Genomic DNA, 144179 nt, shown 5'->3' with positions numbered 1-144179 from the left:
CACATGCAGGCCACTGAATCACTCACAGCCTGATGGGAAACATCACCACAAATCACTGCAGAGGCAACTTGTTTCAGTCGCTTCTGCTAAGAGGTCAACAAGGTTAAGACAAAGAATGTGATCATACCTCCGGCAGCACATGTCAGAGTGACACACTTTTGTTTGTTCTCTTCAAGCCCCGTAAAACTCCCGAGATCGTAGATACATCATCAGAGCCTACGACCAATAATATCTGAATGAATGAACAAGACCTCCACCAAGGCTGGAGGCTCCCTCCACACGCTGCATGTAATGATTCACTGGATCCAGAAGAACATCTGGAGCCACTGAGACAGCTCACTGAGACAATGTGTCATTTGTGTCATTCTGTTAATGCTGCTTATCAGCTAAATATGTGTGTGTAAGGATATGACACAGAACATTGCAATGGAGAAGAATCCTTCCAATAATTAACCTGATAGATTCCTAAAGTGAATCACTTCTAAGTTGAGTCAGCCGCTGGTAAAATCTTCCATTCCAATCGATCACATGATCTTCTTGGTGGAAGTAAGAAAGACATGTGTTTCTAACAGAGGTAAAGGTTGGGGAGATGAGCTGCAGATCTCCAGTGACCGTTCCAGGATATGATGAGGCCAGAACAAGCAGAGGGAGCTAGAAATGAAACAAACTGGAGTCCTGAACAATCGAGCCCAAAGCCAAGTCTTAATAATCAAGTTACTGAACCCCAAGTTGTTCTCTGGTCCGTTCCTCAAGTGTGAGTGTGATGTTAGATAGAAAGCAGGGCCAGAACATTTATCGTTTACTTCCAGAGTTTGGGGGCCAGAGCCGAAAGCATCAGCCTCCCTTGGCTTCCAGTTGATGTGCTGCAAAGCTCAGTAGAGGAAAGATGTCCGGTGTAACAGAGGCAAAGGACGAAGCTTTCACCCTGGAGCAGGGGGCTGCTCGCCCCCCTCACCTTCTGTAAAAATGTTAATATTGATATTTGTTTACTTGTAATCTGTTTTGTTATGTTGTGACTTTTCTGTTTGCTTTGTTTTTAACGTTTGTGTTTTTACACGTGATCTGCCAATAAATAAAGACACTGGGGGCGAAGATGAGCACGTGACTTCAGGTCAGGGGATTTCACTTTGTTGCCATGGTGAAACTGAGTGTGGGAGGGGCACTTGTTAGTCAGGCGAGTTTCCAGAGAAGCACAGGTGGAGAGCGGGCCGACAGGTTACAAACAGGTTAGTGTATCGTCTTACAGGAGCGGCGGAGCCGGAGACATCCTCAGTGTGCGGGGAGTGGGGCCCCAAACCGACAGAGCACAAGCAGAGACTCCCGACTGATTTGTTCAAAGCAGATTGTTAACAAAGGAAGCCTGAGTGCCACCATATTGACCGTGACAGCCAAAGAACTGCAGCACCACATGACCTTGATTTAACTACTGGCTGATTGCTTCATTGCAGACCGGTGCAGGAAGGACGGCTTCCTCTGAAAGTCTCCACCCTGGGGTGGAAACCCACCACCGAGCCAGCCCAACAACCAGCAGAGAAAATTAACAAATGACACATGGGAGCGAGAAACAGAAGAAAGTCCTAACCCAGTCCTGCCGAACCACAACGTACACAAACACAGCGATGGAGCAGATCTGGATTGAACACCGTGCAGATGCTCAAATTCAGGATCAAACACTGAACCAGAGCATTCAAAAAAAGAAACGCTCAACAGCGTCAGGAGCCAGAGCGACCAAACGAGATACTTGTTCACCTCGCACATGCGTACCTTCAACCCTGCATAAAACAAAGGTGTAAGTCAATGTGCATGACCTTGCATAAACACTTGCCATAAAAGTTAACACAGATGATTTGAAGTGCTTCAGCTCCTTGATGTGGGTTTGCTGATGACCCGCGCAGATCTGGTCCTCTCGGCAGAGTCCAGCTGCTCCTACGACTACTTCAAATCATCGCCTCGGCAAGTGTGACGCAGCTATTTCCGTGCAAGCGGGTTACAATAGGAACAGGAATGCTCACAGAGCAATAAAGAAAGCACAACGGGATCTGGAAACTAGATTGGAACATATAAAGCAGTGTATTAATCTCTGCTGGAGGTTTCCTCTTGTGCTCTGGAAGTCTCCCCCCCTCGTGAGATGACCTCTGCATCTGTCCAACCTGAGGTTGACGAGGGCCTCTCATTGGCTCTGGGTGCAAGAAGCTCAGGAGTTTTCACTAACATGTGCTCTTCCTGTTTAACACATATCTAACTTGGCTTGTCCAGCCTTAAATAATAATTACTGATGAATTAAATGAAATGAATAAATGGGACAATGCTGAAAACTGAAAGTGCAGATAATGTTGCACTGACCCATCAAACCACAGCAACAGTGTAGCTGGGGTTTAAGTCGTTTTTTACACTTTACTGAATAAACTTTTTAAAAATGTGGTGATAATTTTGCACTCCTTCATCTGTGGTTAAATGACTGGAGACTTAGTGCCATCAAGTGTTTGCCTTAATAATTGTTGTTGTTGTTTGTTTATTTGTTGATTGGTTGTTTGTCCTGTTTGCAGTGACACAGAGTGTGATCCTGAGAGGATGCATTTCAATACTGGTCTGTCTGTTTTTTGGAAGAATTTCCCGTTTTTCTCCTTTCTTGCTGCCTGACCTGCTTTTGCTGGATTCACTTTGAAGTTTTGAATATCTTCTTCATATCAGGACATCATGTGCTCAACCAGCTGTCTGTGTTTAGTACTGCCTGTAAGACAATAAAAATGACATCTTATTTTATTACCTGCCTTCCTGCCTTTATGATGTCCTGAGTTTGAGTCTGTTTAGAATTTCACATTAAAACATTAAACTTCCACCAAAAAGGAATAATAATAATAATAATAATAATAAATTAAACACATGTTGGAATTTTCATGGCTGCATCCATTTAAAGGTGATCAGATCATTGCATTATTTGCACAGTGTACTGCAGGTCGCTGATTTGAACCATGTCATTATTGTTTGCCGTAGCAGCCAGTTGTTATAGCAGCGTAGCATCAGGGTGTGTGATGCCATCATCTACCTCCTGCACTGAGCTCTGACCCACCTGGAGAAGACTGGAAGCACTATGAGGATCATGTTCTTTGATTTCTTCTGTGCCTTTAACACTAGCCTGGATTTCTGAGGGCCAAGCTGGAGCTGTTGGAGCTGTTGGTCTGCAGGGGACTGTGAGGGCCCGCTACACTGCAGACTTCTCCAACTGCAACAGACTGCCACCTCCTAAACTTCTCTGATGACTGGCATAGTTGGCCTCATCACAGGTGAGGATGACTCGGAGTACAGAGAGTGGATTCAGGACTTTGTGGAACCGCTGTCCGTACTGATGAACGTGGGAATACCAAGTGGATTTCCACAGGGGCAGACAAACCACACTGACACCAGGGAAGTGACACTAACAATAATAATAATAATGGATTGGATTTATATAGCGCTTTTCAAGGCACCCAAAGCGCTTTACAATACCACTATTCATTCACTCTCACATTCACACACTGGTGGAGGCAGCTACAGGTGTAGCCACAGCTGCCCTGGGGCAGACTGACAGAAGCGAGGCTGCCATATCGCGCCATCGGCCCCTCTGACCACCACCAGTAGGCAAGTAGGGTAAAGTGTCTTGCCCAAGGACACAACGACCAGGACAGAGAGCCCAGGGATCGAACCGGCGACCTTCCGGTTACAGATGCGATTCCCAACCCCCTGAGCCACGGTCGCCTAAGATAGTACCTGTGTGTTCACCTGAACAGTAAACTGGACTGACATCACAACACTGAGCAGACTCTACCTGCTGAGGAGACTGAGATCTTTTAGGGTGCAGGGGGCGCTCGTGAAGACCTTTTTTGTGGTGGTGTCAGCCTTCTTCTGTGGTGTTGCCTTTTGGAACAGCAGCTTATCTACAGCTGAGAGGGAGCGGTTGGATAAACTCATCAGTAAGGCCGCGTCTGTTCTAGGATGGCCCCTCTTGACCCAGTGCAGGGGGGAGGACACAGAAGAACTCCCCCGTGCATGAAGCAGTTGCAGAAGTGGAGAACTCCTTCAGTGACACACTGCTGCATCCACGATGCACAAAGGAGTGTCACGGAAAGTCCTCCAAAACAAGACATAACACATCAGTTTGCATCCATGAGTTTTAATTTGCTACATCTGGCAACTGTCTGCAGTTTATTGCTCACAGTAGCTTACATCCCACTGTCTGCTTGGATACATCAGGCTTTTCAGGTCACACTGCTGATGCTGAGGACTCAAAACCTCAAGTGTCAAATATGAGTCATTTTGCATTATTGTACTACTTGCGACACTTTTCCAGTCAAATATTTTCTTAGCTCAGTGCACTCTGTAAGATAATAAAGCATCAAGTTCATGTGGTGTATTAAAATGTGCAAACTTTCCCTGATTTGCAAAGGACAAAAAAACCCGAAGGAACACGTGTCTCCAAATTGTACTCGGTAGTTGATAAATGTACACGTTCTGTCACTGGTCAAGGCGGGGTGAGGTGAAAATCTGTAAAGGATATAGGGTGATGTGATCTACTGAACCAATCTTGTTCTCGGCTACACAAGCCCTGAAACTTAAAAGAATAAATCAGAGGAGGCTCCCCTCTGCCCTCCCTCTCTCACTCTGAAGTCATTTTTTTCATCCTCTCTATTCCTTCCAGGATCCCACATGTGCCCAATATATCACAGAGACTGTATCACCTTCTCCCTTTGTTTATCATCTCCTTGGATAACCATGTGGAATCCCCATCTCATCCCCTTTGTCTTGTCTCCAGAACTTCTAAACGTATTTTACAAGCCACCAGTTACTGAGCCTAATGGTTTGCAGCAGCCGAGCTGGTAGCGCACATGATATCTTGAATGTAACAATCAAAGAGGCATGCAAGATTTTGGTATTTCCGCTGGCTTACAGATGTGCAGCGGCTTCCAGCTCCAGAAGCTGTAATCTAAGTTAAAGGCGAAGGGGAGAAAAAGACTTCAAACGAGCGAACATCTTATTGCCAGGTGCCGCTGTCACAGATAAGAGACGGTGCAGTGGAAACCTCAGCTTCAGCTGGCTGTTGTGTGATGCCAGATAAATAAAACATAACAGTTACAAGACACCACTGACACACATGTCACTGATGAGAAATTCATTATTGTGCAAAACAGGGCAGGCGCAAGACTTTTTAGGGTCCCTGAGCACAACTTGCCCCCCCAATTAATTAAACATTTTAAGTCTTATTTTACTCAAATAAACGTAATAATGTATCTTTAGTCTTGCATTGAATTTTTTACTTTCTAAACTCACCGATAGGTGGCCTGTGGGAACTCAGACACTGATCTTTACGGACCATTTCTATTTTTCTCATATTTACAGTAAGGTTGTTTTGAATTTTGCAGCTTTTTCCGTCGTCATTATAGGAACCGTGATTTTATGCACACAGGAAACACACACGGACCAATCGCTTGGCAACTCATCCCACATGACACTATTTAACCAATCAAGTCCTTTACTCAGAGTGGGCTTTAAAACTGAAAATTCTGTGAGAAAGAAAAAAATAGCAAAAGTCACAAGTGGTTAATCAGGGAGGACGAGGCAGAGCCCATTTAATCCCACAATCGTTGCCCTTTGAACCCCCTATGATATTAAGAACATTGAACACACTGTGCAGGGGAAGTCTAAGCAGGAAAATGCATGCACTAATTTTGCAGGGAAAAAATTGGGATTAAATGGGTTAAAGCTGAAATTTTAAACATCTGAAATGTAGTAAAGGAAAAGGAAGAAAAGGAAAAACTCAAACTTAAACCATCTATTGATTTAGTATTATTATTTTTATATATTAACCCCATCCATCCAACAGCTTTAGAAAGCAGAATCATGGTTTGAATACACTGACAGATGCTTCTTGTTTCCCAGCAGGAGCTCTAAGACTCTCTATAGGCTCCTCTTGTGAGTCTTTTTCTGAAATTTATTTATTTATTCACATTATTATGTATTATATGAATTATTGTTATTATTTACATCTGCATACTTGTGCAGTGACAAGCAGGGACGAGCAGATTATTAAAGGGTGGAGAAGCGATAAAGCTTTGCAGGCTAACATGAGTCCCTCTGATGTTAGAAAATAAAATAAAATAAAAGTTTCCTACTTTGTTAATAAATGAAACATAAAGCAACTGAGATAATCTGGAGAGTAAATTATTATTTTTTTTACTATTTATTTATTGTTATTTTTAGATATTACAGTTAGCTTTTTCATTTTTTAAAAAAACAACCTTATTTTACTTGAATTTTACTTTGTTATTATTGTAATATTAGACGCTCCAGTCATTATGAAAATGAACGAGAGACATTGTTGAAATTCTGTTGAACTGCACTGTCTTTATTTTACATGACAGCCAGAGGTTAACTGTATACAACAGACAGAGCTGTGTAATATTTTGATTCTTTAAAATAAAATTGGTCTGCATGCCTGTGTTCCTCGGGTGGGAGTGGGCTGAGGGGGCGGGCCGTCTGTTGTCTGCCTGCTGCAGCTTTAAACACTCACTGTGACATTTTCTCGGGCTGCCTGATGAAGCAGCCGCGAGTTTGCCACTTGTGCAGCATATGTCTTTAATAAAAGCAGAGTGTACCTTCAATTTTGATTTCTTTTCATATGGGCCTACAATATGTGGACAGTGCTGGACAGAAGGTTTTCATTACTCTGTTAAAGTCACACTGAAGTGAAATCTTCGATCATACAGGACATGCGTTTGATGAATTAAGCCCCAGATTAGCTGAAATGTACAAATCAAATCGTGTTTGTGGATAAATACTGAGATTTAAACCTGAAAGCTCCAGCACAGCTCCTCTGGTTTTACCTTTGAAGTCAATTTTTTATTTAATGGTTGGGTGATCCCAAGGGTTTGGGTAATGTAAATAACATAAATGCACCTAATCAATAAGAAAAAGGAAAAGATGCAGGTGCAGCAGTCTGAGCAGTTTTCCCCTCCACCAGCTTTTCCAAGCGTCTGCCCTGTTTCCCCCCGCTGCACATGCCCCAAACCCCTCACATATTGGGGGTCGAGGTGTCTTAACTCGTACTCGGCTTCTTGTCCCGCCTCTAAAATCTGTTATTAATCATTTGATTTAATCAATTAATCGTCTGATTCCTTCAACAAATAAGCACATAAACCTTCCAGTCCCAAAAAGTTGATTGTGTTTATCTGGACGTTGGGACGTCCTTACCTGGATGATTGAGCGTGAAACACATGAAACGTTCAGTTTTGGCTTTTGTTATTGTCTCCTGTATTTAATCCTAACCTTTATGTCCTCTTGTTTTGAGTTAGTGTATCATTACTCCAGTGACTAGTTTCCTTTTGTTTCTTGGTTATGTTTAGTTGTGCCTTGTTCCTCTCTGTGTCGTGTCCTCAGTCTTCCTTCAGTCCTTGGAGATTCATTTTGCTTTTTTGGTTTGTTTGCTCTGCACCGTGTTTGTGTTCCTGTTGCCTCCTTATTCCTTGGATAACTTTGCCCTTGTGTTTCTGGACTAATATTTCTTTGGACTTTTTAAATTTGATTCTTGCTTGCTTTTGTTTTTTAACTCTGCCCGTTGCTTCCTGTATTTCTGTCATATGTGAATCACAACACTAGTGGAGTTTCTTTTGAACCACCTCATGTCACTTCCTAAAATGTTTTATTCCTGCTACGGTACCTCAGAAAGAAATTTGGCCTGTTTAGTTCACATATCTGGTGTATGTCTACTGTAAGACCATTAACGACTGATGGTGTCTGAGTCGTGTATATGTGATCTGAGTTACAGCAGAAGCTGATTTCCAATCCTCTGCTGTGTTAGTGTCCCTGGGTTGTTGACCCAGTGTTTTGTGTTTTTGGTTCTTTGATTTTGTTATTTCATTATATTCTAGCTTTGCTTTATGGGTTTTAGGATCATTCTTAGTTTAGGTTCTCTGGGTGGGGTTGGTTAGAGTTTTAGTGTTCTGGTTTTCTGTCTGTGTTCCATAGTTGCTGTCTTCCCTGTCTGCTGTATCCCCACATCCAGTCAGTGTTTGTGTCTGCCCTGGTCCCACGTCTCTGTTCCCTCTGTAGTGCCTGCATGTGAGTCTGTGTTATGTGTTTCCTGTTTTACTTTGAAGGTCTCTGTCTTATCTCAGTGTGTTCAGTTTACGCTTCCTTTGGTCTCGTCAGTTCTGATTTGTCCCAGCTGTGTTTCCCTCCTGTTACTCATTCCCTGATTGCTCCCTCTGTGTATTTAAGCCCTGTGTTTCTCTGTGTCTGTGTCGCGATCTACTGTTTATTTTGCTGTGTGTTTTGCCAGTCCACCGGTGTTAGTTTATTTTCAGTTTTTCCCAGTTATGTTATGTTATGTTTACGTTCAGCATTAAAGCTGTTTTGGTTTAAGTTTGTCTCCGGAGTCTGCATCTTGGGTCCTATTCCTGTTTGCATACAGCCGTCACCTAACATGCTGACATTTCAGACTCCAAATCTTAGTTTATAATCAGAAGAGGAAATGACTTTCCTTAAAGTCCTCTGCCAACATTGATTCTACAGTTTTAACAAATACTCATACCTCGTGCACGTATGGTATCAATTTCAAACTCCTACGTCGTTTCGTTCTCAAGTTATGAGAATCACAAACTTGTGGGTCAAAGCTGCCCACCCGCCCGGCAGGGTGACGACAGTACCCCATCAGCCTTTTAGCCGAGAACATTTTCTGCATTAACCTTCTGTTCTCTGCAGAAGGTCAGAAAACTTGAAAAGTGTCTCTCCAAGTGTCTTTAATGTTTTGCTTTTTTCTGCCCATCGATTCAAAACCAAACACCTGTTTAAAAGGATCCAAAACCACGAACGTTCCCAGAACTAGGAGACAAAAACAAGTTCTTGGAAGTGTTTCTTTAAAATTATACTGTTATCAAAATAGTGTCTGTTAATCTTGTTTTAATCACTAGCACACCGTCACTCTCACACTGTGCGAATGTACCAGTTTGTGCTTAAAATAACTTCAAACAACTGGAGCTTAAATACCTGGAAATAAGATTTTCTTGATACCAAAAATCCCGTGGAAAACTAAGTGGAGCGGAACAGTTTGAACATCACGCTGAAAAGCGACTCTTCCCTATGGGTGGAAAACTGACGCTTTTTTCTGCTTCCCAGCTCTTTTTTTGATTTGTCTAAAAACAGTTTGGGTTCTGAGGAAATGTGTGTGACTTCTGGAAAATGATGTGTGCTATTAAAACCTGGATTTTATGGTATAAACCATTACACATATCTGTTTTGATAACATTTTACTCACGGAGATACATTCTGATGAAATTCTGATGACTTCATGAGGTGATTCCATGAGGGCAGCAACGATAAAGAGGAATCAGAGCACTCGCCTTTATTTTCTTTTAAATCTTATTATTTCACATTATTTTCCAAGTTAAGGATGGAAAAGGAAATTATCTCACCCACAGCTGACCAAAGAGAATCCAAGTCATGAAACCAGCGTAGTAAAGAATCATCATCTCTGCCAGTAAATCCTTCAGCTCAAAGGTATCTGGAGCCGAGTTTGACCTGATCTCAGTTGGAGGCCTGGGGTCAGTTTGACTCTCTGCCAGTCCTGCCAGATAAATATGCTTTGTGCTTCCAGAATCTCTTCAACATAAAGAGATCTCTCACTGCTCCATGAATCTCGAAATCTGTTCTCCATCTTAACTACGTTACATTCTGCTGGATCAAACACGCTTCCTTGTGCACGCTGCTGCATTAATAAATCAAATCAGATTAAAAGCAGCTAAACCAGCTGTGATGTCCTCACTCAGAAATGACAGAAAGGGTTTAGAAAACAGAGATTTTGACAAAGTTGCCAAGACAAAAATTAATTTAAAGCTTTTAATGCTTTAAAGCTGTTAAAAGAAACATTGCATTAAGCCGTGCAAGCATCAGTGACATGACTTCATGTCAGAAATCAAAATTATGAGGTTGAATAAAATCAAAAATTAACTTTAAAATAAAGGAACACATCCTGTTAGGCCTTATGTGGGCCTGGAGAACAGTTGACTGGTGAGTAGTTGTTGGAAGTTGCTCACAGTTGCTGCGAAATCGGTCAGTGACTGTCAGTGTTTTATCCCAGAGCAGTTGGTGAGTGGTTGCTGGCAGTTGCCAGATAAAATTGGTTGCCAGGTACACACTAAAAACCTTAGTGTGAATCGAAAACCTTGGTCACCAGCAGATTGCTCCTGTCACCAATAGTTTACATGAAGGATGCCAATATGTCTGCAAATACTTGCCAACTGCTGAACTTTTACTCTGAAGGGACTCTCAGGACAGCGTCCCTTCAGAGTAAAAGTTTCACCTGTTGGAACATGTTGTTTGCAGCAATAGTTTTACCAAAGCAATCACAGGAAGGTTTACGAGGCAGCATCTTCTTCTAGAAACAGACACCACCACTTACCAACTGATAGGCAATACACATGTCCCCTAGCAACCATGGTTGCCAAGGGGTTGTTGACCAGTCACTAGCCCTGTGTGCCCGTGGCTTTATGAAATGATTTACTTAAGCTGTACAGCTTGTGTGAACACTGGTTTGGCACACCTCATCCCTGACTTTCCAGTCCAAAAACCTCTCTATGAGTCTGATGCAGCACATCAACATTGTTTCCTTTACCAAATGAAACTCTAACTGCTTGTAATCAGATGCAGTTCAGAAAGCACCACCTCAGTCTGAAGGGGGATTACACCATGGATTTGCTGCAGATGACACAATCACTCACGCACTTAAATCTCACGAATTATTCAAATTCTGTCTAACAAGATGATATTTGCCGCTTTTTGGTGACTCGGTGTGACCTGGTCGCTTAGAAAAAGATTAAAAATGGAAAACAAATGTGAGACAACACCGCGGGAGGTGGAGGGACAAAAGAAAGCAGGTCTCACACAGTCCCTGCCAGATACCGAGTGCTAATGGAAGCAGGAAACGCATATTAATGTTAATACTTTATACGCAAATATTTCTGTGCTCTCCCACCGGCTTGTGTTACTCAACGCTCAGAAGACGAAAGCCAAGCGCTTCTCATGTTTCTGACCACAACAAACCCTTTTCTCGTGCACGTCCAGCTTCGGGCCGACTGTGCAGGGAGGGGAGTTAGCTGTGATTGGCTAATACCTCAGCCTGTTGCTCCCCAGGGACGACTTCACTGAGGTGAACTACATGGACGATTCTTCTTGCGAGAGTGCCTTCACGTGCTTTTTGTTTTGCAGCCAACGTCCTCGTGTTTGTGGAAAACAGGAGGCGATGGGGGGCAATGAGCAGCTGGAGCAGAGGCGGCCGTGGGGACTTTCCATGAAATTGGCTACTTTCAGACTTGTTTCCATGAGACAAAGCATTTCTTTTTACAGTGGAAAAATTGCCAAACTTGTGTTGCTATTCCAAACACTATGTGTCATATTAGATGAGGCCACTATGCTGACTGTGGAGCTGGTAGCGTGAAAGGAACTTGCTCACCTGTGAAGGTTATTTTTAAAACTGCTTTATGGCTGCAGGTCTTTATGGGGGGAAATAATTTAAACATGCAAAATTGACAGACAAACAAACAAACAAACAAAAAATAGGAATTCCAAGTGAATCACTGAATAAGCCCTGATATTGCTGCATGTTTACTAGTTGAATTCACCGTATCATTAGGAAGCATAATGGTGCAAATCAAAGTGACAACAGATGAACTGGAGGAGCAACAACAAGACAACCCTTTAAAGGAGATGGTTTGTGGTGGCCACAGACCATTGCTCTCCGTATCCGAGTGATTGTTCTCCAGTTTTGCTTTTTGGCAGTGAATTCTTGTCACTGTTAATAATGCGAAATGTAATCAACAAAAAAATAAACATGGCCACCAATCTGCTAGTTTTTGGGTATTTTGAATTTAGCTAATGCTAAAAAGCTAATGCTAGCAAGCTTGGTTAACAAGCTGCATTTATAAACTGTGCAAATAGCAGACTAACAAACCACAGAATAAATTCTGAACTGAAGTACAAATCCTCTTGATGGTTTGCAATATATAAAACTTGTCAGATTATTTACTTAAAATGCTCCAAAATAATACACCAGCACAGCCGGGGTTAGGGGACCAATGCTTAGCTACAGATTCCTACATCGGGAGAACTGTCAATCAAAGCAGCCGCGCCTGTCTCAAGCTTCAGATGGAGACTTGTTTTTTTTTTTTACTGCATTATAAATTTTGAATCCATAAACCTTTCCTTTAAGTGAAATCTATCACACATTACGTATCTGTATTAGCCTCTTTATTGTCATGAATGAGGAAATATATCCAGTGTTGCTAACCTCTACTACAAACATTTATCCCCAACGATGGCCAGAGATTAGATGGTATTCTGAAAAGGTGATTTAAATTGAGACCCGGTTAAACAGTGAATGACTGGACTCTCCAGCACACGCTGAAATAATTCATTCAAAGCATCAGGGAGCTGAATCAAAGAAACACTGACACTTCCCATATAACTTAATGCTGAGCTGGAGGGGAAAAACAGATCTGTGGTTGGAGAGCGAGTGGAGTGACCCAACCTGGTCAAGTGTAACTGAGAAGGCCATGTCTGGTAACCCCAGGTGCACCAGAGGAGTTAAATGATGTGAGGAAATAAGCAATAACTGCAGAGCGTGTGTGTGTACTTTTACAAAAGCGGTGTCAGGGTCGATAAGTGTCCCGCGGTGGCAGCGAACAGCTGGAAACAGACGATCTCTGACTCTGAGAGCAAGACTTGTTTCATATGCAGCTGGTTAAAGAAGCAAGGACTTTAACATTTCAGCACAAGCTAGTGCTAAGTGCAGACAGTGTGGCTGTTTGAAAATCAAACATGAGATAATGAAGAGCCGAAGCTGCAGATGCTGTGTAAAAGTGAATGTTTTTATAGTGTTGTTATACAGTTTCCTACATGTTTCTGCCAAAAGACTCTTGGCAGCCTGAGAGCTGTGTGGTAAGAAGTTTAGATTGACTGGGGACACTTTTGTGACTCTTTTACTTTAATGTCTGCGCCTTGAGCACCCCCATAGGATCCAATTAGGAGGTGCACTGGACTCCTGAGCTGCATCCCCAAGTTAAAAAAGTGCAGCTTGATCCCTTAATAAACATTTTTGCCATACAGAATACATTATTAGTCTTATTAGAGTTCATGAAAATGCCACCAATAACCACCAAAATTTTACATGCTGCAGTTTTCCACAAAGGAGGAAGAGCTGTTCTTGATTTATCAAAACTCTTTAGAGACTTACAGAGGAAGCACGAACACAATTAGCTTAATACTGTATATGTTTGCCTTAAAATCACTGGGTGTCATTAACAGGCCGCACAAACAGATCTGGGCATAAACCGCCTGAACCAACATTTCACACACAAATCTGCTAATCATCAAAATTTACTTCCATGAATTTTCTCGTAGTCGGCCGCTGCCCATGAGTACAAACCAACAACGAAGGACAAAATGTAGACACACAACTTTAAACTACTGTTACTTACTAGCATGATTATTAATTATGAAGCTGATTGATCTTTGGTTGTTTTTTACAGTTTTCCCAAACACCATCAGCCAGAATTAGAATTAAATACTTACCAGTAAGACATTAAATTGGATATGAAGAATACAAAATACTAACTGAAAAGGTTGAAATTGGCATCATTGTATGGTTGTCATCACTTACAGTCTCATGTCCTGGTACTCTCCAGGAGAAACTGGAAATTTTTCCTGAATTTCTCATCTCATGCTAACAGATCAGATTATCTGGCACATCTTCTTTTCCCCGTCTCATCCGTCTGTGGAAACACTTCAGCCTCAGACACTAAAGGCTCAGTCGGACTTTCTCCTGCTTTTGTCTTGAAACATCGTCAGCACTTTCATGACTTCAACAAAACATGCTTACATTAGTGAATAAGGCCCGATGTTTGAGTGTTGCTATCAGAGATTCCCAAACCAAGACTAGATCCAAAGCCAATCATGCCATTTTTTTCCATGGTTACCAACGCTGGTACAGACGGTGTGATGGTCAAGTCCCACGAAAGCTCCCAGACTGGATGATTCTGACAAATGTTATAGTTAACCATTCTGCAGGGAAACAACCACAACAAGAACTCAGATTTCTCTTAAAATCAGGCGAAATAAAGCAAATTCTTTTTGCTAAATGTAACCGTGGGACAGTGAGAGTCTGTCCCACGGTTACATTTGCAGCTTTGGAGGGGCTGCAGCTCATGTATTCTGTGTCCTGGCCCTATAATAAGTCTGGGCTTATATACATGTTACACTTAACTGTCTGCTGGTCCAGAGATGAGTGCTGTACTGATTTGGTATCCACTGAGCCAAACCAACAGGAAGTCCCTTTTCTTATTTTATCACTAATATGCTGCAATGATGTTGAGAAATCTGTAACTGATCTTTGATACAGTGTAGTATAGTTAATGATCACGATAACAATGAGCGACATTAAGCATTTTTCTCAGTCTCATTTCAAACGTGTGTTTAAAAAACAACCAAAAAACACCTTCTGTAATATCAAATGGCAGAGAAAGAACCAAATGCTTTGCTGATTATGTGGAAATGTTTGTGAGAATGAATGATGGATCTGTGAGGAGAGTGAGACGCGTCAGCTGAGAAGCCCACGCAGACACTACGGTTTCATCCGATACTCATGAAACTGGTGAAATCATTGCTGGAATTGTTCCTCTTGAAACTCTATTTCATGTTTCACACGGTTTCCCAGGCGGAGACGGACCTGAAAGAGTCCCACACTCAACAGTGCTGTTAAAACTGAAACAAGTGAACTGAATCTCCGAATAAAACGCTTTCTGTGTTTGGACCGGAATAAGCGAGATCCTCTTAATAAAGTGTAAAGTTACCGCACACCAGTCAGCCATGACGACGGTTGACAGTCAGATGGTGGAAGTAAAGAAATTTTCTCAGAGTGTCTCTGGTGGTGTAGCAGGAACAATCTGCATTTAATGAGCTGGGAGGAAGCCGGAGTTTAGCTTTCCAAAGCGAGAGCAGCAGGAATGGATTCATCAGTGAAAGCATACATGCAGCAGCATTTCACTGCTACTGCAAAGACAGCATTCAAACACACATAGACACTGAAATGATGTTTTTAATCATATTAAAAAGGAAAAGCTGGGACTAGTTTTCTTAGTTTGAATTCACCTTTTCTCATTATGTCATTGAGCCAGGGTGAGCTGTACCAAATTATAGCAAAGCAGTTCCTTTATCTGCAGGTCTTTATGCAAAATATGACCTGGAGAAGGAAATGACCACAATAAACCCAATAAATAAACCTGAACTCATACAGAAAATGATTACAAGTTATTAAAGTCAAAACTTTATTTTTCACAAATAGAATATCAAGTAAATGTTACATTAACTATGTAACTTCTGGAATACAGAATAAAGTTTTTAAAAAATGGAGTCATGAATAAATAAAGATCCAAGTGTTTGCACTGAACGTGACGTGAACACATTTCCCAACACGATCTGGTGCTCAGAGTAAGAACACACCGCCTGACATTCGACTCGCAGCCCCCTGGTGTTAAATTATGCCAAACGATGTCTTGATTTTCCCACTGTTACATTTTCTATTCTATTTTAATTTCCATACTCTTGAACTCACACCGGGAATGTATTCCTGCAGACTGAGTAATGATTTTGGGAAATGCAGTCAGGTCTCGGGAGGCAGCCGTAAAACTTTGCTCCCTGGATCCACTCGAAAGATGGAATAATCAAAACCTCCAGCTTTCTTTGATCTACAAAAACATCTCTCTCCGTATTACCAACCCCACTGTAACATATTCAGATCAGTAAAACTGAGCAAAGGTCCTCCAAAAGGAAATGTGAAATTGGAACATGAGCCCTTACTCTGCTAAAACACAATATTACACTTTCATTTGATGACTTCTTAAGTGGGGAAACCATAGAGACAGAATAACTCAATATGAAGACACCGTTTATGAGCGCTGATGTCATTGTGCAGAAAGTCGTATTGCATATTGGTAAAAGCTTTCACGTTGGGAATAAAACATGAGATTAGCACTGATCTTTTTATCCAGAGTCAAAGCATGTGAAGAACCTCTGAGTGGCTCCAGGCAGGTTTTTATATCCAAAGACGCTGCTTAAAGCAGAGTTACCGCTCCAGATACTGACCGCAATCATTTTCACAAGCTTCACAAGGCTTTCCGACGTTACCATAATGAGGGATTTTATTTTGTTTTTAAACTGTTAATAATGATGTAAAGCTATGAAACTGCCAGATATTAAAAATGTGTCTATTATTATAAGGATGGATCTGCAGCAGTGACCACAGCTGAACATCTGTTCATTAAAGCTGTGCGAGTCATTAGATTGCATGAGAGGACAAATCCCAAAACAAGTGTACAAGAGACGCAAATGTGTCGTCCAAGTTTTTCCCAGTTAGTTCAAAAGAAAACATCATCTAGTGCACAGAATATGAACTACAGTTTGACAGAGCCACAGCAGAACGATGATTTCAAAACTAAAGAAACGTGAGAAAATGTAACTCTAGAACATACAATAGGACCAAATGACAAACCGACAGATTTCAGTTGGAACCGACTGAGGCTCCACGACACAAGTGCAGACATACTGACTGCTGCTTTGTTACACGACCACTGTTTCTGCACGGTAGCAGGCGGAGCCCGAGTTCAACTGTAAAAATACCAACCTTCAAAATGAGTTTAGCAACTTTTTTCCTGCAAGTTAAGATTGTGATTTGAAAAATGAGATAATTAATGTTCAGTTGTTGGTGTAACTGGTAAGCTGGGAGCACCTATTAAAACACCAGTGATCAAGTCAGCTAAGTAACTACCAGCTTCTGATCATCTTACTGTAATAATTCTAATGTATGTAATATATATGTATGTGTCAGTATGAGCCAAACTTAAGTGAACTTTGCATGAACATCATCACACACGCAGTCATTATTCACACATATGTATTAAAATAAATTTTCTTCTGCTTATCCGAGGCCGGGTCACAGGGGGCAGCCTAAGCAGGGAAGCCCAGACCTCCTTCTCCCTCATCCACCTCCTCCATCCTATCTGTGGAAACATCGAGGCGCTCCCAGGTTAAGATATATCATTTCTCTAGCATGTTCTCCCCATAGACAAGTTTTAAACTGTCAGTTAAAAAAAATACTGATTATTAATCCCAGTTCTTTGGATTTTATGTTATTATGTTCGTTTCATCCCCCTGTGATGTAATCTGCTCAGCGTACGTCGCCCATATTTAACTTAACTGGAATTTTGGTCGACTCACTGATAATCAGTACAATACTAATCTTTGCTTATTGCTGTTCACCAGAATTCTATTCAGTCCACTTTTTTCCATATAACTGAATCACGGTTATTTTAAGGGACTTTATATTGTAAGGCAAGGACCCTATAACTATCCAGAGAAAACAACAGCTAGACAACCTCCTATAAGCAAGCAGTGGCAACAGTGGGAGGGGAAACACCCTGTAGTGCAACCTAGGTCTTGGCTGAAGACTAGAGGAGGCCGTGCTTTTGCCGCAGCCAAATTATGGAATACTCTTCCTCTTGGCATCTGATTCTATTCAATCTTTTAAATCACGTCTAAAAATGCACTTTTTTTTAACTCAGCATTCGAGGCTAATTAGGGTGATTTTCATCTGGCTCTGCATTTACATACATGCAATTATTTTATATGTGTAACTTATATTTTATATTTGTTGTCTGAACTGAAGAAGCTTCTTGAGGTGAAACGTCTTCAAGCAATTTAAAGAAGTCCAGACGCTTTTCTTTCTAAGCTCCTGAGACTCTATTTTATATTGTGATTTTATCTGTATTGGTATTACTGGAAAGCACTTTGGCCTTTAAATGTGCTATACAAATAAATTTAATATGATATGTTAACAGGAAGACACCGGGACAGGGAGGGGCAACCATCTGTTACGCCGCCTAGTGAGTGTTCGATTATTTGCTTCTTGGGCTGAACCACAGAAAAAGACAACTCGCCTGTAGAAAACCAGGAATCAAATGCAGCACAGAGAAAAAACTAAAAAAAGGTTTGTGTGTGTGTGTGTAGTCATGTGACCATGGTATTAATAGACACAGGAAACATTTGGCAGATGTGTCGCAGGGAGACAGTGTGTACTTTCCCCCCTGCAGATGGAAAAAACATAGGAAGCAATTAAAAGCTCGAGGTCATGTGCCTTCTCACCCTGACACTTCAGGAGCAGGAGGATGCCTGCTAAAAAGATAAAGCTTCTCTTTCTTGAGCTTCTATTACAAAGAGACTCCTCCACCCTGCTCCACCCTGCTCCACCCTCCTTAGTGCACGGCTATTTATTTGCTTACACAGCTTTCCCAAACCTCATTCAGCCTCTAAAGGTCAATAACCACACAACACCTGTCTCAGGCCACACTAATCGGAACAACGTCTGTTTTTCTGTTTGTGGACAACAAGAGCACACACACACACACACACACACACACACACACACACACACACACACACACACACACACACACACACACACAAAGCTGCCTGCTTTTGCGCAGTATTTATGGTGAGACGAGGTGGGCAGACATGTGGGAACCCAACACCACATTTACATCCAATTGCTGTGCAATGATGAAGTGGTCCATTTGGTTCAGATTGACTGTTTGTCCACGGCAGGCTTTGTTCTGTAGGCCTGCAGATCCATCATGTGCAGGAGTCGGTGGGACGTCTGAACGCAGCCCCTCGTCGTGACGCACGTGATGATATTTATCAGCTAAAACCGACCCGATCGTCCCAAACAGAAGGCGTTTGGTTGGATTTCTTTGTTTGTTATACACTGAGCTTGGATTTATAATGTGGTCTAATATGATCCGAACCTGTATTTTAATGATCTCATAAGCTGCAGCTGGAGCCCATGTGTGGCTGTCTGCTGTCCTTTTTGTGGAAAATAAGTAAATAAAAAGTGTGTAATAAATGCATAGTTAAAAAAGCACTGTATTCAGATTGAAGCTATTCCACCTGCTCTCAGTGCTTCTCATTTATTTTCCTTACAGCTAGAGAGAGAGAGAGAGAGACGGGTGAAAATTAAAGCAGTGAGGAGAAACATCTGTCCGATATGAAACAAAAACAGCGATCAATCTTCAGATGTTGCATTCAGAGCAAATAACAAAAACCTGTTTTGTTGTTCGTACCTTTATCATTTTTATTTTTCTGTAAGGCACCCAACGCCAGCAAAGTCTGCCAGGCACCAAGAAGCATAATGACATCTAAATCAACAGGACTCAGCAACTGCAGTTTGTTTTAACTTGTGCCTGCTCCGGGTTTTACTGCCAGACAGATTTTGGCTGTGGTCTTCCCTCTGCCGAGGCCTACAATCCGCACCAAATGTTTCACATTACCCAGTGTGAAAACCCTCCTATTCCTCAGATTCTTTTTTACTGGTCCATGCATCCATGGAAACTTGATATTTCATATTTCATTCTGGTTTGTGGATGTCATTGCAAGTGGACGCCGGTTCACATGCAACCGCCCGACCGCTGCCTTTGATCGGCCTGACCGCGACTAATTGCGGACGGTGAACAAATGAAAGAAATATCGGGAGATTTCATGGGAATTGCCACCACGGCCCGCGCTGCCCGGTGCTGCTGTTAGCAGTTAAAATAACCTGTGACTACTTAGTTTGTTTCCTTTTACAGTTCAACTGAGATAATTTTGATCAAGCGGAAGTCACGGAAGCGTTTGCGGCTTAGAGGAATTCTGGGATTTAAAGTTTTCACCGTCACACCGAAGCCGTAGCTCTTCATTCACATTCCCAGCACATGGAAACATAACACTTGCACTGCTTTTAAAAGCCTTGAGCACAAGTCAGAGCACCTCCTTCACATGTCCTGTTTGAGTCTGTAATAAACTGCGTATAGAAACACAACACCACAACCACAAAATCCCCACATGTTCTCAAAAGGTATTCACGATAGAGAGCTGAATTGTTCTGGCAAACAAAATTCATTCCTCGCATAAAATATCAAGGGAAAGATGTAGAAAAAATTTAAAGCAGCATAAATGTTCCAAATGTTTAAGAGTGGCCGGCGGATCCCGAGGGGCTCATTCGCTCTCTGTTCCTCGTACAGGATGTAACTTTGCAAGCTGGTTTTCATTCAGGCTCCAACAAACCAACAGCTCACTCTCTTAGCGTTTATCTTCGCTGAGATTTGCGTGCAAGTGTCTTCCTTTTTGCTTTTCCTGGTTTTTTTAAAATGCATTAAACCGTTTTCCTGCTGCTTTGGTGCACAAACATGTCGATAGGTCTAAGGTATGTGTTCGACCACGTAGCACGTTGACCTGCGCGGCTTCAGGGAGTGTTGGTAAAAAGGCGGCCGATTTTCCGGTTAGGAGGGCAGGTTAGCCACGGTCTCAGCAGCAGGTGACTGGAATGAGGTCATGATTTGGTCATGGGAGGGGGGACGGCAGCCCCCTTTGTGTGTGTCTGTGTGTGTGTGTCTGTGTTGAAACCTCTGAACAACTGCTGTGAGGAGACATCAGAGGGCCGAGCTACGCTGCTTTTCTCCACCGTTCAAGGTGTCGTTTCACACCGCCGAGCCCAGCCGCTGTGGAATCCTCCGGATTGATTTGCTTATCCATGAAAGAGATGGACTGCTACTACGAGCCCCCGGAGATAACACGGGAGGAGCACCGTACACACCAAGGAGGAAGACTCTGAGCTGCCTGTGTAGCATTTACACCACTTTATCTCACACCCCTGACTTTCCATAAAAGGTTATTTGCAGAAACTGACCTCCTAGAGTCCTGTGACATTTGCCATTAAGCTTGCACGAGTAAAGCTTTTCCATGTGCTGCTTTAAACAACTGCTGCCACTCAAATAACTTAATAACATCCACATTTCAACCCTGACCACCCTTTACTTGCAAAGATTCTTTTTTCTTTTAAAGTTACTTTGCTCTGTGGTTGGGTTTTACTCCACCTGTTATGATTTCTTTTTCAATCTCGTGATCCTGCAGTATTCTTATGACCGTCTGCTGAAAGCTGCTGCTGGTGTTAATGAGACCAACAGTGCTAAAGAGCAGGAGACGCAGAGGAAGCTGAACGGTTTATGCTCACTGTGTCATGGAGCGTTCAGGTTCAGATGCTCAGTGTTTAAATTTTACATAAAATTGAAAAAGAAATGTAAAATCACCATGTTATATGTTTATGTTATATTTCTGACATTTTACACATAACTATAAAATTATTACAATAAAAATATATGCAAAGTAGATTTTTCCTTAGTAGAAATCCATGGAGGGATGGCTGGAACATTGTGACCATCATCACTGTAAATGTTGTTTTTCTTCATTTATTTTATAACTTCTGAAAAAAAATTCAATGCAAAAACATTTAAATTCCAGAAATTCAACTCAATATCTGTTCGGCTATATTTTTGCATTATTCAAAGCAATGATTCAAAGGATGGTTTGCAGCTGACTCCTGTGTGTAGTTTCAGGATGCTGTGTGTGTTTAACAGCTACAGTTTCTGGCTTCACTTTGCAAACCGTCACGAGCGCTCTGTCCACGCCCCTGCTGACACAGGGCCCACTGAGCGTTGTGACAGTTTTGCAGAAATAAGCTTTTAGCTGCGATTCAGGAACCACGTGTCCACTCGGTGTGACAGCATCAGGTTGCTGAGAGAAAGGGAACAATGTGCAGTTACACACAGACAGATTCAATCTGGTTAAACATCACAATACAGCCAATAGCTAAGAGCACAATTATAAAGTAAATTAAACTGAATTTCAATGGGTTTTTTTATTGTACACTACAATTTACGAATAAATGCTAATAAAAATAGATGCAATAGAATAACGGACTAACAAGTCAGATTTATGCAAGAAACAAAGAAACAATTACAGTGTAAGTAAATTTAAAACTAATTTAAAGCACAGCATAAGTAAAAAAAGGAAAACTCGTGATACAGAATGAATATTAATTAAGAATTTAAAATAACAAAGATGTAAAAAGGCAAGTTTCAGTCCCTCCATAGTTTGGTACATGCTCTGAAGAGTGCACAGTATTGTGACATAAGACAGAGAAATATTGTTTTTACATATAGTTAATTACACACTGCTTAAAATTATTTATGCCGTGCTTAAATTTACTTACAGCACAATTTGTGACTTCCCTATAAAATACCTGATTTCTGCTGAAATACCAGGAAATTATGCGGTACTTAAAATGACTTAAATGTGCAGTGTAATTATTTCTTTGTTCCACAGATTTTGAAACGTCCACACTGCACAGGCTGTCCAAATGTCAGCATATCAATGGATGTGGCTGCACCAGCTGCTGTCTGAATGCATAAATATGGGATGAAAATTAAGTAGTTGGTGCTCGTCATCACATCTCGTGTCTCTCGTTTTTAGTGAATCGTGTGTTCGGCAGCAGATCTCCGGGCCGCTCTCTGACTTCGCCGGGCACCAAATCAGCTTGGCATGCTGCAGCAAGCCTTCTGTAAGACATTGTCTTCAGTGAGGTATCGCCTTTCACTCTTTTCCTTTCTATGCCATTTGCTGTGCGAGGGTAACAAAGCGGCGTAAATCTCTCGAACTACCTGTTTGATAGTCGTCCAGAGGCGCCTGATCGCCACTGCCAAGTTGGGGAGGGGGGGGGGTCGGTTACTGCTGGAATCTCATTTGAGCTCGTAATGATGGTTAAAACAAAAGCCAGTGTAAGGAGAGACGGGAGTGTAATTAGCAAGAAGTCCAGTCTGTAAATACTCAGCGGCTTCAGCCTGTTATGCGATATGATTCATGGAGTGTGTTGAAGAAGAGTGAGTGTGAAATTTCCTCTGCTTGGCGTTCTCGGCCTTCAGATCCGACAAGATGAATGAGCTTGATGAGCTCTTCGGTTTCCGTCTCAGCCTCCTCGCATTTGGCCTTCACGGTTTCTTTCCTCCCTCGCTGTGGAGCCACTTTACAGGAGCCATGAGAAATGCCGCCATCAAAGAATGACTTTGTTAGGATATTACAAGCTGATGTGAAAGTAAGAGAGGGGAAGAGAGAGAAAAGAAAGAAAACACTGGTAATGGATCATAAGTTACACTTTTAATGGAACAACGTGATTTGATCCGGGTGTCAGCTCTTTCTAACTGATCGGAGCGAGGAGGGCCGCGAGGTTTCCTCGGGCTGTTTGTGCTCCAGATGATGTAAAAAGTGAGAAGGAGGAGGACAGTTTAGCCCCAAACAATTAGTCTCTGCAGACCAGCGAGCCTGCACAGTGCCAAAGGCCTGCCAGAATGAGAAAGTCAGATGTTCCTCAAAGCAAATGTCGAGTCAGATTGACTCATTTGTGGATCGCGTTCAAATGTGAACGTATCTGTCTGGGACGAGCTCCGACTCCATAAAAGCCGTCCCTCGTGTCTCCCCAGTATCTAATTGTATCTAACAGGAAATGAATACTTGATTCACCACCAGCTTAAAGAGGCAGAACTAATCAATCCCAGAGAGCCAACAAAAGCATTTTATGCAAAATTACTGATGAAAAACGAGCTTCTTAAAGATACAGGGACCCTGCGCCGCTCCAGAATCGGAATCAGACAGACTAATTATACATTCATAAGCCATAACTTACAGTTCAGCATAAAAATAATAATTAATCAAAATTTAAGAATCAACAATAATGCATGATATTCCATAATTCTTATACAGAACATGGGATGTTTTTCATGACCTCACTCTAAAGTCAATGTTTTTAAGGTTTGGACTTGACCCTCCTGTTATGTTGGTTTCCAGGAACACCAATCATTCCTGGGTCAATTTGACCCGGGGCGTGTTTCCTCATCCAAAAGTGTCAGACACACTGGCATTGATTATTTTACAATTTTCTTTTATAATTTAGATTTTTTTCGTTTTCTGTAGTGATGCAGATGACATGTGACATCTCTTCTGTTCTGGGTCAGTCTGACCCGCATCATAGAAACATCTATGATTTATGGCTTTCATTATTTACTGTCGCGTTTCCTTCAGTTTATTGTTCACCATGTCTGAATATTTTTTTTGGCACAAGCTACATTCTTTAATTTAGCTCATCTACTCAGTCCAGTTCTTAAGTGATGATGTATGAACCCTGCTTGCAGGTCCAAACCAGGGTTTTAATAGTTTTGCAATTTTCATTAGTTTTTATTTTTATTTAGTTTTGACTTCAGATTTTCAATTTTATATCAGTTTTAATTAGTTTTTACCAGTTGTTTGCTAGTTTAGTTTAGTTTTTATTTTTTGAAAATCCTTAGTTTCAGTTTAGTTTTGATTAGTTTCAGTTATAGTTTTAATTGTGTTTGCAATAATTAAGTGTAACAAAATCCCAGTTTCATCATATCAGTCATGCTCTTCTGCTTATCCTTGGGTATGTTGCTATTCCAGCTACCATACCCTGCACCCTGGACAGGTCGCCTGTCTGCTGCAGGACTAACACGCAGAGACAGACAACTCACATTCCCACCTATGGGTTCTTTAAATAAATAAATAAATTAATTAATTAATTAATTAGGGCAGATGAACAACCATTGATACCAGGCAACTATAAAATGTATATCTTGGCCCCAATGAGACTATAACTCTTGCAGCACCGGGTGTTCGTAATTTTGGTTCAAGTGAATTGATAAACTTTTTGAAGGCAATTGACTCACACAGTTATGTAGATGTCCCCGTCCTGTTGTCTCGGGATGCATCACGCTGCCTTGCCTGGGGTTAGCTTCTGTTTCTGGGGATGAGGGTTGAGTGTGCTCCCTTCTCAAGGTAAGCTAGGTTAGCCTTCTGGTGTGAGCTTTTCAAGTGCACTTTAAGGTTTGTGGGATTTTTTCCCCTTTAGAAATGTCCCTCATAATTTGTCTCTTTCCACTACAAGACACTTGCTTTATCCAAAACACAGTCATATTCAAAGTAATCCCAAATTGGACTCTGGCGTTTTCTCCTGATATGATTCTGCGCGTAGACGGAGCAGCAACACAGACGACCCGACTAACGTGCTGCCACCTGCTGGCATAATGAGACACAGCAAGAAAAAATCTGGAAACTAAACTTCATTTTCACCCTTGACTCTTGTAGGACACGCACACATCAATGAAAACTAAACACATTTTTGCTATAAATTCAGTTAATTTTAGTTAGTTTTGTGAACACTCATTACAGTTTTAGTTAGTTTTCCTTTTTTTGTTTTTATTTTTATTTCCGTTAACGAAAATGTTTTTTCACTTCTAGTTTTCGTTATTTCGTTAGTTTTCGTTAACGATAATAACCTTGGTCCAAACTGAGTTTATTAAGGCTGTTGTGTTTTTAACATGTTTTAATGTTTTGTATCTTGTTCTGTCTGAACAACAACTGTGTGATTTAGCCCTGTGATGGACTGGAAGCCTGACGAGGGCGTCTGATGCCTCTTTATGTAGGCTGGGATAGGCTTCAGACTCTCTGCAACTCTTGTACGATGAGACAGTAAGAAAAAGAATGGACAGATGGATGGAACGTAATTTTCACATACGCATCGTAAATTATTATTTTTTCAACTTAAAGCTCATTTTTCAAAAATGGTGAGGCCTTACTGTAGCGAAACCATCCCTGAGAAGGGTATCATAACCTCCTGAAGCGAAGAACAAAACATCAGGCGGCTCAAGAAGAGTCCCAGCAAGTGCAGCCGCCACATACCACATTTTAACAAGTATCTTACCACACTCACGCTGTAACCAAGTCAAACCATATGGACTGGGGAGAAGGGCGGGTGCACGGCCCAGCAGAGGTGTCCCATCTCAGGATCAAGTCATAAGTCATGTTGAAATACCTCAGAAGACAACAACATGTGGACAATTACCATCCTGGAGGTGGAAAACAGAAAACAGACAGAGAGCTAACAGAGAGATAAGAGCTTTTTGTTTTCATGGAATAAGTGAAACAGCAGAAAGTTGTTTTAATGACTGAACTTCCTCTTTTTTCTTGTTTTATTTCCTGTTTTGTTCCTTTAAGGTTGTTAAATTTCAGCCTACATGGCACGCTCACATTTATTTTGAACAAACCTGTTGCAGCTTGTCATTAAACACTGAAGTTTACACTGAGTGATGATGACTTCACTGATGTCAGGACGCTGAGCAGAAGGAGCTACACTGCGTGGTGAGGACTGCACAGCGTGTGGAGGGGTTGGAGCACCCACACCTAAAAGATGTTTACACCAACGGTCCGAGGAAGGAGGCCAGCAACATCATTTAGTCACCCTCTGTTTGAACTTTAGCCATCAGGCAAACAGCACAGATCTGTAGCACAGCGTTTTGCCTCCATCACCTCACCACAACCACCCATACACTCATCACATCATCATCATCATCACTCTATGTAATCATTCCTTCGGAAGTAAAAATATTTTTATAATCTGTCTGTTTATTATTGTTATTATTAATTGTTCTGATGGGTGTAGCAGACATGCTAGTCTAAATTTAGTTGTTCTTGTATAATGATAATAAAGTTTATTGTTTTGTATTCTATTAATAAAGTTGCTAAAGTTAATCTTCTCATTTGTGATTGCACACATGACAGACTGACAGCAGCTCATGAATTATTGGATTATTTCTTTTTTATGAAGGTTTATAAACTTTATCAGTAACAAACTATAACTAAAATAAAAGTTGGATATAAGCATTAGAAAATCACTTGTTGGTTCTGCTGATCTTTGCATGTTAATGTTAGCATTAATGCTACTTTGCTGACTTTTTGAAACCCAGAGTGATCGTGTTTGGAAGTGAGGGACTAAGCTAATAGCTAGGTTAGCGTGCTAGCATGCTAGGTGTGTGCAGACATGCATGCCTGCTAATTAGTGTAACAGTAAAAGTAACAGATAAAGAAGATGCTGAAATGGGTTGGAAGTTCTGTCAGAAAAGCTGTGGTATTTGTCAGATACAGACGAGAGGTTCAGGGACTCTGACAGAGGTGGGCTTCAGCTCCCAGCACACACCACGCCCCTGAAAAGGGAAGAGGGATCGAGGTAGAGGGAATTCATCTGTCTTTTGCACCAGGCCGTGAATGTGCTTTTTAATCCTATGAAGTTGGGTATTTTAACATGTGAGTGTATGGGGACTGACTCACTGTTGGTGCCAGCCTCAAGTGGACACTAGAGGAACTGCAGTTTTTGGTACTTCCAAACCGCAAAAGTAGTAAAGCTCTGTGATTTGCCCTTGGCTGTTTATTTTGGCTTTCACTCGACATTTGGTTGGTGTGGTTTGGCTTACACCCCCCATCATCTTAGTGGTGGGTGAGGCCACGTGGCGGCCCTTTGCTGCGTATCTTCCCGTTCTCTTTGTCCTCAGTTTCAGGTCCATCTTCATTGCTAAACTATCCAATAGAGGCAAAGAAATACTAATAAAAAATACTTATGACATTGCGCCCAATAATGAAAAAGTGCAAATGAGGAGAACACGACACAAAATGCACGGCTTTATCTCTAAAATGCTAAGCTTAACATTAAATAATACCCTACTCTAACGTCTTTTGGACAAACGTTCTCACGTTGCTAATGGAGATAAATAATTAGTCGTCTGCTGTGACAGGTCAGCGCTGTGAGCAGGCCGGTGAAAAATTGGGCCACTGCTGACAGCTCCAGTTAAAAGTATCTGTGGCACAAAGTAAAACATGACCTTTGTTTAAAATTGCCCAAAAATTCCTCCTCCAGAGACATGCAAAACGTTTTAGTTCTACACAGCATGTGCACATAATGATCAGCCACCTGGCCCCGCTAAGTTTTTTTTTCTATGTGGGAATTTCAGACTAATTCAGCCAGGAATGTCAGATGGCTTCTCAAGATGATGCACCTGATACTAAAAAGAGCTCCAGTACAAGATGGATAGCTCCCCGGAGAGAGCTGCTCTTCTTTCCACCCTAGAAGCTTCGGCCTTTATTTTTCCACCAGCAGAGGTGCTTTGACTTAACCCTAACCCTTTATGTCATTTAAATTTTGAAGAGGAGAGCTGGCTGGGATAAATCTCACATTATCTGCAAACTTGCTAAAGCTACAAAGTAGACAGCGCATACCAAAAAACCCCTCTCGCTTTTTGTGGGCCCTGAAGATGACGGGCTGAGGCTGAGGCAAGGTTGCGCTCAGTGGGGGACCAGGAATATAGCCGAGGTCTGGAGGGGTGGGTGGACTTTGTAGCAGGAACTTCAGAGAAGGTGGGACACCTCAGGATCAGGTCGATTACAGCTTGCGTGCCCGTGTCCAGGTTTATGACGGCGTTCCGCTGGAACAGATCTTTGTTGGACGGAGGGGCGAGGCAGGTGTTTCCCCCCGCTCTGCTCCTCCCTCATCACCAGGTCATATAACTCAATGACACACACACACACACACACACACACACACACACACACACACACACACACGAGGATGAGCCGCCAGCTTTCTTTTCTTTTAAACTAGAGCCTCACTTTCCTTCTGTTTAACCTTTGACCCCAGTGAAACAGTTCACAGCTTAGAGACACTTCTTAACACCAACATGCCCCCCCACTGTGGGAAGTCCTGACACACGGGAACACTTATTATCATCATTTTCTTCCTCTGATTAGTTTTGGTGCCTGAAACAACTGTGGCCGAATAAAAATGAAGTTTTGTTTTTTGTTCTTTTTTTAAATAATAAATCCTGGACATAAAAATTTAATAAGATCAAAAATTAAATTTTAATGGTTTAAATTATTTTTTAAAAAAAATGTAAGTACAGTCAAAAGATTTATGTCCTAAACGCTGACTTTAAGTAATTTGATTACATGTAAATTTTCCATTTCCATTTAATCAAAACATTAAATCTGGTGAAAGGAATGTTATTAGACTGGTTCATCAAACATACATCTTTTATTATTTTAACTGTCCTGGTTACATTTTACTCAAATGTATGACTTTTTAAGTATAGTAGTTTTTCATTAAGACTAGTTAAAACAATTGAAGTGAATGAAGCGCTTTAGCTGCACTTCCACAAGTTGTCAGCTTTGCTCGTCCTCTTGTATGACGACAGGATATTAGAATCGAAGCTTGTGTGAATTTTCTACTTTTAAAATAAAATTAAATCTGTGAATTCATCTGAAAATCGCACAGAGGAGGTTATGTGATTTTAATTTGCAGCAGCACTCAAAGTAAAAGTGAACATTGTGCATCATAAATGTTAAACTCAGACAATAAAGTTTTCTTATTGTTTTCAGAGGAATATTGGAAATGATTCCAGATCCAGAGATTCAGGTTTTGCATGTTTTGAAGGGAATTTTCAGCCTCGAACTGTAAGCTGAACGCCAAAGACGACCTGCTACATGAAGCATTAGCATGGTGATGTCCCACTACCATGCTTACGTTTTTATGCTTGTAAAAGTCGTTTTGTTTATTTAACATCTGTTTGATATCTTTTGTTGGACTTTTCAATTCAATTCAATTTTATTTATACAGCGCCAAATCACAACAAAAGTCGCCTCAAGACGCTTTATATTGTACAGTAGATACAGAGAAAAGCCCAACAATCATATGACCCCCTATGAGCAGCACTTTGGTGACAGTGGGAAGGAAAAACTCCCTTTTAACAGGAAGAAACCTCCAGCAGAACCAGGCTCAGGGAGGGGCGGGGCCATCTGCTGCGATTGGTTGGGGTGAGAGAAGGAAGACAGGATAAAGACATGCTGTGGAAGAGAGACAGAGGTTAATAACAGATATGATTCAATGCAGAGAGGTTTTCACACAAAGTACATGAAAGCTGTTCTCTATACCAGTACCAGCTGTAGCTACATTACCTGTCCACAGTTTTAGCATGTTAGCATACATGATGGAGAGGCTGTCACTGTGGCTAAAATGTTTTTGGGATTGTTTCATTTCTATTACACAGAATTTGAGTTTTCACCTGAGAATGTTAAGCCCAGGTTGAGCATTTGTCCACACATAGGACTCAGTTCTGCTTCCATGCGCCATCTTTGTTTACTCTTTCCCACCCAGGCTTCTAGACTTCTGATTCGCCAACATTTCTACATGGTTAGGAATATATCGCCACCTGCTGGTTTGGCACGTTCCTAGCAGCGTTTTTCTTCATTTTTGCGTTTACGTGTGGACGGGATTTTAAAAAAAAAATGAAAACAGAAAATCTCCATTTTCAAAAATACCCGTGTACGTGTGGACGTAGCCTTACAGTGCTTAAAAAATCTTTAATTTAACAATAATATTTTTGAAAATATGAATCTCTTTTCAAACTGCAAGATGTATATAATCTGGAGTTTGCATTATAGTCAGAAGGTAATGGGTAACAGTGCGAAGTATCAAAGCAAGTGTAAAAGCTGAACAGTTTGACCAGTGACATTGAGCAGCAGTCGACAGCAGGACTGGCCCTCGAATCCCTGGAGGCCTTTGACTTGACAGCTGCCTTTATTCAGTGTTGTAATGGCCTGTTGCACCACTGTGCTCTGCTTGCAGAGAATAAAAAAAGCAAATTTTAATTAATTGTAAAGCACAATTTAATCTCATTAATTAGTTTTGCTTGTGTTTGTGTGTCAGAGGGGGAGGGGTCTTTTCTCTAACTCCACTGGGGTGGCCATATGGTGAGCAAAGAGTGAGCAAACCTGCACATGGCACAGTCTCCCACCGCTGCAGGAGAGCAAAAGCAACCCAACACATCAATAAAGCGTACGTCTTTCACACGCAGAAATACCAAGCTATCCGTCACACAGCAGGGGGCGGGGCCAGGTCACTGGACTCCTCTACACTTGATCTCATGTCGTCCTCCTCAGACATGTGTGCTGCCCTTCTCTCATTCTCACATCTGAATCAGGCGCTGTTAGTGCAGACTGTACATCATGTTTCATACTTTGTTTTTCTTTTTTTTAAGCGGGCTCCGAAAACCAACCCTCACTTTATCGCAGGAAAAAAAAAGCCACATCTGTAATATTTGGAAATGGAAGTGCATCAGGATGGGGCTGCTGTTAGTAAGGACACAAAGCTTCATGGTTTTCACGTGTGCACGTGTGCAAACCAGTTGTTGTCTGAACCGCTCACAGAGAGAACTCGCAGGTCTGAACCCAGAACCTGAGCAGCCGATATACGAGACTGATACAGAATGAAACTTGTCCGATTGTATTAAAATGCTTTTCAATCACCTAAATGTAAACAGTCAAATGAATATTCGCCCTCATATCTTTCGTATTCTGCAAACACTTGACGGTGTCCTGATAACGCACCTTAAAATCTCCTGTGAGAATGTCAGTGAACTTTTCCCTTTTCCTTCCAGTGTATGGAACTCCTTTCATTGCTCCAGGGATTGTTTAAAGATGACATCTTTATTTTGGGTTTCATGCTTGAAATGTTAAATCCACAGATAATCTTGTTCTTTGTGAACGCGCAAAACAAACTGAAGGAGCCTGAACTTAACTCAGCTTTGTGCTACTGTACTCTGCACTACGGGCATGCAGGTATTTGGATAATATATGATAAACGATTGCCATAAACCACCACCAAGGCAGATATGATTGAGGTGACAAGAAGAATAGCTGACTGTGACCAAGCTGATAACAGCCCTGAACAAAAGGCCTGTTTCTGATAAAGGAGATGGCGGAGATAGATCTCTTTTTTCGGGACACACGATGCTTGATTTACACGCTTACGTGAGTAGAATAGTTTTCACCTTCTGATGGACGACCGCGATCTTTATCTGACTTCCAAACTATCCAAATGCCATCATAATATCAATTTTTTAGCACGAACAATAAACTGGTTCGTTGCGTTGCAGATGGGAAAATTCTCCCGGTCAGGGTCTTTACTTTGATCACCGCCTCAGCGAGATGCCTCCTCAGGTCTCAGATGCACCAACACCTGCGTCCATGTTGTTTAGCCATGCTCCATTGGTGGTCTGTCAACACGAGTGCTGATAGACCGCCAAGGACTAATTCAAAATAAATGACAAACCTGTGGGGGGGGGAATCACGTATAAAAGAGACAGTCTATGTTGTTAAAAAGGAACCTGTGAAGGAGATGTGTTGAACTGGAAACGTATGAAGGTTCATACAAATCTCTCTTAGGGATGAAAAGCATCTGCAAACATCTGCATGCAACAACATTTTTCTCAAATGAGCCTTAATCACAGCAGCATTATGGATCAAGTGCTACTGTCCTCATATCCAGATCATCAGCGTATAAATGTCTGGTGTCCTCAAACCAAGTTCTGATTAAGGCTTGTTTTGTTGATACGTTTTTACAACAATAAAACGGGTTTTTATTTGAGGTTCTATTGAATCTATTGTGGGGAAGAAGAAGCTGATCTACATTTCTACCCTCACCTGTGGTCACGAGCTGGGCCGAGCCTGAAAGAACGACGTCCCAGGCACAAGTGGGGGAAATAAGTTTCCTTCTGTGGCTGGGCTCTGAGGAGTACTCAGAGTAGATCTGCTGCTCCTCCACATCAAAAGGAGCGACTTGGGGTGGTTGGGGCATTTGATTAGGATGACTCCTGGACACCTCATAGGGGCTTTGGGCATGTTCTACCAAGCGGAGGTCTTGGGGTAGTCCCAGGACTTTGTTACAGTCGCAGTTGTGCGTTGTCTCTTTATGACAGCCTAAGTTAATGTTTAGTGATGTCACAAGTATGCACCACTGCCCTCTGCAGAGTGTGGGAGAAACATGCTGCACATGGAGGCACGGACTGAGATGGACCTCATATCTTTACCTCCCCAACTCAAAGTATCATTACGGGCTGTACGAACACGGCTCACTTCATGTATGATAAGACCGCAGTCGTTCAACCGGGCCTTGTAAGGTTGGTGAGGAGTGTGTTCATTAAAGGACAAGCCCAGTAACAGTGTGGTCATGAGTTTTTAAATGTCCTGCTGAGTGTTTCTGCCGCCTCCTCTCAACCACCGAATACAACCCACGTTACAACTAGGTGGAGAGACATCTCCAGGCTGGCTTGGGAATCACTTGGTGTCCCGCTGGATGAGCTGGAAGAGCTGGAAGAGCTGCCTGAGGTGAGAAAAGTCTGGGCTCTCTGCTAAGACTAGTGGTTCATGTTCATGGATAAGACACTTCACTAAAAGGTCTTCATAAACACGTTAGTTATTTTTCCGGCTGACCTCTTTGCGTTGTCCTTTTCAGACAAAAATGTGGGGAGGAGGGTATCAGCCGTACACCTGTGATTAACTGACTCAACTTTCTGGTAGTTACTGCTACACACAGATGAAACCAGTAAAAGCAAGATGAGTCTTCTCAAAAGGTATCATTCTGAGTCCCAACAACAACAAAAAAACGTTAGTTTAAAAAAAAGAAATTGACTTGCAAGAAGATCAATTTTAAAAAAGATGATTACCCAGTTCATTAGATGCTGAGAGAATTAGCTCTCTACTTAGCGCTGTTGTTGCTTTTATTACAAAGACAGAGAGAAGAGCAACGCTTTAAAACACACAAAAATAAATGCACGACTCGAGCCATTTGTGTGAATCATCAGAAGGGTGTGACACAGTGATTTAAACTTTCCATAAACGAAACACAGCGTCAACATAAATGATCCCTCGCTGGTGTCTCTGTGGGGCCAGCTGTGGGACGAGTGGCCTCCTGTGGAACCAGCTCCCAGTTTTTAGGAGACTGACGTCGTCTACTTGTAAGATCACAGGTCAAACTCGACTTTTTGATAAAGCTGGTAAAAGTGTTTGTGGATCAGATGACCCTGACCCTTAATTATGCTGCTGTAGGCTCAGGCTGCCGGGGGGCCTTCCCACGATGCACTGAGCACTTCTGCGTGTCTTTGACTTCTATGTTATTTCTGCCACAGCTGATTTGTTCTTGCCAGCTCTTTTTTTCTCCTCTTTTCTGTCTCATCTTCTGTTCATCTGGAGGGAATAACGTCACTCATCCAAGAAATGTTTCCTCCCCTGAAAACGCTGTGCAACTTTGCAGGACTCGAAAATATGTTTTTGAAAAAAAAAACTTATTTATTTTTTTTACATTTTAAAATTTTTGTGTTTTTTTATGTGCGTGCACACAACAGACTAGTATTTTCCTTTTTTTTTAAAAAACTTTGATTATTAATGTGAATCTGGTGCTTTCGTCACAACAACACAAAAATGACACAAAGATCCAACACAGTGAGGACTGGCTGCTCAGAGAGCGTCAGAGCGCCATTAGTCAGGAAAGCGCTGCAGCTGCTGGAGCATTTTAATACTGGGGAGTTTATGATCTCGCCCATTCACAAAGTGCCTCCTTCCCCAGGGGGTCATTACTGAGCTCCCGACTTCATAATGGTGCTTAACATTACCAATAAAGGGGGGATCCAGTGTCAATAAACAGAAGTGGTGATGTTTAATCGTTTCTGAGCAGAGGAGGCAGCTGACAGATTTGAATCACAGGGGGTTAATCCAGGATACACAACATGAGTTTTGGCAGATATGCACCCTTATGTGGGGAAAAGCAGTAAACAGAAAACAGCCACAGTTTATTGGGCGTTTAACCCTTGGAAACCTGCAGGACAACGAGCTGCTATCTGCTCATGTCTCCCTGCTAATCAAAGCAGGTGAAGCATCTCTGAGAGCTCCTTCCAAAGGTTCAGCGTTTCAACTTGTATCACTTTGGCTTGATTTGCATCGCTTCTAAAATAACACCTGATCGTATTTGCCTTCTGGGCTCATGAGCGTGACTTGTTGATGTTCCCCCGGGCTGTTGTTATTTGTCACGTCAAAAAGTCAGTTGGGCTTTCCAACTGCCGAGATGTAATCTCTGTCCTCCCTGCAGGGACGACGTATGCCTGAATCAAAGCGGCAGACGTCCATTGTATATTTGGCATCGCTAAATAAGCAGAGAAACATTTTAGGGCTTTATCATTAGTGTGCCAAGTCTCTGCATTAAACCATGACATATGCTGAAGTATTTTTTTGAGTACTTCGAGTGTCTGCAGTCAGCTACTTCAGTTTTTGGCAAGCTTTTCTTCTGAGCATTGTTGCCTCAATATTTCATCTATTTTTTAATTCTCCTTTTTTAAAAAAAAAAAGATATATAAACGTGTTTATGCATGAAATAAATTGACAGAGTGCATGTCATATTTATACAACAGCTTTTTATAAAGGGTGCCGTTTCTCTTGTCAGAATTCCTATTTGACATCAAACAAGTGTCAGGGGTGGCTGCTGTGGTCTACAGCCTACAGCCTTGCTGTGTGTGTTCTGTAAATATGCAATGGGCTCTCTGCTGCTGTTTTTCACTAACATATTGCACAATCTCTGTGCAATCACTACAACAACATGGATTTTAGCTGCAGGTAATGCGTTACATGCAAACAACCTTCTTCTGATCAAAGACACGTGAACGGTCTGCAGTGAAAAGGAAACGTAAATTCATTTGTGGATGTTATTAGCTCAGAGTTCTGAATAAGGCCAGAACTGAAAAACATCTTAATTTAAAAAAATGTGTAGCCAAAGAAATTGCAAGAAAGCAACCAATGAGTGCCCATCATGAAGCGAGCTGCATAACTCATCACATGGCACTCAAATATTCACCTGGTTCTGTGAGCAAACACACAAAATCTATTCCATTTTATCTGTTATCTGTGACACTGTTCACGTGGAAAGCAAAAGGTTGCTGGTTAGATTCCAGCCAGAGACACACATGCCCCGGTCTATAACTTCACGAAGACAATCGTGTGGGGCGACCTGCTGTGATGACCCCTTGTGGCAAGAGACGGAGCCAAAAGGAGCTCAAACCGTCCCTATAAGAAGATCCCAAGCTGCTCATTTCGTTTTTATTTACTCCCTTTGCACATCATGACATGCAGGTAAGTTAGAGTTGTAATAATATCAGTTTTTTACATGAAGTCAAGACCAAAAGGATTTTGTTTGTTTGTCTGACAGGAGAACACAGAGCCTTAACCTGTTAATATGACTGAGGAATGGAGTTGCACTAAAAACTCAACAAGAATGAGCAAATCCTGCAACGATTTATCAGGAACAAGCACGATGTGTGTGAGTCAGTATCAGTGTGTGTGTTTGCTGGCCAACGTAAAGAAAGCAAAAAAGCATCTTTCACAGACAGGTGATCACAAAGGGCTGCACATATTAGAGTCAAATAAAACAGCCCGTGTCATGGCCACGCCGCCCGCACGGTCACAGCGGGAAGCAGCAGAAGCTCCAGGCGTCCTGTCCGCATCCAGGAACACAAAGAAGATAAAGCTCCACGGTGCGAGGGCCTGCGACCAACTTTCCACACCTTTTATGATCATGCATGTGGAAAAGCTTTCAACATATGCAGTGTATGAAAGTTTCAGTTTCAACTTCCTGTTTTAATCTGATAGTCCTTCGTCTCATGTTCAGTCCCCTTGTTTCATTCAGCTGTGTTCCCCGGTGTTTCACATCTCCATGATTGCCTGCCGCGTCTCCTTTGATCTTTGTTGTGCCGTGTGTTTCTTCCTCGTGTGTCTCGTCACATCGTTTTGCTCCTGCCTTGCGTTATGATTCTCAGCAACAAAACTGACTTTGAGTTTTAAACCTGACTTTCCGAGACCTAAGTTTAGGTCCAGCGCAGTTTGACACACGCACAGCGAAACCTGACAACAATAATCTGTAATGTGTGCAAAGTAACTACACGTGTTGCATAACACCACAGTTTCACTTAATGCTGCCTGTATGCTCAGGTAAGCCATGTAATAAATGAAGATATTTATCCTTTAATCTAATTTCAGGAGCCACAGGATGAATTTGTAGTTACGTGACAAAGCAATTATCCAGCACAGGTGCGACTAAGCAAATATTTACTTTGGTCCCTTCAAAGTAAACCTACATCTTATCATGCACTCTGCACCAGCTCATCAGCGCAGCGTCTGTCACTGTCAAAGCAAAGCGTTTCACATATCTGCATCATTGTTGGTGTCGCACAGATGATCCCATGTTTGTGCAGTAACGCACACTAAAGCCCGCTCCGTGGCTTTGTGCTCGATCTCCCTGTAGCAAAATGTCGGAGCAGGCTGGCACTCGCTCAAAAATAAGATACAATATTGCAGTTTATCAAAGACGGAGCTATCAACAGAAAGACTCCTGTGAGGCACCTCGCCCTATAAAACAACATGAAATCAAACAGCTCGGGTGAACTCATTCAACATCATTGTTGAGATGACAGCTTATTCTTTTGGCAAGCAAGTGAAAAGGGCCTGTTACGTGCTTCTCTGACACTTTTCATTAACACCTGCACAAAAGCAACAGTGAAAGACAAGGACGAGGAGAGGCGAACCTGACCGTATCCCCACGCTCATTCATCACAGCCAAAGGTATCTGCATCATGCGTTAGAGTCAATAAAGCCGCTGAAACTGGAGCTGATTTCTTGCTAAATTCCACCATTAGTCACAGGCCCATATTTCAGGATTAGCCAATCCTAAAAGGGGTAATTGTGGCTCAAGAGGGGGCTCTTAAGTCTGTCTGAAGCTGTGTGGAGTCAGTGTTTGTTTAGGTATTATTTTTTTGGGGGGGGAAATGGTGTCTTTCTGCGTCTTTATGCCTGGCTGCTGTAAAATTCCTGCGTTTGTGGCTCTTTGAGGTTTTGTGATTCCACTTTGAGGACAAAAAAAGGTTTCAAAGAGAATCCTCATCAAGAGTTATGTTTAAAAAAGTCTAATGGTTACCCTGTGAAAAAATTCAGTTGTCACATGCGAGCTGCCCAGCGTGGCCCGATCACGTTTCTCCGTTGAGGTGAGGTGCACACAAGACAATATGACGCCCGAGAGCCACTTAAGTTCCCCGCGGACATTTGATAGAAGCCTTAATCGTTATTTTGGGGCAAAGCGGGACAATGGCGCCTGCGGGAGCGTCGTCACGTCGAGCTGTTTGCATTACTACTCAAATCTGTGTCGTGCCTGTTAAATCTTTGCAACTGAGGGAAATTTTTCAGCACCCGGCTTTTCCCACAAGAGAAATCGCTGGGAAACAAGCTATTATTTGCAACCCTATCCCATTTGATTTCTCTCTGCAGTGAAAGGAAATAGTTCCCATTGAGCTTTGTGAAACAAGAAAACCATAACATTTGGTCAGTCGCTCTCGTGTGGTTTTAGAGAAAACCAAAATATCTCGTTCAGGGACAGGCTTCCACAGGCTCGCCGTGCACAGTGAACTTGGGCTGAACTGGTTGTTAATGATTATAACCCTGATATATGCGGGTACGTATTGTAAATGAGGGCACACTTAGGAAACCACAGGGGCCTTGTTATCCTTTTGCTATTTTCTCGCCGCTTAAGGAGGTCCACCTGTTCCCTCTTAAGTCACACCGTGTTACTGTTAACTCTGAGTATTTTAAAAGTAACACGAAGACATGTAGAATCAATGCTGTCAGCAAGTCTGACCAAACATCTCTGGTCCTTTTATTATTAAAATATGAGCAAATGCACAGTCAGGTTTGGACGGGTACATTTTATCAAGGAAGATTTCATTTGTTGCTTTTTGTATTTACACATCTGCAGTGTTTTTACAAAAAACCGCGGAAGAATTTAAACATGAAACTGTTTTGGCTGTTTTTCCAGAGAAGTGGAACTGTGCTGCATGTCATGTTATTGTAAGAGAAAACCTTTCAATGGAGTTGAAAGGAGAAAATATGAAAACTGAAAACATTGCATTCATGCTCACTTGGAGCTGTATTGAGCATCTGGTGAGGACTTCCCTGCAGTACAGCCTGTATTAGCTTGTTGGGAACAACTCAAGTGCAGCGGGTTGTAGTGCAATTAAAGTTTTAATCCCAAAGAAAAAACTCAGAGTTACATTTAAGTGTTCTCCTGAAAATGTGAGTGCCAAAGCACAGGTTTGAGCAGTAAAAGGAGACGGATGTTGTGATGTAATAACCAGCAGAAATGAACGGACACCCCGGTGTTTCTAATGTTTTTACTTGGTGAAACCACCACAGAAGGAAGAGCTCAGGAACAAGTCTGCCCTGCTTAACTGAAGTTACAGGAACTGGTTGCCTAATATTTTGCTTTCAGTTATTGAATGTACATTTAATACAAAGTATTTCCACATATTTGTCTTTTTTTTCTGTCATTACTGCACAGGGAAGAATGAGACGACACATGAACCGTGAACAGCGCCTACAAAGTTGAGAGCTTTTACTTTATTTGTTCCTGTGAAGTCAGATTATTTTCACATTCGTCTGTTCCTGGAAACAGAAACATTCAAAGGTTATTGTATCGCCATCAAATGCTCGAGGTCCCTGTGTGGTTCAGTGTTGGGAGGCTGCTAGTCCCATGCAGAGCTTTGCACACTCGTGCCTGCGTGTTGTACTTGTGTCCTGTAACCAAGCTCTTTGTGGTGTTTGTGAATTAGCTCCTGTAACGCTGGAAATCACACTATGCAAAGAATTTGTTTTTTTTAATTTAGTGAAACTTGTGCATTAAAATGATTTGTTCCAGGTTTTTGATCTCTTTTTGTCAGTGTTCACTTGTAAAAATCAAGCTTTTTATACTTGATTGTTACGAGCAGTGTTGGTCAAGTTACTTGAAAAAAGTAATCAGTAACTAATTACTGATTACTTCCCTCAAAAAGTAATCCTGTTACTTTACTGATTACTTATTTTCAAAAGTAATCAGTTAAAAAATTACTTTTAAAACTTGATTTACAACCTGAATAGGTGATAAAACAATAGATCTTTCATCCCAATTCTACTTTTTCTACATAATCCATCATATAAAATGTAATCAAATGAAAAAGTCTTTATTTAAAAATTGTTTTATTAGTTTTAATCGTTTAACTTTATGCATCAACCAAAAATGAAATCATATGCAACATTCTCTGACTGGAAGAAATTTGTTTAACATTTAAACCTATTTTCTGCACATTCCAGCACATAAAATAAAATAGCTTTTTTTGTTTACACTCACTCTTTCAAATAGATGCAAGTAAAACACAGCAGAAGTGGGGCAGGCGGAGGTTTGCCCTGGTGCAGGTGCAGTGGTCATGTCAGTGGAAGGATCCGGGAGTTTCTCTGTGAATTTCAGATTCATGTGGCAGCGTACTTGGAGCTTGCTCAGAGGTTTAGGGGGTTTTCGCTGTAAAAAGAAGTTTTCCTCCCACGCAGTGAACAGCGGACGCTAATGTTTTCTAGCTTGAATTTAGTGATGCAGATTTAAGTTCCAGTACAAAGTTGTTTGTGCAGCCAAACAAATCTGTAATAAGTCCAGCAACCTTTACAGCAAATGAAATTCAAGTGATGTTTAACATCCAAAAATTCTCTTACCAAATTTACAAAGACAACAAACAGCCTCAAGCACTAGCCTCACCTCCTCCAAACTCCCAAGATCCCACTCCAGTCTTTAAGTCTGACGTCATCAGCTGTTTCTGGGTCCAAACTCTGCTTCAGGTCCCAAAGTCAAACCAACACTGAAAGCTACAAACTGTCTAAATTCTTTCATCTTTAATGAAATGATCAGCGTTGCTGCTCTAGCAGATGTAACAATTAAGTTTAACATCCAGGCATCCATGAAAACAGAATTCATGAAGGTTAACGGAGTTACAAGTTAGCAGGACATTAGCTCGCTAGCTTCCACCTAAACATGATATAGCATGTTCTGACTGAGAGATTTCTGAAAAATTCAAACGTACAGCTCTGCTATCACTTCCAACATAAATGAAGACAGAAAACTAAACAGCAGTGATGTTTGTAGGGTTACTGAAGTTGGGCTAGCTGCTATATAATGATGTGCTATGTGATCGCTAGCGACACAGCTATGTTAGCATAACATAAACACTGAAGCTGGAGGATGAACGCTAACTTTTTTCCACTCGATAAACGTTAACGTGAAGGTTCCTGATAGTTAGAGACAAATACAGTCGCATGGCAGGATGCTGTAAACGGACCAAACTTCAGTCAGAAGAACAACTGAGACAATCCATCCACAATACGAGGTTAGTCATTAACATACAGCTGCATGGGCTGGGCTGTAGTTACATCTAATGTTTTAAAAACTGAGGTTTGAAACAGGCTGCCAATGAGCAGTGATTATAAAAACTGAGAGAGGCCGTCACTGATCACTGATGATTTTAGGAGCTTGTTCAAATTAAATACAAGAAGATACAAACATTAAGACATGTTAAAAACACAACAACCTGAATCAACGCAGATTAGTTTTGACCCATAAGCAGGGTTCATATGTCATCACTTAAAGACCGGATACAGTGGTCCAGACTGTTTTGGCAGTGCAAAGGTAACCCACATAATGACGAGTCAGTTTACACACAGATAAATCTATCTATTGTTGCCTCTTACAGATTAAACAAGTAATTTTTTTTTACCTTGTTACAGATGTGCACGACAAGCTCTGATACATACTGGATAATAAGTGAAACATCTGTTTTCATAGTCTGAGTAAAAACAAGTGCCAGAGGCCAGGACTACACTGGAAAGGTCTAAATGGTTTACTGGTACTAAATTGACCAGGGGTAAATTTGTGAGTTTTGTGTCATCTGTGGATAACAGCAGTGAAAATATACCTGAGGTTATACTAACGATCTGTATGTGCTGGTTATGTTTTCCTGTACACACTCTAGCATGATGTGTCAGGACCATGAGGACAATGACACATTCTAAAACAAAAATATGCAGAATTAACATGAATGAATTACGGTGAATTTCAAGTGTTTCCCTGCAGGCTACTTGGTTTTACTGTCAGTCTTAACACATTTTACCTTCTTTCATCAACAGGTTTCTACTGGTCACATCGTTATTCCCTCCTCTCTCTGACTGCAAATCAAATTCCTCTTGAAGACTGCAGTGGGGCTGCTACGCGCTGGCTTAGAGCCAGGCCTGTCTGCATTTCAACGATGGACTCGCACAGCAATTTGCCTGAACAAACTTATCCCAGCTGTACGGCTAAACCTCTGGAAAAGGCATCACTGCGACAATTTCAGGCATGTTTGACTTTTCAAATGGATTTTCAGAGATGTTCCTTCCTGTAGCTGCTGTTATTTGAGTCAAAATAAAAATAGAATCAAAGACGCACACCTCCTAAAGATGCCATTCAGTCCATGTGCGAGCTGTTCTTTTAAGTCAGAGTGGAAACATGTCAGGAGATGAATAGCAGGACAATAAAGGCTTTGACTGTACTACAAAATGACACCACCAATAATAACCTTACCATAATAATGGAGAGGTATAAAAACAGATGTTTTAAAAAGTGGAAAAGTCCATGAAAAGAAAAATAGATTAAAAAGCAAACATGCCTCTGATGGTCCGGACTCGTCCTTCCCGCACTGTATGAGGTTAAAAGGATCAAAATCTACTACCCATTAAAACTGAAGCATACCTCGAAAAAGTACATGAAATGTGAACCAATATAAACAGTAATATTTCAATTTATCAAATAACACCTTTAGTAAGGTTTTAGTAAACACATAAAGCATCACTCCTCCCTCAGTATGTAATATATGTAATATATAAACACAGAAACATTTTATTCCTCATTAATAAGCTCATATGTAACATGACAACATTTTTATAAGAACCAAGACCAAAGACATGCATGCACAACCCTGATATGGATAAGAGGAAGAGAAGGGATAAATGACAGATTCACCTTTTCTGTGTGCACAAACAAGGAAATATTACTTCAGGACAATCTGTGTCTTACAGCATTTATACTATAAACATCCTGAAAATTTAACAGTTTAATGTGATGGACGCTGTGAAATATTCACTGTTTTTGTTGTAATTTCATGCATGTTTATTTAAAACAAAGATACTTCAGTCGATCTAAAGTACTCAGTGAAAAATGTTCCTGTCTTAAACCCTCCCGCGAACTCTGGTGCATACATTTCAGTGTTCTGTGACTCTCGCGTGGCTTTATGCATAAATATTTGCATGTTCTTTCTCACTTTGTGCTTTGTTTCTTTTTCTGTTGTCAGGACAGCTGAGACGTGAGTCTTTACGTCTTTCATTTTCATTTGTAAATACTTTGTAAAGCTTAGCCAGTCGAGGTCATGTAAAAATGTATCGAACTAATAACTATCTGAATTTGCAATTGTAATTTTAATCAAGTGTTTAAAAACATCTCTATTAAAAAACAAACAGTTAGTTCAGCTTATAATTCTATAATCATCTACTTAGATTTTCTAAATCACACCATAATCCATTAATGTAATACCTTATATAGAAACACTGACTCTGTAAAGTATAATGACACTATCTTTAATCACATTATATATGAGCTCATTAATCAGTACTAAAAAATATCTGAGCTCTATAAAAGATGAATTAAGTTTTAAGTAATACTTTATTAGTGCTTAATAGCGTGTAATTAATATGAAGTTGTTACTAGCTGGTGTCTGGTCAGATAAGAGATTCTCTCTTCCCAATTGGTCGCAGCAGATGGCCCCGCCCCTCCCTGAGCCTGGTTCTGCTGGAGGTTTCTTCCTGTTAAAAGGGAGTTTTTCCTTCCCACTGTCACCAAAGTGCTGCTCATAGGGGGTCATATGATTGTTGGGTTTTCTCTGTATCTATTATTGTGAGTCTACCTTACAATATAAAGCGTCTTGAGGCAACTGTTGTTGTGATTTGGCGCTGTATAAATAATATTGATTACTTTGTGGTAAATTACTGCAGTATAGCTAACAGCACAGTCTAACGGCCTCTAACAGCAGCTAACTGGTTTCTGATTTCCATCACTATGAAGCTGTTTCAGGTCGTTTTTTCCCTCATACAGTATTTGAGTGAAATTTGACTCCAGACTTTGAATGACCCGTTGCATTGCCCTCCTTTTCTTCTCTTCTTCTGATTTCTTGGTGGATATACTAATGTGCTTGGGATCATTATGCTGTTGAAAGCAGCACTTGTGGTCCATCGTCAGGTTTTAGACACATGGCTTCAGAGCTCAGGATTCACAGTTTAATCGATTATTGCCTGCTGCCCAGTCGCTGATGCAGACAATAGCATGTCAGCTCATTCATTGCTGCTGTTTGGAGGTTCTTCTGTTAAAAAGCTGTCTGCAGTTTGTATCAAGTACATCTACTGTCACTCGTTCTGGTTAAACAACACACTTCAGCAGCGACACTTGAAAGCGTCACCTGTAAATCCTCTTGAGGTTCTGGTGGGGCGCTCAGCTCTGGACCACCTGAAGATAATTTTATTTAAGGGGGAACATGAGCATAAGTCCAATGTCAGAGAAACCATCATCTTTTTCTCTTTTTTGAAGGTTTCGTGCAGGTCTTCTGATATCTGCACAATAAGGTCACACATTTCAGTGGCAATTCACCTGTTGCTTCCTAGAAAAGGTGCACCTGATGTAAAATTTCACAAATATAGCACAAATATTTGATGTCAAAACAAAGACATTTCCTTCTGTTTGATTGCAAAATTTCGGTTTTGTGTGTCATAACCTCCTGAGACTCATCCTGTTCACTGTGTCCTCTGCAGTGGACAAAAAAAGTTAAACTGAAACATCCTTTTTTTCCTCGGTTCTCGGGAGAAAATGCTGCAACATTTACTGTGAAATTGTGCCTCTGTATACCAATCATATTTAACCCTGTAACACATATTTGATACATGAGTTTTTGAGACCTCTCCATCCGGTTGTAGCAAAAATGATACAAATTATGATGATACAAATCATTATTGCAAATGCAAAGTTTCAGTTGTTCCATGGTTCAGGCTTCGCATGGCCAAATTTTGTCTGTAAAATGTTTTATGACCCCAAGGTTGTCATGAAAGGCCAGGGAAGCTGTTCTGTATCCAGGTGTCCAGGTGTGGCGTCTCTGTGCACCTGGGAATTATGGGAAATTGTGCCTGAAACCGAGCTAAGATAAGATTAGAAATACTTTATTTATGTCAAAAGTGGTGAAATCACCGAATAAAAGCATCCGGTTGAATCTAAAGTGGAAAAAAGTGAAGAGATTAACAAATAGAAATCTGATATGATACAATAAGAAGGTGAAATATAAAATGAATGCAGGTGTTGTCGTGTTTATATGTGTAAAGTAGACACATACAGCATCCCACTATCATCTAGCTGTGTCCTCTGTATATGCAGCTGTGGACAGAAAAAATATTTTGGTCAACGATGCACCGCACGCAGGAGCAATACGCTGAAAAGCCGAGCATCCACCCTCTGTTTTGCTTTGCCATGCTTCATTTCTGTTTTCTGTATGCTCCAAATTGAACTCATCTTATTTTGGAGATGATTGCATCCCCTTTTGCCGACTCCAGAGTAAACATTTACTCCGAATAGGAAATAAAACTAGTTGAGTAAAGTGTACAGTACAAGCTCGCTTCTTGGAAAGGCCGCAGAGGAGCGGTGGTTTGGGTAAGAACCAATCGCTGGCTCTGCTCAGACTATCCTGTCAATGAGTCCCTTAATACCATAACAAAACACGAGGCTGATACATACGACGGGCCCGTCTGTTTGTGAACAAGTCATCACAAGATTCCCATCCAGGGTTAGAAAGTTACATACACATCAGTCCTGACACGGAGGACAAAAAAAGCCTTTTAAATGGAGGCCGGTGGGGGGATTTGTATTGTGAAAGGCATGAGAGGAGCAAGGTGTGGCACTTTGACAAGCTCTTTGTGAGCACAGGGCTCACATATTAATTGCAGCGCAGGGCGGCTGCCGTTGCTGTCAGAGAGCTTTGGTGCACAGCGCCGGGTGAAATACCACAGGCTTGAATCAAACGACTAAATACTTATCACACGTATTGTTCTCTCAAAGTGAGTGCTGAGTGTCAGGTCAATGGATGAAGGCTGATGTATCTGAAGGCAGCGTCTGATCCCATTTGTCAGAAGCACGTCTGTCATTACCTCAGTAATGAGTGAGGTCTTGAAATCTGTCAGACTGCACAGAGCTGACAAAACATACATCATCTCCTTTTTACAAACTCTGATAAGAATGGTGTGCATTACAGCAAGTGATGACCTGTATAAACACTGAATACTACAACACTGTGGAAAAAATGCACGCCTAATCAGAGGAAATTCACCGTACATTAGAGGCGGAGAAATAAGGAAAAAAGACACGAGGAAACATAAGAAACTAGAAGTGGGCAAACAAAAGAAACGTGGCTGTTTCACTGATGGAAGCAGAGTTTACATAAAGGTCAAAATCCATGAGAAAATACACCACAAAGTAGCACAATATATCAACTGTGTTAGCTTTGAACACAGCTCTTTGTCGGAGCCTCCAGGCTGACGTACGGCTGTTCAAACACGGTTGTAGGAATCATCTCAACAAAACACATCAGCTCTCTGCTGTCAAACTAAAGACACTCTTTCTCTACGCAAGTGTGGGTGAAAGGCAGGCTTGGTGATTAGCTGAAACGCAGTGATGTGAATTGATGATCTGCTATTTTTTTATATGTTTGTCACATTGAAATGTTTCAGATCATTAAACAAGTTTAAATATTAGACAAAGATATAACAGGTAAACACAAGATGCAGTTTCTAAATGAGGGAGTTTATTAAGGGGAAGAAAATCCAAACCAACGTGTCTCTGTGTGAAAAAGCAATCGCCCCCTGAACCTGATCTGTGTTTGACTTAACCCAACATCTGCAATCAAACGTCCCTGAGTTTGTGTCTATGTGTCGGCCTGCCAGTCTGTCACATAGACACAAACTCACATTCACTATTATGGGTAATTTAGAATCACCAGTTAGCCTAACTCTAATAACTGCGGGAGGAGACCAGAGAGATCCCACAGCAAACTAACCAGACTGGGGATTTGAACCCAGAATTTTCTGCGTGCTTTTGTCCTTGGCAGGTCAAACCACAATAAATAGGGAGAGTGTACAGGTGGTGTGTGTGTAGTTGTCTGCCTGTTTACATTTCTCGAATTTCTCGAGTCCAGGAAACTAACCACTCTTACTACACTCAACAAAAATATAAACGCAACACCTTTGTTACTGCTCCCATTCCCCATGGGATGGACGTAGAGACCTAAAATTAATTCCAGATACACAATATAACCATCCCTCCCAAACAGTGGTCACAAATCAGTCCAAATGTGTGGTAGTGGGCACATCTGCTATATTGAGATAATCCATCCCACCTCACAGGTGTGCCACATCAGGATGCTGATCTGACATCATGAGTAGTGCACAGGTGTACCTCAGACTGCCCACAACAAAAGGCCACCCTGGAATGTGCAGTTTTGTCTCACAGCAAAATCCCACAGATGCCACAAGCAACGAGGGAGCGTGCAATTGGCATGCTGACAGCAGGAATGTCAACCAGATCTGTCGCCCGTGCATTGAATGTTCATTTCTCAACCATAAGCCGTCTCCACAGGCGTTTCAGAGAATATGGCAGCACATCCAACCGGCCTCACAACCGCAGACCTCGTGTAACCACACCAGCCCAGGACCTCCACATCCAGCAGGTTCACCTCCAAGATCGTCTGAGACCAGCCACCCAGACAGCTGCTGGAACAATTGGTTTGCACAACCAAACAATTTCTGCACAAACTGTCAGAAACCGTCTCAGGGACGCTCAACTGCATGCCCGTCGTCCTCATCGGGGTCTTGACCTGACTCCAGCTCGTCGCCGTAACAGACTTGTGTGGGCAAATGCTCACATTCGATGGCGTCTGGCACGTTGGAGAGGTGTGCGCTTCACGGATGAATCATGGTTCACATTGTTCAGGGCAGATGGCAGCTGAGAATGTCCCAGTTCTTGCATGGCCAGCATACTCACCGGACATGTCACCCATTGAGCATGTTCGGGATGTGCTTGACCGGCGTATACGACAGCGTGTACCAGTTCCCACGAATATCCAACAACCTCGCACAGCCATTGAAGTGGAGTGGACCAACATTCCACAGGCCACAATTGACAATCTGATAGACTCCATGCGACGATGTGTTGCACTGCATGAGGCAAATGGTGGTCACACCAGATACTGACCGGTTCTGGGTCCCCAGACCCCCAATAGCGCAAAAAACTGCACATTCCAGGGTGGCCTTTTGTTGTGGGCAGTCTGAGGTACACCTGTGCACTACTCATGATGTCAGATCAGCATCCTGATGTGGCACACCTGTGAGGTGGGATGGATTATCTCAATATAGCAGATGTGCCCACTACCACACATTTGGACTGATTTGTGACCACTGTTTGGGAGGGATGGTTATATTGTGTATCTGGAATGAATTTTAGGTCTCTACGTCCATCCCATGGGGAATGGGAGCAGTAACAAAGGTGTTGCCTTTATATTTTTGTTGAGTGTAGATTGTATCATCTCAACAAGAACAAACTCAGTTGTTGAATTTCATACAGATCCTACATGATTTAATTACGTTCATAGAAACATGAAATTATTTTGTTCAAGTTACAAGTTAGACTTTTGTAAATGTGACAACAACCCAATTTCCTTGTTTTGAGTGCAGGACCAGGAAACTTTGTATAACTTTTCTGCCTTGGTCAATGACATCACAGCTGCATTTTGTATTTACTGGGTTATTTTTGTCTAATATTAAATGTGTTTGATGATGTGAAACAAGTAACAAGTGTAAGTGTGACAAATATGCAAAACACCAGGAAGTCAGGAACGGGGCAACGCTTTTTCACAGGGTGATATACAACATTTCCCTAATGTTCAAAGCACATGGCAACAGTGGGGAGGAAAAACTCCCTTTAAAGACAAAAAGCACCTTCAATAGGACCAGACTGTGACTCAACAGGAAGGAACATAGAAACTATGCAGCCTCATGGGGGGGGGGGGGGGTGCTGTGTTAATGCCATAAATAAATAAAGCTTGTAATAAGCGTAATAATAATAATAACAAAGAAATTATTTACAAAATGAGAAAATGTTTAAAATAAAGTAAAAATGCTAAACCAGGATCTCCACAAACACATACACACTGAGTCACACCTTTGTGCGCTCATTGTAAACTTTCTATCCCACTGGGACAGACTGGTCTTTGCTAAAGAAAAGAAAAAAGGTCAGTAATAGTAATAATAACTTTGTATAATGTCTGTTAAGAAATCCAAGGACCAAAGAGTATAACTAAACAAAAGGATGGAGGTTAAGAGTCCCGTGATGAGAACGAGGCTTCAAAAGTAGGCAGTGCAGACGTTTGGACGGATCTAAAGAAATCACAAATCAAAAGCCTTCAGATAGAAAGAAGAGCACAACAACACCGTGATCTTAAATCTTACAGCTGACCTGATAATTTAATATGTAGTTTTTACTAGAGTAACTTTGCCTCATCCAAAGTTCAACACAGTCATTTATCTGCCAACATTTGTTTGCTGTCTGCAACAAGCCTGTTTAAGCCCCTTTCTCCTCCCTTTAGACAAAGGTTCTTCTCATTGGCTGCCCCTTGCAAACACAAGGTGTGATTTATATGTTCAGAGCCGGAGCTGTGTGCCCGAGATCATCATATCAGAGGAATCTATGCTCCTTACAATAGTGTTTAAGCTGTGTGACGTCTTATTCTTGATGGTACAGAAGTGGAAAGAATAACCAAACAATCAGACATCGTTTAGACTTCATACATTTAGCGCAGGTTTCTGCAGTACTAGTATTTTAGGAATAAAAAAGGATTTTATTTAGAATATTCACACTAACCTGTGTGAGTGAAAACAAACAGAGCACGTCATTCCTCAGAGGAACCACAAAACAAACACATATGTCTTCCTGAACGGCCGACAGACACATTCCTCCACAAATGCAGACAGACATGTTGCACCCTTCTTTACACCGCAGCACCGCTCAGCCCGTCTGTGCATGTGGTTTAGATGAAAACCTTTCATCTAATTAGAAATCCCAGTCTTCAATTAATTCAATACAAAATATTACATAGAGTACACTATACAGGTCATCGGATGTTCAAGATGGGCTTTACGTCTACCAACAACTGCTCACACTGCCAAACCAATTCACCGGACAATTATATCCACGCTCTTTGGTTCTGTCCACCAGTTCAGAAGTTTTGGCGCGAGATATGTGAAGACTTATCGAAGTGTCTGAAATGTAACATTCCAACCTCCCCCTTAGTGTGTTTGTTGGGCAGCTTAGATAATGTCACTTCAGAAAAGAATATCGCCCATATGGTTTTCACTGCCCTATGCATAGCCAAGAAAACAGTCCTCATGAACTGGAAAAATAAAAATAATCTTAATTCTAACCAATATAGAAATTATCTATTAGATTACATTAGTCTTGATACAGCCTCTGCCACCACATCAGATCAATTGCTCTGGGCTCCTTTGATCAGCTCCATCACCTAGTGGGGGTGGGGGGTCATAGTTTGGTCCCGCCTTCACTGTTGTGATTGGTGTGGGGGTAGGGACAGGCTTAGGGCGTCGGGGGGTTCCCCGGAGGCATCTTCCTTGGGGGGCTCAACCCGGGGTAGCGGTCATGTCTGGTTAGGGGCTCTGTTGGCTCTCAGGTGACTGTTTCCTCGCGGCTGCGTGCAGCGGGGCTAGGGGAGGGTCTGTGCTGACGGGTGTGGGTTACTGACCTGGTAGCCTGGCTGCCCCTGGGTGGGTCCGGGATGGGCGTGAGGTTCTGGGGGCGCTCAGTCTCTGGGCTGGGACCCGGACCGGGCCTCGGGGGCTTGGGTCCTGGTTGGTGTGTTGCCGGGGTTGTGGGCGGGTGGGTGCATGGGGGCCCAGCCCTGGAGCAGGGTGCCGCCGGTGCGTCGAGCCACCTGGGGGGCTCTTCAACTGGTGGGGGAGATTGTCACATCTTGCAGGAGCTTTCCTCTCCTCAGGAGCTCCCTCGGCAGGAGGGGGAGATACAGGAGAGGTGGAGGAAGATCTCAGCCTGGGTGTTTATTGTCTTATGTAGTCTGGAAGATGAGTGGATGGTGGGGTGGGTGCAGTTTTCTCTGTGGTGGGGTTGGGTGGACTGTCCCGGGCTCTGTGGGGCCGGGCGGCGCTGCTGCACTGGGCCCGGTCTGGATGGGCCTGGGCCCCCTTTCCCTGGCGGGTCGCGGAGTATGGGGGTGCCTACTGGGGTCAGCGGGGGAGCTGGCCCCAGGGAGAGGTCACTTGCCCCTCCCTTCCTTCCCTCCCCATCTCCAGCTGCCTCCCTCTTCCCGCTCCACCACAACCACCCACACATGCAGGGCCTTGGAGTAGGGGTATGTCACCAGGGTGCAGAGGAGGCTACCCCCCCCTCTGTCCCCTTCTGGCTGCCTCTGCCTCAATTTTATCCCACAACTTAGACATTCACATTACTCACACTCTCATTACACATACATATAGGATCTTGGGGGTGGGCACGATACACGGAGTCCAAAGTACCATCAGGGTGTACACCCCACCCCTGGCATCGTTGCCCACCTCTCAATTTTAAATACACGTAGACATTGAGGGCTAGCAGGAGGGACCATGCGCTTACCTGCTGCTCTCTGGCAGGTAGCTCCATGCCCTCCTGGGTTTTAAATGCACCTTAGAACACACATGCATCAACACTACAATGAGCGGGTGGAGGGAGGTTTGGAGTCTTCTCTCACCCCCGTTCTCTGCGACCTGCTGGAGCAGGGGGGGCTAGGAGGAGTTGGCCGTCCGACTGCGGTCTGGAGTGTGGAGCCTTCCTGCTGCTGCGGAGTCGGGGCGGTCTGCCTCCCCCCCACCGCAGGGAAAAGGGAAACACCACCTGGGTCTGGGTGCAGTTCCCCCCTCCAGGGGCGGGGGCACCTAGACCCGGTTTGTAGAGTACGCTTGGGGAGTGTGATCGTGTGTACAGCGTCTCTTTATGTCTGTCTCCACGTTGGTTGAGTGTGGAGTAAGTGCATATGAGAGCATGAGGGTGGGAATGGATGTTTGTATCTGTGTGTGCCTGTATGTCTGTGTCTATATGTCAGGTTGGGTATCAGGCGCCACCTCTCTGGGGGACATCTCAGGCCCTCCAAGGTTTGGAGGCCTATCTCCCCCTACCACCACTTCCCCTGCCAGTGGCGGACCCCCTCAGACATCGGTGCGTTGGTGGTTCTTTGTGTCTGGGGGTGGGCGTCCAGGTACACACCGGCTCACTCCTTGGCGGCCGCTTATCGGGGCCTGGAGCCTGGGGCTCGCTCGGGCCACTTCGGAGGTGGGGTGCCCCCGGCCTCTCGGCCTGGGGCTCGGTCACTCAGGCGCAGCTGGCTGCCGGCGGAGCTCACGGGCGCGTCACTGCAACTCCCCCTGGCTTCTGCTCCGCGGCTGCTGAGTGAGCCCTCATCTGGGACTCTCCTCAGCTCTTTCTGGGACAGTGGCGCGGCTGCCCCTCTGTTGGTCTTCCTTGGTCTCTTGTGTTCTGGGGGCCTCTGGATGTCTGGAGTTTTGATCTCCTCCACACCTGCTTCATGCCCTGGAGGACGGGGCTGTGGCCCCCCCACACCCTCTAGCAGATCATTACATGAAGGAACCTTTTAAAAAACAAGCGCGTCCATGCTCACAGGTGTACACACGGGTGATCACACCCACAAACTACACCCTTTCTGGCTCCTACCTCAAAGCACACTGTGTTCTGTTGATCTTACGTGCTGCACAATAATGTTTAACATTTAGTATTTACTGTCATATTCCCATATATCATTGTGATGTTGTTTATTCTATTACTCTTGTTCTCTTCTGCTTGCTTTCTTTTTTCTTTCTCAGCAGGTGATCCAGGTGATTGATATATGCATTTTTTTTTCTCTGCCCGTTCTGTTGGTTTTTGTCTTTTGCCCTTCTCCCCCGTCCCTCTTCTCAGCTGTTTCTCTTTCCCTCTTTCTTTCTCCCCTTCTTTCCCCCAGTCAAGTCTGTCCCGTATTCAGTAAGTGAAAATAAAATAAACAATAAAAGGTGAATCAAATGGACCATTACGGCAAGGCTGGGATGGTCAGTTTGGTAAAGTAAATCCGTTGGGCATCTTTCTTTGCCTTTAGACAACAATTCTGATGGCAAAAGAGCCAAACGGGACAGGCCAAAAAAAAAAAAAAAAAAAAAAAAAAGGAAATCGATCAGAGCTGTAATGAGTAAAGGGCCCAACTGCACCACAACTGAAAGAGTGATCTTCAGATACACTCTGGCTCTGTTCAAATACAAAGAGGACGACATCCTGAAGATTCACGACAGCGTGGAGATCTACCAGTACCTACGCTTCTTCACAAAGACCGTCTCCAATGCCAGGAAGCTGACCAGCATCGCCTTCAACGACATGAACCCATTCCCCAGCCGGCTGCTGAGGAACCGGCGAGTGCTCCACCTGGAGCGCCTGCAGGCGGAGCTGCGTGAGCTGGAGGAGCAGCACAAGGAGTTCATCACCGAGAGCGTCGTACGGAAAGACAAAGAGCTTGACGTCATGGTGAGCGAGGACGACGAGGACCTCTGATCACACGGGACGCTTCAGCTGCTCACTTCGAGACGACGATGAGTTTTCCATGAGTTCAAGAGAATTTTACTAAACCGGCTGTTAACTGGTTTCCTTCACACCAAACACAGGATTGTGTCAGGTTCACCATCTCTACTAACACTACAAGGAAACAGACGCATACAGATTTAACTGCATCACATCTCTGAAACAAGCTTGCAGTAAACAAATGTGTACTGTGTTCACGTGTGTAATAAGTCAGGCTGCAGAAATGTGCAGATGTATTTCAGTGAATTCATTTGGATTAATATGTGATAGCTTATTTATTTCATTGCATCTTTTGCTTTATACCTAAAAATGCGTGACATTTCTAAATGTAGTCACATCCCTATGAAACATGGTTTATTATCAGCTGTAGTCACAGCTGGTGATAAAGTAATTAAATGTCCAGCTATTCAAAAATAGGGCATTCTGCACAATGAGTACTTTTTGGTACTTGAAGTATATTTTGATGCTGATGCTTCAGGGCATTGTGCTGCATTGTCGACGCTCTCTGGGCTTCCGGTTAGAACGACCTCATAGTGTTTTATTTTGATCTGGTGTAAAGTGCATTGTGCAGAAATGACAGCATGATAGTCACATGATAAAACTGACTTTTCTTTTTTTTTTTAATTTTACTGGGTGTGCATCTTAAAAAAAAGAAAAAAAAAAAAAAAAAAGATGAAGTGGTCTTAACAGCTCGCAGATGCTTGCCGTGCGCTGATGGTGGGCAGGTATTCAGGGCTGACTTCATTCACTGTGACAAGTTTAAAACACATGCTGGCTTTGTAGCTTCAGCTACAACTTGAAAGGCCTGGAAACACATTTGGGTAAAATGAGCCAAACTAACCATTCTGCCCCGTTTGATCCGTTTGATCCAATTGCAGCTCGTGGTGAAAGAAGAGGACACAACTCAATTACAGGTGCCATTAACAGGCGTGGATCAGGAGCTGTTTCTGGTCTATTTGGACTTTAAAACGTTACAGGAAACGTTTTTTATTTATGTTTTTTTAACTAAATTTTGTGGATTATATTCCTGCATTTCCCCTACAGCTTTCCTGGTTTTCCTATGCAACTGTATACTTTTAGGGTCAGAGTGAATTGTCAGGATAATGATTGTTTTTTTCAGCTGGGTGCAAAAAGAAAAGCAGTGAGATGCTGTCCTACAGACCTTACGTCAGTGAGGACACTTAAATGAACATTTTGGGTTTTAAACCTATGTCTGCCATGTTTATTGTGCTGTTCTCAACCCTTGATCATCTGCTTTTATCTTCCACAGGCTTCAGGCTAACGTTCCTTTGCAGTAACACCCTTGAAATCCAGGTAGGGACAGATCTTTCCAGGAAGTGCGAGTGACAGGAAGTGTTTAAACTGTCAGGGCTCAAACTTTCCAGTTACTTATAGTCCTTCATTTATTTTATTTTTTAGAATGAGCCAATAATACTATTTCATACAGCAGCATTTCCAGATGCAGAGCTGTTTGTTTTTTATTGAAAACACTCGGGTGAAGATGCATGATTAGAAAGTACTGGTCCGTCCTCAGAGTGCATTTTCAGGTTTCATTTGGAGGATTTGATTATGCAGAAGCGCCGAGTAAAGTTGACGTTTCAACAGTTGCCCGTGCACTGATTGATTAGACATCAACATCTGTGCTCGTGTGTAATCTGTCCAAAGATATTAGCAGGGTTATCATCGTGCTGCTGCTTTGTCCGGCCCAGGCCACCAGATGTCTGGCAGGCTGTAATATTAAACAGCGTGCTTTAACAATGAATGGCAGAGCACCTGCAACAAAGGCAACTACAAAGGGGCTTCCTCTGACAGCGTTTCCTCTCTTCTCAGCCTCCTGCATGGCCCCTGCACCATCTTGGAAAAAGATCTCAGGGCCGTTGCTCCGGACCAGACGCCGGTCCCCTGAGAGCACTCAAAGGCAGCTCTCACAAATTGAGCACCGACAGGCAGAAGCTGAGGTTGCGGTGAAGGAGGAGGGCACGGTCACCTGCACGTAAATCTCTCCAAGTTCCCCTTTCATGAGACCCGCTCGAAGAGAGCAACAACAAACATGGTCAGAGGGTCGGGGATAAAGCACAGACCTGCAGCTGGACACGTTTAGGAAAATTATTTACAACAGATAATATTAGGCCGAGCTGGACACCCCTGATATCCGAGTCAGTCGCTGAACACCTGCGTTTTCCAGCAGTCTGTGAACATCCACTGTACGTGAAATTTTAAAACCAATGAGGAAGGATGGAAAACAGATGCAGGTCAAATATTCGTAACCTGACACGGTCACATGGCTGCGATGATGAGAGCGACCTGATGATTGGAGAACTGTGGATGCAACTTTAAATCAGAACAACTGAAAGTAGGCGACGTCCAATAAGCATAGGTTGTACAAAAGGAGATGTCTGCTCCTATATGCAAAATACGCATTTATATATTATATATAAGCTTATTGTATTCAAGAAATATTTCATTATGCTGAAAAAATACAACACATCTTTGCAGAGTTGATTTTGTGCCGTTGTGTCTTAAAAACACACAAACTCACCAAAATCAGAAGATCATCGTTCCATGGAAAAATAATGTGATCAGCACATGAAGACACTTCTGTTATTGTCGCGATGATAATGTGACAAAACTACAACAGCAACACAGCTGAGCATAACTTAATGATGACCGACGTCCTAAACACACTCAACCTGTCACAAATGCACAATAATAAGTCCACCAATGTGCCGTGAACGTGTGGGCTCTCAACGTTAAACATAAAACAACACGACGCCTAATTAGCTGATGTTCTTTAATGCCACCTGAGAACTTCTTCATTTGTGCACCAGCCAATTAGAATCCAGGGATCGAGACACTGTTTTTCCTGTCATGTGATGACGCTTGTGTCTGCCTACTGAGCATGTGCAGTTGCTGCATGTCCCTGACTTCTCTCTGAAACTGCTCAAACACACATTGCAGTCAACAGGCCCTTATTTCACTACGCAGCCAAAGCTTTGCTGGTATTTAGTTTATTATATACATTCAAAGTTATATCAGTGCTTTATGTTTATGTTTTTTTTAAATATCAAACATTGTATATAATGTTTATATGTCAACTAGATGTTTAGCTCATTGGTAACTTCTAAATCTGCTTTACTGTCAAATAAACCTGTAAAAGATGGATGCAGCGTCCACGTCTGAAAAGTGAGGACAGCGTGGAAGAGCCACAAAGATGCATTTTTGTTAATGCCCAGCAGGAGGTAAAGAGACCTGCAGTCCAATAGAAGTCTATGGGCAGTGACCCTCAACCCTGACCTGTGAACTCTGAGTTTTTAGGCTCAGTCACACATTTTAATTCATACTGAAAAAGAAAAAGGAACTTTTCAAATGTTGGTGCCTGTGAGTGTGCAGCATCACCTCTGACCCCCCTCACACTTATTACTTATTATGATGCTGATGGGTAGTTACGCCCATCTTCATATGTCACTGCAGTGGTAACACCTGGGAGAGCAGCCACACTGATCACTGTGTTCGATTTGAATCAGTTTGTTTTTTCTCTTTGCTTTTGAGAAATGAAGAATCTTGAAACCAAAAAAGGCAAATGACATCAGACTGAACAGGCAGTCAACAAGATCTCAACAAGGTCTGGGAATCAGTTCACAGTGTGTTATCCTCTGGCTTAACAGTGTCTTCTAAATAATAAATGAACGTGGTTATAACTAGAAATAAAAAGTCAAAAATGAATAAGAGATAAAAGGAAATAACAGGATTTAAGTAAAAAGAGAAAACTTAAGAACTTCCAGCTGCTAATATCAATAATAATTTGTATGTACTGTAATACAAAGAACAAGCAGTGACACATGTAATGTGAACTGTATCACACTAAACAAGCACATTTACTGGTATCTACTCATAACAAACATGGCCGCTTTATTATTTCAGTGCTGCCTGTCTGTGCTGTTCAAACAGCCATTCCATCATCCAGCTCAGAAATAAATCAAGTACACCACAATGTAAGCATTGGTTATTCAAATGGGACTCTCAGATAACACAGAGAAAAAGCAAACAGCTCGCTGCCAAATGTGGCTCATGTAAAACTAATTATAACACAGGCTTTGTTTGCACCTGTGGAGACGCAGTGTGTGCACAAGCCTCTGATTCTGTTAGCCGCTGATGTGACGGCCAACAGGAAATTGGTACTAATAACTTTAATACTTTAATAACTTACTTTTGTCTTTGTCTACTTTCTAATTCTGGAGACATTAATAATAGCTTTGATTGAAACCTATTATTTATTTGTTTATTTGTTAAGATATTTCATAAAATATGTGTGTGTGTGTGTGTGTGTGTGTGTGTGTGTGTGTGTGTGTGTGTGTGTGTGTGTGTGTGTGTGTGTGTGTGTGTGTGTGTGTTCTACATTTAAGGTCATATATTTTGTGGTTTATATGAATTCTTTATTGTTTCACCGTATCGTCTTTGCTGTCTTCAGGTTGGGATCTGCTTGGATTAGAGCCACCATACACGGCGTCTTTTATCTGCATATTATTTTAAGCACATTTGTCATCTTGCGTATAGACGTTTTATGTGGAATTTAAAAAATAATTGCTCGCATTTGCAATCCAAATTATTTTTCCTTTCATTTGGAATTTTCACTGAGGCCAATAACGTCCTTTGTAAGGCCATGGGAATCAGTTTTATATTTTATATCAGGGGTTGCTGATCGAAAGAGACATCTCTAAGTATTTCTGGTGTATATGAGCCTCGTAGAGCTGTGCAGGCTTTGTCTGTATAGATGAGTCAAATTAAAAGCAGCCCACATTTAAATGAAAATAAAATAAATGAGTGAATGAGCAACACTGGAAATGGTTTGCTGACTATTTATTTTTACAAGATAAATTTAAAATATAGTTGCCAGGCAAACATCTAATATTAAAATGTTTTAATCATTAATTAATCAACTATTGAACTGATTTTATTCCACTATTATTAAGTCAGCCAGTAAGTAAAATGTATAAAATAAGAGATAAAAATAAAACATATAACAATGTAAAGCAATAGAATAAAACAACAAATTAAATTAAATGAAAAACCTGTATGTATAAAAATGTCTTCAGCTGGTTTCAGTGGAGTCTGCACGACGTGAAGACAGTGGGAGTGAATTCCAGCCTTGAGTAAATGTGGCCAGCAGCAGCAGCCTCGTACCTGAAGACCTGATGTTTGAGTATGTCAGAGATAAACTGGGGCTGAGACCATGAAGGGCCCAAAAAATTCAAACTAAAATTTTCTGGCAACCAATGAAGAGAAGCCAAAACTCGAGTATATGCGATTTTCTGTTGGCGCCAGTTTAAAGTTCTGCAGTCTGAAGACCAACCAAAGCTCATTTATTAAAACATAAAAAGATAACAATAACAATAATAATCTTTCAGAATAATCAGAAACTGTATTTTATGCTGATTGGTACCAGAAACAGAAGCACCTTTCAAACCTAATTATTTACTATCAAAAATGACTAAAAGTGTTTTGCTGCTGGAAATATTTGGTATTTAAAAAGTAAAACTCTCACATGTGGTATTCTTTATTCAGTCCCATTCAACCTTTAAAGAGACTAATAAAGCAAAATAGGATATTTCAAAGAAGAGAAAATTGAAGAGCCCTTCTTTGCATTTCTACTTGAATGTTCTTTTGTTTGACCCTTTATTTAAAAACCTTTAGACTTTGAATAAATTGTCATGCCAGTGATTCCCTGAAGCCTTTTACGGAGGGTTTCAAGGTGAATGGAAGCCACAACCACTAGTCCTTTTACTGACAAATGACTGCGGCCAAGCCCTTTCCTGGCTCGGTGAATTTGAAGGGGGTGGTGGCTTTCACCACAGACTTAATTAGGTTTGTTTATTTGGGTAAGATTTACATTCAGGAACCCTGTGCACATCCTTTATAAGGACACGTAAGAAAGGGCAGAATTGTTAAGGAGGGGAAGTTAGGACAAAATGTCGTGAGCAGCTTTGTTTATCGATCTGTGGGGTGCAGGCCATTCAAATGATGGCTGGTCAGGCCTTTGAATACCTTTGAAGGTCATCAGAGTGTCACTGCTCGTGCACAGAAAGTTCACATCAAATAAAACTATTTTTTCAAAAGACTGAAATTTGAAAAATAATCATTAAATATTTGATTTTTATTGCAAATCCTGTTGATTACATTTGAAAATAACCGTAAAACAGACGAGTTTGTGCATATTTGTAGGATCTGGTGGATCTTATTTTTTATCTACTGTAAAAAATGAGAAATATAAACTTTCTAATGTGAAGCACATGCACATTTCTTCCTGTCAGCAGAAGACGGCCAAAAGGTTTTGGGTGTGTTAAAAAAAAAAAAAGCCAACAGGGCGTTAAAATAATTTACTTCCCTGAGTGGTTCTGAAAGCCTGACAGCACCAGTTTGTAGAAAGAGTCAGCCTGGAAGTGATCCCAAGGAAATATTTTGAATATATTACCATGCTGAAATAGGCTGTAATCGTTATTGATCGTTATTTTAATTCATTTGGATAAAATACACTTCATGTAAATGCTGACAAATTATGAACTGTACTATGCAGAAAAGAGTAATACTCTGAGTTTAAATAAACAATGTTCAGTAAAAACAGCTTTATCTTTTCATAATGAAAACAAAACACAGTTTCTGATATCAATAGGATGCAAATGGAGCTTTGCTTTGCTGTGCATTATTTGCATGGCTTGCCTTTAAACTCTGCTATCGTCAGACTTGCTAAGTTGGTAAATGTAAACGTGTGCTGCAGTACTCAATCACTCTGGATTTGGCGTGTTTGTTTAGAGCCCAGGCATGCGGTTCTTCACAGGTGCTTGTGTCAAAGCAGGAGGCCGGCTCGCTGAGGCATCCGCTGGTCAGTGTCTCCATCTAGTGTTGACTCCACAGACTGCATGCAGGAGCGCTTTCCTTAAGCTGCTTTAATGTTACCACAGCAACAGTGCGCAAACACTGTGCTAAGATGTAGTCAGACTGTGACTGACAGCTGACAGCGGCATGATCTCTCATATATTGTGGAGTTTTTAGCTCAGGATGTAAAGTCCACAGAGGCAATGTTGTTGTGATTTGACACTATGTAAATAAAAATGAACTGCAGAAGGTTTTTTTTTTAATAAACTACAAAAAGTAACTAACAACATAAAGAGTTCTATGAGATGAAATGTGCAACATCTGCATGTTGTTAGATTTGATTTAATCACTTAATTGATATATTTTAAAGAAGACGATGCTTCAAGGAGAGGAGAGCTGTGCTGACGCAATGCAGCAGTTTTGTCTGATTGTGGAAAGACAAACACACAGCGATGCAGGAAATACGTACAAGTGCCACAAGATGATGTATGCTGAGACGTTTAATCTCAGTTTAGGTTTAACAATGTCAACTTACTGTTTATTGGCTTTTATGCTTTTTCCATATTTTGCACTTTTAATATACTAGCTACGCCTCACGGATCCCCTAAAAGTGTGTTATTTGTTATTTGCTATCAGGAGAATTTTTATGTTCTGTTGTATGAATGTAAATGATATCTGCATGAAAAGAGGTTGCTTGTTTATATCTTCATTAATGTAGATGTGTATTTATGGTTTTATGGAGGAAGAATAGCCAAGGCTAAGACTGATAGCATATTTTCATTAAATACAAGCAGCTAGAATACAAAGCAAAAAAGCATAATCACACTTAAAGCTTACTGAAGATACAGCAGAGAGGAGCCTCACCATGACATGGAGTGTTCAGCATAACATTTGCATATTTGTGTTGACCTTTGAAATTGAATTACTTAAGATTATAATATGATTTATTATTATTAATGGAATTTATGCTGTGCCCCACTACAGACACCCCTCTGCATCCCTTTCTTCACATTTAAACTATAATCTACTCACACTCATATAGTACCTTTATAGTCTTACTGACCACTTTTAGACTACGAGTCAAATTCTAACCATATATTCATGTAGCACTATACAATTAAAGTATTTTATCTGCTACTATCCACATGGTGATTAAATGAAGGACTCTTATTGGTATTTTACTGTGAAATACTGACAGTAAGAAAAAACTACTCATTTATTAGGATCCTTTCAGACAGTTTCCTTTAAAAGACAATTGAATGACCCACCACTGGCCCAAAGCTCACCATCCCACGGATTCTACGTTGGATCAGGCCTTGTGTCCATAAAGTTTGCTTCTGCATGCTTTTGAAGCTTCGTGTATTAAATGTTAAATATGAATAAAACTTGAATTAAAACTTGAAACAATAAAAAAGTGAGCTTGTATTTTCCTGCTGTAGTGACTAAGAACATATAAAGGCATACATACGTTACATACATACATATTATACACACAGTGCAGTGCATATATGTACAGTCTGTATAACTAATTGCTAATTACTCTGATGTTAAACACAATTATAAAAGCAAAGTATACGTTTTTAAGTATTCATTTCTAAAGGAAGGGAGAAGAGCACTGACAGATGGACAGCATCAAATACGTTATTACAACACAAACCATGTTTGTAATAAACTTTTACATGAGCGGGATATTCGTCCAGGGTGCTGCTCTCAAAGTTACAGCGCTGGTCACAGAGCGGGCACACGCCCAGAAACAACACTGCAAGAGTGACAGCGATTCAGCCTATCACCGTTTACGGTAGGTGGGACTTCCGGTGACATTGACAAATCAGTAATGGCGACACAAGAACAACTTAAACATGACAGCAAAACAACACCGAGGGGGAGTGAACTTATGGACAGCAGTCATATTTTGAAGAAATATTATAAAAATTTCATCTAATTATCTGCAATTTCAATCCAGCGAAAAGGTAAAACGACTAACGGTGGTTCGGTTTTGATGAATACTGAGGTGTAACTACTGTTAGGAACTGCTAACTGTCCAAACTTTCTAACACGGACGCAGTTCGCTACATGGAAACCAGAGCCAGCTAACGGGCTATGCTAGCTGACGTTAGCAGATGGCTAAGTTACCCAACGATCGAGCAAAGCGGCAGCGAAAAAACGGCCGAATTTAGGGCTTTTGTGAAACCGCGTGTCTATAAACGCGATACACAAGTTAAATTGTGCGTCTTTAAATGTTAACTAGGTCATGTCAGGTGCTCGACTTTCATCTTAACTTTGATTTTGTCTGCATATCCGTTATGGCCACCAGTTTTTTGGGGAAGCCATGATCCAATCAGAGTGGGCTCTACAGTTGATCGAGCTAACGTTACTGTAACTGTACAGGGACGGTCGGAAAACAGGCCAGCTGGTCCTCCAACAGCGTTTATCTACGTGGCGCTGATTGTTATGCATGTTTTTTGTTTTTCTTATAGGTGTTTATGACATCGCTGTGTTTTCTAACGGTGCAGATACGTTTTGCAGTCACTATGCAGCTCTATAAGTCAATCATGCTATGGCTGTTGAGACCCTGGAAATTTCTGGCTCATAGTGACACTTGTAAGCAGAACATAACGTCAGACACACGTCAGCTAATTCTTTCTATATAAAAGAATCCTTTCACGCAGCCTCGGGTTTTGTTATTCTGTGTGCAGGAGAGCTTTGCCTTTAACCCTTGTGCCCTCAAATTTTGCACCCCTTTCCACACCTTCGTGGACAAAAATGTCCACGCACAAAATCTGCCATAAAATACAGCAATAATTTTTCTGCGTGTTTTCATAAATCACCAACTTTAACCTTTTTCAAAATGAGCAAGCGTTAAATGATTTTCAGAATTTTAACCCTTTAAATCCCGGTTTAAACATTTGAACCAATGCATTTTGTTTTTACCCCCCCCCCCCCCCCCCCCCCACACACACACAACACGAATTATTTTCCGTATAATGAATAGAATTGGGGATACGGACATGTCGAACATCAGCAACAAGTCTGATTTGAATGGATTATTATTTTTTGTGTAGTGCACATGTATAATCATAATCAGCATACTTTATTAATTCCTAGGGAAATTATGTGGGTTACAGTTGCTCCAGTACAGTAACATTAACAAAAAGACTAGACTATGTAACAATACAATATTTTAAGATATAAGAAATAAGGAATAATACACACCCAATCTGCCATAAAATCCTCATAAAGAAATACATTTTTCTGTCTTTAATTTTTCATAAATCATTAATCAACTGGACTTTCTCTCAAAGACACACATACGTCACATATTCAAAGCCTGGGTATTTCAGTTCATATTTGTTCATATTTCATATGTTCTGTTGTGTTTTCAGTGTTGTTGCAGTTTGCATAATAAATGTTCTCATTGATGAATTAGATGTTGTTTCACACACACATCCATACAAATTGAATTAACTCAGTGGCTGTTTCCGACATTCTTTGATCACTGATAAACATGATTGACGTTGTTCACAAACAACAGCTAACATATTAAAATCCATTTTCGGATGGTATGTGCCTCATCTTGTTTTCATAGAATTAAAATCACATCAGTCATGTTCTTATTTTCCTCCTCTAGCTGTCTGGTACTAGGGCTGGGCGATATGGCCTAAAATCCATATCGCGGTATAATTTGAAGCACGTGCGGTAACGATATATATCGCGATATATACGTTATACATTTTCTTCTGTATTTTCCACACTATAAGGACTTAAAATCCTTTAATTTTCTCAAAAATCGAGAGTGTTCCTTATGTATGAATTCTGGTTGTGCTTACTGACCTGGAACGGATTTCGGCTGCAGAAATCTGTTAAAAAATGTTTTAGTACAACTTTGGTAAGCCGCACTGCTTGATGGATTGTCAGAGCATTACGGCTGCCGTAGTGAGGAGCTCCGCGGAGTAATCTGAGTCCAAAACTCCGTCTGCTTCAGGTCCCAAAGTCAAACGAACACTGAGAGTTAAAAACGGTCTGAATTCTTTAATCTTTAATAAAATCATCAGCGTTGCTGTTTTATCGGGTGTAACAATTAAGTTTAACATCCAGGCATCCATGAAAACAGAATTTATTAAATTTAACGAAGTTAACAGTTAGCAGGAAGTTAGCTCGCTAGTTTCCACCTAAACATTTCATACCATGTTCTGACAGAGATTTCTGAAACTAATTCAAACGTACAGCTCTGCTACCACTTCCAACATAAATGAAGACAGGAAACTAAACAGCAGTGATGTTTGCAGGGTTACTGAAGTTGGACTACCTGGTATATAATGTTGTGCTACGTGATTGCTAGCGACACAGCTATGTTAGCATAACATTAGCACAGTGAAGCTGGAGGATGAACGCCAACTTTTTTTCCCGCTCGATAAAAGTTAACGTGACGGATTCTGGTGGTCAGGATCAAATACAGTCGCATAGCAGGATGCTATACACGGGCCAAACTTCAGTCAGGAGAACAACTGAGATTATTCATCCACAATACGAGGTTAGTTATTAACATACTGCAACAACACGGGAACAGAGCAGCTGCGAGAGAATTCAACATTAATGAATCAATGTTACGGAAGTGGAGGAAGCGCAGTTTTTGGCTTTCCCCATATTTCAAAAGTGCTTCATCTCGTTGCTATGACTGTCGCCCAGCATAATTTGCAGATGATAATGGTTGTAGCCGCTGCGATGCTTTCGACCAAAACAGGCGCAGCTTGATGACATCATCAACATGCGCTATCGCAATAGAGCGGTATAGTCAAAATCTCTATCGTTGGCCAAATTTATATAGTTTCTATCATATATCGTTTATATCGCCCACCCCTATCTGCTACCTTCACAGGTATTCAGTAGATGTCCGGCCCCTCAGAGACATCAGGTGGTATGTCGCATCCTGGCCCTTCTCCTGGGGCGGGTATGTCCCCAGGGCCCATCTTGGGCCCCAGCCCTGGACCAGATCCCTCACCGAGCTCTGTTCACAGCATGATGGGCCCCAGCCCTGGACCCGGAACACCCAATGCACCTCACGGCATGCAGGGCCAGGGACAAAGTGATTACTCTCAGGACAGCATGTACTCTATGCATAAGGTACAGCGTGCAAACAGTACTACAAACTATGTCGTGATGTCATTAGTGCTAAAGGAAACTGTTAAAGTAGATATTTATATCACTCTGATGGATTCAGTTTTTTAAACCTTTTAGTATGCTCACTAATAAACCGACCAAACTAAAACAAGGAAGGGAGGAAACATTAGGAAGATATGAAATACTTTATTTATCCTTTTATATATCACATAAATATATATTAGCTTAAATGAGGGAATACGACATATCTGTTGTTTGATAAATTGATACAGACATAAATAATAAATGTGAATTTTTGCAGTACTTTTATAATCTTTTTATACTCTTGAGTTCATGCAGTGGAGGGTGGAATAGATTTTTTTGTTATGGTAATTTTTAAAGATTTTGGCAGTTTCGCAGTAGAATTACTGATGTTACTTCTGCTTAGGCAGGCAGTTCATTTTGCTGCTGTAATAATCCCAACTTTGGAACTAATAAAGGCTGTCTTATTTTATCTTATCTTATTAATGTTTATTTTTGATATGATTAGAACCATCAGTGTCCTAAATTCAATCTTAAACTGGCAGGACAGTGTGTTTTTGCAGTTAACTTGTGTAGATCTGAAACATATTTTGCGTTTTCAGCCCATGGAGGGGATGAATGACAAGTCAATGGCAGAGGCAATGCACTTTGGTCACATGAAAGGTGTGGGGATGAGGTCTCTCCACAGTGGCATGGGACCTCCACAGAGTCCTATGGACCAGCACAGCCAAGGTTTGAAACCCAAGTCCTTCAGCTCTCTAAGCAGCCTGGTTTATTAACTTAACCTCATCATCCACTTGTGGTGTTAATGTTTCTCAGACATCTTCTAAATATAAGAGTTAATATTAAACAAGGAGGAAGCAGCAAGGAAATAAACAACCCAGCTGTGTATTTTCCTCTTTCTAGTGTGTTAATGATTAAATAACCTCTAAGACTCATTGGCTTTTGCTCTGATCCCGAGGTTGTGACCCAATTCTTCAAGGCTTTGATGTGTGAAACCTCCTTTCTGTCCGCTTAAGGGTACATGTCTCCCCACCCATCCCCAATGGGAGTCCATGAGCACGCTTCAAGTCCCATGTCAGGAGGCGGAGGTGGACCTACACCACCACATATGCCCCCTTCCCAGTCAGGCCCTATGATGTCAATGGATCCCCAAGGAGGCATGCCCAACATGGGCCAGCAGGTGAGGGGGTCATCTGCTTTTAGTCCAGTACAGCTGCAGCAGCTCAGAGCTCAGATTCTGGCCTACAAGATTCTGGGTCGTGGGCAGCCGCTACCGGAAAACCTTCAGCTGGCTGTTCAAGGTAAAAGGAGCCTACCCACAATGCAACAGCAGCAGCAGCAACCACAACAACAGCCGCAGCCACAGGCACCAAGTGCCAGTCCTTACAACAGGCCTCCAGGTACGATACAGATTTATGTTGGTACAAATATTTTGTGAGTTTCTTTGTTGTGAAAGTCTTTGAACATTAACAAGTAAAGATAAAGAAGAATTATGATTTTGTTTTTGGTTCTTTGTTGTACCTTAATGTGAGACTGTAGTGTAGAAAGATGCCTCAGTCAAAATATAAACTGATCTAATTACATAGTTTAGTTTTGGGTTTACGTTGCTGTCAATAAATTGAGTAAAAAGCTTGAAATTGTCACTGAGCCCAGATTGAAACATTCATATTGAACCTGTTTTGTCTGACAGAGAACAGAGATTTGTGTGATTAATGGTGTAATGACAGAAAAGAGGCGTGAAATAATTTTCCTTTACAGTTTCAAATTGTAACGGACAAATTGTTGAACTATGAAATCTGTTATTGTGTTGAAAGGTATGCCAATGGCACCTATGGGGGGTCCCCAGTCGAGTCCCTGCCCAGCCCCGGCCATGCAAGTACTCAATCAAAGCACAGGACCCAAGCCTTGGGCCGATGGTAAGTTTGGCAGGTGTATGTGGTAAACATGGGCTCTGTGGCTGGACCGATAACACAGGAATCTGCATGTGGCTTCACAGTCAGTCCCACTTTTCATTCCGCCCAGTCTAATCCAACATGCAGTGCCCAACAGATCTTTCTGTCAAATGGCTTAAAGCAGAGAGATCCCCAAGCATTTACTAAAACTTCAGTTCAGCAGGTAAAGGTGAAGAGAATAATGGTGCAGTAGTAATATGACAGAAAGTATGACAAGAAGATGAAATATTTAGAATGAATAGTAAAACAGTCATAAATTAAAAACAGATACAGAACAAGAAAATCTCAACTTCCACTGTGGTCGATTTAAAATTGAACAAATAGAAAAATGAATCTGTCAGAAGCTCAGGGAGCTCTTTCTGACAGCTAATTGCTCCCAGGTGAGGACACTGTTTCCTCTGTCATGAGCTCTGGCGTTGTGTTGGTCAGTTAACCGTGTATGAGGAACGGAAAAATTGACCTCCTGAAGCCAAAGGGGGAAAAATCCATAAGATGTGTGTAAGTGCCAGGTTGTCTGTAAACACACAGGTGCATTTACTGAATTGAGAAAACCCTGGTTGATGTGCGTGTGTTCATAACTTCCCATGTGATAATTTGGTATTTTTGAATAATTCCCAGTGCAGACATTTTTACAGACGGTATTTTTACCTATCGTATCCAGTTCGTCCCTTTGGGGTCATCACAGTGGATCCATCTCACCCTCTGCACCGTCTTCTCTCACACCAATGATCTGCTCATCCTCTCTAACTACATCTGTAAACTTTCTCTTTGGCCTGAAAACTTTCTTGTGTCTTTATAATTCTTTGTGCAGCGTATTTCCTCTCTCTCGTCTGTAGATGTTCAGACCATGTCCTCTCCAAAGATCCAAGCTGAGCTGTCCCTCTGATGTGCTCATTTCTAAATTACTTCCACCCCCATCTTTGTCTTTTATGTTAGTGTCTCCAAACCATCATAGCAGGCCACTCACATCTTGTAAACCTTCCTTTTCACTCTTGCCGCTGTCCTTCCGTCACCGATCACCCTTGACACTCGTCTCCACCCTGCTTCACTCTTCTCTTCACCTCTATTGTCCACTGTCAGTTGCTTTGAATGGTTGCCCCCAGGTATTTAAGCTCATTAAGCATAAAAAAACTCATGCAGCTTGTTGTGGTTAAAACCAAACTGAAAAAAACGAAACAATACTGACACGTTAAATTTTTAAAAACCTTTTGGTACTGAAGGAATTTGAGATTTTGGTTATGTGGGACTGGATGCAATAACCAGAAGTCTTTGCTCTCCAGGTCAGTGTGCTGAAAATCAAACCATTGCACAGAAGCAGCTCACTCCTGTTGCTAGTGGTCGCCCCTCTCCTGCACCACCTCAGGCCTCTGCTGTGCCAGCTGGGCCCATGCCGGGCAGTTCGGGGACCCCTCAGCCTCCTGGGCAGCAGGGGTCCGTAATGCTCCCGATACAGCACAAGCAGAACCGCATCACGCCTATCCAGAAGCCCCAGGGCTTGGACCCAGTGGGAATCCTGCAGGAGAGAGAATACAGGTAGACACATTCACGTATTCATCAGTGGTCTCACAATAGTGCAAAAACTTCACATCTACACAACTCATCACAATAAAGAATGAAACTGCCTGCATGAAATCAGTGGTAAAGGAAAGTTTGAAGATGAATTTATGTGTCGAGGTCAAACTGCTGCACATAACAAACTGCATTGCTCTGCATATGTGACATTACATGTTTTTCACTTGAAATGAGTTTAAGTCACATATCCAAACATTGACTGTGACACGAAGACTTGCGAGCAGAGTCTGCGAGCGTTTGACGAGGGTTAAGGTTACAAGCTTTACCCGTATGAATATGATAACGTGAGAAACACTTTGTGGTGGAGCCCCTATGGCCTTTCTTAACACTTACACCCCCGGAGAGCAGTCATTTCGGGGTAGTACCTTAGACCCCCGCGGAGTCATCATTTTGCGTTTCTACCTTTAAAAGCCGGAGAGCAGTCAAATGCTGGAAGTGGAAGCTAAATTGGCTAGTCATTCATATGTATATTGGGTCGTTACCTAGGAATTCTGGAGGGAGGGGATTGGGGGAGAAATCAACACACATGAGTCTAGGTCCTTTGTTGCTGACATTTATTGATAAAAACAGTAGTTTCATTTCATGTTATTTCCTTTTTCATTTCAAGCAAGGAAGTGGATGTAGTTAGTAAGTAAGATATTTCAGACATTATTCTGACACAGAGGAGGAGATACTGGAATTATAATTAGTATCTATGCATGCATTTGTGATTTTGTTTGACCTTCCCATTGCTCACAATTTGAATTTGTTCACACTGCAGATGAGTGTCTCAGTCCCCAAACAAGCTCTCTTTTTCGGTGGAGAAGCAGTCTCCTCATCCGCAGTGAGTGTGGAGAAATCAACACACATGAGTCTAGGTCCTTTGTTGCTGACATTTATTGATAAAAACAGTAGTTTCATTTCATGTTATTTCCTTTTTCATTTCAAGCAAGGAAGTGGATGTAGTTAGTAAGTAAGATATTTCAGACATTATTCTGACACAGAGGAGGAGATACTGGAATTATAATTAGTATCTATGCATGCATTTGTGATTTTGTTTGACCTTCCCATTGCTTACAGTACAAAAAACCAACCATTTGTACACATATGTACTAATAATAATAAAAAGTGAGTGCAACACTGCAACCCGTCACCCCGTCGTTCAGTGGTCGTTGATCAGTGGTCCATTGTGGCACCATTCAGAGCACTGGTACAATAGTACCAGCAAGATATGGGAAGACATTGCAAATGTACTTGGATTTTAGGTTGCAAGCCACCCAAAACTTGATCCCAAACTTGTCAGGTTTACTTGCAAACACTTGGAGTGTTTCAGTATGCCATCTTAGGGAGAACTCAACACACATGTAGGTCCTTTGTTGCTGACATTTATTGATGAAAATAGAAAAAAAACCAACCGTTTGTACACATGTTTACAAATAATAACAAAAATTGAGTGAGTACATTACAACATTTTCAGCAATCACTCACAATCCTGGCACTGCCACGGTATCTGTCGCCTGCATTTACCACATGTGTACCTGTAGCAGTGAACACATCGCACAGTGGCCTGATTTTTTTTGCATCTGTGTTTGACCTGACACGTGGCCCTTTTTCCAGGGCTCGGTGTGGAGGGTTGTGTCCGAAGCAACTGTTCTTTTCTTTCCTTCTTCGCAGCTACATGAGAGTGAGCCAATTCGGTTGCAAGGGCTACCAGGAAGTCCACCCGTCTTTCCTTCGTCCCGGTGCATTCTTGATACAGCACATGTGCATTCAGTGCTGCCATGTCAATCATGTTATAAAACACGGCAACTGGCCAGCGCCGTGTTCCTTTGCGGACAGTGTACTCCCGAACCATCTGGTCCATCACATCCACGCCACACTTTGTCTTGTTGTAAAGGGTGACAGTGTTTGGCTTCCTTTTGGTAGTGTTTTCGGTCTGAACCACGCTGTGCATGCTGCTAAGAATATATACTGTCTTCTTCCGTTTGGCCGCATACGCCGTCAGCGTGGCAGCAGAGGTTGAAAACACCTAAGAAATAAGATAAATTGTTAATTCCATAGCCCTTTTACACACAATGAAACACATAAACATAGAACCACAAAAGACCTGCAACATACCTGAGTGGTGAATTCATTGCGATCTGTCTGTCTAGTGGATTGAGGAATTTCCCTGCGAATCTTGTTGACTGTGCCGAGGATGGTGGTTTTCCGTCTAAGAAGTTTTTGCGCAAGTGAAAGCGATGTGAAAAAATTGTCAGTGGTAACATTTCTGCCCTTGTCCAGGAATGGTTCCATCAGCCTCATAACTACATTTTCGGAAAGTCTCTCCCCAGTGGGACGATTGGGGTCCTTGCCAAGATATGGGAAGACATTGCAAATGTACTTGGATTTTAGGTCGCAAGCCACCCAAAACTTGATCCCAAACTTGTCCGGTTTACTGGCAATATACTGCAGGAAACTGCACCGAGTTTTTGATGGGAAAAGCTGTTCATCAACGGTGATATGTAGACCAGGGTTGTAGCACGTGATGCAGTTGGTGACAAATGATCCCCACACACTGGAAATTGCTGCGAACTTATCAGTCTTTGCTCGATCACAGCGGGTGGACTTGTCATCAAAGCGTAGGTGTTGCATGATGTCTTGGAAGCGGTTTCGTGCCATAGTTCCAATTATCTGTGGGTTTCCCAGGTTTGCTGACCAGCAGTCATTTACAGATGGAACCCTGTAAACCCCCCGCAAGATGACAATAGCAATAAATGCCATTAGTTCAGGGAGGTCCATGAACCAACAAACATGCTCCGTTTGCTGTGCATGTTGAATAGTCCATTCTTGAATGCTACGAAGCATGTCAAGAGTGATGAAACACAGGAAGCTCTGAAGGCGACTCAAGATACTTCTCCTGGCCTTAGCCGTTGGCTCTCCATCTGCAGCGTACGGTTCTATAGGGGTGAAAGGGAGACGGGTCCCCACATGTTCTTCACGCCACACTGTGCCATCTTTCGCTGTCTCAGTCCCCAAACAAGCTCTCTTTTTCGGTGGAGAAGCAGTCTCCTCATCTGCAGTGTGAACAAATTCAAATTGTGAGCAATGGGAAGGTCAAACAAAATCACAAATGCATGCATAGATACTAATTATAATTCCAGTATCTCCTCCTCTGTGTCAGAATAATGTCTGAAATATCTTACTTACTAACTACATCCACTTCCTTGCTTGAAATGAAAAAGGAAATAACATGAAATGAAACTAACCGGAAGACTGATCAGACAGCTCTGAGTCCGAATCCGGCTGAACTTCTAGGTCTTCTCCATCCGAGTCACAAGGGTCGACTTCCGCCAGGATCATTTCCAACGCCTGCTGGGTGGTGAGTCTTCTCTGCATTTTCTTTCCTTGGAGAGGAGGTCCGTACACCACAGGATTCTTCAGGGCAATGAAGGGTTAGGCTAAGTGCAGTGAGATTGTATCATATATATACCCTTGATCACAATTGATCAGTGGGGTCAGGTCACACTGATCAGCGGGGTCACACCCCCGTCGTTCAGTGGTCGTTGATCAGTGGTGCCACAATGGACCACAGAACGACGGGGTGACGGGTTTCCTGCAGTATATTGCAAGTAAACCTGACAAGTTTGGGATCAAGTTTTGGGTGGCTTGCAACCTAAAATCCAAGTACATTTGCAATGTCTTCCCATATCTTGCTGGTACTATTGTACCAGTGCTCTGAATGGTGCCACAATGGACCACTGATCAACGACGGGGGTGTGACCACATAACAATGCAACCCGTCACCCCGTCGTTCAGTGGTCGTTGATCAGTGGTGCCACAATGGACCACAGAACGACGGGGTGACGGGTTTCCTGCAGTATATTGCAAGTAAACCTGACAAGTTTGGGATCAAGTTTTGGGTGGCTTGCAACCTAAAATCCAAGTACATTTGCAATGTCTTCCCATATCTTGCTGGTACTATTGTACCAGTGCTCTGAATGGTGCCACAATGGACCACTGATCAACGACGGGGGTGTGACCACATAACAATGCAACCCGTCACCCCGTCGTTCAGTGGTCGTTGATCAGTGGTGCCACAATGGACCACAGAACGACGGGGTGACGGGTTTCCTGCAGTATATTGCAAGTAAACCTGACAAGTTTGGGATCAAGTTTTGGGTGGCTTGCAACCTAAAATCCAAGTACATTTGCAATGTCTTCCCATATCTTGCTGGTACTATTGTACCAGTGCTCTGAATGGTGCCACAATGGACCACTGATCAACGACGGGGGTGTGACCACATAACAATGCAACCCGTCACCCCGTCGTTCAGTGGTCGTTGATCAGTGGTGCCACAATGGACCACAGAACGACGGGGTGACGGGTTTCCTGCAGTATATTGCAAGTAAACCTGACAAGTTTGGGATCAAGTTTTGGGTGGCTTGCAACCTAAAATCCAAGTACATTTGCAATGTCTTCCCATATCTTGCTGGTACTATTGTACCAGTGCTCTGAATGGTGCCACAATGGACCACTGATCAACGACGGGGGTGTGACCACATAACAATGCAACCCGTCACCCCGTCGTTCAGTGGTCGTTGATCAGTGGTGCCACAATGGACCACAGAACGACGGGGTGACGGGTTTCCTGCAGTATATTGCAAGTAAACCTGACAAGTTTGGGATCAAGTTTTGGGTGGCTTGCAACCTAAAATCCAAGTACATTTGCAATGTCTTCCCATATCTTGCTGGTACTATTGTACCAGTGCTCTGAATGGTGCCACAATGGACCACTGATCAACGACGGGGGTGTGACCACATAACAATGCAACCCGTCACCCCGTCGTTCAGTGGTCGTTGATCAGTGGTGCCACAATGGACCACAGAACGACGGGGTGACGGGTTTCCTGCAGTATATTGCAAGTAAACCTGACAAGTTTGGGATCAAGTTTTGGGTGGCTTGCAACCTAAAATCCAAGTACATTTGCAATGTCTTCCCATATCTTGCTGGTACTATTGTACCAGTGCTCTGAATGGTGCCACAATGGACCACTGATCAACGACCACTGAACGACGGGGTGATGGGTTGCAGTGTTGCACTCACTTTTTATTATTATTAGTACATATGTGTACAAATGGTTGGTTTTTTGTACTGTAAGCAATGGGAAGGTCAAACAAAATCACAAATGCATGCATAGATACTAATTATAATTCCAGTATCTCCTCCTCTGTGTCAGAATAATGTCTGAAATATCTTACTTACTAACTACATCCACTTCCTTGCTTGAAATGAAAAAGGAAATAACATGAAATGAAACTACTGTTTTTATCAATAAATGTCAGCAACAAAGGACCTAGACTCATGTGTGTTGATTTCTCCACACTCACTGCGGATGAGGAGACTGCTTCTCCACCGAAAAAGAGAGCTTGTTTGGGGACTGAGACACTCATCTGCAGTGTGAACAAATTCAAATTGTGAGCAATGGGAAGGTCAAACAAAATCACAAATGCATGCATAGATACTAATTATAATTCCAGTATCTCCTCCTCTGTGTCAGAATAATGTCTGAAATATCTTACTTACTAACTACATCCACTTCCTTGCTTGAAATGAAAAAGGAAATAACATGAAATGAAACTACTGTTTTTATCAATAAATGTCAGCAACAAAGGACCTAGACTCATGTGTGTTGATTTCTCCCCCAATCCCCTCCCTCCAGAATTCCTAGGTAACGACCCAATATACATATGAATGACTAGCCAATTTAGCTTCCACTTCCAGCATTTGACTGCTCTCCGGCTTTTAAAGGTAGAAACGCAAAATGATGACTCCGCGGGGGTCTCAGGTAGAAGCCTTCTTGACTTGACTGCTCTCCGGCTTTTAAAGGTAGAACGGTAGAAGCTGGGAATTCCAGTGTTAAAGGTGCCTCGCATGCTCAATCACAACTCACTGTTATCCCCGCAGGCTGCGTATTTTTCTAAAAACAAAGATTGCCGAAGGAGACGTCGGGAAGCCTCCACAGACCTTAATCTTGTTTTGGCCCTAAGGACCAGAACTCGTACTGCGGGCAACAGACCACCCAGAGATATAGGGGAAAAAACTTTCAGTAAGACTACACAAAACCTGCAGGTTTTATGGTTTAGTTGGACCCAGAGTGTCATCATCTGTGTTAACATGCACCAAAGAAGCTAAAGAAGCACTTGGAAACTAGACTTTAAGCCTGAAAGATACTTATTCAGCAAACACTCAGTATGCACCTGAGGCAATGAGACCATGTGTTGATGGAGGCTCTAATGAAGGTAACTGCAAAACAAAGCATACGTCAAAAAAGTAAGTGCCATGCTAGATTCAGATGTTGCAGATTGCTGTGAAAAGTGCAATCTGCATCCAAATCCCATCTAAATAGTGTGATAACATGAATCACATTCTATGGCCTTAACAGCTGACAGGTCTCATGGCAAATGGATATAATAATAATAATGGATATATCACCATCGTCCAAATTTCCAGTGATGTAAATACCTGACAGCATGTGGTGGCCAAATGCCTCAATAAAACACTGTATGTGTGTCCAGTGTCCTGCAGTTTAACCAAATGTCTCCGTAATGTCTCTCAGACTGCAGGCTCGGATTGCGCATCGAATCCAGGAACTGGAAAGTCTGCCAGGCTCGCTGCCTCCGGACCTCAGGACTAAAGCCACAGTGGAGCTCAAGGCTCTGCGTCTGCTCAACTTCCAGCGTCAGGTACGCGGCAGCTGCAGCGTTTCATGTTTCACGTGACTGCATCAATGTAAATGCATAACTGCAGCAGCTCGTGGGCTGGCTTGCTGCTTGCTGCTCAGGTATTCTTAGAACGGAGATGCCATTTCCACTGATTTATGTTAAAGGTACATGTACATACAGAGTTTGGACTTCTTGCTCTCAGTCAACAAAATACATTCATCCACCTAAAAATATGATTATTAATTTGTTTTCTTTAGGCTGGCTTTTATTGTTGTTTTGGTTTATCGACACTTTCAGAATTCTTAATTTCTCTTATGCAGTCGTGCTTTCCCATATGGAAAAGATGTATATAAATCTATAAATATATAAACACATATAAGATCCCTTGAAAAATTATATAATGAAACTTGTATGTTTTGGATACTTACTAAAACAATATATGAAAGTAATGAGAAAGTGGCCACTTTCATGAGTAAATCATGTATGTTTTTACTATTTCTTTTCCATATGGGTTGTAATGAAATGGACCAACCCTGTTTTTAAAGGAAGCTCATTCAATCATGCAAACGTTTAATTAGAAGTCAAATTGTTCATTTTAAGCCCTTTGATAATACAATAGTGCCTCAAGCTGCAGCTTAGCACTATTTTCAACTCATACTCAATTTGTACTTTAGAGATACAGGTGAGATTAGATCACTTTAGAGTTTGATAACCCGTTGATGAATATCCCAGCTGAGGCAGGACGTCGTGGCCTGTATGAGACGAGACACGACCCTGGAGACGGCCCTCAACTCGAAGGCTTACCGGCGCAGCAAGCGGCAGACGCTGAGGGAGGCACGCATGACCGAGAAGCTGGAGAAGCAGCAGAAGCTCGAGCAGGAAAAGAAGCGCAGGCAGAAACATCAGGTGAGTCACACCAGAGTCCATGTAACAACCCACAGCACTTATTATATCATTCATCTTATTGTTGTTCTTGTAAAAACTGCAGTGCCATGGAAATCATTAAAAGTAGTGGTGCAACGGATCAAAAATCTCACGGTTCGGATCGGATCAATTTTCAGATCAGCAAAAAAAGAAAAAAGACAAAAATTGAACATTTACTTGAAGTATTTTTTGCCTGTTAAAAACATTCATCTCTAATAGTAATATTAAAAAATAAATTATGGTTCAATATAGGGCAGTACAGGGCTTTGTATCTACCACTCAATTCAATTCAATTTTATTTATAAAGCACCAAATCACAACAACAGTCGCCTCAAGGTGCTTTATATTGTAAGGTAGACCCTACAATAATACACACCGCTCACTACATCGCACTCCGCTGTGATATAATGAGCGGTCACGGTCACGTAGCTTTCCGTTGACCTGCAGCTCCACCCATTTTTAGTTAGGCAACAGAAGATGCCTGGGACAGTTCAGCCATAACTTTAATCTTTTCCTGCGCATACATGCCTGGAACGATCTTGTCACTAAAGTGGACGCGCAACGGGATATCATAGCGTGGCTCAAGCATGTTCATCGTAGTTTAAACCCCTTGTTTTGCACAACAGAATACGGCGTCCCGTCTGCAGCTAAACACCCCAGTAGCTTCTGTAATAGCTTTAGCCCGGTCAGACTGGGCAGCAAAGGGCTGCTTAAATACCTCAAACTCCTCTGCTCCTCCACTTGGACCACTAGCGCTGACCATAGCTATCGCTTGACAGACTGACCACGCGCACCATACACATACTTTTTTTCCTTCTTTTTCGGATCACGTGCGTGCCGAACCATGGAGTGGGATCGGTTCGGATTACGGATCAACCGTGATTCGCTGCACCACTAATAAAAAGTATTCATGACAATTTTTGGTTAAAAAAACAAAACGCTACCGTCTCATTTCCTGCAGTCAAAACAAATGCAACAAAAGCAATCAGAAAACTGTCAACAGTGCGACAGCATCCAGCAGGTCCTCTGTGTGAAAGCAGGTGACAGGCTGACAGGAAGGAAAACTCAGGGTTGTGTCTGCAGTGACGGGAACAGAAACAAAAACTTGTGACTTGTTTTTCAGGAATATCTCAACAGCATCCTTCAACATGCCAAGGACTTCAAAGAGTATCACCGCTCTGTGTCCGGTAAGATGCAGAAGCTCACCAGAGCCATCGCCACCTGGCACACCAACACGGAGCGTGAGCAGAAGAAGGAGACGGAGAGAATCGAGAAGGAGAGGATGAGGAGACTCATGGTGAGGAGCGCCAAACCAAGATGAATCTTTTTGGAAGTCATGTGTTTTCATAAATGCTCAAACTAAAAGTTACGGATATACATGCTGATTATTCACTATAGTGGCTACAAGCATATCACAGCTTACAGTAAACATGTTTGCTGCCAGCAAATAAAGGATCTGGGCCTTCCTACAGCCTGCTGAGCTTGGACCAGCCTGCTGGTGCTGTTCTTATGATGCCAGTTGTTGTCACTGAGCTCAGTGTTGGCTTGACACACTTAGACATCTGTCTAAATGTTGCTCTCTGCATCTGTATAAGAAATGCCCCCAAATGCACAAAGCAGACCAAAACTGAACCTTTCAGAATTAGTATTTAATGTGGGTGATGGTCTCAGTGAGAAGCAGGATTAGACTGTCCACTCGTTTTCCGCTGTTCTCATTCTTCTCTGGTCTCTGATTATATTCCGACTCATTAAATCAGAGCTGGAGTTTGTCAGCTAAATAATAGCACACGATACAAACGTCCACAGTGTCGTGCTGCGGCTCTGCGTTCCTGTTTCGCACTTCTCAGCCCCCCACTCGGCTGCCAGCGCTGTTAGTGCTGCTGAGGCCTCATTACACGCATGACTGAAGAGAAGGGAAACTGTAGAAGTGTCTTATGATACAGACAGAGGAGGACTTTGTGACAGAGACAGTTCACAGATAAGGTCGCTGGTGTGCAAATACACAGTTTAGCCATTTAAAAGTCTGTCTATTAGTTTTTTAAAAATTATTGTTAGCATGTTTTGTAAAGGATCCATTTGTAATCATAATAATAATTAAAGATCCTAAAGGTTAAACTGGCAACTATATGAGTGCAGTGGAGTTAATTTATAATTCCGTCCTGTTATTATAATGGATCATTTACACTTTACCGTTACAGCAGCTCTCGTCTTTAATTTGATGTCACTTTGGCTCATCCAGGCAGAAGACGAGGAAGGGTACCGAAAACTAATCGATCAAAAGAAAGACAAGCGTCTGGCCTACTTGCTGCAGCAGACGGATGAATATGTGGCCAACCTCACCACCCTGGTGTATGAACACAAAGCTGCTCAAGCTGCCAAGGAGAAGAAGAGGAGACGGAAGAGAAAGAAGGTAGGAGGACGAAGGTCAAGTGTGTGCTCTGTGCAGCACTCAGCTTCAAGCAAACATAAACACAATAAAGTGGCTGCTGCTGTTTATCCTTATGTGTAGGATATGTGGCCTGCAGTGTCATATTCAGTTCAGGGCAGTTTGTTTGCTCTTCTCTCAGTGTTCTCAAATGCTCCTGAGTAAATGACTTCACTACAACTACACTCACTGGCCACTTTGTTAAGTGCACCAGTTCAACGGTGCATTAATGCTCATGTTGCAGCGACTCGGTGTGTGCGGCCACGTAGGCCAAGACAACCTGCTGACGTTCAAACCGAGAATTAGCTCAGGGTCAAGGACAAACGGGGATTTAAGTGCCGTTGAATGTGGCGTGGTGGTTGGCATTTCTGAAATGGTCTGGAAAAGAGAAAATATCCGGTGAGCAGCAGTTCTCTGGGTGAATGCCTTGTCGATGTCAGAGGTGAATGGCCTGACTGCTTCAGGCTGATAGGACAGAAACAGTAAGACAAGTAACCACTCACTGCATACAAGGCATGCAGAAGAGCATCTCTGTGTGGGCGACAAACCTCCAAAGCAGCACAAGACCACTGGTGTAAGCTAAGAACAGGAAGCTGAGGCTCACAGGGTCGACAACAACAGGCTGGATAAATGTTACCTGGCCCGATGATTTTTGATTTCTGCTCTGATATTCAGACTGTAGGGTCAGAATTTGGAGTAAACACATCCTGCCGTGTATCAGCGAGTCAGGCTCCAAGTACCAACAGGATATTGTTTAACAAAAACACCCCAGCTATTGTGGCTGACCTCGTCCATCCCTTTGTGATAACGGTGTACCCGTCTTCTGAATCTGCTTCCAGCAGGATAACATGTCACAGAGCTGCCTTACAGTAGTTTCTTGAACATGAAGAGTTCACTTTATTTAGTGGTTCTTCACAGTAACCAGCGTCATGGATGTGCAGCAGCTCTGTGATGCTGTCGCACACAGTATGGACCAAACTCTGTGAGGACTGTTTCCAGCTCCTTGTTGAATTAAGCAGTTCAGACGGTAAAAAGGATCCATCCTGGTCCTAGCAATGTGTACCTAATAAAGTGTCATGTGAGTGTACAACAGGAACACAAAGAGCACCTCAGATTTCCCATTCCCTCTAACCTATTATTATTATTATCAGTGTTTTTCCAGCTTTGATATGAGTCAGTGTTTTGAAGAAAATGCCATCTGATTGGTTGATGTGTTATTTATGTAGAAGGTGGATGGCGATGGTGAAGGCACTAGCGCAATTGGACCCGATGGAGAGGTGAGTGACTGTTCATGTTAAATGTAAAAAGTGTTTTGTAATTTGATCTGCAGCTAACTTTGAGTTTACTGAACGCTACCTCATTGTTAGCACGATTCCCACTCTGCAGCTTACCTGCTCAGGACTGCAGACAGAGTCGGTGCTGAGATGTGACAGCAGTGGACATTTTTTGTGGAGACTAAAAGTGGCAATAAAATCACACGAGTCCTGCACTTATGTTCAACAGGTGGACACAAACATGAATGAGTGACAGTCGTACTGATGGATGTGTAAATAATCAGCTGTTAAAAATCAGGCACTTCTGTTTCAAAGACTTTTTCAGGGTTCACGTCCCCCCGATGTCGACAGATGTTCGCTCTTTGTCCTCTGAATGTGTTTAACTTTCAAAATTAGTAACGCTGATAATTATCCCTCTCGTGCATTTGCTGAGTCTTTTATTGTGACTGCTACAAAATCCAACCTACTCTGACAGAAAAAAGAACCAAATAAGGAGGCGAACAAACAAACAGTAATTATCCATTGAGAGGCAGACTGCACCCTGGGCGATTGTGCAACAGAGGCATGTTGTAAACAGTCCTCCGAAAGCAAAAAGACGTCTGTGCTGTTTGTTTGTTTGCAGTCGTAACTTTCCACACTTTTTAATCATGTTCCTCTGTGTGCTCCAGAAGCTCAGGCTGAACTTTGATGGCAGGTTTGGTGAAGCTCTCATTGATGTTGTTTACCTCTAAAGGCAACTTTGGAGGTCTGAAAGTTTGGTTCATGTTGGGATTTATTAGTCTCATTTTTTCCGGTGAAAATAATTTATAAAATAATAAACAAAAGCTTTTGAATTGTCTGTAGAATTTTATGTTTTATAGCTCTTGTTTAATTGGGGTTATGGAACTAATGAAAAGTGTTTTACGTTCATGATATGCAGTCATAAAAGCAGCAGAAGCTCAGGTTACATCAGCAGTGGCTGATGAAAGTGAAGCTTTGTGGTTTATGGTTCTCGTTTCTAAATGGATTTGAAGATCTATATCATACTTTGATCAATATCAAAGTCCGCCGCTCATCTTAAAAACTTAACAGCTCATATCTTTTCAAAAAAAAGTTAAAAGACTAAAGTTTGAAGATGAGTTCAGATTTGTTTATGCATGCTGCTTCTTGTGTTTCCTCTGTCCTGTAGCCCATGGATGAAAGCAGCCAGATGAGTGAGCTGCCTGTCAAAGTGATTCAGACTGAGACCGGGAAAGTTTTGCAGGGAACCGAGGCCCCAAAATCCAGCCAGCTGGAGGCTTGGCTCGAGATGAACCCCGGGTGAGTTGCACAGCACTGTTGTCGGCTTCTGATCTCTTTGAAACGAAACCGTTGGACACTCCAAGATTCTGCTGGTGGCAGTCTTTGTGTGTTCGGCCACGGTGGCTCGTAATGCTCACACAGACTGCATTTTGTAACGCCAAGAACAAAACTTACCAAAATCAATTCCAAGAAAATTCTTTCAAGTCTAGAATTAAGCATTGCTATGCACATCAAGGTTTGTGAACGCGATGACTCGAGAACGAAGCAACATAGGAATTTCAGACAGATGCCAAATCTCAGATAAGCTTGGATCTTAGTGACCTTGGCCTCGAGGTCAGAGGTCGAGTTTCCTGAAAACCTGGCGTGTCTAATAACTTGAGAAGGAAGTCACCTTGGATTTTGACGTTGATACCAGTCTTGGCATCCTCGATATAATTCATGCATTTTTATGTAGCTGGTTTCTCAGTGGAGCAATATGTAGCTGTTCCACCTGACACTGTGTCCATGAAAACACATCAAACTACACTCGCTGTGTTCCCTCACAGGTCACAGCACACAGAGTCCACGGCTGTATCCCAATTCAGGGTCTGCAGCCTTAACGGTCCACAGGGGCCGCGCACTCAAAGACCGCTAAGGCTGGAAGTGCGAGGCTTGTGAGATGGGACGGTCTAGCCTCCGTCGCGCTGCCCAGGTTGCCTAGCAACCATGATACTAACAGCTGGAAACGTGTCATACAGCTGTGTTTGACAGAAATGAAGGAGAAAATCTTTTGTTCATTTGTTTGTTTCTACATGAGCTTTGATCATTCTCTATAAGATGAAGCTCAGCTTTTGAACGGCGTATATTTAAAGTAAAGGCTTTAAAACCAAGTTAGTACAAACGTCACTAATGTCACATAACTTTGCTGACATGTGGCCAACAGGAATGTTTTATGTTCTTCGTTATTAAACATTTGCACATAAATAAGTGACATGATATTCAATACTTACTTAAAGTTTACTCTTCGGCCGCCCCTCATCCGCCGTTTTTTTCTGCAAAATTATCCACACCCACCGCCGCGCTATGCATTCTGGGATATGTTGGGCCACGAAGTCTACACCGCCACAGCCTTAAAATTCAGGGAAATGAAGGACGCATTTGAGGGCCGCATTTCGAGCAGCCTTCGAATTGGGACAGCCTTCGGCGCGTCGCTGTGACGTAATCGGCCTTAAAATGCGGCCTTTAAGGCTGCAGACCCTGGATTGGGATACAGCCCCTGTTATCACTAAAGCACCCGTCGTTTTCTCCGTAGCACCTGCAGGATTGCAGGTGTCGCTCTGTGCAGCAGAACCGTGAGCACGATCAGGTGGAAAAGATTCGTCATTGCCAAGAACACCAAGAGAAGAAAATCCAGTTTGACTTTACACAACTTTAAAACAAAAAGCAGCAGTTTCATCTTCAGTGAAATTATACTGAGCCAGAAAAATCGTTAAAATTAAAAAACACAAAAGAGCAGGAGCTGCTGCAACAGGCAGACAGTTAACAAGGCAGAAAAAATACTGAAATAATAACATTAGCTAAAATGTTTTAGATTTTTAAATAATATTTAATAAAACTAGGAAACGTTGAAATTCTCCTTCCACACTCTGATGATATTGATAGTCTGAATATCAATATCCCTGAATCAGCGCATCTCTTTCATAGTTAAACATGTTTATAGTGTGAAACTTTTACTCGCTCTGTTTATTTATTTATAAACTCTCTTCACTATCTGGAGAGTTGTTGCTTGTTAGATAAATTCTGCTGAAGCTCGTCATTATGTTTCTGTGACGGGCACAGATGTTTTAATGAGGGTTTTTTTTGTGTTGCTTCTTTTGAAACAGGTATGAAGTGGCCCCGCGGTCAGACAGCGAGGAGAGCGGCTCAGAGTTTGAAGAGGAGGTAGAGGATTTTCTCATTAATAAACTTTATATTGCACAAGATCCACCAGGGGGCGCTGTACACTTTATTATCCACATCAAAGTTGCTTCTTTGTTCCACCTGTGCTGCTGTTATTTTATTAAGCACGCTCACAGTCATGTGTTATCAACTTTACCTTATAAGGAGGAAGATGAGGCGTCCAAAGGAGAGACAGAGGAGAAGAAGATAATCGATCCCAATGGAGATGGAGCCACTGAGGGTGCTGCCAAGAACATCATCGAGTATTGTATTTCCTTCTGTTATCTCCCATTTACTCGCCATGTGTTGCATCGGCTAGAAAGAAGCGTTCAGTTCACATACGCTGGAAGTTGAGGGTGTAGATTGTTTTTTAACAAACCTGATTTTCCCTGCAGGAGCCTCACAAATAAGCAAATAAACAAACCTCTGGCTGTCTTTGTATTGGATGTGGATTTCCAGAGGAGCTCAGACAGTTATTAGTCTGAGCTCCTGGGGTCAGGCCTCAGTTAGGCGCCATTAAATTAAATTTGTAAGCTGGTTTAGTTTGAGTTAGAATACTTTCAAATGCTCTCTGTCTCTGTCTCAAATGATCAAACACACATGCAGGTCAGCCAAGCAGGATGTGGATGATGAGTACAGTGTTCCTACTGGCCAAACCAGCTCCCAGTCTTACTACGGCGTGGCCCACGCTGTCATTGAGAGGGTGGAGAAGCAGTCGTCACTGTTGATCAATGGGATGCTCAAACAGTACCAGGTACACACACACGTATACATGTCTGCTTTTGTAGAAGCTGTCTACTCCTCCCTGTGCCTGAATCTACCAGAGGTCTCTTCCTGTTAACAGGGAGTTCCTTTTTCCACCATTGCCAGGTGCTCCTCGCAGGGCATCAGTGGATTGTTGAGTTTTTCACCCTAATGTTGTATCTTTGAGGGAACTTTTTGGTCCACGAAATCCAACAACATGACAAGAATTTAATAAATGAGTCAAGCAAGTCTACATTGGTCACATTTGCAAATAGATCGAGGGAACATATAGAAACACTTGTTGTGAAGCTTCTGCTTTTTTCCAGCTTTGTGCCAAACAGTGTGTCAGATGTGTCCTTTATCCTAGGCTGGTCTAAAACGTCGTTCTTGCCTTTAACTGGTTCGACCTCATTTGTAAGCGCTACACTGGAACTTTGGCGTGACTGAGCAGGGCCTCCTAACTGTTCTTGGACAGCTTGTCCTGATTCTGGCTGAACAGTGTGGCCCAGTGCTGCCACCAGTAGACACGTCTAATTTGTCTTGAATGCCCTGTGAGGACTTGAGTTTCAGTTCAGTTCTACCGAGTCTGTGAAAAACATCTAAAGTGTCCAGCTGGAGCAACAGAGTAAGATGTTGAAAGTCTAATGAGATGGCAGAACGCTGCACAGAGATTTGCAGCGTCATGCAAAGATATCAACTCTTTCAGCAGCTATTTTATCTTCCATCAACAACTATGTGCAAAACAGACGTAATGTGGATTTCAGGTTAGAGAGCAATCCACCAGGAATGTCTGCTTGCATGTGGTTGAAATTGGAACTTCTTTCCAAATGAAAGTTGAGTCAGACCCTCTTTCAGCAGACCGGCTCCTTTCAAATCAGCGAGAACTGATTTGCAGAGCTAAACTTTGTCTAAATGTATGTCTGCATGTTCACACAGGAAGCCGCTCTCATCTCCCAGCCTGTCTCTAATGTGATGCGGTGCACATCCATGGGGCATTTTTAAGCACGCGTGGGATCCACCCGAGCATTTGATGTGTGATTTGAGAGGCATTAGACAAAGTCATGCAAACACTGAGCTTGCATGGGCAGTCAGCAACTTGATTGCAAACAGAAATCAATATGGCAGCTTGTTTGAGACCAAAACTAGTGCAGCAAAATGTATTTATAACAACATGGTAGCAATGAAGTATGCAGGTGCTGAATATGTTTTCATTTTAGATGAAAAAAGTCCAGTCTGAGTGCTTTCAGTAGTTTCCTGGTTACATAGACAATGAATGGGAGCAAACGTTGGCTGATCTGCAGAGAAGACCAACTTTGTATAAGGAACATTTTAGAGACTATAAAGTTCTCGTATAAGTTGCAAACTGCAACCGAGGAGCACCGCTGCTGTCAGCTTTAAGCAGAGTTTACACGACAGCTGAAGTAACAGACTGTCTGCATACAAACAGCTTTAGCTGTAATTGGATCTTCATTCTCCAACTTTGCGCCAGTCTAAAACAAAGGGTCAGTGGATGACAGTGTGTTTAACACGTAGTTTGATAAATGACTTCATTTGGCTTTTTACCCACAGAGGTTTTGATTGTGACTACAGTGACACGCGCTGGCGTTCCTTTATCTCCCCCTGGGTATTTGGACTTGATGAACTGCATCATTACTGTGTGTGTGTCTGTGTGTGTGCGTTTCATCAGTTTTTGTCAAGAAAACAGAGTCTTGTCATGCTTTCTGTTCTCATATATTCTAAATGCATTTTGCAGTCCATGCACGTCTATTTTTGTTGTAAATGTGAGTGAAACAGTCCAGCTGTCGAGTCTTGCAGCGCCAGCGCCAACTTCCTGCTGTGCTTTCAGTGCCACCAGTAACAGCTTCATAATCATCAAACGCTACCTTCAGCATGAAAACAGACTACAGATGGCAAGAAAAAGTTCTTATAAATGAGTGCGATTTCATTTGATAAATGCGATGAATCCACACCTCAAATGTTAGATACGTTTTATATTATTGATTCATGTAAACAAGCATCACGTTTCGTGGGAAAAAAGCCTCTCAGCCTCCTAGAGGTCCGAACTAAACTTAGTACCTTGATCAGAAAACTAAACTTCCTCTTTATTTCTCTTAACCTTTAACTTAAGCCTACATGTGGGACTAATAAAGATTTATCTTAATCTTAATCAGCAAATTAGGTGATAGTTAAAATAACAGCTCGAGCCTTAAATGTATTTATGTTCTTCAGTGCAGGTAAATTAGCCTCTGCTCTCTGTGATGATGTCCTAGTATATTTACTGAGGGCGTTGCCGCCCTCTGGACATGGAAACAAATCGGTTTCAGGTTTTCTGAATATTCCCGAGTCTGTGGGCAAAGAGCTGGTGACTGTCACAATCTTCGGTCATAGATAGAAGCTTTGTAAACAAACACATCTCCTGTTAGGCACATGAATGCGTCTTAGTCAAGCCTGTCTGCCTGTAGCGATGCAGACACCCTCATCTCGTCTTCAGCTGCAGCGTACATGACCGTGAGAGACATATTGGCAGAGATCTGGACCTGGCAGCTGGGTACAGCTAGCATTTGTTTTCTATCCAATCACGGTGCAGTCATCCTGTTTGTCTGATTTATGGTGTGCCAAATTTAAAATGAGATATGGCGCGCTGCTTGGGGAAAATTGGACATCCATTAACCGGATCAAACGTCTGCAGTGTCAGTGTATATATAGCAAACCTAAATTCACAGAGACTATGCATTCAGTTGGGAATTTCTTTTCACAACCTTCATCTCTGCAATTAGCGCTGCATGTAGTGAAGTATTGTGCAGTTTATTGGTCACCTTTTCTGTTGCCACTGTCCTCCTGACCTTTCCTCAGACCGTCCTTCGCTGATTGTTTCCCCACAGAGTTATTTTTCTCCCAATGCTTTAGGATATAAAATGCTGTGGTGGCAGTAACATCAAGTTAGCCGGCAAAGCTCACAGTGAAAAATGTCAACTTAACTTCTTCTAAAGGTCTAAAGGTTTGCACGTTTACAAGTACAGAGGCAGAAGAAATGCCTTTAGATTCCATATGTTTGGCAGTTCTTTCTTTTAGGCTGTCACAGCTAAAGGCACAGCATGACATCATGGATATGTGTGTCTAGTTATGTTTAAAAACTTTAACACATGTATAATTTCTGCACTTTTCTGGATTTTTCTGGATTAAGTCTGACATGTCAGAAAAAGTCACTTGTCCCAGAATCCAAAATTCAATCAGTCAGCAATAAAAAAAAAAGGATCAAAGATGAGTTTCAGTGTAATCTTTTGTCGCTTTAATGTCTTTTTTTCTTCTTAATTCAACTTAATTTCACGGCGTATGTTTACCTGTCGCCATCTGCACCCCACCCGCAGTGGCTCTGTGCCCCGACAGCAGGCCCCGCCCCACAGTTTGAGAAATCAAGTGTGCTGCTCCACAGTGGGATGTTATAGAAACAAAGATTGCACCAACAAACGTACAGAGCTGGATGTTAGAAGACATTAGAAGGCCCGTAGTGCTACACAGACCATCCTCAACATGCAAGAAGCTTTTATGGGCTGCTTTAGCTTCATCACCTGATTGTTAGGACTGCCCTACGATAGGATAAACACAGTAGTGCAAGGATGCATTTACTTGACTTGTTGCAGGTGCCTGTGATTGCCTCCATATCTGCTTTTATTATTCACAGCAGCCAAGGAGAGCTCCATTATTCATGTTGGAATATAGATGATTGTAAACTCTGGACATTATTAATTGCATTGTCTTTTTAACATCTAGTTAGACGTGAATTTCTCCTTTTTCTTCGTCTTCACCGTTTTATCGTTTGTGTGTTTTGTGTGCACACAGAGCACGCTCATGCTTTCCTCTCTGTGTTTTAGATTCAGGGGCTCGAGTGGATGGTGTCCTTGTACAACAACAATCTCAACGGCATCTTGGCTGATGAAATGGGGCTCGGCAAAACCATCCAAACCATCGCCCTTATCACCTACCTGATGGAACACAAGAGGCTCAATGGTCCCTTTGTCATCATCGTTCCTCTCTCGTTAGTACTTCTCTTCCAGTATCAATCGTGGCTCTTATCTCGCAATGTCATGACACCCTAAAATCTAACATTATTAGAGTCACCTTTGAAAAGAACTTCAAATGATAATTATTCGTGTGAAGGCTTTCTTTTTGTTCGTGTATTAGCAGCACTACACGTAAACTACCCTGAAGGTCCTTATGAGTGCTCCCTCACTCCCTTCCTGTCCTTTTAGCTATTTCCATCGGTGCCAGGAACCTGTTTAAAAGGCATAGGCTATATTTTATCAGCTTCAGCCTTGTTACATGGACTCAGCATCCATTTGAAAAAGCACAAACAGCTTTTCAGCATGACTGCACCTGGAATTAAGGGGCGCTGTAATAAGAAAAAAATGTGTGTTTTTATATCTTTCTAATAGATTTGTGCTCTCCACACGCCCCTGTAGACTCACAGTGAAATAGCCTGAGCAGTACGCGGGCTGTAATGGAAAGCAGGAGAGTTGGTGTTTGCGCAAGTGTCAGGTGTTCACATCCATCTCACTGTGATAAGTCCAAATTCATGCTTCGTAATTATTCTAACAATATCAAGTACAGTGCATACTAAACAGGGTACGAGAATACTACTGCAGATATTTTTCACTTTGCAGTGTGGAAAGGGTCCAGCTGCTCACAGCTGCATTAAAAATGCATTGTGCACGAAGGTGCTTATTGTTATTGAAGTTAAATTGGTCTTCTTAGGCCACTTCCTGTTAGTATGAGGCGGATGGAGGCACGGACAGACACTCACACATACGTCTTTCAGGTCTCGCTTCTCTTCTGAATTGTGGAGCTGCTGGTTTGCTTTGCCTGTGATAATTGAGGCAAGGTGCAGAGAAAAGTTCAGCCAATCAAATTGCATTTATTCAGATACGTCAGTGCAGCTGCTTGGCACTCAGATTGTGTTATTGAAATAACCTGAGAGAGTACGCTAGGGACGGGTGCAGCTCGTCATTCAACATTTAAACTGCAGGAGAAATGAATCATTGCTCTGAGTAATCAGAACATCTCATGTAGCCAAAGCAGTGAAGTTCATGCTAACTGCTAATGGAAGCTTGCCCTGTGGGAGAGATACCACCTGGATATGACATTACTGCTCTAGAGACTGCAGCAGGACAGAGGCATTACATCATCAATAACGTTTATGTGACCCTGCACGCCCCTCAAACCACACGGTGTTCTGGTTATGGCTTTCTTTTCTTTACTGTGCTTTCACAGTACTTTTTGGGTTTAGCACAGTCTTCGGTCCAATCAATCAGCTTGTCACCAGCTCCTGGCGTCACTAAAAAGGGAGAGACCTGATTACGCCTGCTGCAGAGCCAAAGACATCACCTCTGCCACAGTTTAGTTTTTTAACCTGCTAAAACAGCACAGGAGGATAATTAGCATGTCTGAGTGTGTTTTTGGCCCGAATAAAGATGCTGAATTTTAGTACAAGGCCGTGTGTGCATCTCATTATAGGGTCAAAGGAGCCAAATTATTTGATGGCAGTTTTAATGATGAGTAGAGAGGCTTGTATTTATTTCATGTGTGGGGCCGCTCACACAGTCCTCACGAACACTTTATAACTGTGCAACATTAAGGCTAGAAACAACCCATAATGCATTGTTGTCCATTACAAAATAATATCTGATAATGTGAATAACTGATGACTTTACGGGGTGTGGTCGAAATAAACTGTTTTCAGAGTGTGGGAATATGTCCGATTACTGATCCAGCTTCATGAAGTGTGTGATTCCCCTCATTGTTTTTCACTTACAAACAGCAGGAAACCAGCGTGCTGTTGTTCAAGGGTGAAAATTCAAAGTGGTTTAAGGCTGATGAAAGTGTGCTCCTTGTGCAGAGTGCAGGAAAACACTCGGCTTTTTAATTGTTATTCCTTTTAATGTTGGTTTCTAACTGCAGGTGTTGGAAGATTAGAGTGAACAATGGTTGTGTTTTTAGAAGCAAGCCTATTTTTTAATGATTAATGAGCAGAGCACTTTTTCTTTCTAAGTGATGGAAGCTGAGCGGAGGCTTAATTCGCTGCTCAAGGCCACTGTGTGTAATGTGCTCTTGAATATGCATAGTGTGCAAATATGGAGTAAAGCCTAAAACTGTCTGTTTTTTAGCACACAGCAGTTTGTGCCAGTGTGCCACTGAGCAAGAGCTCATCTCGTCTCTGCTTTTGTGCATTTTCATGGTTTCTTTGGTTGTTTTTGTAAATGAAGTGTTGATGAATCTGTCGTCTTTGAAGACTCTGCCTTTACTGCTAAAAACATTCTGACCACATTTAAATGCTGTTTTCAGGACCTTGTCTAACTGGGTCTATGAGCTTGACAAATGGGCTCCGTCTGTGGTTAAGATTGCTTACAAGGTGAGACAAATCTCTGTTTTTTAGTCTAGTCTCTTTTTTCACATCACAGATGTTCAGATTTTCTGCTTTTTACGACAGAACGTTGTCTCTTCTTTGTCTCTCCACATATTAGGGCACCCCTGCTTTGCGTCGTGGGCTGGTGCCTCAGCTCCGCAGCGGGAAGTTCAACGTCTTGCTGACCACCTATGAATACATCATCAAAGACAAGCATATACTGGCTAAGGTGAAAAGGATCAAACCTCTTTCTTCTATCTGTAATCTGCTTCCTAACGTGAACCCTGTTGCAGCATCTCCATCACAAATATCCACAAAATGAGCAAAAGGAAATTATGGTGAGCTTCCATCCACCGCTGCTGCCGAAGCTCAAATCAGCAAAAAGTCTGGAAAAGCAACAGAACTGTGATTGTTGTTTGTTTCATGCAGTAATTTGAGAGATGTTTCCTCACTTTGCTTTTCATCTCTTCAGTTGAATAATCATGCATCGTGCATTATTCACTGACTCGCTTTTGCACTTTGTACATTTTGTTGTTTTTAATGAACAAACTTTTCATCTTCAGCTAAAATTCAGATTTTTGTTTTTCTCACTCGAGGCTTTTTAAAGGTTAAATATGTGCATCTGGCAGTAACTGTATTTTATTAACATAAAAGTTTTGCAATAACACCAAGTTTTATTACTTGTGATGAACAAACCTGACTCCTGTGTGAAATGTAACTAGAACACAGGGATGTGCAAATCTTACAAAACTGTATTTTATTCACAACAAAACACAGAAAACACATCAAATGTTTAAACCGAGTGAAATAATTGTTCATTTTGTATCTGATGGCAGCAATATGTCTCCAAAACAACAGTTTGCCACTGTGCAGCATCCTCTCTTATTTTAACATCAGCCCACATCATCAAACATCTGGAGCTGAGGAGCGCAGCAGCTGGAGGAAAGCTTCCGGCCTTTTGTTGCTCCCACTCGGACTGTTTTTCAGATGTTGCTGCCATCAAAATCAAAATGAGCCAATGTTTCACCTAAAATTGTGCATTTGTTCAGTTGAAACACGTAATATGTTTTCTCTGTTCTGTTGTGAGTAAAATATGAGATCTGCAATCAGTGAATTCTGTTTTATTGACATTTTACAGCTTTTTTGTGCTCATAATACACATTATATGACAGGGGGCACAAAGATTTCATCAGGTCAGATGAGAACGTGTGTCATAAACACGCTAAATAAAAGGCGGAGTCAGAAGCTTGTTTGTATTTAGAATTATTCTGCAGCCTGACGGTCGTCAAAGTGCAAAATCAAAATCCTGCAGTGACGACTGAGACACAAACTGAAATATTTAAAATGCTAATTTGCACTCGGGTTCTGTTTTGTGTCTCCTACAGATTCGCTGGAAGTACATGATCGTTGACGAGGGTCACCGCATGAAGAACCACCACTGTAAACTGACACAGGTGCTGAACACGCACTACGTGGCCCCCCGTCGGCTGCTCCTCACCGGGACTCCTCTGCAGAACAAGCTGCCCGAGCTGTGGGCCCTGCTCAACTTCCTGCTGCCCACCATCTTCAAGTGCTGCAGCACCTTCGAGCAGTGGTTTAACGCACCCTTCGCCATGACAGGAGAGAGGGTAGGTGCCAGGAGAACTACCAGTGTTTTAGTTTTAAGCTAACACTGGCTGATGCTGAAGTCTGGGTTTTGCAAATCAAGTTAATAATTAGTTTTAACCTTCGTAGATCAAATAATAATACATAATGCATTTTGTGTTGTCATGTAGTATAAATTTACAAAGGAGATATCAGAAAGAGACGAATCATTTCTGAAAGCTCTGTGATTATAGAGACTGAAGAAGTTTTACAGTTTGGCTGCTGTCGTGATCTCACTCAGGGCAGGAACCATCAGAAGGAACCTCGGGCACATAAATGGTTAATAAGTCCTTCATGTCATTTGGATCAAGGCCACTTAAAACTTTTAAAGTGATGATAAGTACAGACATTATCATTCATTATCAGAAAATGCCAAAGCTTCTGTGTAAAAACTGAAATCCTTTTAAAAACTGTATTTTCAGCCTTTTCTTCCTGCAATGGGCTGATTTTTACTGAACACAGAAATACTTCCCATTTAAAGCTGTTAAATGGAGCTGCTTCCATCTGTTCCCCTCAGCTCACTGCTTTTCTTTGCAGCAGTCACATGTTTCATTACTCCGGGCAAGGAAGCAAAGGGAGGTCATTTATATCTAAAATTTAACACGGCTTATTTAAATGCATAAGGGAGAATGTTTTTATACCCACTGCATTAAGACTCTGGAAGTGTTCTGGATGTAATTCTGAGTATCCACGGGGAATTTTATTTCCTGCCCCTGGAAAGTTCAGTGAGTCTCATTTAGAAGTCTCTACATTTAGAAGCGGTTTCGACTGCTTTCGATGCTTCTGTACCGTCTTCCAGAGCGCAGTAGGCTGAACGAGCGGTAGCCAGCATGGAAGTGGTCTCTGATATCTGTCTGTGCTCAGTTTGCAGTTTCAGCAGTCATGGGACTGCGGTTTGGACAAAGGTCCCGGTTCAATGCTAGGAGAGGACACAGCCCTTTGGGGTCGTGTCATATCAAACATGTGGACACCTTTCATGTGGGAGTAGGCAAAACTTTCAAATCCCCCGTAGCAGTGCCCGCTCCCACCAAGTTCAACGTTTCATCTTTAGATTACATACAGCTCGTCTCATATTAATTTTCTAGATGCATATAATTAAAAGTTATAGATGATTTCTAAGCTGAAAAATAAGTTTTGGTTTTACTAAAGGGAACCTGTTCTGCTCATTTCCAGCTGTACAAGCGTTGCATGATTTAGGAAAAGAATATTTAAAAGCGTATTTTTGCTTTCTTGCATTAGTAGTAGCTGTTTTAGTTCATGAAAAACAATTTGGTGCCCTGGGTGCAACAGAAGCACCGTGGCCAAACATAACAATTTTTAATTAAAAAGGCACCCTTAAGGAAAAAGTGGATTCAGGCACGCTTCTTATCATCAATTAGTTTTTAAGTGATGTGTAATAATGGCAGCAGAGTGAGTCAGTGGTTGGAAACAGGCCGGACCCTTCTGTCTGGAATTTGCATGTTCTTTGTGTGCCAGCATGGGTTTCTTCCAGGAGCTCTCGTTTATCACGCCATGCAGAACATGGCGTGATAATAACAACCTTAGTTGGCCAAGGAAACACATGCAAAAGAGCTTCTTTCTCTTAAGAGTTTTACTTCTGGGTTAAATGACGGTTTAGCTTAAAGCAGCATGTCGGCAGGTAGGAATCTCGTCACTCTGCATGAAACAAACAGCTGCGAGGCGTCGTCTCTCACTCTTTCTGACGTGTTCAGGTTGACTTAAACGAGGAGGAAACCATCTTGATCATCCGGCGTCTGCACAAAGTGCTCCGCCCGTTTCTCCTGCGCAGGCTGAAGAAAGAGGTGGAGTCTCAGCTGCCAGAGAAGGTGAGGTTAACACGACTGAATGCTGATTTAGGACGCTGCAGAGTTCTCAGTGCACCAAACCTGCACTGCTGTTTGTATGTAATGCATGTGTAAGTCGCTCCTATTGAGCTGATTTCAAGGTTACATGCAGCTGTTTTTACACTTTGAGGAACGGGATAGTCTTTGCTGACCTTGGATGCAACATTCCTGCTTTCCAAAGTAATTGAAGCTGCAGGTTTGTAAGTACTGCATCGAGCTCCTGGCCACACTGTGCCGGAGGGGTTTCAGAAAGTAATTGAAGAAAAGGAGATAAAGTAGTCTGTGTGACCTAAACACATTGTTATCAACTTCTACGGTTGCATTGCTTAACTGTTGTGACCCAGAGCCAGACACCTTAACTGATGACAGGAAATTATCCGTAGCCTTCTTCTGACCATTCATAGTTATTAAAAAGAATGAAAGATTTTGAAGGAGATGACTTTCTAAGCTGAAGCACAACCTCACAGCTCGTTCTTTGGTATTATTCTTTACGCCTTTATTTTCATTCTCATTAGTGTATTTTGTCAGTGCTGAGCTGACTGATGGGGATTGTGGATTTGGCTCAAACAGCCTCACTATTGAAAAGACACCACTGTGCCGCTGGCGTTTCATTTAATTATTTATGTTGTCGTTCACACAGGTGGAGTACGTCATAAAGTGTGACATGTCTGCCATACAGAAGGTTCTGTACCGCCACATGCAGAAAGGCATCCTCCTCACTGACGGCTCAGAGAAAGACAAGAAGGTAGATCATCAGCTCCTCGGTGGCTCCGCTGTGTCGCTTTGTTCTGTCTGTGTGTGTCGACAAAGCCTTTGGGAAGAGTCTGCAGTGATTTGCCTGCTGTTTGACATTAGAAGGACCTTGAACTTTCTTTGAGTGCACATTTGCTATGTTTGCATAATTTAATTGGATATTATAAATTTAATTTGACTCCTGAAGCTACATTTTAATTTCCAGCTTTAGTTTAATTTCTTTTAACCAAAGCACTCGCGGGAATATTCTGCCCATGATCTGCGTTCAAAACAAACTAGTCAGTGTTACCTACGTCCAAGACGTTGTAAAGAAGTGTAGTGTTTTTCAATGTGCTGTCCATGGATGCGTCACGATTGTGCTCATCAATATGACCATGTAAAGGGGGGAAGAGCCCCTCTGAGAATCGCTGCCTTATCGTGGTGGAGGGTTTGTGTGTCCCAGGGATCCCAGGAGCTTTGTTGTCCGGGGGCGTCTACCCCCTGGTAGGGTCTCCCATGGCAAGTTGGTCCTGGGTGAGAGACCAGACAAAGGGCGATTCAGAAGCCCAATCAGGGGAACAGTTCATCCTGCCTGGGATGGGGTTACCGGGGCCCCGCCCTGGAGCCAGGCCCAGGGAGGGTGTCCGAGGGTGAGCGTCTGGTGGCTGGGCCTTAGTCCATGGGGCCCGGCCGGGCACAGCCCAAAAAGGGACGTGGGTCCATTCTCCTGATGGCCCACCACCCGCAGGAGGTACGTTAGGGGTCGGGTGCAACTGGGACAAGAAATGCCTCCTGAATCTGAATCTCCTTTTGACTTTATTGAGCTTCGTGACAGATTTTCATCTTCTTTTATTAACTGAAAAAGCTCTAACAGCCCAGTGCACGCTGACTGTCCCCACTTATTTTAGAAGCTGAGGAAATCCTTCCTTCATGAGTTGGTAAAGACCAAACACAGAGTTCTGACGGAGTCGGCACCGCTCTGCTCCTCAGGAGGCTGCAAACACGGCTCCAAATCAATCAGAACGTGGTTCCTTAAACAAATGTTGGATCGGTCAAAACTTCGTTCACACCTTGTTTTCACTTCCCACAAGTTTTTAAAAAATAGTTAATAATTAAAATAAGGTCTTGTAGGTGATTAGTAGCATCAGCATATCCAGACTGTTTGGGTCTTTTTTACTCATTTTATCTCTCATACATTTCTGCAGGGCAAAGGTGGAGCAAAGACCTTAATGAACACCATCATGCAGCTGAAGAAGATCTGCAACCACCCGTACATGTTCCAGCACATTGAAGTGAGTGTGGGATTGTTTGCTAGAGTATTTTATGTTGATTTCAAACTGTTGCACATTTACTGGATTGTGATATTTAGGTTTCAGCTCAGAGAAGCAGATCATTGATCACATCTGTGTACCCCTGGTTTTTACCGCTGTTCCAAGTGAGCTGTTTCACGGTGGCTTTAGAGGGGAGTCTAGGATTCACCGTACCTCAAACACCAGCATTAAACACCTGGTCCTGTTACATTTGCTACAAATTGGTTGTTTCCAAAGTTCCTAAGTGTTGGCTTGTGATGACAGTTAACGGCAACATCAGCCATATTTGTTCCACGCCGAGCTGATTCATGGTGTTGTTGGGACATTGCCTTTAAAAGTAAAAGTAGTTCCTCAGATGCCAGGAGAGCATTAAGCGTCTCGTCTTTGCTCTCGCAGGGAGTAATAGAACATATGGCTTGCGGTGTTTGCAGAAATTGATCAGGCTGGTAGACTTTGAGGCTGACGCTCATTTGAGCCCATCTGTTTGGATGCTGGGGCGGTTCTCAGATGAAACATCACAAGAGGCTGAAAACCTTAAAGGCTCATTCAAACAGACTCTCTGTAACTGCTTCAGTCTCATGATTGAAGTCCTGATAGAGTCATGTAAATGTGATCAAACAGTAAGGTTTTCATTGATGTTTAGTTCTTGTGTTTGTTAATGTTCTCAGGGCCCCACACAGAAACAGAACTGATAGATCAGCTGGTTAAAACCTGCCTGTTGTTGCAAATCTTGTGACATGTTCACAAGAAGTCATATATTTGCCGTTTATAGGACTTATTTTAATTGTCTGTGTTGCTTTGACTAGTTGATGTTCTCCATTGCAGGAATCCTTTGCTGAGCACTTGGGCTATCCGAACGGCATCATCAGTGGGTAAGTCGTACGATCAAACACCTCGTGTCCTTCACTGTTGCACTGTTACTGTTATGAAAACATAATAATACAGTGGCCAATCGATCTGTTTTGTGCTTTGAAAAACACATTTGATTTAAGGCAGTGCTGTAGATGCTCGTGCATGGGCTGAGTAAATAAGTAAAATAAAGATTTAACAGTGATTTAAGCTCATATTGATGCTCAGACATCGTTAAGCACTTAACTGCTATATTTAGTTCTGCAGAGATTCAGGATTTCCTGCCATGAACGTTTGCTTTTAATTTCATCTTTATTAATGATAAAAAATCCACACATGAAAGTGAATGATTAATATTGTTTACGTCAGTTTACATGAGTGCAGTGATAGAGCTCGTCAGTTTGTGTATAATCATTTAACTGCTAATTCAGGATGACGAGGTTTCACATGCAAGAAGCCAACCTGTCAGATAATTGCTGCATCTCTGCTGTGCTTGGCACCAGATAGCAATTATTCACAGCGGCAGTTCACCTCAAACCCCTCGTGTGAGAATGGGTCCACGTTTAGATCACAGATTGCAGCTTTGCTTTGGAACATGCCAGAAACAGCCTGCTGTGTTGCAGGAACAGGACACGTGAACCCGACGTGAAAGACAGCGCCGATTTCATGGAAGGGGTATGCAGCGCGCTGGAGCGAGAGTCAAAGTTTGAAGTGTTAAGCTCGCCGCCTAATGCTGCTTCAGGCACGAGGATCTCTAAACCTCAGAACAGGCTTTTCCCCGCAGCACGGCGTGCAATAAATGCTCACAAAGGAAATTGCGGCCGTTTCAACTTATGTAGCGCTCGACTCCAGGTACACGACGCCCAGCTGAAAACAAGTCGAGCTGCCTGAGATTCACAGAATTTACAGAAAATGTAAAACTTTTGTGATTTATATCGTTGTCTGGACGATAAATGTCTTAAATGGGAATATGAGATGTTGGTCATATCGCACAGCGCTAATTTTGCAGGATTTTCACTACAAAACATTCCAGTAAAACAGGCGTGCTTTTGTCCCATTTTTGTGGAGACAGTGAAGGTTCCACGGCGTGCAAAGAAGAGCGTAAAGTCTGAAAAGGTTAAAGCTCGAGAAGCTCTCATCGTAAATTGAAACCTTATTATTTGCAGCCTTCGTCACGCTCGTTATAAAACATATTACTGACGTTGTTTTAAATAGCATAGGTGTCACCAGTGATTCACCTCAACATACCTGAATGGGGGGTGTCCAGTGGAGTATCACCTTATTTGCTGCATGAACTGGGAACGTTCACTTTAGGTGAGGTGTTAAAGTTTTGCTCCGCTTCGGTATCTTGACCTAAAAATAGTTCACGATAAACAGAAAAGTCTTTTAGTTTAAAAAAAAGTATGATTCAAGGCAAAGAGAAAATAAAACATTATAGAAGCTACTTAATAAAAGATGCATCGTGCACATAAAACATGATGAATAATAAAAACCACTGTAGAAACTCATTTATTGAGAAGTCCTTGTTCATACCTGCTGTAAGCAGCAGCAAGCTTTTAAAAATGCGAACAGATCCTCTGTTTTTCAGAGAGAATTAACATCAGCGCCTGTGTGTTTGGGTTTAACTGATGTGTGTCATTGAAGTGCATTTCTCTTCATGGAGCTCCTGTGGTCAGTGACACGCTCATTAACAGAGCAGGATGTTTCAGTGACATACAGCAGGGAAAATAAGGATCGAACATGTCACCAATTTCCTGAGTAAATATATTTCTAAAGCTGCTTTTGAATCCACACGTGTGAAGAAATCAAACCATGGACAGAGACAGAGTTTTTAACAACACAGTCTTGGTAATATATTGAAAGAAATCCAGCTGTTTATTCTCATATTACCCATTGGAGCTGTTTAATAAACAAATCAAGCTGAAGAAACAGAAAAATTAAAGTAGCTTCAAGTTCCAGGAGACAGAGGACAGATTAAAAAGCTCAGATAATGTGTGGATGTTTCATAATGTTCTTCAAAGCTTTAGTGAACATGTTTTCACAGAGATGACGTAAAAGCCCAGAGCTGCCTCAGCTGTTGTTCAGACTCTGAGTCAGGCTTTCATTGGCCAATTTGAAACCATTCACTGCTGTCACACTAGATGCCACGCAGGCTTTAAAAGTCTATTAATAAAAGTTTATGATCCATTTCTTGTTTTTACTATCTGCACTCAGGCCTGATCTGTATAGAGCATCTGGGAAGTTTGAGCTCCTCGATCGCATCCTACCGAAGCTCCAGGCCACCAACCACAGAGTGCTGCTGTTCTGCCAGATGACCACTCTCATGACAATCATGGAGGACTATTTCGGATACCGCAACTTTCAGTACTTGCGTCTTGATGGTGAGCTCACACACACATCTGTTTGAGGTGTCCTGAGCTGAGCCTGTGAATCAGGACAAAGGCAGAATCAGCATATTTTAAAGTCCTGAAAGAAGCTGAATGGAAACAGAATCAGATCCTGTCTTTGTTTTGTTGATATGCAGTGAGGGGATTAATGTTGTAGTATCTTTACCTGAGACAGTAAAGCACCTTGTGGTGAGTGCTAGAGCTGCTGGATTATTGCACTGCTCAAGAAAATGAAAGGAACCGTGGAAGTCACACATGGGACTCAATGCACGAATACTCGAGCTGAAAATCTGTACGGATGTTCTTTGTGTCTAATTTACTGAGAACAAAATGATCGACTTGATTCAAAATCACACCAAATGTCAGAGTTAAAAGCTGAAATCTCAGGCTGATCAAAGTTGCTCCCACATGCCTGGACGCACTCTCGACAACATCTGGATGGACAACCGATGAGACGGCATGTGGTGTCCTGGGGCATTAGTGAGCCACTGGGTAAACTCTGGTGCTGTTTGGTGGGTTCAGATTCACTGATAGATCCCAAAGGTTCTCGAGTCACGTCCTCGTTTCCCACACTGGAGTCTATTCCTTATCAGTCCTCACTGGGTTCTCACTGGTTCTGCTTTGAGTCACCACCATCACTAGCAGCATATCAAAAACATAACACTTAAATGCTGTGGATCAAATGTTTGTGCATGTTTGAGGTTTTCCCCTCTTTGATGTGATCAGTGTTGGGGCCATCGTTAAAAAAAGTAACTGTTGCACATATTGCACGGAACATTTTCTTAAAAGTAATGCAGTACATTACTGAATTTGTTACATTACTTTTGTGTTTCTTCTTAAAATGACATGAAACATCGTCTCATAATTACCATTTAACCATCTAGACCCATAGGTTACTGTCATACACACCAACACAATGAACGATTTTTCTCTTCGTATTTAGGTATGAACACAAACCAAAGATGGAAACCATTATAGAAAGGCTTCAAAGCGATCGTCATGGTGATTCTACTTTAGAAACATGAACAGATAGAAACACAGGCTTTAGCCTGACGGCTCATCAGTTTGTTACCTGTTGAAGTTCAGGGTCTGGCTGGGAGCTGGAGTCAGCACTCTCTCAGCTTTAAGATCACTCTGGGGTCTTGGCTAGCTTAGCGTTAGCATGCTATCTGTGCAGGTGCTAGCAAAGAGCTGAAGTTGTGTTAGCAGCATGATGCAGTTGTTTCTGTCCTGGATGCAGTTTCCACTTAAATATCATGCTTCTGTCCTTTTGTGGAATAAGAGAGTAAGGTCTATACAGTGCAGAGTGAGCCACCATTTTCCTTCTCCTGCACACGAACTAGATTGAGCTGATTGTAGCACAGTAAGCGAAATCGATAGGCAACTCCAAGGAATCAAACTTACCGGGAACTGCTTCTCTACAAGAACCGGTTGTTGATGCTCATCCCCTGGCAGGGTACCAGTGCCTGCATATGGAGGTCTAAATAACCCTCCAAAAACTTCCTCCCCAAATCACCACTGACCCACTGCCCTTCATGCTGGATGAAGGTCACGCCACGGCGTCCCCAGACTCTTTGACATCTGTCACAGGCTCAGTTTTGCATCTGTGGAGAGAATGGGGTGCTTTGCCAGACCTGCCAGTTCTCATGATGATCTCAGGTCAAATGAGTTGATCCACACAGTGCTGTCTGTGAGCACATGTCCCACTAAAGGACACTAGAGCCCCATGCCAACCTCATGAAGTTGGTTTCTGGCGGTTTGGTCTGATATGTGCATGAGTAGCGTGCTGGAGGTCACTTTGTATTGTTAGCTTGCTCTTCCTGTTTGTGTTCACACAAAGGAGCAGATACCAGTCCTGTTGCTGGGTTGATGTCCTGGTGTCTTTTCCACATTCTTCAGAATGTACTGGGAAGCACCAAAAAAACCTTCTTATAACGGCACATATCGATTTGCCACTCTTGGCGCAGTTGGACTGCCTGTGGGACTTAATTGGGCTGCGGTTATCTCACGCTACCAGCAGTGGAAAAAACAGGCAAAAAGCAGCATAGAGAAAAAAATAATTCAAGGAATAAGGAGAGGGCAGCGATCTGTGGCCACCACCTGCTAAACCATCCTCTGTTTGGGGGTCTTGTTGTTACCTGCTGTCACTGCGATTTACAACAAAGCATGAAAATCGATTCTTGATGGTTGATGCAGGATGATGTCCATGAGGTTTGCTGTTACACTGTGATGTGTTTTTGAGTCGTGAAATTATTAGAAGAACACTTGACTTAACTTAAAAAATGGCTTTTGAATTAAATGTGAACCAAACTAACGGTCACGGGCAGCATGTTTAGAAAGGCCAACAGTAAATGAAACGCAGCGCATTAGTCACAGTATATTTGTGGGCATTGAGCCCTTTAAATACATTATATGGTGTTTAAAGGACAACTTTCCTGCCTCTGCCATTAGGACTATTTTAATTTGTTGTAACTCAACAACAGCCAGATCCCCGCACGTGCCATCGCAAACAAAAGACGGGTTATTAGCCGCTGGGTCTGGCAGCAGAGACCCGAATCCACTGAGGAGCTGTCATTGATTGATTGATTGATTGATTTTTCCCCCGGGACTCATACTGAAACACAATAGGACGTTTAACTCGATAGCGTATCAGTCTTGATTTTAGCCTTACTGCAGATTTGTTTTTCCCAGCAGTGGAAACAAAAAGCGTTTCATCAAAAACATCACAAACGGAAAGACTGGCACAAATAGAAGTTCAATACTTTTGTCTTACTTTGTTAGATATAAAAGCACATTACACACTCCTGTGCTAAAGAACACAGTGCAGCCGGTCCTGCTTCACACCAGCTTGCAGTGACTCTGTCTTCGTCTTTTTATGCCTCCATGCTGCTTGGCTGTCCATCTGTCTCGGTGTTTGAGGTCCGTCCTCCTCACTCTGATGAAAGCACCACTCTTGCATACTTTGAGGGAAATTCTTGAAATTTAGAAAGTGTTAATTTGCATTAAAAGGAAAGGTCTGTGTTGCAGTGACTTCATGATGTCCTGCAGAAACACTTGGCTGTTATTTAAAGCAATAACCAGAATGAATCTATGGATAGCCCTTCCACTTCCCATTTATGCCCATAAGCCACCAACGGCCTCAGTGAGCTGGAACTAAACAAGCTGTTATAAGGTCAAACCACATATATAAGATACGTTTGGTCAGACGTGGATGTGAAAGGCGGTAAATCACTGATGTGATTTTTGTCTTGGCGTTTTGTGGTGAAGAGTTCTCATCAAATCATTAACAGTTTCAGTCTGCAGTTTGAAGCAGTACATCATTTTGATGCTCAGCATTTCCACTGTCTGCACAGTACAGCAAACTAAATGAAGATGTAAGCCCCTTACTCTGGACCCGTCTCTGGACTTGCCCTTTAGAGACGCCTCTGAAACAGTTTGATTGGTCTGAGATGAGGAGCAGTTTACACACGCTGGAGCAAACCAACAGGAAGAACTTCATGCAGACTTCAAACAAAGTGATGATGTTTCTTATGATGCAAACGGTTAAAAGACCTACACCATGTAGGTCTTTTAACCTTTTGTTTCTAGCCTACATCAGCAGAAACAGAACATATTAAAGGATCCCTGTTAGGAGTTAATTCCGTACCACAGATGACAGCGACATAGTTCAGTTCAGGTGATCGGACCCTTCATTATACTAAACCATAACAGGCCTGTTAATGCAGTTATGTTATTTGCCTGTGGTGTGTCACACTCTTTGAAGTTATGTGCATCTCTTTCATACACTCTCCGTTTCTCTTGAATGTCTGTTCAGCCTCATTTTGCTTTTAGAAAATGGATTATTATTCATTGTCTCACTTCCTTTTGATGTTTCTGCATTGCTGTGTGTATTTGGTTACTTTGTTTTAGGGCTGCTCAATTAATCGAATTTTAATCTAAATTACGATCTGGGCTTTCAACGATCATTAAAAATGACTGAGCCGATGGTTAGCACCTCCCTTGTGCTTTACTCTCGCGCTGCTCCGTGCGGCAAATCGAGCGCACCGCTCTGCGTTTCGAACACGCGTCACAACAATAAGAGGACCCGAGGGAAGCTCGGAAAGCTAAGCAGAAGTTATTTGGAGAGGAGAGTGACTGCCGTTGGTTGAAAAGAGGTAAAAAAACTTCAGTGGTGTGGAAACATTATGGTTCACGGAGTCAGACGTGGATCAAGTAGACACAGTGTGTAAACTTTGCTACGGTGTCGTAGCTGCACCACAGAGCAACACTGCAAAGTTCACTAAACATAGATGTTTACATTTTTCATTGATTTCTTATATTGCAAACATTTGCACTGTTATCAGTATTTGCACTATTTTATATTATTTTTTGACAATCTTGAAAGTCATTATTCAATACATTGTTATTGTTAAATAAATATCGTCAAATAATCGAGATCTCAATTTCAGTGAAAATAATCGTGATTATCATTTTTGCCATAATCGAGCAGCCCTACTTTGTTTTATGTCTTTAATGCATCTAAGGATTCATTTGATAATTAATTGTATGAGATAGTAAAATAAAAATTCAAAGAATAAAAACAGATTTCGTGTTTCAGGAACCACCAAGTCCGAGGACCGAGCAGCACTGCTGAAGAAATTCAATGAGGAAGGCTCTCAGTACTTCATCTTCCTCCTGAGTACCAGAGCTGGCGGCCTCGGCCTCAACCTGCAGGCTGCTGACACTGTGGTCATCTTCGACAGTGACTGGAACCCTCACCAGGTCCATGACTACAGAGTTTGAAGTGCTCAGTATGATGTTGATCATATTTCAGGTTGTATGTCTGTGAAGGTTCTCAGTCATCCAGGTCATCGTAGTCAAAGGAGCTTGCAAAGAAACGTCTTCAAGCAACTTAAAGAAGTCCAGACACTTTTCTTTGCAAGCTCCTTTGACCATATTTCAGGTTGTTTTGTTAAGTGTGCGTTTACCTGGATTTTATATTTCTGTGTTGTGTTGTAAAAAGATGGCTGTGCCTGTTTTCTATACAAATCCCACAGAGATCAGGTTCTTTCTCCGCTGTACCCACTGCTGCCCTCTAACCAGCCAATCAAAAGCAGGAACGTCAGTGAAAGCGTCCCTGGCCGTCAGCCAATCGTTTACAATCTAACAACGAACAAAATGATTCTGTAGCCTAGCAACAATAACAGCAACAATCTGGAAATGAGCTCACGGGCACTCGGTGGAAGAAAGCCCGTAGAAACAAGCTCTATTATAAGAACCATACATACAGTCCTGTGCAGAAGTTTGAGGCAGGTGAGAAAAATGCTGTAAACAAAGAACGCTGCTTTTTTTTAAAGGAAGTGTTAATCATTTATTTTCATCAATGAACAAAATGCAGTGAAATCTAAATCACATCAGTCTTTGGCGGGACCGCCCTTTGCCTTCTTCTACGTACACGTGCACACAGGTTTTGAAGGAACTCAGCTGGTCGGTTGTTCCACCCACAGATGGTCCTCAAATCCTGTCTCTTTATGTAACCCCAGATGCTCTGTGGGGGCCGTACCATCGCTCCCAGTACTTCTTGATCTTCTTTATGCTGAAGATAGTTCTTAATGACTTTGGCTGTATACTTGGGTTCTTTGTCCTGCTGCAGAACACATTTGGGGCCAATAAACAATCATTTATATTTCTGAAAGCGTTCTTTGTTTACAGCGTTTTTCACACCTGCCTAAAACCTTTGCACAGTGCTGTATGTTGAAGCAAACACATGAAAAAGACGCCATAATACAGTAACTGGAACAAAGAGTTCATCTTCATTTCCAAGGTGTGTTTGGTTCTTCCAGTGAGGACGTAGCTCTTTTTTTCCAGCTTTAGCTTATCCAGCGCCAGCCGGGAGTTTATTAAACCTCAAATTTACAAAAAGTCAAATAATTAAGTGACTAAAATATTAAATAAATTATTTCCCTTTGCTTTCTGGCTCCAAAGGTTTCCAGTGATATGCAAACCAGATGAACTGTGCCTGGCTTCATATCTTATTGATACCCCACTACATTGATTTGTGATAGGGTTGACAACTAATCCATTTTGACTTTGGCGAGAATCATTGATTAATTTTTAAAATGGCATCGGGTTGTGAAGCAGCCCGCAGCTTGACTCCAGATGAATTTCACAGAGTGGACCGTGGGAGGCGATGGCTTTGGTATTGCGTCAGGTGCTACTGTTGAGTTTTTCCGGTGTTTTCAGGAGAGTTGGTACAGTTGGAACAGAGACGGTGCTGTTAGCCTGGCTGTCGGGCTGACAGTCATTCGTGTTGTCTCAGTGGTTCAGTAGAGTTTTTTCCAGCTTTAATGTAAAACAGCCTCCTTTATGTTGATGCAGGACCTTCAGGCTCAGGACCGGGCTCACCGCATCGGCCAGCAGAACGAGGTGCGCGTGCTTCGTCTCTGCACTGTCAACAGCGTCGAAGAGAAAATCTTGGCTGCTGCCAAATACAAACTGAACGTTGATCAGAAGGTCATCCAGGCCGGCATGTTTGACCAGAAGTCGTCGGGCCACGAGCGCCGCGTCTTTCTCCAGGCCATCTTGGAGCACGAGGAGCAGAACGAGGTAGGATCGTATTTCCATATGTTGTTGTTTGCCTCCAAGACAGCATCGTTTGGGGAAGAAGATGAGGTGTTATATTTTTTACATGACTCTTCCCTGAACATTTGGTCTTCAGTTAAATTATGCTTTGGTTTAATAGAACTACTGCAGGCTCGGATGATTCCTTTGATACGAGTTATTCATCCTTTTAATATTCCAGCACAGTTGCACAGTGCAACCGTGGCAAAAAGTTAGTCTAGAGCCCTGTTCCAGGGTTTAGTAATCGCTTTAGTTTCATTTTCTGTGGCGGCTGATTAAAATTTGTAAACCATACTTGATTTGAGCTGAACGTGAGATGATTGTGTTTCACTTGTGAAGAACACTGTCTGCTAACACCTGCCTCCTTTGCTATTTTAGGAGGAAGATGAGGTGCCTGATGATGAAACTCTGAACCAGATGATAGCCCGCAATGAGGATGAATTTGAGCTCTTCATGGTAAGATAATGACACATCATTGCGAGATTGAAAGTAAAATTGCCATTTCAATGTAAAATTGTTGAAATGACAGGTGTTACAATATTAATTCACCCAAAATAGAGAAGCTGGTTCTTTCACATCTGTAAGACAAATTGATTATAGGTTCATGTCAAGGCTGTTTGTGTGGTTAAATGTCACCTGTACTGAGGCCCGTCCCCTGCCAGATGCTGCCTTTTGCACGATAAATTAATTTAAGACCAGTTGATGCGGGGAGTGTGAATCTGGAGTGATTCAGAGGACACCCCATAGCAGTTTCACTCTTTGCTACTCATCATGGTCCTCTGTGTTGGCTCAGCGTATCACTAAGATCACATTTCTAATGTTTCTTTTTTTTTTTTTAGATTCTCACCACATAAGCTCGGCCTCCTGCGATTTTCATTGGTCTCTTAACTCTTCCTAGAAGCGAGTCGAGCCACTGAGCAGCCATCTGTTTGTAAAACTTGTTATTACAGCGGGCACCAAGACAAAGACCTTCAGATAGATTCCACAGTTTTTTCCATATTAGCCTCTCATTCAGTCGAGGGCTGGGCGACATGAAGACAATCTAATATCGCAATATTTGTTATCTGTATCGCGATACACGATATGTTTAAGTAGAAACTCAACTCGTATTCTGTCGCTCGGGTTACTGAAGTTGCCACCACTGGTGCAGTAAGCCTAAAGCATTCAGAGTTGTGTGTTTCACTCTAACCTGATGTGTGTTTCCTGTTCTTGCCGTCTAAGCGCATGGACATGGACCGGCGCAGGGAGGATGCTAGGAACCCAAAGCGTAAGCCTCGCCTAATGGAGGAGGACGAGCTGCCTTCTTGGATCATCAAAGACGACGCCGAAGTGGAGCGGCTCACCTACGAAGAGGAGGAGGAGAAGATGTTTGGTCGAGGGTCTCGCTGCCGTCGGGACGTGGACTACAGCGACACGCTGACTGAAAAACAGTGGCTGCGGGTAAAAACGTGTTTCGTTATCATGTCAGCCTCAGTCTCCACGCTGCAGCCAAGTTAGCGGGTTTTGTGTTTTTTTCCTGCTGCTTCACCTGGAACCTCAGCAGTTAATTATACGATCATAGGTGATAAATGTGATTCACCCCGCGCCGCAGGTCACGTTTTCTGAAAATGTTGTGAATGCGATAACTCGAGAACAAAATGATGTAGGAGTTTGAAGTCTCAGTAACCTCGGCCTCAAGGTTGTGACTTAGAATTTCAAATTAATACCATAGATGTGTCGACAAGAAGGCTGAGGAGTCGCACTGGCCACTGCCAGCATTTTTAGAAATACTGTAAAGCAGACAGGTAAGTTAAAAGTGCCTCACTAATGACAGTACTCTTTAATAATATATATATATATATATATATATGTGTGTGTGTATATATATATATATATATATATATACATATATATATATATATATATATATATATATATATTAGGGGTGCAACGATACACAAAATTCACGGTTCGGTTCGATACTTTGGTGTCACGGTTCGATATTTTTTCGATACAAAAAAATGTTCATGCATTTTTAATTTGTCATTTATTAAAATTATAAATATATATTTTAACTCAAAAGTACAGTTTTTAAATTTAACCCTAACCCTTGTGCGTGTTTTTTATTTTGACAGTGAATGCGCACCTGCGGACCACTTATGTGCAGCCCTGGTTATTTAGCTCGTCATATTGCAGCCACAGAAATTATTTTGTCCATGAAACCATAAAGCTGCACTTTCTTTTTGCCTTATAGTCTGATTTGTCATAACTTCTCCGTTTTGTGGTAAGCTTTTATTTGGCTGTCACTTCTTCACCCTGACCTGTCTTATTTGGCTCAGCAGAACTGAAATGCTTTTACACACGCACTCACATAAGCTCAGCGATTCTCTGCGCGATCAACCTCTCACATGTTTAAGCTGCGGGAGATTTCACTTGTCATGTTTGCATAGTAAGCTAACGATTAATAAGACGATGTCAGAGGAATTGGTGCACAAATTATCATCACTCACAGATCAGTGCTGTCGCTCTCTATACACAGTTCGCACGATTGCAAAGTGAAAGCAAAAAAAACAAGCGCAAATTCAAACGCGATTTCAATATGTCACATATTGACAGTGGCTCACCGATGCCAATGACATAATTACCCAGCTACATTTCTGAAAGAATGCAAAAGCATTGACATATATTTTTCGTACAATAGCCCGACGGGCAGGGAAGAGAGAGATTTTTGTAGCCCGACTGGAAAGATCGCTAGCTCCGGGACGTCGGGCTAGCGATATTGCAAGCCCTGTATCTGATTGAGGAATCACTCATCTTTGGAAAAGAGAGTTTATTACAGAGAAATGTCTCTTTCCAAAATAAAAGCTATACTATAGCTTCTTCTGGGCTATATTCTCAGCAGCATAAGGAGAATCATGTGCTAACAGCTGTCTAAATGACTCGGCTAAAGTTAGTAGCATGCTTGTTGTTTTTGTCTTTGCACTAGGATGATGTCTGCGTAAATGTGCAGTCATATTTGTTGTGTTCCCACTAGTGCATTCAGGTTAATCTCGTTGAAATGACCTTAACGCCACAACACGGCAAATCTCCGTTAACGAGCTATCGCCGATCGCTCCGTGCATGGGGCTAGACGGCCAACACGTTAACGAGCTAACTGCGCTAGCACACTAGTTCACACCAATGTAATTGAGCATTGCATGGTACATCCAACATACTGTTTTACTTTAGTCCATGACTCGCTTACCTTCAGGGTCATACGTCACATGAAAACCAAAATAATTCCAAACGCCAGATCTGAATGAGGTTCAATTTGCTTGTTGCAAGCAGAGCTTAACTTCTGTCTCGCTAGCTTGCCCTGCGCTCTTCCTTCTGACTATGCTGTCTGTGTTGAGCGCTCAGTGGATCTGCGCTGGACAGTGCAGCCTAGGCGGAGTAGTCGAACACAGATTCACTGAGCGCTCAACACAGACAGCATCGTCAGAAGGAAAATTGATAAAATAAATTACAAATGTTGTATTGTTCGATACATATGCGTACTGAACCGAAAGCACTGTATCGAACGGTTCAATATCGATACGAATATCGTTGCACCCCTAATATATATATATATATATATGCAAGTAACAGTTTAACCTAAGTCTCATTATGGCTGCATGCTGTAGTTTTGCTTGATTTGATGCTAAAGGCACCGATTCACACTCAGCAAATAAAGTGTGACATGTTCCCTGGAGAGACAAACTCAGATCCGTTTTATTGACTTTAGCTCAGTTCTGTGGGAGAACGAAAATAGAAAGAAGAAAGTTTCAGGCCAAGGTGAGAATATATTGAAACACTGTCAACTGAGTTTCAGACGAACGTTAATTAAAAGAAAACGACTTAAACCTTTAAGCAATATAACAAAGCTAGAGGTGTGATGATCATAGAAATCGTTTGTCGGGGAGCAAAGCATCCCCCAACTCAAATGGTTTGAGTCATATAAAATATCAACAAGTACTGAGTGGATTTCAAAATATGAACGTTGTGTACATTAACAGGCCTGTTTCCAAAGGCAGTCTTTGGCTAAACCTTTTATTCAGTTCAGTTGTATTTTATATAAATTCAGTTGAATTGATTGCAGTGAATCAAAAGAACAATCGCCTCTCTGCACTTTATGTTGTGAGGTTAAGAACCTAGAGTAACAAATCACACGGCCCTCTATGAGCACTTGGCAACAGTGGGAAGGAAGAACTTCCTTTCAACAGGAAGAAGCTTCCAAGTGAACCAGGCTGAAGGATGAGGGGAGGGAGGCAGGACAAAAGACACACTGGGTATGTAAATATTTTACAGATGAAGCTGTATGATTAAAGGGTCCAACAGCTGATGGGTATTGAATAGCGGGGTGCGACACAAAGGATGCAGTTTGGCATGGTTTTGCTTAAATAAGCAGGGTCTTCCTGAAAAAGGTTTCTGCAGTCTGGCAGCATATGTTGCTCCAAAATGATTACATAGCTCGGGCCTTCAAAAACCTCTCGCCGTGGTTTTCTGTACCTCTGTGCTTTAATACATCAAGAGCTTTTCTCCTAGATTGCTCCGAGGAAACTTAACAAATCAAACATTTTGACACTTTTCATCGACCTACAACAAGTTGTGTGGCTTTCCTTCCTGTTGTCTCGGAAAACGGACATTTTTCAGGTCACAACAGATCATCATTAAACAGTCATTAATGATACTGGGTTTCAGAGCACAGTGCATCCTGCCCAATGTGAAAACACTGTTGGTCCTACAGTGTAACAGCATGCACCACTGATAATCTCTGAATCTTTGCAACGAGAATTGTTTTTGATTGTTGAGATCCTTGCTGTAGGTTTGACCTCAGCTCCGCTGTGGCTCTTTTCACGTTTTAGGCGATTGAAGATGGAAACCTGGAGGAGATGGAGGAGGAGATCCGGCTGAAAAAGCGCAAACGCAAAAGACGTCAGGACAAGGACTCCGGCAGAGAGGACGGAGGCGCGAAGGCCAAGAAGAGACGTGGACGACCGCCAGCAGAGAAGCTGTCCCCCAACCCGCCCAAACTCACCAAGCAAATGAACGCCATCATTGATACAGTGATCAACTACAGAGACGGGTGAGATCATCCAGAGACTTGCTGCATGTTTGAGATAACGTATCATACAGTTAATATACCAGCAATTCATCTTTCCATTGTACAACCATTCAGGAAAAATAGCATCAAACAGGTGATTCACATCAAACAGGCCTTTTGGGATGAATGAAACGAGTCTAATAATTGGCTGGATGATGTATATAATAGCTGATCTGATTAGACACTCTAGTAACTCCGTGTTCAGTGTTATTTCCATAGCATATAACTTATGGAAACACATTATAAAGTTGAGTAGAACATTAGCTAAAAGCCCTGTGGTTATAGAGGAAGGTCCAAATAGGTTCTTACCAAATGAGAGGACTTTAAATAAAGCACTGCCTTATTTTTCATTTCACACCAGCAGCATTAAAGCTGTTAAAACTTTAATTACAGTTGTACTCTCTCCATTCAGAGCGGGCCTTCTGAAACACTAGACAACCTTCTTATGCATATATTTATTTCTTCAGAGCTGTGCAGCATAATTCATTTAGCTTCGGAGCTGCAAAGAAACACAAGAATACGTGCCAGATTACATTTGGCTGTCTGAAAGATACAAATGCTTATAGGAGTGGAGCAGTGGGCTTATCCTGTGGAGACTCCGAGGAAGGAATAAAATTACTTACATAGCAAATATAGGAGGAGGACCCTCCAGTCTTGGGGTGACTGGGACTAACACCTGATTTGTAGCAGAGGAAAGTGTTCCTTTAAGTTCTTTTATCAACACATATTAAGGTTTTGTTTTTGTTGTTGTCTTTTGTTTGCAAGCGAGCGAGCTGCTGCTGTCAAACTTAAATCGATAGATTGGCCAATAGATCATCCCGTGGTCATCGATATCCAAACCAAGTCCCTCATAAAGGCAGCAGGGACGGTGGGGAAACCAACCGGAGGAAGAGCTGATTCAGCATGTGTTAAAAATCTAGCTAACGAGGAGCTCGGTGCTTGAGGAGCGTCACCCTCAGTACATGAACTGACCTGAGAAGGTTAACTTGTCGTGGTTACAGTAAAATTTACGTTTGCATGCAAAAATGTGGCCCCGTTTGTGAGAGTGTAGCAAATAGTGGCGTGACTATCCACTGGAAAGTACAGCCTTCTCGCTGGTCGGCACGGTGAAAATGAGCAGACGTGAGGTAATGTCTGAGAAACGGGAACCTTGCATTGGTTCTTCCCAACAAGCCAAAGAAAATAAGTGTGCGTCTGATTTGTTGTGTCTGGATACTTTCTCTTTTGCCCACATGCAGAGTCACGAGCATGCATCTCCCTGTGACATCCACCCATGCATGACAGAACATATGCATTTGTGTTCACGTTGCTCTGAAGTGCACTGGCTCACTGCTCGGCTTAAGCTTTTCCAGGAAACTGCTACCTGCCGTTCCAGAAGTCGAATTCTTTCCTCTCCCTGTTGATGGTTGTTCTTCCCAGAGCATCTCAATCACGACTCTGGCGCTGCTCTCTCCACACTTGACTGGGGCAGAATTTGAAATTTCCAGTGCAGGACTTTGGATCCCTGGGTTACAGTGATGTTTCCTAATAAAACAAAGTGTGACTCCGCATTGCTTAAAGCAAATGCGGGCGGAGTTCAAGCTGTTGCTGGAATGTAATAAATGCTTATCTCCTCAGTGGAGGCAACAGCAGCATCCAGGAAACAGGTTACGGCTTGTTTGGCAACACCTGTGGTTTCCAAGTATGATGTGTCACGCACAGAACAATTGGTTTCTAAATCAATAGTTTTTCCATCAAGAAGCTTCACCGTCACATTTCCACTCCAACCCCAGCTCTTTGATGGGAGTCAGCAGTTGAGTGTGTTTCCTAAAGTCTTTGTTGCTGGGCTTGATAGGCGTCATACATCAAAGATATTAAACCCGTCCTGAACCCTCCGTCCATCCCTGTGGTTTCAGTTCACGCAGCACAGTCTGACGCACCGAGCTGCCACATTCAGGAGCCTTGAAGCTCAGCTGTTCTGCTGCTTGCGTCATTGTGACTGTTTTTGGCTGCTTTGTCGAAATAAAGTTATCCATTTATTTTCCTGATGTCACACACCGGACAGCTCAAGTTAATCCAAAGTGTTTAAATGTTAATTGTGAGCCCTTTGGATTCAGGCAGCTGAGCGAGAACAGTGGAAACGCTGTCCGATGATTGATGCTGTGGAACGTCATCTCTTAGTTGCTTGTATTTCTTCCCCTTGAACTCCTAAATTAATGACTGCAGATTTGAGATTTCAGTATTTTTCTTTCTGATTAAGAGCTGGCCTGGTATAAAATGATTGATGAAGCCACAAGGAGATCCTTAAAAATAATCCCACATGTTGAAATGTTAGTGTTTCTGCCAAGTCTCTGTACACAAAAAGAAGGGAAGTCAGTGCTGGCAGAATCTAACAGATGATATCGGACATTTGAGAGAAAAATGGCGTGTGTGCTTTCTTACAAATGCAGATGAGTTGATCTTAGTGACAGGAGCAAGTTGGGTTCTCCTCATCCTCCTTATCTCTCTTTTCTATTTTCACAAACTCTGGAGAAACTGCAGGTAAAGACGCCGCCGTCGGTCTTCGTGCACACCGTTACCGCAGGCTCACTGCTGCAGCTGTGTGTTGAATATCGCTTCAGAAGACTCAACAGATCTAGTTCATAATTATTGCCTTAAATATCATCTAGCAGGAAAATAAGTGGGTATTTCAGGGTGTAAAATACTACCGAATACTTTGAGTGAAGTATTCGGTAGTAGAGGGGCCTGAAAGCAGAAAGCAATAACTCCCACAGTGATGTGGATCTTAAAATATTAATGGTGTCCTTAAATGAGACCTAAAGTAACATTTACACCCAGTTGGTCTCGTTTTATTAGAAACACTACAGCAGTCTGACCGCAGCATCCGTCCCACGAGGCTTCCTGCGCTCGCTCTTTGTTGCAGCGCTGTGATGACTGTTGGTCTGTGATAGAAAGTGTGCAGTAGAGTTTGACGGCATACAAACTGCTGTTTTTGTTTTTCCAGCTCTGGAAGGCAACTCAGTGAAGTGTTTGTCCAGCTTCCATCCAGGAAGGAACTCCCAGAATATTACGAACTGATCCGAAAACCCGTGGACTTCAAAAAAATCAAGGTTTGTGATCTAAGATGATCCATTCATTTGTGCAAAGGAGGGACGGGTTAGCGGGAAAGAAAGGGCTGAAAATTATAACTCCAGGTCCTTTAATAGAAGAGAATACTCAGTAAGATGAGAAACTCCTTAAATGTATTTAAAAGATCAAAGAAGTTTCTGTTTGTGGTAATCTATTAGTTTTAATTTAGTTCCAACAGTTTTTGGTATTTAACAATCAGCTCTTTTCTCTGTTGCTCGAATAGTCCGGTAAATTCACCGTCCGTGGAGCTTCGTGTCATGATGGATTTGAAAGGAAGGGCAGACGGTGAAGCTTGATGTCGATGTAGTTTAAGGTTGTGCGACCTGTGTGGATGTAGGCGTCGCTCAGTGCCGCTGTTCTGTTTTTGTCTTTCAACAGGAACGTGTGAGAAACCATAAATACAGGAACGTGGGGGACCTGGAGAAGGACGTGATGCTGCTCTGTCAAAACGCACAGACCTTCAACTTGGAGGGATCCCAGGTCAGAAACCCTGCTGTGGAACTCTCTTCATTTTCCTGCTCATCTCCGGGGCTTTGTTGGTACTCCGGGACTTCTCTAGAATAGCTTTATATATTTATATATGGTTAGAATGATTGTGTGTAGGCGGGGCCAGCTGTTTGGTCGGTGACGGGCTTTCCCCTGAGAATCTTGGCTAGACGGAGCTCGGCGTTGCTTTGATCGGCTCCTGTTCTGTCGGACTCGAGCTCGTTTGCAAACACATGGTGTTATAGTTATTAGCACTGAGCTAGCCTAAAATGAACTGTACACCCCCCCGCAGATATACGAGGACTCCATCGTTCTTCAGTCTGTTTTCAAGAGCGCCAGACAGAAGATCGCCAAGGACGATGACAGCGATGACGACAGTGAGGAGGAGGAGGAGGACGACGACGATGACTCAGAGGCCGAGGGTGAGACGCACTTTGTGGCTACGCGTACCAACACACACACACCAGAGACCTTTGGTTGTCTCATTGAAATTCTTCTCAGTGCAAACCCGGCGAACGCTGCTCGGGTTTTATATTCATCGCAGCGGGAGCCCCGTGCACTCCTGCTGACAGACGAAAGTGATGTTTTAGACATAGGAGTGAGTCATTATTAAGGGAGGACATTTATTGTGAAATGTTAAAAAGCATTTAAAACCACGAACTACAGCTGATGTGCAGTAATGACACCTGAGAGATTGAGTATCAACACAAATCCCTGACAGCCCTGCATTAGAAACGGCCTCCAGCATAAAAATCTACCATGTCAGCTAAACGTTCAACAAATAGTTTCGTTTCTAATATGTTTGGTTAAACAGGATGTCGTAGCTTTTATTCTCAAACATGCTGAAGGGAAGCGGTGCAAGACTGTTCACGTTTCTCCCGTGTTTCAGCCAAGTCAGTGCGGGTAAAGATCAAGCTGAGCAGGGAGGCACGCGGCCACGACAAAGGCAAGAAGAGGCAGAGCCGAGGGAAGGCCAAGCCGGTGGTCAGCGACGACGACAGCGACGAGGACCAGGATGATAATGTAGGTTGTAAAATAATTGTACTTATGTTGCCGACACAGGTGGTTCAGGTCCATCAGCAGCTGTTGGCTGGCATTAAATCTTCTGTAGAATAAAAGGATAAAAACTTGTAGTGTACTTATGTGAAACCAAATGCTTATGTAGATAATGACGTTCAGTTCGCTATATTTCCCGGTATTATCCGCCTTCTGCTGTTCAGCCTCCGCTTCACTCAGTAATGTGAAGTTAAAGCTGTGCAGGCACCACGTCTGTGCCCACTATCAAATACACCTTGTATCCTCCCCTCTCTCCTTTCTTTCTGCTCCTTTGTCTGTTCTATGCGGGAATAAAACCACGATGAGGCCACATAAACGCTGTTCTGTGGTTACAAACTATAGAAGTTTCTCCTGAAGTTAGCTCGGTGCTAGCTCGGTACAGCAGCAGGAATAAGACGTAGCACATACAGGCAGCTTCAGCCACTCACACAGGGAAAAGTTTCATTGATCTCGTGGGATGAGATTTTGAAGATTTTAACTTCTTTGTAAATCGTCTGATGCAATCACACTCAAAGTCTTTGAAGACCATCTTCCAAATTCACTGTTTACTCTTATAGAGTGAGCTTCCCCTGGCTTTGGTCTCATATACCGACAGTCACGAAGCTCCGTGAAGCACCCTTTAATTCCTCGTCAGCTATCACGTCTTTTATCTGTGTTGATGTGGCGTTTGCCGCTCATTTAAAAGCCAAATCGCACATCTAAAGACCCAAAGGACCCTCAGAAGGATGTAAATGAGTCCTAAATATTTCTTAAACATGGTTTACGGAGCATGTTTGTGAAGCAGAGTGTAACAGGTGCATGTAGAAACCACACGTTTATATTCTCCATTTATTGTGCGATACTGTGAGAACGAGGTGATGTAGGACTTTCAGTTGATACCGTAGGTGAACGTACTAAAAATATTGAATGAGTTTGAATCCCAGTGACCTTGACTTCAAGGTCAGAGGTCAACTTTTATACCATGGGTGCATCTACTGGGAGGCCGAGGGGTGGCCCTGGCACCTCACTGCTGCCAGCTAAACCTGATTGACTTACCCTGGTCAGAAGTTTTTTTTTATTTTCATCTATCTTTTTCCATAAATAATGAAATAATAATGGATTGCATTTATATAGCGCTATTCATTCACTCTCACATTCACACACTGGTGGAGGCAGCTACAGTTGTAGCCACAGCTGCCCTGGGGCAGACTGACAGAGGCGAGGCTGCCATATCGCGCCATCGGCCCCTCTGGCCATCGGCCCCTCTGGCCATCACCAGTAGGCAAGTAGGGTAAAGTGTCTTGCCCAAGGACACAACGACCGAGACTGTCCGAGCCGGGGCTCGAACCGGCAATCATTTTCTGTTACGCCCCCCTGAGGAAGAAGAAAACATTTCACGCCCCGCCCACTCTCCCCTGTCACTATAAATAGTATCATTTGTCTATAAAATTGTTATTATAAGTACATTTCTGCATAACATTGTATCCTTATTAACATTAAAGAAAGCATAAAAGAAAGAAATATAGATCAACTTAAAACAAAGACTAACAATGTTGTTTAGTCTGTAACAGAAAGGATTTAAGTACATGTACTAGTACTGCGACTCTCTAAACTACTACAGACAAAGTGCATCGATTTGCCTGAAATATAAAAACATCCTTCTTCAAACTATAAACATTTTTTGAACCATTTGATTCTGAAAAATAAAATTAAACAAAATCCATAAATACATTTAAATATATCTGCAACATTAACTGCTCAAGTAAAGTACAGATCCTAAGAACGCTGCCACCTACTGTAGCGGATGTGCAATTACACTGTATGCCGGTCCGTGTTCCCCGGCGGGGGCACTATTTGAGAAGGACCGTCTTAGTGTATTTTTCAGCGTAAGTGAGCAGCTTACCTTTGTCCAGGTGTTGCATCAGTGTTTGTATTTATGATGCTGAGTGTTTAAGTGTCTTATGTTGGCTGAGCTCGGAGCCTTCACGTTACTCCGTGAATATGAATGCAGCGATTTCATCAGCTGTGTGCCGGCCGTGGTGGGAGCACGCTCTGCCCTGACGGAGTCTGTTCAAAGGACCGCCTTGTCTGACTCGCCTCACTCCTTCACTGCTCTCCTCGTTAGCCTCAGAACAGGAAAAGATGTGAAGACCGCCCGTCCCACCTCTTTTTCCTCCGGAGAGCTTTCTTATTTCAGCGTTGTTGTGTTGCGACAGGCCGCTCTGCCTCTCGTTGCTGCTTCGCTGCATCCTCTTCCTCGTTCTTAACACTCTTCTTCTCTTTGTCTCTGCAGGATCAATCAGACAAGAGCAAAAGTGATGACGAGTGACGAAGGAGAAGCAAGGGCGCGAGGATATTGTTTACAGCACTTAGAAACAAAGGACAATATCTTCCATTGCTGTTGTTCAGGTTCATGTTCCTTAAACTTTGCTCCGTGTGTCTTCTGTGTGTGTCTGTAGGGTGTATTCTCATCTCCCACCAGCTTAGAAATGTATTACTTACAATCGATAACATACAGCAATACCAATCAGCTTATATTTCTCTTTTTAAGACAATTTTGTAGTATATTTTTTAACTACGTGCTTTAACAAAACACAAAATGTACAAAAAAGAAAAACACACATTGGTCATCCTATTTGCGCTTTTGCTTTGTTTGTAATCGCTTGCTTGCACTTTAAAAAAAACCTTCAGTATCCTGATTTTTAAAAAGTCAAGTAAAACAAAAATATGTATAATCAGTGAAATCAAAGCTAATTTGGAGAAATGGCAGTCAGTTTTTTAAGTTTTGGATTTATTGTTTTTAACGTGTGCCGTGCCAAATGTAGACAAACTGACCGTTAGCTTAACCCCTCCCACGCGCAGCGTCTGTCCAATTACAGCTAGGCTTTTTTAAGCTTGTACGAAATAAATATGAAAGTAAGTAAAAGATTTAATAGTTATCTGCCTCAGTGTGTAGATTAAACATGCTGTCAGCGTGTGCGCTCCATAAAGAAGCTAACACCTGCTAACTGGCCCAGGCTGAGGTGGGGTGAGTGGACACGTGTGGAAAACTGAATCATTCGCTGGACAGCGTTTGGAACAGTCTGTGTCGCGTGTTGTAGCTCATGTGGACAAGTCCACAGTCCAGTCCAAGTCCTCAAACTGTTGAAAGCTGGGCTCACGTCTGTGTTAGCATGTAGACCACAGTCTGTGTGTCACAGATGAGTCCACAGTTACGACACTTTCTCTCAGAACTGTAAAGAATGCAGTGGAGAAACCCAAAGTTCACTTCTGCTGTTCATCGTAGAACAATCCAGTTAAATCTCGTGGTTTAGTCTAGAAATGGGCAGAAGTGTCAGGCGGGGTCCTCGTGGTTCCAATGAAGGCTTTCTCTGTTTGTCGTGGACCAACGTGGGTTAGGGTTCTTTCACCTGCCCCAGGGAGGACTTGCATCTTAAAGGAGGAGAACTCCTGCAGGACTCACATTGAGGCAAACTTTTCTTGACGAGTAGCAAAAGGAGAGATGTTGATTTCATTGTGGTGCAGACAGCCCACAGCCACTTTGGCCTGGTAGAGGCGACGAGTGTGTGAACGTTGAGGTACTTCTGAGTTTCCCAGCTGCTCTGAAACTCTGGCCACTAACTGTACTTTAATCCAGCGTCTCCCTCGGGCTGCACATCAGTCTGTGGAGATGCACTTTTGTCTCTTATCTGGGACTTCCTCGAACTCAATTATCTCTTCAGCCTCTTTATCTTTCCTCACGTGCACATCCTCCCTGTTATTACCATCAGTGACTGAGGGCTCTCTGAATGTGATATGTCAGCTCAGTCTCAGTCCTGCAGCAGCGGCCGGCTCGCTGAGTAGCACAGCATACTGCTGCAACATCAGGAACAGCTGTGCGCTTCATCAAACATTCACACACACCTGATTACTTATTTACCTACAGTAACAGGACATTATATAGATCACATAGTACTAAGACAGGGCATTTTAGTCATCACAAAACAAATGTACATATTAATCAGCCTCTGAGCCTGACACTGAGGCACGCAGACCCTCATGATCAAATCTCTTTGTGTTCTGTCATTACGTTACAGTTCACACAAGGCCTGTTCTCTGCTTTCTGCTCCATCAGCCCCACCTTAAAGCTTCCTCCTGCTCTCTCCCAAAGCAGCATGTCGGCTGCTGTCCTCCACCTCCTGCTCTCCTACATCTCGCTCTTCATTAGCTACAGCTGCCTCCTTTCTTTCACCTCCCACAGAAACTGTGGAAATATGAAAACAGAGACTGTAACACTGGGCCAATTATTAGCGTGTGTTTCCTTTGGTCTGTAGGTACTCTGTTGTGCTGTTACCGTTGGTCCAGCATGTCTTTGAACCTCCTTAGGAGCGGGCTTTTTGAGTCTTTGGAACTAACAGAATTGTTTTCATTGGTTTGAACAGTCGATAAATGCTGAGCAGCTGCTGATAGATGTCTTTGTAGCTGTGTGGTGTGAGGGGTTCCCCGAACAGTCTCGTGTCACTGCCCTTACTGTTTGGCCCCGTCATCAGTTTACAACAGTGATTCACTGTTAGGTTCCCGGGGCTGCAGGGCAGAACATGCTCTACTGCATGCTGCAAACAAGCAATCTGTCCGTACTTTGAAGAAGAAAGTACTTTTAGAAGAACATGATTTGGTTGCATGTGGGCTCTGTAAGGGAAAGCCAACACATAACCACTAAACAGCAACTTACAGAGCAGTTTTGCTGTTAGCCCAGCAGTTACAGCCACACTGAGTGACTGTGACTGTTAGACTGAGTGAGTAGTGTAAATTTCACGATATGTTTAGACTGTTTGGACATTAGAAGACTAACTGCTTCCTCTGATTCTCCCTGGAGACCTGATGCCATGTTATCAGTTTGCAGAGATACAAATGGCGTTCTTACCTTCTGAAGTGCTCAGCTGTGTCCCTGCATCACCTTCATCAAACTGTTCACATGTTTAGTTAAAGATCGGCAGTTGCAGATTTTCACAGCTCACTGAGCTCAGCACCTTGTTCATGAGTGGAGCCTGCCTGCACATTGAGATATAGACTCTCTGCATCAGCTTTTTGTTTTTAAAAGGGAACATTTGTTTCTTTCAAGGTATTTAAAATCATCCTGTAGACATTTCTAAATACCTGGGATGTTATAATACTGTGATATCACCAAGGCCTCATGTACAGAGACGCCATGTCCCTGCTGTAACTTAAATATCCAAACAAAATAAAAACGCTCTTTAAATACCCACTAAGAACTTTTTAGATTAGCTGGCGGGAGCAGAGCTGTACTCGTGTGTCTATGCGTTCACCTCATGTCGAAGCTTTACAGTTGCAGTAACGGTAACAGGAGGGCGGGGCTTAGCAGACGGTCAGCAACGTGATTACACGATTGTGAAAGTACAGGCAGATAAAAACGTGCGTCTGTAGCTGACAGATGAACTTGACACAGCCAGAAATGTCCGACGCTTTTTTAACCGCTTCTAGTAAGACAAATATAATCGCACATGATTAGGGAGGTGCACGTGGTTCATGTGTTCTTCCTCTGATGTTTTTAACATTTTCTGTATCACAGCGTTGTCACATTAATTTTCTCGTTTTGTTGGAGTTATTTTCTACGTAGAAAGCTCGTGTCAGACAGCGGGTTCACGGGGAAACATCTCACTTCGGGGAATGAAACCAGATTCTGTCGTAGCGCTAAATGTAGCGTCTGAATACATGTTACAGTCGTTTTGCAAAAAAATAGAAAATGAAATCATAAAAATCTGAAAAATAAGTGTAACAAACCGAGTCTGACGGGTTGTGACGGCCTGAATTACTACAAAGAAAACAGTATTATGAGATTAATGAGACGTGTCGGTTTGTTTCAGGTGTTCGTGTTCCTTGTGAATTAGTTCTAAACCCTCATTTTATTGTTTATGTGTTATTTGTAGCATGCACTCTTGACAGTATACCGTGCACATGCAGATATATCATTTTTGTGTAATATGTGCTTGCCGACTCTCCGTAAGTGTGACTTCATCTTTGCTTTCTTTGCACAGTGTCTTTGTGGTTGTATCTCATAGCCCAGGGCAAATAAACATCACTGATTTCCAACACAAAGATCGCGTCTCTGCTTTTTCTTTGCCTTCTGCTGTTTGTTGTGTTTGTGTTGCCGATGTTGCCGCTCACCTTTGTTCTGACACTTTATTTCAAAAACTCGTTAAACTCCTGAAGTTCATCTGTTTTCGGTTATAAAACTCAGTCTCTCTAATTAGGGAGAACTGCAAAAGTCATGAAATAAGAAACATCTGAATGTGCTGTTCTTCTGCACTAAAGTTAACGAGCAGCGTAACCTCAGTGGTTTCAACTGACGCAGATCATCAAATACCGTTCAACTCCCACGTTGGGATGGGTACCGGTACCGGTTCTGACATAAACGGTAGTAACCAGACCGAAAAGCAGAGCACAATTCGGTGCTTTTTTCCCCCTGAGCTGTGACACATTTTAGATTCTAGCCAATCATTTTACGTTTCCGAGGATAGTAGGCGGGGCCAGGTACGTACGTTCTGTTAGAGCAGAGCTACAGATTAAAAATGTCCAAGGCGAAGCGGTCAAAAGTCTGGCTGTACTTCACAGCAAAAGATGCAAACTCAGCAGCAACAAGTGCTTTAAGCTGATACTGTGATACTGTCAAAGGAGGTAACACCAAGAATCTGATGAAACACCTGGTGACGCATAGCGTTTTTTTAAAAGCCCAGAAATGCGCCGTATTTGATAGCTTGCTGCGAGACCTCACACCGAGCACATCTACTGTGCGTGGGTTGCCTGTTATGAGACCCGGATTTAGCAACATCCCCCAAAAACACGAAGAGGAGAGTCCTGGCCCCTAGCCCTGCCAGTGTAGCAGAAATGATGAGGATGATGATGCAGCAGCAGCAGTTCTTCTCTGCGTGAGTAGCTTCATGTTGTTCGTGTGTAATTTACGTTGAGTAGGCTAACCACGTTATTACATTAATGCATGTAAGGTGAACTAGCAAACATCATCATAGCTACATGCGGCTGTCTTCTTGTTTGATGGCAGATGCTCCCTTCACCCTGGCCAAAAAGGCTAAAATGACCAAAGAAAAAGTGGAAAACAGTTAAACATGAGAGGTTTTTGGACAAAGTTTGTGTTTTTTCCATTGTTTAAGCATTGCTTCCAGCCAAGAGTGATACCAAATATGCCCCATAGCTGCAGAAAAGGCTAACATTGTTATCTTTTTACAAAAAAACAGCTGAACATGAGGTTTTTGGACAAAGTGTGTGTTCTCCATTCTTTAAGCACCGACTGTCACGACCGCGCTGGCAGATGTGTGGAATTGGAGATAGGACCCAAAATGCGGCAGCTCTGGTGCAGATGAGTATTTATTTAACAAAAGAAAATACAAACAGCAATGGCGTGGGTGAAGGTGAAACAGGAAAACCTAAACTGGGTAAAACTAACAAAACAAACCAGAAACGAAGATGCAGGGAGGTCCGGGGAATTACATACGGAGAGACGCAGGGAGACCGAGGGGAAACAACACAGACGAACCAGCAATTACTAAGACAGAAAATACAACTTAAATACACTCAGAGAACACAGGGAGATTACACACAGGTGGGAAACACAGCTGGGAGTGATTAACCTGACGAGACCAGGGAGACAAACTGAAAACACTCACATAAGACGCAGACCTTCACAATAAAACAGGAACTTACACATGAAAGGACACAAACTAAGAAACGCAGACTAGATACAGGAACACACGGGGGGAACAGGGTAAACACTAATCAGAGGAAGAGCAGAACCAAAATCGTGAAGAGAAAAATACAAAACGCTGGGTCAAAAGGACCCAGGATCATGACACCGGCACCGATAAAACCTAAACGATACCCATCCCTACTCCCACGTGATTAGGAATGTTTCAGAAGATTTTTATTTCAAAGCTTTTAATGCTGACAGGACGTACTCTGCACAAATAAAAGAAAAACCTCAAAATGTTTGCTTGTTTTTCAAAATTGCTTCAATTTATGTCACTTTGAGCTCCCAGCCTGATGGAAGGCAGGGTCCAGCAGCTGCCCCACGTCTGTTTAGCGTGAGAGGTCAAAGGCATCAGCAGTAAATAGAAAATACTTTAAAATACAACAGGAGTGTTTTTGGGGAAACAGCTGTGGCTGTGAGGGCTTAGCAGTAAACAGCTAATAGGAAACTGCATCTACAGTATTACATGAACGTCTCAGTGTGCGTTCCTTCACAACGCTCCTCCCTTTTTTTTCTTTTTCTTTTTTGAGCTTTTGCTGCATTTTGTTATTTGTTGGTGTTTTCATAGGTTAGAATGCGTTTGACCTCTCAGGGCCACCGTAACTATACCGTACACAGATATGGAAACCTCATGTAGGAAACATGAGGTTGAACACCATCACAAAACTTGGATATGTTAACAAAAGCCCGCCCGCTCTAAAAAGTATTTATTAAAATCTGACCTTACTAAGCCACACCCCCTTTGGTGATGTCACATAAAGTTGTTACAGAAATGACTTTAAATGTTATTGTAGTGATGTAGTCGACAGGTGATCGCACAGGCCGCCTGGTTGGAGGATTGCTTTGACGGCCTGGTGAAGGTTTGCAGACAGATTACCTGTTTGAGTCCACCTGCACCGATGAGCGCAACTCACCTGTGATGGACTTGGTTCATTCCTATATGGTTTTATGCATGTGTCATTTTACAGTTAATCTCTGATTTACTACCATAGGCAACTTTGTCACTGTTTGTGCAACAATCCCCATTTGCTTCTGTCTGCATGTACTGTAGACGGCTGACTTGTTGCTAACTTTACTCCATCAGTAGCTTTGGGGACAGAAACTGACTGCGAGTGATTGCAGGTGGTCCCGTCTCTGAAGCAATCACTTCAAAGCAACGAGAGTTCTGTGAAATCTTTGCACAAAGTTGCAATAAGTTTGGTCGTGCCACATCTATCACCATAGCTGGACTGGCCATTGGGCATACCGGGCATTTGCCCGGTGGGCCGCTGGCGATTTTTTGTTTTTATGGGCCGATGGATTTTTTTTTTTTTAGGAAGGGTATATATAATGAAAGGTGTTGGATTGGCCAATTGGTCATGATCGACTCTGGGCTGGACCAATTACAGCCGAGGAGGCTGAATGCACCCGCCCCCTTGTTTAGCAATCACGTGATTTTCGCGCATTGCATGCCGGGAACTCGTGGCAAAACAATCCAAGTACCGCATCAAATGCAAGCATTTGCAGCACCGCAAAACGTTCATTCTTCGATTCCAATAAATTCTTGTTTTTTCTTTGCCGCACAAAAAAGGAATGTACAAAACAAAAGGAGAACAATGCCGGTCCGTACAAAGACAGACTCGACGAAAAGACAAAGAAAAGATACGAGGAAAAAATCAAAGGAGTGAAAGGGTCAGACCCTTACGAGGACACAGAGTGGACAAAAGACGTTAGCGTGCTGCCCAACTTTCACCACGCTCAGATTTATAATCATACGGTTCTTGGAGTGAGTGCATACACTCGTGAAGTTTAGTAACTTCAGGTCACTGCAACAAGCCCAGGTACAGTTTACCGACGGATGGGTGCAGGACCTTGAAACGCACCGTGTAGAACGAAAGACCATCGTACGAACAAAGGTAAGTTTACCAGTCTCACAAATCGTCGTCATAAATACACATTCGTTAACAGTTTATTAATATAACCTTTGAGCTCAACGGTAATTAATTAGTAGTAGAAATGATTTCTGGTTCATCACAGAAATGTAGCAGTGACAACAATACTGTATGCTGTAATCGTACTGGGCAATTAGTGATACAAAAAACCTGTTTTATCCTGTGAATAAAAGTATATGTTTTTGTCAATGTACCATAATAACAGAAGCGAAACACAATATTGTGTCAGGACAATTCACTATTTATGCACAATAAACAAAGGAGCATAGCGCGACAATTTCTGTTCAGCGCCAGACTTGCTTGTAACCTATATCACCAATTATGTTAAGAAAAATGACTTAACTACTAATTAACTACTAAAAAACTCTGACCTTTGTGGGAATGCTTGGAGCAGACTAACATGTGAGCTGGAGGGTTCTGGGACGTTATATTTGGTATATCCAGACCACCCGTCGGCTCTTACTTCGGAAACATGGCTTAAAAAAATTTCTCTTCAACGACGTAATCCGATAAAAAAAACGATCGGCTTCCCGTGGCTGTCATGCGACCGGCTGTTGCAGTTAATAATACAACAGCTTCTTGCCATTTTTTGTGTTTCTTTTTATCGCTGTGTAACTGAGTTCAATTGAAAGCCTGCGTGTGCTAGTACCTCTTGCCACAAGTTCCCAGAATCCTTTGCGGTTTTACCCCTGAATGACGTCACATTTTCAATCTTTATCCTGGTGGTCTAGTCAAAATGCCCGGGCCGATTTTTTGTCCCAGTCCAGCCTTGTCTATCACAGTATTTTATATTCCTCGTACACATGTTAAGCTTATAAAAGCTGCTAATCCTGTCAGTTTGGTTGTAACAGGCTACAGATAAAAGCCGCTGGGTGCACTCTTTTACACTCATATACATTAGGAGACTTTTCCGGTCACAATATTACATCTGCCTTGAAGGTGAAAATAGGAAAAAGTGCTGAACTCTGATTAAAATCATACTGAAGTGAACAAAACCAAAATCAGGTTCCAAAAACAGCCCCGTCTTGTATTGAGGATCTCCCTCGATCGGAGCCCCTGCAGCTGGCTGTCCGCTCTTCCCGGAGCTTCGTGCTGTATTTGATGGCAGCGCTGCTGTATTGTGCAGCTCAGCCACTGGAGGGCAGACGATGAGCCGCCGTGCTACGCAGCTGGCTGGACGGCACATCAAAACAGCCCTGCTTTTTGTATCCCTGCCATTTTAAACAGAGCTTCACTAAGCCAATTCCCCCTGAAGAATGACCATCCATCGCCCTTTTTATCTGCCTCTTTGAAGTGCGGAGCTGTTGGGATAGTCTTGAGCCCAGGAAGAGAGGGGCAATTTGGATGTTAATCCTCGTCTGAGCACCAGAGATGTCAGCTGGAAAAAGTCAGGTGCTGGTGTAATTCCTGCTATTCCTCTGTAGCTTTTGTCTGAGGCTCCACCATCATCACATTCTCCAAGCAGCACACGCAGGTCCCTCCAAGCCGAATCAATTTTCCTTCCTAATGACTCATCCATAGCGATCTGAAAAGGCCAGGTGCTCTCTATTATCAGAGTCCAGCTTTTCTGGCGTTGCAGCACGTTTGCATTCAGGGCGGGAAACGGGACCGTCCATTCTAACGCTTGCACAACTTAAAAGGACGAGCGGGAAAGGGCTTTGTCTCCCTCCGGATTCCGAGGTTCACTATCAGTTTAACGCATGATCGAGGAAAAGGCTCGTTTTCCTTTGCAGTGCTGAAACCTTTTGATCTCAAAGGCTGTATCTCAGATGGGAGGACAACTAGGGCGGCATGCAAAGGTTAGAGGTACACACGGAAATCTTGGAGGCCAGGTCACGTTAGCGTTTTCACGGCCAACCAGTTTTTCTATTGATTTATTTGGAAATATCTATATCTGAAAGTGCATTTTCATTTTTTTATTAGATGACATATTAGCGTAAAAGCTGGCGGCCGGCAGCAGATCCTCACAGCTATTATACATCTGCTCACATTTAATCGTCTCGATTATGTGTGCTTCCGTGTCTTTTTGCCACGGCTCTGTGTGGCGATCTCACAAACATCAGCTGGTAACGAGCTTCTCTGCCAATCCCGAGACATCATCAGGAGTTCATAACTTCAGCAGGACCTCAGGGTCAACATCTCAAATGTCTGCGTCAGACAGGGAAGCTTCTGATTTGAGCTTAAGAGCTTCACTTTAGCGAAGTGAAGTCGTGAAGATGAGCTGGAAACAGGAAGGAGTTTTATGAAAGGCAGGATCAGAGCGACCAAGCACACCTTGGTGAGATCAGTACATCAGGATTTATTCGCTAGACATGGCAGCATTTCACTGCAGATGATGGAGAAATGGAGGATGTATGGAAGATTTATAGAGCTTCTTTCAAAAATATCTGAAAACTCAAGGACTGTGGTCACGTCAAAACTTCTGAAGCCTGCCTTTGTAAACCTGACGAAGCCTTTTGAGTCCAGCAAAGAGTCCTAGTCCTCATTTAGAAATTTCAGCCTGTTCTTTCTTGTATATTTCCAGCTCTGCTGATATACTGTTTATAAACCACAAATGAATCCACTGGAGGAAAAATTGCCAGAGGAACAAGTGAGGAGAAGAGAGATGAAGTTTCAGTCTCCAGCTGCCAAAAAGTCTGACAACTGCAACGGAGGTTTGATGAACTTCTCAGCCCACAGAAAGCTTCACAAAATGAACTTCAGCTGAATATTTATTGGAACAAAGGAGATCCTTTTATTTTCAGATCACAATCCTCGGCTCTCAGATCTGGAGTCGACCCTTCGTTACTTTCTGACAGACTGCAGAAGAACTCATTACGTCAAAGTTTAAATGAACTCCATCTGGTTGTCAGTTTGACTGGAAATCCTTTCTCTCTCCTGAACTGAGATCAGCCTCTCATCAGCGGCTCCGTGTGCACTGAGCGATCGACTGACCCGACAGGCTCTGCGTGTCTCCGATTTGATGAACGACTGATGACATTTGTGAAGCTGGAGGGTTCGTGAAGGTGTGCGGAGCAGCACATTTTAGAGATTTATCTCTAAACACTGGCTTCGTGTTAGAAACCAGACTGAATCATGCGGCTCCTTCCAATGTGGAGGAAGAGCAGCTCTGCTCCGAGTCACTCCTGAACCTCCGAGGGAGAATCCAGACGCCCCGGTGACGACGCCTGTGTCCGCAGTGTTTTCTGGCACTGCCAGCAGCTCGTGGCCACAGGTGAGGGGAAGAATGCAGATCGATCAATAAATCGAAGGCTTTGCTTTCTCGCACAACAGAAAAAGCTCCGAAAGTTGTCGATGTCAGACAGGAAGTGTGACTGACAAAGCTAAAGTGTTGGGCTCATGGCAGAGCTGTAACCTGGTATTTGGTCTTAACCTAGACCAACAGCTGATCAACCAGGTCTTGATATTTTTACACAGGCTAAGCTACCAGCCTATAAATGTTCATCCGTTATCTTCCCAAATCACCTCTTCATGAGTTAGAAGAACAGCTTCCAAACTTCAGAGGGGCAAAAGAATAAACTACAAGTTTACAGTAACTTAATTTCTAGCTACAGCAAGGAATTACTGTACAGTCATGAGAACAAAGTCAACCCATATGCTTTCATATGAATTAGGATAAGTAGGCAGCACAGAGGTACTGATAATCAGCAGATGTTACAGAGGTGTGCGATGGTGCCTGAGTGCTACATCTTAGACTCCAAAGGCCTAATAATGAGTACGGCTTCTTCTCTCTAAGCCTGGTTAGGCTGGCACAGTAGCATCTGAACAAACTACATGTGTGTACAAACAAATCTGCCAGTCATCAATATTTCATAACTGGATTTGTTTGGTGTTGCATGTCCCACCGGGACCAGGACACGCTGGAGAGATTATATCTCTCGGCTGGCCTGGGAACGCCTTGGTGTTCCCCCAGATAAGCTGGAGGAGGTGGCCGGGGAGAGGGAGGTCTGGGCTTCTCTGCTTGGGCTGCTGCCCCCGCGACCCGGCCCCAGATAACCAGAAGAGGGATGGACGTATTTGTTTGTAGTTTAGAAGCAGCTCAGTCTTTAAACTGATTATTATTATTATCGTTGTCTGCCTTACTTTTTGAATACTGTTATTAAATTATTAATTATTGATTCAGTTTCTTCAGCCAGACCGTCTCTGTGCAGCACGACAGCATCGCTGCTCTCTCCACTTCAGACTCAGGTAAACTTGTGTCCTCGTGTAGAGAAACGTAGTGCGCAGACAGCATGAGCCTGTGGACAGGAAATGAGTCTGATTCACTGACTGCACACAGTAAGAGTGGAACTGCTCCATGTGTTTGTTGTAGTTATTGTAAGAACATGTCAGTGAATGAGGCCCAATGCACTTTGCACAGAGGAGACCAGAGATGAGAATTGTGAACTTAAGTGACGGTCTGCCTCCGAGTCTCTCCTGAGCCTGGCAGATAAGCTGCGTGCTGCAAAGCTGAATTAGTTTCCTATTATCACTAATTGTTGTTAATGAATTGGTCGGTTATGTTGTCCGATGCAGTGCATTAGCCACAGAATTCAGCCATTCTGTTATTCTATGATTAAATCAGACAGCCAGTCAGTCAAAGTTTATTTTTATTGGTGGGGAAATTTACTGATGGTAACGAGTCCTGCAGCACAGTTACAGCTGCAAATGATCCTTCCTTGAGGGAATTCTCACAACAACAGTTGGGAAAATATTTCAAGTTTTTACCACCGAAGAAGAAAAATGTTTTTGTCATTTAAAAAAAACCCCAAGTGCTATGGAAGAGTCGTGGGTAAATAAAACTAAAGTCCACTAACGAGACGAAATAATTTGATCCAGCTGATGACGAGATAATGACACGTCGAGTCATTCGATGCTCACGTTCTGTGCAGGAGTTCGCCTGGCCTCACCTCAGCTTGGCAGGAGAGGATAGTGGAAATCCAGCCGCACTCAATCAGCTTTCAGTGTGACGCTGAACTTTAAAGTCTGTTATTTTTCTACAGTTTCTTCTTTGTTGCTTAATGACTTTGTTAATCAGTATCTGCCTGTTTTGTGTTCTGCATTTGAATTAAAAAGAGTCTTATTGCTATTCATGGAGATAACAAAGCAGCTGTAGAATGATTGGGCGTTGATGCCACCCACCGGTTTAGAGCTTAAAATTTGAAGGACATCAGCACTTTCACTGCCACAGTGTCAGCCTTGTGTGGGAAGAGTGGCCATACTGGAACAAGAGGACGTGCTGAGTTATGATTTAAGGATTGTGAGGTGTGTCACCCATAAAGACACATATTTGCTGGTCTGTAAGCAGCAGTGTAATAAAATACTGGAATTTCACTCTTGGACATGCCAAATACTTTCATATAAATACATAAACAATGTTCCAAAAACAGAAATATGATGGAGAAGTCCAGTTCAGTGACTCGAGTAGCAGAGGTGAGTCCTTACAGACAGAAACCAGCCTGGGACACCGTCATTATGGATGACCTATAAAAGAATTAAGCTGCTGTTCATACTCAAAAGGGCCAAACTCTGTAATGCTGTGAGTCTACGGGGCCAGCCTCAGGTGGTCACTGGAGGAACTGCAGCCTCCGCCCTCAGGTTCCAGCTCAGAGGTTCCTGCTTGTGTTTACCAAGTGCGTCAGTGTGGAAACAGAAGAATAGACCGAGGACACAAAGAGAGGATTGTGGATTTGATGTCATTTCCAGCACGTCACTCCAAGGAAACATGCCTGTCTGCCACTGATATCCTGACTAACACTGCACTCCTCACACTGAGCAAAAGATCCAGAATCTGGATCCAATGGGGTGTTTTTTTTTTTGTCTGTAACATCCCAGCCAGTGAAATTATTGTAGATGTGCAACATTTGAACAAAGACTCAGCCTGACAGCTCTTTTTCGGGGAGGCTTAGAAAGGTCGGATCTGGTGGTTTCTTAACTAAACAATCTCCCTGAAGCAAACTGAACCAATGAGACGTTGGTCTTGGTGACCTTCAGAAGTGCCACAGTGATGATTCAAAGGAAAAAGCTCAATTCCAGCTGAATATATAGTTTCAGTAACTCACGCATAGGGATGGGTACCGGTATCGGTTCTGTCATAAACGGTAGTAACCAGACCGAAAAGCAGCGCACATTTCGGTGCTTTATTTCGGTGCTTTTTTTTTCCTGAGCTGTGATACACTTTAGATTCTAGCCAATCATTTTACCTTCCCATGGATAGTAGGCGGGGCCAGGTACGTACGTTCTTTTAGAGCAGAGCTACAGATTAAAAATGCCCAAGGCGAAGCGGTCAAAAGTCTGGCTGTACTTCACAGCAAAAGATGCAAACTCAGCAGCAACAAGTGCTTTAAGCTGATACTGTGATACTGTGCAAAGGAGGTAACACCAAGAATCCGATGAAACACCTGGCGACGCGTAGCGTTTTTTTTTAAAAGCCGAGAAATGCGCCGTATTTGATAGCTTGCTGCGAGACCTCACACCGAGCACATCCACTGTGGTGCCTGTTATCGGACACTGAGTTAGCAACATCCCCCAAAAACCTACAGTCCTGGCAAATTAGGCGATGACATCATTTAGCGACTTCTAGCAACTTTTAGGACAACCAATAGCGATTTTCCTTACTGAGGAGTTGGCAACACTGAATATGAAAGGGTGTCACTATAAATCTAATGGTAATAAATATACCCTAAATCTCAAATTATCTCCACCACACAAAGATGTCCTGGTGTTTGAGTACAAGTTGTGTTTATTGTGAAAGATTATGTCTGCGTTTCTTTTATTTCCTGTCTTTCTTTCTTTCTTCTTTGCATCTTTTAGTCGTCTGTATTTTCAGTCCCACCTTTCAGCCTCACCTGCTGAATCCAGAGTCTGTTTAGTTCTTCGTGACCTAAGAGTAAAAATTCTTTCAGCTGTAACATGTGAAAAAGTTTCGAATGTCAGTAAACCAAGTGTCACCCCCACAGCTGAAACTAATGAAGCCACCAGAGAAGCTGGAAAAAGAAAAGGAAAAGCTTCAGATCCTCAGGGTGTTCCCAGGAGAGTCTCTGCAGATTCCATGTTCAACTTTTAGGACATATCGCTGCATGCTGAAAGAAAAACAAGCTGAACAGGAAGTGAAACCACAAACTGAGACCCCGTTCATGCAGGAGCCTAAACTCACCAAGGACCTCAAGCTGTTTGATCGGTGGGACAGCTCGCTCTTCTTTTGGCAGTATTACAGAGCAGACAAACACCAAGGTTGCTTCTCTACTTCAGGTGCTTGTGTCTGTTCCTCTGCAGAGACAAAAACTCAGAGATGATTGAAACTATGATATATCGATATGCAGTATCGATGCTCATAGCTGTTCGCAGAAAAAAATCAGAGTGAAGACAAAGGAGATTTGAGCTTTAGATTGGAGCAGCTGTAAAACTGATTTTGTTGACTATCTCAGCTTCACAAACATGAGCGGTGCTCACGTAAAGGTCAGAAGAGAGTGAACCAGAATGGAGAAAAGAGACTTTCTGGAGAGTTGGGCATCAATAAGCTTTTCATCCCTATCAGCTGCATAGAAACGGCTGCAGTCACCGGGGTGGTTTAAGCTGAAATGGCAGCGATGGCAGGTGTTGTTCTTCTGCGATTCAGGCCTCGGCTGCCTTCTGTTGTTACTGACAAGGACACAGATTTCATTTTATGAACGAGCATTCGAAAGCGCTGCTGTACCTTCCCCTCCTTCCAGCATCAACGCAGAAAAAGCTTCATACAGCGAAATGTGACAACCTTCAGCAGCCGTCAGCCCACATCCATCCCTCCAGCACGGTGGGACTCGGCGGGTTAAGCAATTTTGTCTGCAGGCTTTGACATTTAGCCGGGATAAAGGAGCAGCACAATAACCTGGGAAATAAGCAGTGCTGATATTGATTGTTTGCGCTGTTTCACGGATCAGTCTCAGCTGTGCATCACAGTCCCACAGTTCTTCTCACAGGTATCGTTTCTGTGTTTAACACTGGTGACGTCACTCCTCACGGATCAGAATGGGAGCACGCTTTCTTTCCTGCAGTAAAGTGACTGAAAGGACTGAACAACAGCGAGAAAAGGAAATGATGCTGTGCAAACAGACATATGAGGCAGGAAACACTGATACACCAGAGATAGCTTTTACAAATGTAATCCACTCGATAATCTTTAAAGGTCACTCTCTTTGTGTTCCCACGAAGCTGTTTGCTCTGTACTTGATAGTGTCTTTAATTTTTGTATTTGCACTCCACTTTTAAAAGTCCCATTTATACTGTAAGGCTGCTTGTCACCACAGAAGAAGACTTCAGAGGGCCAATCAGCTAATCACTTGTCTCATTATAGACATACAGATTTATTTCTCACAGGACTCTCTGCAGTTCTGTGAAACTTACTTAGTTACTTTTTAAAAACATGATGCACAACCTGAATACATGATAAAGCAACAGACCTTTCAGCCCAATTCTGCATAATCCATCATATAAAATTAAACCAAATGAAAAGTCAATTTCTAATTCTAATCGCTGAGCTTTATGCACATTGCATCAAGCAAACATTTAATTATATGCAACAGTCTCTGACTTATATTTTCTGCATATTCCCACAAATAAAATAATGTTTTGTGTTTACACTGTTTCAAATAGATGCGAGTAAAACACAACAAAATAAATAAAGTCAAAGCTTCAGCAGCTCTGAGTCCCGTCGCTCTTATGTCGCAAACAAAATCACGGTTTAGTAACACAGTGACGCAGCGTGCCTACGGGAAAGTAACAGTAATCTAATTACCTTTTTGCAATAGTAATTCCTTTACTTGTTACTTGAAAAAGTAATCAGATTACAGTAACTTGTACTGCCCATCAACCTGGGACGGTTTGTTCAGACGCAGCTGTGCAAGCTTCAGAGACGCCGTGATGTTCTTTGCAAACAGAAGTCGACCTTTCCGAACACGCCATACTTTTTCTGATTATACTGGCGTGAACGTTGGCGTTCATCATGCTAGCTGAAGCCTGAGAGACGGAGACGTAGCGGTTTTTTCCCTCTGAGCACTGAACGATCGAAGGCTGTGAGATTGTGTCAACACAAAACCGCCAACGTTTCTTCTCTTATAGAGGCGTCTGCATGAGTCGCCACGTTGTCTGCTTTTTGTGTAAGTTACCTGTGATGCTGTAATAAAACTTTGATTTTGACTCGTGTGTTTGAGTCTGTTTTTGGCACCACAGTGTTACGAAAGGAGAACAATAACGTCTTCATCATTCTGGGGCAAAGAAACCTCGTTGACCGTGTTGTCAGACTGAACAAATATGTTTAGATGTAAATTTATATGTTTAGGAATGAGTAAACAGATTGACGTTTGTCATTTAATTAGACTCTTGGAAAGTTGTTCACTGCAAGCTGAAGAACTCAGATCAACTACCTGTAGACAGGAAACTGAAGCAGAGCCCATAATAACACTCAGAGCTGCTCCAATAAAACACAGAGCGCTCGATGCAATATTTAATTAGTAAAAGAGCTAAAATGAGGCTCAGCGTTCAGTATTTTAATTGCATTTTGTAGGAACATTTTGTCCATATCTTTGCAGCTCGTCACAGAATGGCATGTAAAGGATAAAATAAACTCTCTGAACAGCTTTGTCCTTTGTTTTCATTCATATTTCATGCTTGCTTGTGTAATTTTACCCTGTAGTTTATTTTTCCCCACGTAATTTAAAAAGTAGGACAGCACTCTTTATTTATGAACTATTTGTTCATGCACTGCACGGCTGTTTTGGACAGGCACCATCCTCACAGATAAAAGCCTGCAGTATTATCTCTGATAAATTAGCAGCTCTGCTTTATTTTGTCAAACTTTGTCTTTGGATGTTATCATACAGTTTCCAGAGTGTCCTACGGGAACGACCAGTGACGCTAAACTGGGTCATTTTAGATGAAAGTCACATGATCCTCAAAATGGAAATAGTTGCATAGTGAGAGCTGTGCATCGATGTCACGATGTTTGACCTGCCATAGCTGATCAGCTGGGACTGCATCGTTTGCTGCTCGTTATATTGATCACCAGGCATCTGTCTGCAGGTGGCGCACGATTTTTAACCACTAACAACAGCCGCCTGCTGATACACTCATTAACATTTACAACCCCTTCAGTTACTTCTTCATCTTAAAATATTGTGCAGGGAAATAAAAATCTGAGCATCTGCTGAGAAGAGCTAGTAGAATTTTAGTTTTTGGTTTTAAAGTTCATGTTGAATTAGTTTGTTTCACTTTAGGTTTCAGTGGCTTCACTGTTTGTGTTGTTGATGATCATTTGAGTGAGATTTAAGAAGTTGAGAACAGATGTTTCTATGGAAACAGCTGCATCCCAGTCACATACATGTGAAAGTCTCACACGCAAATGCATCATGGCCTCCTCATGCTGGTTGTATTTCACTAAAGCTACAAAGAATAAAACCGACGACTAAACATTTTTACTTTCATCGACTATTTTTTCCCTTTAAACAGAAAACAGGAAGAACGGGAACGCTGCTCTGCAGCAAAGCGAGTGGACGGACTGAGAATATCTGGTGGCTGATATCTCACCTTGAAGAGAGCAGCGAGTTCAAATAGAGCTGCCAGGACAAAGAGGAGCAGAAAAAGGCCTGGCATGTGGGCATCTCTTCATTCCATCATTTGACCCTGATGTGCTCCGGAGGAATTCAACGTCTGAAAGAGAAGCGGGATTAGAGACGGCGGCCGAAGCAGGTGGCTGGCTGGTAAAAAGAGAAGATCGCGGCCTGTTGTCTCAGCAGTTGCACCTCCTGATAACATTTTCCCTGCAGCTGCTCCGCCTGGCTTTGATGTAACGAAGTTTTACAGTTTGTCAACAGAGCGGCCGCAAATTCATTATTCTTCTGTGTCAAAAACTTGGGCCTTATTTATCAGATCTGTTAATATAATTTAGTCGTATAATCAATCCCAATGGTGTACTTATACTGCATTCATAGAGGACGCTGAGCACGTCAACACACTTTGCACCTGTGACCTATGAACTCAACCTTCCATAGATTTATCACCACATGAAGCCAGCACAGACCAGATATGTTGCTATATAAGAATAAAACTGTAAGATAAGTTAAAACACACACACATGTCGGCTGCACAGTCCTTTGTGATATTGCACAGGATGTTCTGAGTGGTATCAGTGCACACGATGAGAGAGGTCAGTACTTTGATTACATTTGGAGAGCTTTTGTGCAGTGTGGAGGTCCGGGCCCAACATAAGCACCAGGAGGCGATGGGACATGAACACATTTCTAAACACAAACACAAACTTTGGGAGTGTGCTGCAGCTGCAGAGATGGTGGGAAAACACAAAGGTCACCATGGAGACGTCAAACTGTCTAGCAAAAGCCAGCAGGAAAACAGGTAGTGTTGAAAGTCTTGCTTAGACATGAAATCAGTTCTATTTCAAAGTTTTAATTACCTGTAAAAAACAACATTTTGTGACAAAGACACTTCAGCACCAGCATTGTTTGATGCTGGGATCAGAATACAATGTGCATGTGATTGTGTGACGCCCCATCATGGACGCCTCACAGCCTCCCGATAGAAAAACGGTGGGTTTGATTCTTTTTTTGGGGACTTTCTACAGCAGTTCTCTCACTTTTGTGTTGACCACACGGAGCAGTCGCCCGCTGAGAGCTTTTTCTTCTGTGTGACAAATGAAAAATGATTTTAGGGGGAGCCGTGAAATAAATCAAAGCTGTTCTGTACACATAGCTTTGGTTGACTCGTTTTACATCGTTTGCCTGGCCAGACGTCACGCGTGTAATGAAAGACAGCGTGTTGTCTGGACATCAGTCATGGAAACATGAGATTTTTAGACCAGCTTAATCTGATACTGTGAGCAGCGTTAGAGACGAATATCTCAGTCTGTCATCATTTGCCTTCTGCTGCAAACTTATACACTGCATCTTTGTCCAAAATGTGAACATTGGCATCCTCGAATCTTCTGCCAACGTTCACATGTTGGACAGAGAGGACAGATGGTTTGAAAGAGGAGTGAAAGAAGCATCTATGTCCACTGTGAGCGACCATCTTTGAACAGAGGCGGGGCTTGCCACACCAACTGTCTGCCATCTATAATTCAGTTTTGAGATCCTTCCCAGACGCCTGAACGCCCCCTCACATCCTGGGCCATCTGACCTCAGGAAATCATATGATAGGGTGGGGCCAGGTTTCACAATGAGCTCACCTGAAACCCTGGCTGATTGTGACCCACACCCAGTTTCACACCTTGGCTCATGTGATTAGGTAGAGGATCAATAGAGGGTCCATTGTCCCTCTCGGTGGGTCACTCCCACAGAGCTTAAATCTGGGACTCTCCACCATTTGACCTTAGAACTGAAGAAGCTTCTCGGATGAAGGTGAAACGTCTTCAAGCTACTTTTTTCTTTGCAAGCTCCTTAGACCACGATGACCTGGATGACTGAGAACCTTCACAGACGATCTTTCGTAGTGTTTTGCTCGAGTCTCAGCAGTGACAGGTTTACAGCGCACCCACAGACTGAACGTCAGATGAAGCAGTGGAGAGTCTGGGGGCTAAAGAGCCGCTTTGTGTCACAATTTTTGGATTGATGTTGTGGTATGTGTCCACGAGCAGCCTGTAATTTGGTGCAATACTTCAGACATCTGTTTTCTTGTGCATTCCTGTCAGTTTTACTTCCTGTTTGTTAGTATTGCTTGTGTACTCTCCACAGCTTTTGTTCTTCATGTATTGCTGCTGTTGTCCCAGTGTGTTTTATTTTCATTGAGCGTGACCTTCTGCCTGCTGCAAACTTATGAACTGCATGTCTGACTGAGCACCTGTTTACAGCCTGTCCTGTCTGTGTGTTTAAAGCTAAAGAAACTGAATATAAAGCAGCCATCGTTTGCTAACAGCGCGCTGCTTTAATACAAATGTAGTTTGGATTAAATATTTTATACTGTTGAGCCGAAGAGGACGGCCATCATCGTCTACAGAATCATGAGTGTGAGGGAGCGAGTGTTGTTAGAGAGAGAACCCTTCAACACTTCTAAGCTGCTCGATTAATAAATCTGAAGAGATTAACAACCTTTAGCGCAGCCTCCTGTACACAGGGTCAGAAGTAATTTATTGGCAGCTGTGAAACAGGAAGGCCTGAAGAACAGCCAAGAAAGGCCACAAGCAGCGAGGCAGGTCTGACAGATCATCGTATCGATCGAACAGGAAAAGGGGGAAAGCTCATTTCTTCCAACGTGAAATATGGTGCTGCGTTTAAAGTGAAACGTGTCGCCATGTGAGGTGTCGCTGTGAGTCGCAATGTGTGAAATGAATTAATGAACAATCAGTCAGAGGAGGAAGAGCAGAGCCGTGCACAGCGGACGAGGAAGTAAAACATGTGCTTCTTTTGTGCTTCGAGACTTTTCCGATTCAAAAAGGTAAGTAAGGGAGCAGTTTGTTTTTGTGTGAAGCTGCAGAGTGATAAATGGTCTTCATTAAATTAGAGTGGGCAGCTGGGAGTCTGCCTGCCCGCTGAGTCAAACTGAATGGAGGCAGAGGTGAAGATCTATGAGCTCCGTGAATTCACTTACAGTTGGGTGAAAGCTAAAAGGTGGCACAAGATGAATTCAACAGGTGCACCAACAGAAACCAGCCATAGAGATATTTATTCAAATCTGTTTCCTGTAACGTGTCTAGACCAGCATTATGTTCTTGCATTGGGTGACAGTCTGTTAAGACACTGATGTTTTCATGCTGAAAGGACAGAAGTCCAAAGTTTCTTCTTTTATTAGCCAATACGGTCGATGACGCTCAGCATTGGGCTCAGCTCTGGTCCCAAGAAGCTCGTTCACACACGCAGCCAAAGAGCAGCAAACAGAAGCACTCGTGCTGTCGTTCACATGGCTGATCTAAGGCCAGTAGCCACACTTATTTTAATGGTCGTTTTGTTGACGCTGCTGCGCCAATGGATAATTCTCCACACTAATAATGACCATTACTCACCAGCCCCTTAGGTCGGGGGGGGGGGGGGGACTCCAGGCCTCAAGGGCCTGCAGGTCCTAGATCTCACCCTGGGTCAACACACCTGAATCAGAGGATGAGTTCATTATCAGGCCTCTGGAGAACTTCAAAATATGTTGAGGAGGTCCTTTAGGCATTTGAATCAGCTGTGTTGGATCAAGGACACATCTAAAAGCTGCAGGACACCGGCCCTCGAGGCCTGGAGTTGGACACCCCTGCCTTAGGCACATCTGTTAACACAAACATCTAGCCGGCTAACTCAATGGCAGCGATGCACTGGGTGGTGAAGATGACCTGCTGAGGTTCAAACCCAACATCAGAAAACCGATGGAGGTCACTTTGAATATGATGTTGTCATTCAGTATAACCTGAAACTACTGTCTGAGCCCACTGAGTCACCAGGGCCGGTTTAGAAAACTCAGAGTGAAAAACGACACTCAGGGTTGAGTAACCCCGAACTGTCCAACTCGGAATATTCGGTTTCAGAAAGGCTGATAACAATTAGTTCAATCAACGCGGAGTTGCTTTAACCCCAAGTTAAGCGCGCGCACGAGGATACATAAAGCCCTGATTAGTGGAGCACAGATTAAGCGAGTCACCATGGAGACGGAGGGAAAGAAGGCGCGGTCAATGTATCTTACAGCGCTTGAGGCCGAAATTCTGATGGCAGCATATGCTGATAACATGCAAATTCCACGGAAAAAAAGTAACACAGCCACAGCTGCAAAAGAAAGGGAGCATGCATGGCAAAACATAGCCGACAGAGTCAATGCGTGAGTGTTAATTTAAACATTGATCGAGGGATTTCCACCCATTTAACACGTTATTTTATTTTATTTTATTTTTTATTTCATACATTTTATTTTGTGATGTGATGTGAGCGCAGGTGCAACCCAACAGGCCCCAAACGTTCCTGGCAGCAAGTAAAAATGAAATATAAAAATATAGTCCAAACAGGTAAGGTGTAATTGTATTATGAGCCATAGTGCTTGGTCTGTTTGTCCCATGTAAATCAATTGCAGTTAGAGGCTACATTAATTTCCTTTCTGTAAGCACTAATTGAAATTATCTGAGCACATTACAAGTACATGTTTGCTTACTCTGTATGCTCAAATGTGACCCGTTATAGCCAACAGAAAAAAAAGCGGAGGCCCGAAAAACAGGTGGGGGTCCTCCACCACCACCACTCACAGAGCCTGGCCACTTGGCTTCCACATTTGTGATAATGTTGGCAGCATCACATATGATCTTCACAGTGCAGAGAACACAAATTAGCATCCATTACTATGATGAAATAATTTGTTAGTTTGAAATGCTACAGGGAACTATGCACCTGTACATTAATGCTGTGGAAAGACTTCCTGTTCACATAGTCTCCTTCATTTACTGAAGGAGCAATGACTGGAATGTGAGTGCCATCTGTACAGCCAATCACGCCTGGGAACCCTGAAAATAAATGTAAAATTTAAGTAGTAGTTCAAGTATCACCACATCATGAATTAAGTTTCGTTCATCCTGATACCTGCAATTTTGTGGCATCCCTCTTTGATAAATCTTGTGGGTCTGTGACCGGGGAACACCACAAACGAGTACAGGAGACGTTTCAGTGCAACTGTAACATTCCTGACTGCCCGACAGACGGTAGCCTTGGAAACGTGCTCAGCGTCACCAATATTATACAGAAAGCTCCCGTTTGCAAAAAACCGAAGTGCAATACAAATAATATGTACAGAACTGAGAGCATGTCCGCGATGTGTCACATGAGCAATATTAGGCCTGAGGATGTTATTCAAATCAATTATAGATTGTGCTGAGAAACGGTAACGTTCACACAGGAAATCATCAGGAAATGATAAAATGTCCAAACGCGCTCTAATCACTCTCTCCCGGCGGAGAGCTCTGCGGAGGATTTGGGCTTCAACATCTACTGGCTCTTCAAGGAAGTGGCACGCCATGTCCGACACTTCCTACAGTCAGGTTTCTGACAAAGAGGCGGAGACAGTCACGGTTAGTTGAAGTAAACCTGCTAGGGGGCAGGTTAGCTTCACGGAGTGTGTCGTCATAGTGACTCACTCAGAATTAATCTAAACTCGCTTTGTGAAACCGAAAACCCAGAGTTTTCGTTAACTCAGGGTATACTTACTCAGAGTTTGCACTAAACCGGCTTCCTGAAATAGGGCCCTGGGCCCTGTTTCAGGAAGCCGGTTTAGAAAACTCAGAGTGAAAAACGATACGCAGGGTTGAGTAATCCCGAACTGTCCAACTCGGAATATTCGGTTTCAGAAAGGCTGATAACAATTAGTTCAGTCAACGCGGAGTTGCTTTAACCCCAAGTGAAGCGCGCGGACGAGGATACATAAAGCCCTGATAAGCGGAGCACAGATTAAGCGAGTCACCATGGAGACGGAGGGAAAGAAGGCGTGATCAATGTATTTTACAGCGCTTGAGGCCGAAATTCTGATGGCAGCATATGCCGATAACATGCAAATTCCGCGGAAAAAAGTAACACAGCCACAGCTGCGAAAGACAGGGAGCATGCATGGCAAAACATAGCCGACAGAGTCAATGCGTGAGTGTTAATATAAACATTGATCGAGGGATTTCCACCCATTTAACACGTTATTTTATCATATGTTATTTTATTTGTTATTTTATACATTTTATTTTGTGATGTGATGTGAGCGCAGGTGCAACCCAACAGGCCCCAAACGTTCCTGGCAGCAAGTAAAAATGAAATATAAAAATATAGTCCAAACAGGTGAGGTGTAATTGTATTATGAGCCATAGTGCTTGGTCTGTTTGTCCCATGTAAATCAATTGCAGTTAGAGGCTACATTAATTTTCTGTCTGTAAGCACTTATTGAAATTATCTGAGCACATTACAAGTACATATTTGCTTACTCTGTATGCTCAAATGTGGCCCGTTATAGCCAACAGAAAAAAAGCAGAGGCCCGAAAAACAGGTGGGGGTCCTCCACCACCACCACTCACAGAGGCTGAGCAGTTGGCCCTCAGCCAAAACAGTGGGCGCCCTGTGGCCGAAGGCATCTCTGCGGGGACATCCTCTGAGTCAATAACCCCGCAAGACACAAGTGCCTACATAGGGGGTAAATCCAAAATAATACATGATGTGCATACATCCTTTCTTCACAGTCACCTTTGCAGTGCGACTCATTCATTTGATAAACTCTTCACCATAATGGATTATTTTGTAGTGAAGTTATTTTCCTACTGATTTTGCCTTCCCTCAGTCTTGGTTGTCTTTGAGAGCATAATGACAATGAAGTGTAAGGTGATTGGTATGTTTGTTAATTGCCATTTGGTCCCTTGTAAGTTATAAGTGACCTGTATAAACCTCATATTCTATCAGTTGATGGTGATGGTGTACTGCATCTGGTGCAGCCTCCTGTTGAGCCAGACCAACATGCAGTTGTGAGTAATACTCCACAGATTATATGAGTTTACAGTAGAACAGCAATGTTGTTTATTTCTTTACTACAGGAAAATAATGAAGAAACATTGACAGCTGTTACAGAGGAGGAAGCAACAGAGACACTTTATGAGGTTTACATCTTTTAATACTTTGTGTACAGGAAACACAGGCGACCAATAAAGCCAGTTGAACAAAAAATCTGTTTATTCTTCTTTCAACATGTTGAGGTGATGGGTCAAAAGAAATGATTGTGACATATGGTGTCTCTGACTGCGCTTCCATCTTGTATGTCCGTGGGAGGGTCAGGATGTTCATGGTTTGGATCACTGCTGATGTCTGGTTCAGAAGGACAGTGTTCTCCTCTAATTGTGGCAATGTTGTGAAGAATCACACATGCCACAATAATGTCACATGCCCTTTCTGGGGTGACCCTGAGTCTTTGCAGGCACTGGAACCGGGCCTTAAGCATTCCGATAGTCATTTCAACTCTGGCTCTTGTCCTGCAATTAGCCAGATTATATCGCTGCTGTGGGCCCGGTTCAGGGTCAGAGTAAGGGGTAAGCAAATAGGGTAAACATGGATACCCCCTATCACCAAGCAAGTAGCCAGTGAACTCTCCTAAGACAGAAGGGTACACTTCAGTTCAAATGTCCCTGAAGCAATTGGTCTTTATATATTTTAAAGTATTCTCAACTCACCATGTCCAAATTTTGTGCTCAGTGTACATTCACGGAATATTTGTGAGTCATGGACAGAGCCTGGCCACTTGGCTTCCACATTTGTGATAATGTTGGCAGCATCACATATGATCTTCACAGTGCAGAGAACACAAATTAGCATCCATTACTATGATAAAATAATTTGTTAGTTTGAAATGCTACAGGGAACTATGTACCTGTACATTAATGCTGTGGAAAGACTTCCTGTTCACATAGTCTCCTTCATTTACTGAAGGAGCAATGATTGGAATGTGAGTGCCATCTATACAGCCAATCACGCCTGGGAACCCTGAAAATAAATGTAAAATTTAAGTAGTAGTCCAAGTATCACCACATCATAAATTAAGTTTTGGTCATCCTGATACCTGCAATTTTGTGGCATCCCTCTTTGATAAATCTTGTGGGTCTATGACCGGGGAACACCACAGACGAGTACAGGAGACGTTTCAGTGCAACTGTAACATTCCTGACTGCCCGACAGACGGTAGCCTTGGAAACGTGCTCAGCGTCACCAATATTATACAGAAAGCTCCCGTTTGCAAAAAAACAAAGTGCAATACAAATAATATGTACAGAACTGAGAGCATGTCCGCGATGTGTCACATGCGTAATATATGGCCTGAGGATGTTATTCAAATAACTTATAGATTGTGCTGAGAAACGGTAACGTTCACACAGAAAATCATCAGGAAATGATAAAATGTCCAAACGCGCTCTAATCACTCTCTCCCGGCGGAGAGCTCTGCGGAGAATTTGGGCTTCACGATCTACTGGCTCTTCA

At 42.6% G+C, this 144179-nt stretch overlaps 1 protein-coding gene across 1 annotated transcript; it reads left to right on the top strand.

Annotated features, from left to right (window-relative positions):
* Positions 1 to 61975: 61975 nt before the first annotated feature.
* On the top strand, positions 61976 to 121671 carry smarca2 (SWI/SNF related BAF chromatin remodeling complex subunit ATPase 2). The gene is made up of 34 exons (XM_085476452.1): positions 61976 to 62133; positions 65040 to 65284; positions 65905 to 66034; positions 66322 to 66705; positions 67120 to 67221; positions 68538 to 68790; positions 75409 to 75535; positions 76247 to 76420; positions 77562 to 77735; positions 78678 to 78848; positions 80090 to 80140; positions 81306 to 81436; positions 83281 to 83338; positions 83501 to 83598; positions 83942 to 84089; positions 87952 to 88115; positions 90419 to 90485; positions 90598 to 90708; positions 91865 to 92107; positions 93836 to 93949; positions 94608 to 94712; positions 95905 to 95991; positions 96835 to 96881; positions 99073 to 99239; positions 103843 to 104006; positions 105603 to 105830; positions 106224 to 106301; positions 107067 to 107285; positions 110708 to 110928; positions 113930 to 114035; positions 114433 to 114534; positions 114833 to 114962; positions 115430 to 115563; positions 117869 to 121671. The coding sequence occupies exons 2-34, from the start codon at positions 65051 to 65053 to the stop codon at positions 117902 to 117904; spliced, it is 4758 nt and encodes a 1585-aa protein (XP_085332578.1). The 5' UTR covers positions 61976 to 62133; positions 65040 to 65050; the 3' UTR covers positions 117905 to 121671.
* Positions 121672 to 144179: the final 22508 nt, after the last annotated feature.

Source organism: Copadichromis virginalis, linkage group LG12 (assembly GCF_057382275.1).
Source record: "Copadichromis virginalis isolate Kocher_CV1m ecotype Utaka linkage group LG12, C_Virginalis_male_GT1.1, whole genome shotgun sequence".
NCBI lineage: Eukaryota > Metazoa > Chordata > Actinopteri > Cichliformes > Cichlidae > Copadichromis > Copadichromis virginalis.
The sequence above is the reverse complement of the archived record's forward strand: the minus strand, read 5'-3'. Positions and strand labels throughout refer to the sequence as shown.

What these genes read in the sequence shown, in the direction of transcription:
- smarca2 (XM_085476452.1), top strand. Translation starts at nt 65,051, where the DNA reads ATGTCCGGCCCCTCAGAGACATCAGGTGGTATGTCGCATCCTGGCCCT. An exon ending in GTGATCAACTACAGAGACGG is followed by an intron (nt 110,929 to 113,929) that starts GTGAGATCATCC and finishes TTGTTTTTCCAG; the next exon opens with CTCTGGAAGGCAACTCAGTG. An exon ending in TCAACTTGGAGGGATCCCAG is followed by an intron (nt 114,535 to 114,832) that starts GTCAGAAACCCT and finishes ACCCCCCCGCAG; the next exon opens with ATATACGAGGACTCCATCGT.